Genomic DNA, 144,179 nt, shown 5'->3' with positions numbered 1-144,179 from the left:
TCTGTGGGGAGGAACAACGTCAAGTGGGAGCCACTGGTGGACCCCCGGAAGGTGCTGATGCCACCACTGCACATCAAATTGGGCCTTATGAAACAATTTGTCAGAGCTGTAGATAAGGAGTCGGCAGCCTTCAAATACCTTCAAGACTTCTTCCCTAAGATGTCTAAGGCAAAGGTCAAAGCCGGTGTCTTCATCGGACCACAGATAATGAACATCCTAGAGTGTAATGAATTTCCCAAGAAGCTCACTAGTAAAGAGAAAGCGGCTTGGAACAGCTTTGTCGCAGTGGTTTGTGGCTTCCTGGGCAATCACAAGGTCGAAACTATGTGGAGCTGGTTGAGACTCTCGTGAAGAACTACGGTACAATGGGCTGTGGGATGTCCCTCAAAGTCCATATCCTTGATGCTCATCTTGATAAAATCAAAGAGAACATTGGAGCGTACTCGGAGGTGCAAGGCGAGGGCTTCCACCAGGAGATACTGGAGTTTGAATGCCGCTACCAAGGACAATATAACGATTACATGATGGGAGACTATATTTGGGGGCAGATTCGTGAAAGTGAATCTCAAAAAACTACTCACTTCTAAATCTTTTGTAGTCATTTTTGCATTACTTTAGTATAAATAAATGTAAATTTGTATTCATATGTTGTTTTTTTCTGACTTTATGTGAACGAAAAGACACAAATTCGCCCGTTTTCTCATTGAAAATAGGTCAATTTTAAAATATCACTGTCCTGGTCACAAAAGCAAAGTTTGTGGGAAATAATAGACATTTTATTTTAGATTTGAGGCATGAGCAGTCACGCAATAACACTTACTACCCAGGAACAAAAATTGTGTTACATAGTGTTATTAGCAATTGCCACATATCTGCGGAACGTTAAATGCCACATTGTGGGTGTGAATATCTTTTTGTCCCATGTGGTTAACAACCCTGTTTTGATTTTGGAATACGCTCTCGCCCAACCGAGAGTACACGAACAGCTGTATATTCGATACGTGTGCATGCGGGGCCTCACAGACGGATGCATGCACTCATCATCGAGGTGCAGCCGGCGAATGTGTCAGTCACTCCTGGCTTGTGGGGGCTTATTGTCAGCACCCCTCTTTACCTTGGAAAACTACTCACGCAACTCTTTTTTGCGGGAGGGGTCCTGGCAGTTTTTTTTGTTCACGATCGGACGCAACTGCGGGCCATTTGGAGAAAACAAAGAATTGGGGAAAATTTGCATCGTGAACGCCGGAACGCAATTGGCCTACCGTTTTCGACTGACGTCACAGGATCAGTAACGTCAACCGTGAAGCAGATAGCGCATATGTCTTAATTTACCGGTAGTAATAACCAAGGCGGCTGCCGGATTTGAACTGCGAACCTCTGCAACTAGCGGTGAACCAGTTGTATACGGCATATATAGATATGAATGGAATATCGATTCTTCAATCCAGGTCCACAGCGGCGTGACAAGGATATTAAACGGCGTGTTCAGGACTGCTCGAAAGTTCAGTCTGTCTCTACTGCGAGCAACCGGTTGTTCAATTGCTCACGACCGTTTGCGCAACTGCTGTAATTGTCTCACCTGATGACGATCGCTTGTGTTGCGATCGAACCGTCGCAATCTATTATTTTCTACCTACGTAACTTTACCAAAAGAACCAAAGAGTATGGATTCCTGCAGTCACGAAAGCTTCAAATCAAGATTGCTCACAACCGGTTGCAGGGGACGTCCGCACGTAAGTTATTCAGTCGTGTGCAACCAAGTTGCGCAACTCGTTGCTCAGGCGCGAATGCACGTATCGTGAGATTAAGGATCGATATTAATCGACACTTCGATGGATCGCTACACACGTCCATCATTTCCTCTGACTCATGATCATGCCACACATCACGCTTCTGAATGGTTGTCACGAAGTTGGGTATTCTTGGATTCATGTTGAATGAATTCGGTAAAAAAAAAACTAGTTTTTTCAATGTACACACATGTATTTGGGCTCAAAAGTAGAAAATAAATTATTTTGACCATAGAATTGATCAAATTTGATGTGCTCAATAAAAGTGGGTGGCTTGCATAAAGAAAATGAAACATGTCGAGAGGAAACCACCGACTTTTATTCAGCACATGAAATTTGATTAATTCTGGGGTCAAAAAAATAAATGTTCTAATTTTGAGTGTAAATAAAAGTGTGTGCATTGAATATCTTGTTTGTTGTTACCTAATTGATTGTAATGTTAATCTTGTAAAAGTAATTTGTATATGTACATATTCATTCTGGGATCTTAATCCAGACAATAGCAATAGTTCTGTATTGTCTGGGTAATTCGATTATATTTGTAATAGCGCAATAAAAAATGAAGTAAAAACTAGAAAAGGCCCAGGATTGGCGGGGACTTGGACCGGTTCTTTAAATGAAATCTTGAATTGGCACGCGAGACGATGAGTCTGTGTACAAACTGTCAGCTCGTGCGGCTTCGTAGATCCAACGATATTAAGCGTCACGGATTTGAAAGAATATACACAGACAACAGGGCAAGTTTAATAAAAGTGTGTAATAATGCAGTCCATTGCATTCAACTAAGCTCATGAAGAAGTTAAGAAATAAATTTCATTGTACTGACACTAATTTTAATTCACTTTATATACGAAGTGTTACATTATTGATGAAAACTTATGTTAACAAAAATGCTGTATATTTAAAAGTAATTACTCTTCATTCTTACTTGTGTTTATCATCATTTGGTTGGGTTATTTGCTATTTGCACTGATTTATATTTCATCAAGCCATCCTTCAATTCAACTCAATGCTTATTTGTTACATAGAAAGTCCCGTGTGGCCAGTTACCCAGCTAGCGTGCAAGTTAAATCCGTAGTGCAGCAGCACAGAACAAGAACAACAATGTCAAGTTATCCGTACGGAGGTAGAGGCAACATCGGAATAGAACGCACAGGAGGTGCAGGCAAAAATAATGCACAACGAACACAAATCGACGATATCAGCAAAATACAAAACAGGCATATTGCTTCAAAAACAAGGATGAGGGAGTTAATGATTGGAGAGGAGACGATGCACTATTCTGGCCTCTCTTGTAAGGGGATTTTTTGTCAATAGCGCCTTTATCTCAGCTTGAATGATATGATTAGAGAGACTGATTGAGCAAATTAATTATATTCGTCATCAGCATATCAGTCATAACCATAATTTCATGTGTACACTTGAGGCTCAATTTGCATCGGTTTTTGTCCGTATCAGTTATTTTCCAATCATAGGACATGTTCTGATTTTATTAAAACATTTCAATAGACTAAATCATTCTCCCCCGTGACAGTTGAAGTTAGATTGCACGTGCTATGGGTGAACCAATATACAACGGCACCATTTTGCGCAGCTGCCCGGAGATTGGAGCAGGGGGGGGGGGTCTCTGCACGTCAGGTGCACACAAAGTGCATGCCACAAATGAACCACAATACAGTACGTCGCTGATCTCGTCAAGGACGATATAAACCATCATCACGCAGGAGCGGATTTTGGCTGATCATTGAACAAAGGCGGTCACCTTTAAGATGCGAATCTGCGGCCGTCTGGAACGCTCTTCCTTGCGATGTTAGGAAATCACAGGGAGTTATGCACTTTTAAATCTGGATTTAAAACTAATTTCTGTAGAACAATGTTTTGTGTCTGGTTTGTTATCCTTCACCCTCCCACCCAGGGCCACAGCTGCGTGACAAGGAAATTCAGTGGCGTATTTAGGACCGCTTGAAAGTCGAGTTTGTCTCAACTGCTCGCAACCGGTTGCGCAACTGCTCGCAACCGGTTGCGCAACTGCTCGCAACCGATTGCGCAACTGCTCGCAACCGGTTGCGCAACTGCTCGCAACCGGTTGCGCAACTGCTCGCAACCGGTTGCGCAACTGCTCGCAACCGGTTGCGCAACTGCTCGCAACCGGTTGCGCAACTGCTCGCAACCAGTTGCGCAACTTCTCCGATTATCACGGTTGGCTACGTACGATTGCGAAAGACGTTCAACACACGTCTGATGAAGCTGGTTGTAATTGCTGGGGAAACGTCGCACTCAGTTTGTAAATGTTGTGGCTTGGCTCTCCAACACACCGGTGTGCTGTACTAGCGACGAATTGGCCATGTTCTGTTTACGCGACAACCCTTACTAGTTGGCTGTGTCGGGTGGTGGCGGGTTTTTACGACGCATTTATATATTTACGCGATCTAACCCAAAATACCTCTATTATGGATGATATTGGTCGCGAAAGCCTACGTGTTAAACTGTACAAAGTACGTACGTACACGTACAGTGTATGTATGTACACGTACAAGGTGAGCGCAGCATCGGAGGCCGTTTGCGTGAATTCACTGATGTGGGCCAACTGTGTTTCCAACGCCAAATCCCTAAATTGAAAATAACCCGCTCCTCAAATTGCAGCGATGTAATCATTCTCGCTTCTCGCTGTAATTAGAGGCGTTTTTCTTTCAAATGGTTTCTTTGCAGAAGAGATCAAGAATCGCAACGTACTTGCAACTGGTTTAACCTGCAACGTTGAAAGGCTAAGGCGCAGCTCTGCAATTACTCGCTCAGGCACTTCATGCTGTGAGTGTCGGGCCCCTGCCGCCAGCACGTGTGGAATTGAGATGTTAACTACCTCGCCTGGTATACAGGAGGTCGTGGGTCCGATCCCGACCCTGACGCCTGCTGTTGCATTTTTGGAGTTTGCGTGTTTTCCCTGTGATCGTGTGGATTTTTCTCCGGGTACTTCAGTTTTCCGCCCCACGTTTATAAACACGCGTTTAGATAGTCTGTCTGTGATACATTTCCACATGATGGTAAGCCACTTCGTTATCATTTGTGGCCAGGTCGCTTTTGAAAAAAGAGCTACATAGCTCAGTGGGCCTTACTTGGTACTATAAAAACAAAAGTGAAATAGTCTTTGGTTCTTTCGGTAAAGTCACATAGGTAGAAAAAATAATTAATAAATTACGACGTTTCGATCGAAACACAAGCAATCGTCATCAGGTAGAAAGATACAGCTGTAGAACTGCTGTTTTACCTGATGACGATTGGTTGTGTTTCGGTCGAAACGTCGTAATTTAATATTTTTTTCTACCTACGTGACTTTACCAAAAGAACCAAATAGTATAGATTCCTGCAGTCACGAAAACTTCAAATCAAAAGTTAAATAGTTCATGCCACAGCTGGCAGAACGGATCGACGGAGAACATCTCTGGACTTGGGCGGGGGGGAGGTGGGGGTAGCCATAATTTAGATCAACACGTGCCACGTGCTGACTGGTGAACTGCGGTGTGCACATCCTGCTGCTGCTGGCTGAGTCGTTGCCGATGGCTTCAACTGATCTAAGAACGCGGCGACCTCTGAGTTCGCGAGTCCAGTGCGCTGACCCATCGCACACCCAAGCAGTCGACGTAACAACGCACGTGACCTGCACTGACAACAATTCCCGTGTGTGCACAGCGAGGTTTGCGCTGCTGTGATGTGAGCAGAGTCGGAGGCGACCGCCCGGGCCCCGCGCTTGGGGGTGGGCGCGCTTAGAGGTCACGTTGTCGGATGTAATACTGTACTTCCGATTTAGTGGGGTTTGCCCCGGGCCCCGCATCCCTCCCCACCCCCATGGACGACACTAATTTATTTACCTCTCCTACACGTGACACACCTGTCGTGTTTGCTTACATTGTTTGTTGTTGTGAAGTTCTGACCTGCAACCTATAACTGGACATCTGGTGAAACAGAGTTAATTATTTATTGATTATAGCTCATCGGGTTTCTCCAGTCTCAACAAAGTTTCTGATCCGCGAACCTCTAGACCGCGTTCCCTCTTCCGTGACGTCGACAGCCAAGCAGACACGACACACAGATACACAGAGAGAGACTGAGGATGGTGGATCCCGTTCCACGTTTCCCGCCGTCTGAGTTTAGTTCCTCCGGTCGGGCAAGCGGCGGTGTGGTTTGTCTCTGCTGGCAGTGGCGCCAATACAGCGTAGCCATGTGGCTGGCCAGTGGGCAAACACCCAGGGCTCGCCTCTGTCTGCAAGTCAAAAGCTCAGCAAGGAAAACAACAACAACAACAAGGGATGCAGCTTCCCCGTTATGTGCAAAATCTAAAGATGAATGCCCCCCCCCGCCGCCACCACCCCATCCCTCTCCTCCTTCACCTGTGGCCTGTAACTGCCACCCCAAAAATCCACGGGGAAAGTCCCGAATCACTTGGAGGGTGGTGGAGCACGTTTAGTCATTAGTTCAAGTCGCCGTGGAATTACCTCTCGTCATCGGTGTGTTGTCGTCGTCGTCTTTGCTAGAGGATGAGGAAGCACTCAAATGTTCTTTCGACACCTGGATATATAAGCACACCACCCCCTTGGGATAAGCCTGCAAGTTGCACAAAGTAGGGGGCATACACAGACTCAAATGGAGCACGACACAGTGAGTCTGAATTTTTGTAAATCTAGGAGAGCGGGGGGTGGGTGTGCCCCTCCCCCCCCCCACCGATGCTACGTGACTGACCTTGAGAGCAAGTTAAGGTGAGCTTTTTCCAACGTGTGCCAATATCAGAAGTCGCCCTTTGCCTCCCCCCAGCGGTGCTCCTTATATTAGGTGTGCTTATATCCAGCTTCTGCTGTACCCATGTCCGTTGTCTCATTTGCCAAGGCAACCCGAGTGACTTTAGTTGCATCAACGTTCGAGTCGCATGTGTGTGTCGTCCCTTCGCACAACTGAGCATTGGGTGGTGTTCGCCTCGGCACACGGTGGTGGAAATCCCACGTGCTGATACCAAGGACTGTCTGGTCTCGTCATACGATGAGCCACAGTTGACCTTCCAGGGAGCATTCGGCCTACTCTTCCACGCTGGCCAAATATCTCGGAAGAAGTGGGTGTACACACGTTTTGTCCGACCTGCTAATTGGCTGACAGTGGTACCAGCATCCTCTTTTATTTTACACGCTTTTTTTAATGAACTCACTCTGTCTGTTGTCGTTGTATCTTCAAATCTTGTAACTCAATTTTAATCCACTTCCCAATGTGGTATTGACTGCAAACTTGGTATACTTATGTCATACTGATGACAATACTATATTCTATCATAAAATGTTTTATTTTTAAACATTCATTTTTATATGTTATCTTTCGGCTTGGGTCTAATTGTCCACGCTCAACTGACTTTGGCTGTAAATGACCACGGCTCCTTACGTTATGGAAAGCCTCGGGGCCACTTCCTGGAGTCGTGGAGTTCTTCCATTACTAGTAGGGTACATTTCATTAAAGCGTGTTAAAAAAAAAAGGTGCAATTTTATTTATTTATTTATCATACTGCTGGATGGACGGACACTCGTCGGGAGAATGAAGAAAACGCGCCCGACTGTGTCAGCGGCCACACTGGGACACCATAGGGCGACTTCTGGATTGCAACTCCAGCGGACAGCGTTAACCACTCCAACACGGAAACAACCCTCTGTGACGCAGAGGTCAATGATGTGTGCGGTACATCACCGTATTAGTCCAAAACTTGAGATTCGTAGGTTTCAGTGTGATTGTCGAAGATACAGTACTGCAGGTTAAAATAAGGAAAGCTATCATCAGGAGTAATGTTTTGATTGTACGGCTGCTGTATTTCGGTATATAATGCACATTACACCTGCCAGTTAAGGATATAATGAAATATCACCTATTTGGTAATGGTCTTTAAGGTCTGGCATGGCTTGCTACGTTATCGCACAGCAGAGAGGAATCTGTGTTCGGCAAACACGAGTCGTCGTTTCTCTCTCTCTCTATGCCTCCCAGCAGAAGTGTGAAGACCAAAACAAGTTTCGGGTTTATGACCCCCAAGAATATTAAATCAAATACCGCTCCCGCTCCCAATGATCAACATTCTTCCACTTTTTTTTGCTGAATTCGTTTTAAGTGAAAATTGTTTATAGGCGTCTTTTGGGGGTGGTGGGAGGTCGATTTCAGTTGCTTAAAAGTTAAATATGATCTGAGACCGTATATTATAGTGACATGATGACACGTGGTTTTTTAAAATATTTCTATAATTAATTCAACGTCTCACCGGTGGCATTCACCCGTTCGCCGGCGATGAATCTCTCTCCTGAAATATGTTCAACGCCATCGGGTGAACGCAGCGAGTGCGCAAAAGCCGAAAGTGAAATTGCAGTCTCTGGAATAAGTCGGTGACAATGGGTGCCCATCGTAAATGTTGTGGTGGCTTGGCTCTCCAACACACCGGTTAGTGCTGTACTAGTGACGCATTGGCCACGTTTTGTTTACGTGACAACCCTTACTAGTTGTCTGTGCCGGGTGGTGGCGGGTTTTTACGACACATTTATATATTTACGCGATCTAACCCCAAAAAGACCTCGATTATGAATAAGATAGGTGCCCCGCCCCCCCATGTGCGATGTTTCACTCTGCGCGCACAGACTGTAGGGGCAAGTGTTGTTAGTGAGCACCTATGAAGGCCGGCACGGCACACGAGGGGGGAAGGGTGGCCAGCACCACGACCGACTGCCTTTGTCTCCCCAGTGGCGATGTTTACGCACCGCACCAGGTACTCATTTGAGGCTGAGTCGACCTAGGGGAGGCCCAGGACCGGTCAAGATAATTGTCACTGGCGTTGACCGTGAGCGGGAATCGAACCCGGGTCGCCACGTTCATCGTGCAGCGGCGCTAACCGCTACACTACCGCTCCCACACATCCAACATGCACACACATACAACATGCGCACACACACACATACAACGTGCACACACACATACAACGTGCGCACACACACATACAACGTGCACACACATACAGATACAACATGCGCACACACATACAACGTGCACACACACATACAACGTGCACACACACATTCAACGTGCGCACACACACATACAACATGCACACACATACAACATGCACACACATACAACATGCACATACACACAACATGCACACACATACAACATATACACACATACAACACACACGTACGTGCAGGGGCGTCTTCAGGAACTTAACAGATCCTGCCGAACAGCATGGTCCAAACACAATCAAACATCGAATATTGTTGTGGGCAATATTCTTATTAGTATTATGTACATTTATAATTATTAGTATTACTTATATTTGGCCTGCTACGCTGCTGTGCAGTGCCCTGCATTTATGAGTACAATAATGACACAGGGGTATTTAGTGTCAATTTACAAACAGAGAATGCACTTTACTATTGCTCTGCATACAGTAACCAGATTGTGGTAGGAGCCGAAACATGGCCTCTGCAAATGGGCTCAGTGAAAAGCGTGCTGACCGCTCGACTATATATTTACATTTTATATGACATCCTCCCAAAGGTCCATATATGCCAATATATACCAATTCCACATGTGATAGAAGATCAAGTGCTTTTTTATGCATCCGTTCGATTTTTTTAAAAATGCGGTAAGATTATCGCCTGGGAGGATGCGATGTGCAGGCCATTGAACAGCACTTGCCGAGGATTTTAAACCACCGTTGGATGTTTCGTGTTTCCGCCCATGATTGTCGATCTCACTGCGTGGCCACCCCGCGGGCCGTCTTGTTCCCTCGCCATTTGTTGTGCACCCACGTCCCGTGGGCCCCTTCCAGAGAACCCCATCGTAATTCCTCGCGCGAAGCGTTGCAAGCACGAGTCGCCTAAGAGGGCTCACCAAGTCGCGTGGAGCAACCAAACGTTGAACGTCACGCCGGACGACACGCACGGAGCAAGCCGAAGACGGCACCGGAGAGCCGCCTTCGTGGAGCTGCCCGTGGTTCGTTTCGCCCGAGAGGAGAAGGGCTGTGGACGTAGCAAATGTTTGGGTGCTTTGTGAGCATGTGGCTCTGAACAATCGCGTTGATTTATTGCAAGATGCGAACTGTGCGACATTGCTCACACTCGATGGCGTATCGTGGATTGCCACTCGATGGTCGGGCAATCGAGAACGCACAACTCAAGACCGGTAAACACGTCTCAACCCTTCTCATGTACTAATGAGAGAGGAGTCTATAAAAACAAAAAAAACAGTTTTTTAAATTTTACCAGCTTAAGGCCCACTGAGCTATATTGCTCTGTTTCAGAAGTGACCTGGCCATAAAATATAGCTCAACGAAGTGGCTTATGACGTGGAAATGTATCGCAGCCAAATGACTCTAGACATGATGTTGATTCTAAATGTGGAGGGAAAAACCGGAGGACCCGGAAAAAAATCCACGCCACCATGCGGAGAGACACCGCAAACTTAAAATATACAGTCGGCGTCAGGGTCGGGATCCAACCCACGACCCCCTGTATACCAAGCGAGGTAGTTAACACCTTACCACCATGGCGCCCGGATCGTGAGACGGATAGTGGACCACGATCCTAACCCATCTGGGCACTGTGGTACGCTCCATCACGAATTACCAAAGTACAGTACCAGGATAACTTGGTACATGTGTAGTGGTGATACGCGCTGGGGTAGGGATCGTGTGCCAGCGCGTAGTGATTGGCTGTGTGTGTTGGTGACGCGCGCTGACGGTGAAGGATCAGGGGTCAGCGCGGGGTCGGGGGTTATGAGGCAGTGATTGGTTGGGTATCAGTGACGCGCGCTGACAGCGATGGGATCCTGGGGCAAGCGCGCGGGGATTGGTCAACTAAGGGGGATGCTCACGTCGAGGTCCGCATACGCTCCGTCTCCCGTGAGCGGGGGCTATATAAGGTGGTGCGCACAGGCGCACGGGGAGCGAGTGACCAGCGAAGACTGAAGACGGAGGAGGAAGAGATAGGGCCCTGCGGTACCTAGTCCCGCTGTCCTGTAGGGGCCGGGGCTCTGTGTGACCCAGAGGCAGAACCCTGGGACCCGGGGCCGAGCGTCCGTGAGAGGGCCGGCCCTTGGGACTCAGAGGTTGTGGCCCACGCCCAAGCTGGGGTGGGCCTGTAGGCTCCACGGACGTTACGGGGCGGAGTGCAGTGTGAGCATGCAGTGTGAGCCATAGTAACTACACGTGTCAAGTGAAGTGTGTGTAGTCAGGAATAGTGACCACACGTGTCAAGTGAAGTGTGTGTAGTCAGAGGAATAGTGACCACACGTTGTATCGTGACAAGTCAAGGTTTAATAAAAAGTGTGCTACCCGTCAAGTGGTTTCCTGCCGTCATTCCAATACTTCACATGTTGCAGTAAGTCATACACATGTGGACACCAATTTTATGGAACATTTCAATTTTCGTAGGGGCTTCTTGTTGGCATTGGAAACTCATTATAGAACAACCGCATTTATCATAACATGTCCACAAGGCATTGAGCTCTCTGCGTAACAGGACGGCACACACTGATGATGTTTGTACCCACGTGGCAATGGCTATTGAGAGCCAGGTTGAGCTATTTTGTGCAATTTGCTATGACACGCTCCAAAGTGTGTATTACCACTTGGCGGCTTGGTTAAACAGAACACAACGCTGAAAAACGGCAAATGTCGACCCTTCCCTGCACATGCCACGCAAAACGGAAGATAATAGGAAGGAGGAGGTGGATTAGTTGGAGGGACAGTGCGAGCAGTCGAGCGGGACTCAATGAAAAGACTCTGAAAGATTGCAAAAGTTAGAACACATTTGTCAACGTCATCGTCCCTCAGCTATGAGGATGACTCTACAGCAGGAGTGGTCAACCTGTCACAGACCAAGAGCCAAAACGTACCCACGAGTTCTGCAAACAGCCAAGTGTATATAAAGTGTATATATAAATATTCACGTGGCATAAAAGTGCACCTAACCCGGCACAGGTGCCGTGGTGGCGTCACGGTTTGCTTGGTGGCGAATGGCGGGTATTGGTATACAATGACAGTTTTTGGCACATCACGGGAGACATTCCTTCTTCTTTGCTACTGTGATAGTACATTCTACGTTATGCCCAGTGGCGGAGCCAGTGGGGGGTGGTGTGACACGTGCCCCCCAGTGATCCTATCGATCAGATCATTGGGGTTTATTAGTAATAAATCGGCATCATGCGACCCCCACTGCTACTGTGTAGCATATTATCACGTGCCAGGGACTCTATGAGATGATAGGACAATAGTCTGAGTCCAGAATTGGCAATAAGTAACGGCAAAGCAGTTATAAGTGACTCACAGAATTGTGCGCAGCTCCGTACACAGTACACGACTTCCCTGAAGGTATTCACCTTCAGCGAGCGCGATGCCGATCACACACGGTTCGAATTCGACCCTCGATCGATGGCTGCAGAAGCGCCCGGCGTGTCGTTCGCCAGAGTGTCCTGCAGCTCAGCGTCACCCTTCGTGATCTCCTGCCCCTTCGTCTTCAACGGCGGCAGCTGATGAATCGGAAGCAGAAACGCGAGCCAACTATGCACCTCCAGCGCCATTGCCCGCAGGGGTGCGCGTCGTCGATCGGGATTCCGGGACGAGACCCACCATTTCGACGTACGATCCAAACAGTGTCAACGAGATCCGTCGTTCGTACCTGATGCAGGGCCGGTTCGTTCCACGCCCCCGTTCGTCGGATGGCAGCATGTACCCGTCAAAGATGATGGGGCGAAAAAAGTGCCGCCCGCAGCCATCGTGGTTTGAGACGTACGATTGGCTCGAATACTCGTTCCACACCGAGTCGGTCTACTGCTTCCCGTGCTTCCTCTTCCCGTCCCGCAATCGCTCGGACGCGTTAGTCTCAGACGGGTTCTCGGCCTGGAATAACGTGGGTGGCCACAATTGCTGCCTTCTCCAGCATCAAGGCGGCGTGCAGTCGCTCCACAACCAGGCGATACAGAAGGCCAGAGACATGATGAACACGGAGATGCACATCACGGGCAAGCACGGCCTGGAGAAGCAGACGGCCCAGGCGATCGCCGACAATCGGACTCGGTTGGAGGGATCAGTCGATGCGATTCGATTCCTGATGAAGCAGGGGCTGGCCTGCCGGGGCCACAATGAGTCGGACGAGTCGCTCAACCGCGGCAACTTCCCCGAGCTGTTTCAGTTCCTGTGCAAACGCGACGTCGAGCTGGCCCGCGTCACGCTCGACAACGCCCCGCGGAACGCCATCATGACTGGTCCCGACATCCAGAAGGACATCATCCACGCCCACGCCCAGATCGTCCGAAAGCTCCTCGATGATGAACAAGCCGACGCCTTCTACTGCATCATAGTGGACGAGACGCGCGATGCGAGCAAGAAGGAGCAACTGGCCGTCGTTAACCGCTTCGTTGAGATCAAGACTGGCGTGCTGCGTGAGCGTCTCGTCGACCTGAAGCCCGTCACCGACACGTGCGCCCCCACGTTCCGCGATTCCATTGTCGACATGCAGACCAATCGTGGTCGCCCAATCGCCAACTGCCGCGGGCAGGCCTACGATGGCCCGTCCAATATGAGCGGCGAGATCAACGGCCTGCAAGCCCTGATCAAGCAGCTGAACGATTTGGCCTATTACGGGCACTGCTGGGCGCACAAGCTCCAACTCGTGCTGGTTGCTGCTTGCCAGGATGGCGTCCCCGACATCGGCCTGTTCTTCGCATTGGTCAATAACATCATCAATGTGGCGACGAGCTCCTGCAAGCCAACGTTGGTGCGCCCAGGCGACACGCGCTGGTCGTCGTTCTGGCACACGCTGCGTCGCTTGATCGACATGTTCGGCGCGACAACGCACGTCATCCAGCATGTGGAGACGGACAGCAGCAAGTCGGAGCAGCGGGTAGAGGCGACGCGCCTGCTCGACGGCATGTGCACGTTCAAGTTTGCGTTCATCTTGCACCTAAAGGAGAAGATGCTGCTTATCACGCATGACCTGTCGCAGGCGCTGCAAACGAAGGACCAGGACATCCTCAATGCGTTGCGGTTGGTCGATGGCGTCGTCGAAGCGCTGACAGAGATGCACGTTACCGGCTACGACGACCTGCTCCACAAGGTGCAGCGGTTCTGTAAGACCCACAAAATCGAGGTGCCCGAAATGACCGCCAACTTCGTCCGACCTGGCCGGCCTCGTCACGATCGGCACATGAACACCGATGATCATGTTTTCCGTGTCGACCTGTTCTTCGCAGCGAACGACAAGATGCTGGCCGAGTTCGCCTCCAGATTCAGCGCCGAGTCGATGGAGATGCTCCGCCTAGCAGCATGTATCTGTCCACGCAAGCTGTTCGCCTCGCTCAATGTCGACAAGCTCGTGGAGCTGGCCCGCAAGTTCTACATGATCGACTTTCCTGATGTCCACCTAATGCTTCTCGATCAGCACCTGGTCCACTTCGGCAGGGCGATAGAGAAGGACGAGCTATTGAAGAATGTGGGCACGCTCCCTGAACTTCCGGTCATGCTGGTGCAGACCGGACGTGGCCACGGCCGGCTACCACCTTGTAATCCGATTGCTGCGGCTGATACTGACGTTGTTGGTGGCGACAGCCACGGCCGAGCGCGTCTTCAGCGTCCTGATAATCATCAAGACGCGTTTGCGCACCGCAATGGGCTCCGACTACCTCAATGACGCCATGCTGCTGTATGTCGAGAAGGAGACTGCTGCGATGGTGACGAACGATCAAATCGTGTCCAGGCCATGCGCCATCACTGCACACACGTCGAATAAAAAGCAAGGGACAAGGCCTTACTTACTAACAACTCCTATAATTTTTTATTGCTGGAGGGGTTGCCCCCCTCACTTGAAAATCCTGGCTCCGCCTCTGCTTATGCCCCTTCGGTAGAGCTTATTAAAGAGCCGTATGCAGCTCGGGAGACGCCAGTTGACCACCGCTGCTATAGATAAATAGATTTCCAGTTGAAATGCATTATGGGCTGGATAGTGTAAAACATGGAACCCCCAAAACTGGTAGCATCTCAAATATCTTGAAGCCAATTTTGACTTTTTTTTTATTCCCACTGTCTGGTGTTACATGGGATGAGCTCCAAGTGATGGCCAAAGACCACGTGAGAAGTGCAGCGCATTAGGTTTCCCGATCTGTCCGTGCCACGCGATGGACTAAGTACCAAGGATTTGTCTGGATGTGGCCCTGGTGCGAGGTTCCATCTTCCAATTTAGTAGCACGCCTTGGGGGGGGGGAGGGGGAGCCACCGCTCTCAGTAGGGGGCAGGCTATATTGACCCTTTGGTATTGGGGGGGGTATGAGATCCTCGTTTTATCACTTTTCCCATTCACACAGCATGGAGGGGCCCTCCATCTCATGCCATTCACGTGCGAGACGCAATTCCACACCAAGTCGCCGACAAAGGGAAACTCCCCCGCCCGAGAGAGATACAACACCTGTCGCAACACTCGAGTGTAGCAAACGGGGGGAGAGGGGGAGACGTTCGGTTACCAATGCGAGGAATGTTCAATTGCACTCCCGTATCATCGTTATTATTGTTATTCTAAAAGAGTTGTGGGGGGGGGGGGGCCTCCCCACCGGTTGAAGCGATGGCCTCTAGCTTCGCGTTTTCGTTGGCGGCCTCAGAAATTGGTGAGCACCGTGGAAAATATTATTTGGTTCTTTCGGTTAAGTCACGTCTAAAGATAAAATAATAAATTAAATTAAATAATAGAATACGACGTTTCGATTGCAACACAAGCAATCATCATCAGGTATAATGAAATAGCGACATAATATCTAACCAGAAAACTATAGACAGACATATTAGCAGACAGATATCACAAGATACATACATAGCGAGAGCAACACAGGTGACAGAGAGGGGTGATCGTCTCTGTGGGGTGGCCTTAAATAGACAGAGGGGGGGCGGAGGCAGAGAGAGGGAGGGGGGTTAGAAAAAATTAGCATATCAATGAGTGGTCCAAAAGAAAACGTGGTGCTGCGAGTACGATGGCTGTGCCATCGTTTTTTCTAACCCCCCTCCCTCTCTCTGCCTCCGCCCCCCCTCTGTCTATTTAAGGCCACCCCACAGAGACGATCACCCCTCTCTGTCACCTGTGTTGCTCTCGCTATGTATGTATCTTGTGATATCTGTCTGCTAATATGTCTGTCTATAGTTTTCTGGTTAGATATTATGTCGCTATTCCATTATACCTGATGATGATTGCTTGTGTTGCAATCGAAACGTCGTATTCTATTATTTAATTTAATTTATTATTTTATCTTTAGACGTGACTTAACCGAAAGAACCAAATAATAATTCCTGCAGTCACGAAAGTTCTAAAATTAAGATTGAACCGTGGAAAATGTCACACATTCTCATAGCGGGAGATTCGTCCCCACCGCACAGTCAGACGTGTACACTTTATTTAAGTTGAAAACAAACGAAAAACCCGATGAGCTGTTAAGCACTTCCCTCCCCCCAGGTGTCCAGCTCCAATCTCGGGTTATCAGTGGTGGCATATTGCTGAGGCAGTTACGTAGTTATAAATGTGGAACAGTCATCCGTAAACTTAGTCGTACGTAAACTCGAACTAAACAACAAAATTATATGGCGGCCAAAGATATGAACAGCATTGTACAGAAAAAAGAATAATTACACTTGCAAATGAACAGTTGTCAAAATCAAACTTTTAGAACGGTAATAGTTTCAGAAACTTGCAATATATATGGATAACTTTTGCCATGCTGTAGTAGAATGGCCTAGTTGTGAGAGCTTCATTTGTACACTAAATTGATTTCCTGTACCTGTACTATATACAGAGTAACTTTGCATTATTGTGGAGTATTGTTATAGTAGTATACTCTGCATAGCATCTGCAAAGACAATGCATTCGTCTTGTTCCATTAGTCTCTTGGCTTTCCAGACTAATATTCTTCCACGGCATTTAAGCAAACGAACTCTGGACTGGTTTCAACCTCCTTGGGCCTTATCAGCAGTCAGGCTTGTGAAACAAATCCTGCTGGCTTGCCAGATGTTATTGGCAAGGACACTCCATCTAATGCATCAAGCTTTATATAAACAATCCCAGCTTGCCATTGCCAAAGAGGCGATGTTTTTGTGTGTCTCGATGGGTCTAAATTTCATCTCCTGGTTAAATAAAGCATATTTATATAAAGGATACTTAAATAAAGCATACGAATGTGTTGTTGTGGACGCAGCCACCTATAATTAAACCGTGTTCTCAAGTACCGTACGGCAATGTTGATGGCCTTAGCTCAGTCACCAATGACTTCACACAAAAAAACATCGCGTTGAATTTGTTTTGCTCACTGGATTGTGCCAAATAAAGTCCAGCTGTGAAAATTTTAATGGATATTTCAGATTGATTGTCACGTGACGAGAACACCTACATCAGGGCCGCATGGACAGTTGCGGCGTTACGCGCTTTCCGATACGCTTTTGTGGCTGTCTGGAACGCTCTTCCTTGCATCCCACTGGGATTTTTGCACACAGCGTTGGTGTACGGTGCTTTTTCTGCAATATTTTGCCGTCTTTTCTTGGATTTTCTGTTTGCACATAGTCACTTTAAGATGTTTTCTTGTTCATGTTTTTGTTTTTTGTTTGTTGCGGTTGCACCCGATTCAAGAGCCGAATGGCTCACAGGGCTACACCAAATAAATGAAACGAAACTGAAAACTGATATTAGGAAGCCACTGGAGCTATGCACTTTAAAATCTAGAATGAAACTTTTTTTTAAAAACTGCTTTTTGTTTTTAGTTTGTTGTTCTTCCCCCGCACCTCCGATGGGCACGGTTGGCTACGTACAGTGCGAACGAAGTTAAAAATACACAAGAGCGCATTTGGAGGCATTTCGGAAGTAGTTTCCATGAAATTACCTCTTGTGGTCTCTTCTCGAACACGAGATGCGACACTGTGTGTGCTGGTGGTGGGGGTTGCATAGTATGTGTATGTAGCTGTGTGTGGTGGTGACTGTGTGTGGTGGTGACTGTGTGTGTGGGCTCTTCTCAAACACGAGATGACACACTATGAGAGTCCTGACTGTACATTTCTGGCCTCCTAACATTACATTTTAACGACTATTTTTTATTATTTTACCAGGTAAGGCCCAATGAGCTACATAGCTCTTTTTCAGAAGCGACCTGGCCACAAATGGTAGCTCAACAAAGCGGCTCATCAGGTGGGCATTTATAGCAGGCAAACAAACACTTGTTAATGTGGAGGGAAAACTGGAGCACCCGGAGAAACATCCACGCGAACCTGGGGAGAACATGCTAACTCTAAATATACAGGCGTGAGGGTTGGGATCGAATCCACAAACTCCTATACACCAGGCGAGGCAGTTAACATCTCGCCACCGCGAAACGTTGTGGGGGAGGAAGAAGACGCACCAAAGTCTTATTTTTCATTCATAAATCTTCAAACCAGTGTCAAACACAGTAGTCTTAGACATGCAGTCTAGGGATGTGATTTCAAAAGCGATTCTAATGTTTTGGTTACACCTTCCCATCATCATCATCATCGTGAACTCCGCCAAAGCTGTCACCCCTCCATCATGATCGTCGCTCAATCTCCCGGCGGACGCTCCGTCCTCCACGGGCGCATTCCATTCCTTCACCGACACCTCGCACATATCATACATTCTGTCGTGCGACTGGATCGTGCAAGCGCGTGGCCACACTTTTGAAGTTGGAGGAGCAAATTGGCCATAGGTGCTCATATCAAGGATCCAACGGGGAGCCAAAAAAGTATATCGAGGGGGGAGCTGGGGAGCACAGCACGTGGCTTATCATACGTGGGGGGGGGGGGCAATCCCCCCCCCCTGCCGCATATGATCCCACGCCAATGTTACCGTATGTCACCGTACAGCGGCGATATGTTATCTCCTTCGCCTGGTTTGCAGGAGGTCGTGGGTTCGATACCGACCCTGACGATGCCTGCTGTATATTTTAAGTTTGTGTGTGTCTCTGTCTCCCCGTGGTCGCGTGGATTTTTTTCCCGGGTCCTCCTACTTTTACCTCTACATTTTAAATCAATGTGCGTTGAGATCATTTGGCGGCTATACATTTCCGTGATAAGCCACTTCGTTGAGTTATCATTTGTTGCCAGATCGCTACTGAGAAATAACTAACAGCTCAATGGGCGTTACCTGGTAAATGTTAAGTAGAACAAAGTTTGATTTAGTTATTTTACACCGTTTCAAACGTCACATTTGCACGACACTGTGGCAATAAGTGCCCTGTCCCTGGATTTTGCAGGCGATTATATTATTAGAGACATGGGGATTTGAGAGGGTGGGGGAGGGGGTTGGAGAGTGGAGGAGGAGAAGGTGGTGATGGTGGTGGCTGGAGCGAGTTGGGGTGGGGGTTGGGTGTTGGGACTCCGAGGGTGCGGGGGGGAGGGGCTGTGGGTATGCATAACAGAGCCTTGCTGAAATTCCTTCTCGTCCCAGACCCATCCAGCGGCCGTGGGAAAGGGCCTGCTGCCCCGAGCTTCAAATCCATTTCTCCCTGTTGATCTCCACTAAATCCGACGTCGGTGTGTTGTCATTGAAAAAAAAGCGAAAAGTCAAACTTGTTCTGTCCCAAACTTGACAATGAGGGCTCAAAAAACATAGACAAAGATCCCCCCCCCCCATATAGCCTGAACAGACTGTAGGGGCAAGTGCTGTTAGCGAGCACCTATGAAGGCCGGAACGGCACAGTAGGGGGTGGGTGACCAGCACCACGCCCGACCGCCCTTGTCTCCCCAGTGGTGATGTGTACGCACCGCACCAGGTCCTAATTTTAGGCTGAGCCAACCTAGGGGAGGTCCAGGACCGGTTCAGATATTCGTCACTGGTGTTGTTGGCCGTGAGCGGGAATCAAACTCGGGTCGCCGGTTTCATAGCGCAACGAACAAACCGCTACACCACCGCTCCCCACACACACGCACGGAATCACGCACGGACTCACGCACAGACGTAACCTTGACTGACAGCATTTTTGCACGAGTGATGAGCCTCCTAAATTGAGACAGCTTACGGGGCAACACTATATATGTAAAAAAAAGACAACACTGTAAGTTTTTGGGCGTTTTTTCTTTATAAATGTAAACATTTTTTAGAAACGGATGTGCCGTAACTGTAGCAAGTTCGGGCTAACAAGCGACACGCAATTGGATATGACCTTCTATTCCAACTCAACATTTGTGAGCTCTCGCTAAACGTTTGCGTAATACAATTACACAACGTCGAAATAACTTTCAACGTTGAAAACATATTCAAACTGCGTTTTCGTGTCATATTGTGTCATTTTTGACAGATTTTGTAAATATTTATAATTTTAATCTTGCACTATAAATATTGAATCTCACTATTACATTTTTTTCCCCACGTTTAATTTATATAAGGAGGCATCTCAGTATCCGCTCAACTCGTTTGCATAGAAGACAATGCTACAATTGGTACAATTTACAGCCCTTTCTCAATCCACTGCTGGATTAAGACCTCGCTACCACCATACATAACCAACTGTGGTCAGTGTGGGCTGGTGCAGGAGGGGGGGCGACCCAGAATCGAATCAGATATCACACGCGGCTGATGAAAGTCACGGCTGGAAATCAAACTCGTGTCGCCGGGGCCAATAGAGCGGCGTGCTGTGGCCACTGTTTGACACCTCGAGGTCATGAACAGACTTGCCTGCCTTGTTATTGTGTCGGCTCCACTCGCTCATGTGACAACTGCACCGGTGCTCGCTAACAGCACTTGCCCCAACAAGTCTGTTCAGTCTACACGGGGGATCTTTGTCTTTGCTTACCAGGACTCTGCACGTGTGGGGGAATTACACGATGTGCGTAAACGGGCTGCAGCTGGGCTTATGTTACCCTTTCGTTGTAAAACCACAAACACGGCACATTACACGCAGCGTATTGTTCACCCTGAACAATTGTGGCAATGCACGATGGGCCGCATTAACAGGTCTGGTGACAATGCAACAATCGTGGCGCAGGCTCCCAACTTGTAAAGCCACGTGGCTAGCGGGCTCCGCCGTTCACTTGGAAGAACATGTTCCTCTACTTCCTGCTACTTTGTTGAGATCATGTGTGCTTGATAACACGCAATGATTATGAGCGAGCTAAGAACAAGGTAATGTAATAGTTACATAACAGTCGTGCATTACGCGTATGCTGCACTTCACAAGTATAGACCGCTAACCACGAATAACCCCCCCCCCCCCACACGTATGATTCATTATTGCACGTAGGTATGGGAAATTACACGATACAACATTCTTGGTATAATGTTAATCATAAAATAAATAATTTAATCCCCATGTCAATAAACTGCTGGATGAAGGTCTCCCCATGCCATGTCTACCATGAGGATTGTTTGACCATTCCTCACCACGCTGGTCAGTACAGAGTGGTTAAGGGAGGTGGCCAGGAGTGGTTCAGGTAACACATTCCTGCGGAGGGAGCTGGTAGGAACGTTGGGTTGCTCGGTCAATGGCCAGGGTCAACGGCGACGTGGTGTATTCCGCAAATATGGCCGACTGTGAGGGCGGGCACAAGCCGGCGTGAGTAGGTTAAACGTTGAGTTTTATAATCGGCACCACGGGGTGAGCAGCCCCTCCCACCCCTCCCCACCCAGCCCCACCCCTCCCACCCCCCACCCAGCCCCACCCTCCCCACCCAGCCCCTCCCCACCCTCCCCACCCAGCCCCACCCCACCCTCCCCTCCCCACCCAGCCCCTCCCTGCACGACGGACGGACGGACACAATAATCCCCTGTGGGCTGGTGGATCCCAGTGGGTTCCTACCAGTATAATTCACCACCGATGGAAGCTGTTGCCAGGAATTGAACTCAGGTGGCCGAGTTCACAACAGAGGTGGACTAACCACTGCACCGCTCAGCCACGATGCACTTTTGAATCTAGATTTAAAACTCATTCATTCAGAACTGTTTTTTTGTGTTAATTGTTTTTGCCCTTCCCCCGGCACCTCCGATTCGCACAGTTGGCTAAAGAAGTTTAACATACAGTACATATATACAACTCACATAGCACAACGTAAAAACATATATTGACCCTATGGACAAATGACCAGGAATGAGCCTCAATCTTATCAGATCTCGGAAGCTAAGCAGGTTTGTGTCTGGATTGTGCTTAGATTGGTAAACACCACGCACGGATAGGCTGCCATGCGAAACGTCGCGGCCAACAAAGCTGAAATGCAGAGTGAGATCAGTGTTGTACTTGACTTTTATGCTCCCAATTCTTGACGAACGTGGTGAAGTGCGGTCAAACGACCCCAATGACCCGCACGGCATGGGGGAGGCCCTCAATCCAGCGGTGGATTGAGGCTGTTCGCACATGCAATGCTTAATATAAGGTAGTGTTATATGGCCTCGAGCTAAATGCATAACCTCCATCCTACAATGCATACACGCACACGTACACGGAGGTTAAACTATATATAATCTGCAATAATATTGCCGTATATAAGTAACCATGATTCATTTTCACTTACATTTTGTTGTTGGACATATAAATTGGCAACAGCTTAGGAGAATCGGTTACCGCTTTGCGAAAGTCAGAACCTGGTAACTGATTCCAGCGGAGCGCCGGTAATGAGTGCGCAGATTTGCTCGCACGCGACGAACGTACGAACCGCAAAAGTTGTTTTAGTCACCGTGTGGTAAACACACAAAAAAAGTAAAAAAAAAATCGCAGATCAAAGGTAAAGATGCAGTCCCGAAAATGCATCTGTTGTTCACGCCACTGCTCATGGAAGGCCCTCCTCTAGAGGGAGCTGTGGCGGGTAGAGGGACTCCTCCACTTACAAACGAATTAGGTTCCAGAGGTCTGTTCGTAAGTCGATGTGTTCGTAAGTCCAACTTTACTCCTGTCGATTCCAAACATGTTGTACGAAATGTGTACTAAACACGGGGAATGTATTTAAAAATTGTATAATCTCCTGTAGATGCCACTGGTTCTTCGCGCTCTGCAGATGTAGATGCCACCACCGTCATCTATTGCGCGGAGGTTGAACTTTACGATTCTTGGTCCGAACAGGCAACTGGACACACAGACAGGTTTGTTCGTATCTCTGAAAGTTCGGAAGTCGAATTTTTGTAATTAGAGGCGTCCGTGTATTTGGTCTCTTCCACGCTGGCCAGACATCTTGAGAAGAGTTCGGCGTACGTACTCACACTTGACCCCACCACACACGCGACCTGCCGCTGAACTGTGGGGAACCCATTTATGGTGGCTGGTAGGGACAGAGGCGGGCGGAGGGCAGCGGAGGAGTAATCATATTTTTGAAGAAACGTGCTCCACTGCTTCAACTGCCGCGCCGGGAGGTGGAGTCAAACCGATAAGCTCCGGATGGCAAGTCCACTGTGCTGACGATTAACACCAGGGCAGCTTCCCTTGGGTCACGCACATTTCAGAAAGTGCAATATGTGAATGGGCGGACATGGGACAACGTTTGTGGAAGTTGTGACATTTAAAAGTTTGGCCCAATGACAATATTATTGTGTTGGGAAAAGCACGGCGGAGTTACTGACTGGGTTCGTGGACTGGGCTCGTGTGAATTTGCTTTAGTGCAAATTGTTTTATGAAACCGTTTATGTAAACCAAGGTTTAAATAATGAGCTATTACTCCCATCAGCCGAAGATATAATTGTTATAATTAACGCATCATCAGGCAGTTAATGATTTGCGAGTTATTTCTCTCAACATTGGCATTTAGAATCCACCTCAAAAGGGTAGTTAAACCAATTTATTACTCTGAAATGTAACAATACAGCCATTTTCAATCCACTTCTGGATGAAGGCTTCCCCATATCACTTCGGTCATGGGAGTTATTTGACCATACTTCACCACTCTGGTCAATGCGGATCGATTGGTGGACAGGGGGCGGCCAGGACCAGTTCAGATATTATTTGCCACCGATAAAAGCTGTGGCTGCAATTTGACACTCGGGTGGCTGAGGTTCAGAGCCCAATGCGTGCCAACCAATGGTGCCACCGTTGCACATTTGAAATGTAGAAAGGGCTACACGGTAATCTTGGTTCCCTGGGCTGGCTCAAGGACAGATGAGCTGAGCTCATTAGGAACACTTTAATCGCCATCGTCTATGCCCACTGACTGGCTCCCTGTTCCAGCTTCAGGGACCGAACTCATGCAACTAACTCCTTAACAGAGTCCGTGGACTGGTCCCATGAAACCCCACGGAATGGGACCATGAAACCCCACGGACTAGGTCCACGGACTCCGCGGACTGGGCCCACGGACTCCGCGGACTGGGCTTGCCGCCAATCCAGCCTCACGTTACTGAGAGGCGCACGCACCGCGGGGGCAGGCGCAGTGCGTGCTGGGGGATGGGCGTGCGGCTGTGTGTGGGGTAGGGTGACTGCGTCTGTGTGTGCGCGTTGTGGGTTTGTGTGTGTGTTGTGGTGGTTGGGGGATGCATAGTAAGTGTATGTGGCTGTGTGTGGTGATGGGTTTGTGTGTGTGGTGATGGGTTTGTGTGTTGTGGTGGTTGGGGGATGCATAGTAAGTGTATGTGGCTGTGTGTGGTGATGGGTTTGTGTGTTGTGGTGGTTGGGGGATGCATAGTAAGTGTATGTGGCTGTGTGTGGTGATGGGTTTGTGTGTGTGGTGATGGGTTTGTGTGTGTTGTGGTGGTTGGGGGATGCATAGTAAGTGTATGTGGCTGTGTGTGGTGATGGGTTTGTGTGTGTGGTGATGGGTTTGTGTGTTGTGGTGGTTGGGGGATGCATAGTAAGTGTATGTGGCTGTGTGTGGTGATGGGTTTGTGTGTTGTGGTGGTTGGGGGATGCATAGTAAGTGTATGTGGCTGTGTGTGGTGATGGGTTTGTGTGTGGTGATGGTTTTGTGTGTGTGTGTGTTGTGGTGGTTGTGAGATGCATAGTAAGTGTATGTGGCTGTGTGTGGTGATGGGTTTGTGTGTGTGGTGATGGGTTTGTGTGTTGTGGTGGTTGGGGGATGCATAGTAAGTGTATGTGGCTGTGTGTGGTGATGGGTTTGTGTATGGTGATGGTTTTGTGTGTGTGTGTTGTGGTGGTTGGGGGATGCATAGTAAGTGTATGTGGCTGTGTGTGGTGATGGGTTTGTGTGTGTGGTGATGGGTTTGTGTGTGTTGTGGTGGTTGGGGGATGCATAGTAAGTGTATGTGGCTGTGTGTGGTGATGGGTTTGTGTGTGTGGTGATGGGTTTGTGTGTGTTGTGGTGGTTGGGGGATGCATAGTAAGTGTATGTGGCTGTGTGTGGTGATGGGTTTGTGTGTGGTGATGGTTTTGTGTGTGTGTGTTGTGGTGGTTGTGAGATGCATAGTAAGTGTATGTGGCTGTGTGTGGTGATGGGTTTGTGTGTGTGGTGATGGGTTTGTGTGTTGTGGTGGTTGGGGGATGCATAGTAAGTGTATGTGGCTGTGTGTGGTGATGGGCTTGTGTGTGGTGATGGTTTTGTGTGTGTGTGTGTTGTGGTGGTTGTGAGATGCATAGTAAGTGTATGTGGCTGTGTGTGGTGATGGGTTTGTGTATGGTGATGGTTTTGTGTGTGTGTGTTGTGGTGGTTGGGAGATGCATAGTAAGTGTATGTGGCTGTGTGTGGTGATGGGTTTGTGTATGGTGATGGTTTTGTGTGTGTGTTGTGGTGGTTGTGAGATGCATAGTAAGTGTATGTGGCTGTGTGTGGTGATGGGTTTGTGTGTGTGTGTTGTGGTGGTTGTGAGATGCATAGTAAGTGTATGCGGCTGTGTGTGTTGTGGGTTTGTGTGTGTGTGTGTTGTGGTGGTTGTGAGATGCATAGTAAGTGTATGTGGCTGTGTGTGGTGATGGGCTTGTGTGTGTGTGTGTGTTGTTGTTTTGTGTGTATGTATTGTGGTGGTTGGGGTGAATAGTTTGTGTATGGGTGTATGTGTGTGTTGTGGTTCTCTGTGTGTGGTTTGGTGGGGGTTCATAGTGTCTGTATGCGGCCGTGGTGATGGGTCTGTGTGTGTGTGTATGTTGTGTTTCTGGGTGTGTTGTGTTTCATAGGTGCTCACTAACAGCACTTGCCCCAACATTCTGTTAAGGCTACACAGGGGGTGTTTGTCTTTGTTGTGTTTCTCTGTGTGTGTGTGTTGTGGTGGTTGGGGGATGTATAGTATTTGTATGTGGCTGTGTGTGGTGGTGACTGTGCGTGTGTGTGTGGGGGAATGGGGGATGGGGTGAGGATCAGTGTGGGGTGAGGGGATGATTGTCGTGTGTGTCTGTGATCAGGCTGTGTGAGTGGGGGGAGGGGGTGGGTATGTGTTTGTGAGCATGTGGTGTGTGTGTGTTTGGTGGAGGTGTGTAATGTGTATGTAGTTAGGATGTATGTGCGGGTGGGTCGTGGGGGTATGCAAGGGAGAGTGTGTGATGGGGGTGAGCAGTGGGGGTGGGGGAGCGCTGTGTGTGGGGGGGTCTGCCTGGCTTTGGGGGAGGGGTGAGGGAGTTGGGGGGGGGGTGTGCACTCGTGAGTCAATTTATACACCGTGTCATGTGTGTGCATCATCATTTCGCCATGTTTGATCTACCGCTTGATGAAGGCTTCCACCCTTTGAGGCCTCGTGATGTAACAACCGATCTGGTGCATACATAATACAGTGCGCTGATCTCGCCTTGGTATACAGGAGCGGCGTGGGGTTCAATCATGACCCTGACGCCTGTTGTACATTTGGAGTTTGCGTGTCTCTCTCCCCGTGGTCGCGTTGATTATTCTCCGGGTCCTCCTGTCTCCCCCCCCTCCCAAACACATTTAGAATTAACGTGTTTTTATAGTAGAGCATTTGACCGCTGTAAAATGTTCCACGCGATAAGCCACTTCGTTGGGCTATCAATTTGTGGACAGGTCGCTTCTGAAAGAGAGCAACATAGTTCGGTGGGCCTTAGCTGGTAAAATGAAAAAGAAATCAGGTGGTCGTCCTTTTGGCCAAGTTGATTTCTCTGGCTGCCACTCTGTCATTCGCCTTGACCATGAACCATCAACTCTCTTCGTGATGTCCTGAACTTCCATCTCGTCCCGTCATCCACGCGTCCCCTCTCTCCTTCTGTCTGAGTGTAAATCCAAGCATGGGCCTCTCTCAGCCTCCACACGCTCTGTCACCTTTCTTTTCTTGCTTGCATTGTCTTTGTTTGTGTTTTCGGATGCATTCGTCAACTGCAGGCAATATGCACTGATTGGGTTTGTTCTCCTTTAGGCTCAATGGTATTGTTTATTCATGGTTATCCCCCCCCCCCCGCCAAAATATGTGCCGTATCCACAACGATATGGGCACAGCATATGCTGTGTAAATTGTATTGTTTGTAAAAAAAAATACCAATCGACATACAATAGAATTGGTATTAGGCAAACATTATCCTAGAGTTGAAAAATTACCCGCAAATGTTCTCAATTCGGATTACACAGCAAGATCGCCCCCCGACTGCGAACACTTGGCAAGACCCTCCCAAGACTCGGGCTTTTCAGGATAAACAAACGTAATCATAACAATAGGCAACGTGTTACATAAAATATGCATGCGCAGCAGGTGTGTTATGTGAACGGTACATGACAATATCCGAAACATAGACACGTAACCACATTATCTACATGCACTACATGTGCATATACTGTACAGTATACGTCCTAAATGTAGAACGTTGATGATGGACGTGTAATATATAGGCGCGTGCCTATGTATGTCATGAACGACGAACCTATGATCTATGGGCAAGAGACGTCCCGCGACTTCATTTCGTCTGGCCCAGAGCCACATGACACCAAACACCGAGACTAACCTTTTCGGTAACAATATGTATCGGTCACTGCAAGCATTTTTGGAATCGACGTGTTGGTGAGAGGTAAGCAAGCCTTTAACATAACCTGCAGGGGGCATTGATTCGCCTGTAGGTGTACAGCAAGTAGGTTCATTCCAATGGATTGCAGAGTTTATGTTTTTTTTTAATTCCACTTGTGTTGATTTTCTCGAGACACTTCAGTTTTGGTCCACACCCCAAAATACTCGAAAAGTAACTGGCCAAACATCTCAAGCAGAGCCCTCCCTGGATAGTCTTTAAACCTCCGTGATACTTTCCCGAATAAACACATCGATTTCAAGCATGGTTACTAAATGTGGCTTAGGTAGGTAAGTGTTACCGTGGTTGGATGGTGGCTGATTTGTTCAGTGGCTGTTTGATGGCTTTCGGGACTGGTCACTAAAGTGAGTGGACCCATGAAGTGTTAATTGACCTGACAGCAGCTGAAAGGTCGATGATATATTTTTTGAGAACAGTTTCCATCGAATGGAAGCTGGTTGGTATGAGTGTGATGGTTGCAGTGTCTGAAAGGCAGGTGCTTGTGCATTTGGAGGATGACTGGAAATTGGTTGATAGGTGGGTAGATGGGCGGGTACGTGCGATGTTTTCAATGTTTGAAGCCTGGTCGGCGGATGGGTGTGCATTCGGATAATAATCTCAATGAATGGAGGGTGACTGGTAACTTGGAGTGGGTGTGTGTGGGTATCTGAGTCAGTGAGTAAGGTTTTGAATTATTACAGGTTGGCTGTATATTGGTTGGTAGGTGAATGCATATTTTAGAAGGTAAGTGGTTGAAGGGTTCCCTGGTAGATGTGTGGGTATGTGAATACATTCGTGGTAGGTGGGTTGATAGACCTGTTGTTCGGCGATTCTTAATGTGCGTAAGTGGATGTGTGGGTGGGTGGATGCGTGTCTGGAATATAGGTGCATACATTTATCGGGAGATAGGTGTGTGTGTGTGTGCCTTCATAGGTGCTCGCTCACAGCAGTTGCCCCGACAGTCTGATGAAGCCGAAACTGGGGATCTTTGTCCTGTGTGTGTGTGGGTGAGCGTCTCACTGAATGTAAAAGGTGTGCGCGCGCGCGTGGCTTAGGTGGCTGTGTGGCCGTGGGTGGGTGAGGGATGCAGTGGCTGGGTAGGTGGGTGGGTTTGCAGTGGCTGGCTGGGTGGGAGGCTGAGGGAGGAGGAGAGGGAGGGAGGGAGGAGGAGGAGGCGAGGGAGGGGAAGGCTGTAAAGCGCTCGTCCTCTCAATACGCGGTGTTGAACGCCACATTTGGCCGCATGCCAGAAGGGCGATAGCAGCAGCAGCCCCAGCGCTCGCAATTTTTTTTCCCGAATTTTTTTTGCCTTTTTCTACCGCTTCCTCCGTCCCACCCACGGGTAAGGGTGAAAAACAAAAAGAGAGAGAGAGCGCGCGAGAGAGAGCAAAAGAGAGGGCTGGCTCTCACTCCTCTTCCACCCCTTCGCTTTGTGTATTTAATTCCGACTGCTTGTAAGCGGGGCCTTTCGCACGCTCCGCTGTGTCTCTCCGGTGTGTTCTTCTTCTCCTGCTGCTGATGCTGCTGCTGCTGCCATAGTTGCTAAGTGCTTGCTGCTGCTTTCCACCTTGGCTCGAAGAGCACTTGCCGATCGATGCAATGCGCATTCGCTATTCTCATTCGTACAGCGTTAGGAAATTAATGTCTCTTCTTTGAACAAAAAAAATCAAATCTGTTTTGTAGCGCGTCTTATTATTATTGTTGTTTGAGCTGCTTAAGATCGCGTCTGATTTTGTGTTTATTAAAGGGACATTTGTTTCGTATAATTATTGTTGTACATACTAAGTGGTGGTATACGTGCAGTGATGCATATGGTGTTATTATTATTCACACGACAGTATTATACGCTGCGTTAGTGGAGTCGCAGTCGTGCACGCTAGTGTTCATGTAGGAGCAGGTATGTATTCTTATACGTATCGTTACGGTACAATGTGCCCGCCGTCTTACCTCTTCTTATATATATAGCATTACATCAGTATTACGGCTACATCGGTATTAGTGAGCGTATAAGCTTATGCAGGCATTAGGATGGGGGATGAGTATTAGAGGATACGCAGGCGAGATTATTGCACAGGTAGTACCAATAGTACGGTACTGTACGGATAAATAACACGGGCATTGTATACATGTGGTCGGTGTAAATACCGTGTGTGCATGACCATCGGCAATGTGTTAGTATACGGGCTTTATACGGTTGTTGCGCCGTGTTATATAGGAGCCTAGGATCCTACAGTCTATATAACGACATTGGTATTCCTGTAATTCGTAACAATAGCTTAACAACACAGCAGCAGCACACGTGTTGTGCTGCTGCTGAACAATAACAACCGTAGCCTCGGCCGGTTACTTTTCCCCAACAGTAACTACGTAAGTATGCATCGACTTTAATGTTAGCATTGTAGAGTGATATTTCAGCGCGGCCTCAACTGCACAACCATCACCACCACCCGCTGCGTTGAGAATGGCTATTGTTGCGCCGAACTGCAATTGGCGTGTACGGTCGGTGTTTATTTTGTAATTCTTATTTGTTTCATTCCGCCACTCGGCGACTGAAATTCCTTCTCAACCCGCAGGCATCCGCTAGTTATTGCCGTCGTAATTTAGACCGCAATTTATTTTTGCGCGCGTGCCACGCAGTGCTTGCCGTTTCGTTGCCATCCTTGTGCACCCGCGAACTAACAACCCCTTCCCTTTGCTGCCGCCGCTGCTGCTCTTGTATTGCCTCTCCCCATGTCACAGACACCGACACCCCCCTCCCCCCTTTGTACCGTTCTTCAACCATGAGCGATACGGAGGGACCCTCTGAACGCGGTGCTGCCGGGACCCCATCGACAGAGCAGCCCCTCAAGCGAGGTCGCGGACGACCACGAAAGCCTCAGGTTGCCCCCCCACACACCGCCACACCCCCACACACTTTGTCTGTTGTTGTTGTTCTCCTCTGATGACTTACACAGGCGCGCGCACACTTCTAATAATCGACTCGAGTTAAAACATATATCAGATTCAACTCATCACGGGCGAACTATGGTTTGATTAATCGTATCGGATGTCCAACTGATACTATTCAATGTCACGTACACCGGGTAGGCACATCTCTCTCTATCTCATCAATTCCGCAACACCGGCTCGTTCACAATCTCTGTGAATATTCAAAACAAACGTACAAAGGTCGAATCGATTTCTTAACCCGCATTCGTCCACTCGCTCACAGGTACAATTCAACAACTGTACAGGGAACGCGTGATGTCCGTAGTCATGCCTATTCACAATGATCTAAAACTTACAGGCACTCCTCTCTTCTCAACATCAGCTATTCGCAGGTTAATTTCAACTGCAGACAAACGCGTATATACATCACAAGGCTACAGCAATTGCAGCTGCAGGCGTACATACACAGTAAAGCGGTCGACTCACACATTCACTCGGGAACTCCATTCACAAAGTCAACAGGGAAACAACAACATTGTCTACACTAAGCGCTCCGTTTATAACTATTCGTACGTTCAAAAGCGCACAAAGTCTCGTAGAAGTCGCGCGTCAACCGTGAACAAACGTGTGCACTGTTACACAAATTGGTTTTCCCCAACGCGATATAGAAACGCGAAGAGCGAAAAGACGAAATACGGGGGGGGGGGCACCCGTCTTGGCAAATCACGTAGATCGCTGCGTTTTGTTGCTGGCTACGCAAAGCACAAAACGCACAAAGTTGGCGTTGCCTTAAAGCATTGCTCAGTCACAGCAAACACAGCGATTCATGGGGACCCTTGTTTGCCAGTATCAAAGTATGAACAAAAATAAGAATAGGCTTTGCCCTGTCCGCTAATAAAACAGGAGGTGTTAAGATGTTAAAACATGTTCACCACAAGTAACGCGCACGCGCGCGTGTGCGTGTGTGTGGTTAACGCGAACTCGATTCCTCGCAAAAGCTTTCTAATTTGGTGTTTGAACATCTTAAACACCTCCTGTTCTAGTGCCAGAAAGGGTTACAAACCTATTCTTATTTTTTAACACTCCAACTCGTGTCCGTCCGTGCATTTTGAAAAGTTAAAAGACGTTCTACACCCCCCCCCCCCCAACATGAATTATATTATTCACACAATTAAGGGATCCCCTATAGCCCGCACCGGTTGATAAAAGACGCTCGGCAGATTTAGACGGAGGTGGCTTTGTCGCTTAACAACGTGGGCTCGTTCGGTTTGTCGTCGTCGTTGACAATGCAACCCCGAAACGATTAGCAGCCTTCTCTGGGCAAGTGGGGTGGTAGGTCCCCCACCCCCCCCCCCCCCGACTATTCGCACAGCGATTTGGGGGTGCGAATAGGTTGCGAGGGATATGCCCTCTAAGTGCTGGAGTTGGCCAGCCGATGTGTTGTGAGCGTTGTGATGCCTCGGCGTTCGTCGGTCGCAGCCCACGGCGTGTCCGTACGCCAGGGTGAGGTTGCAACATTAAAACTCGGCCCAACATGTTCGGTGGTTTGTGTGCGCGAATAGGTGATGAGGTCGATACTAGGCGAGCGAATAGTGCTGCGTCCGGCGGGCACAGACGCAGACCGTGAACACGAGTGGAGTGCATTCTGTAACGTTGCACGATAAACCTTAAGACGACTTTAATTCTAGTTTTGAAGCTTACGTGACTGCAAGGATTCATACTCTTAGTTCTTTCGAAAGAACTTAAGACGACTGTTGTATTTTATAGGGGGCTGGGTGAGGGTGTGTGTGAATAGTGGGGGAGTGAATAGGTGAGCTTCTCTGTAACGGGAGAGTGGAGGGGGGGGGGGGCTGGGTGAGAGGGGGGATGTTATGTGAATAGTGTGAGGAGTGTGAACAGTGGGGGAGTGTGAATAGGTGAGCTCTGTAACAGGAGAGTGAGTGGCGAGGCGGCTTCTTCATCCCCATAGCGAGAGCACATGGCAAGGACCTCTCTCGTCAAAGCCTGCCCGTCGAGCAAGCCTCAAAGTGCCTGAATAATCATCTCAAATGGCCCAGAATTGACGATTCACTTGTTGAGTGAAGGTACAAAAAATAATAATAGGACAACTCTAAAAACAACCCCCCCCCCTGTTTTTAAATTGAACACGTTTGGTTATTGTGTGAGTTTATGTGGGCAAGAAATGTATCTTTTTTTTTAATGCTCCGTGGCTAATTCAAATCCATGGGCCGCACTGTGCACGTAGGGGAGGCTTCATTTGGAGCGTGTTTGTGAGCATCATGATACTGCTGTTATGCTGTTGAGCGGCAGGTGAAAATATTCGGTGGGTCGTGGAACTATCCGCAGAACGCATTGTGAATGGCGTTTGTTGTTGGGAAATGGATTGGTTGAGTTAGCTCAGGGTGGTTTTCTCTCTTAAGGGGAGTGAAAGAGGAAGAAAACATTAAACAATTGCCGGTTCCGTCTGCACAGGTACTGCACTGGTTAGCACAAGCGATGGGCATTGCAAATTGGCGTATTTTGTTAACATGAAAAACCCCACTCACATTGAGTTTAAATAATTATGAAAGGTAAACAATTTACATTTTATAACTCTCTCAAGCCCGCTAGCGGACGAGGGTTTCAAACTTGCTGTTGCATCTCGCTAAAAAGAAAATAAAGCTTAAAACACACCTGAGAGAAAAAAAACTCCAAAAGTTCACAGTTTGCGAAAAAGCACAAAGGCCGCAATAACTCCTCGCCATTACATGAAACGAACGGCAAGGTTAAGATTTTCCAAATAAACGTAATGTTCAATTCTACAGAGATAACCGTCACATCAAATGTGGCAACACATACCGTGGAGATTCAAACGAACTATGTGAAAGCTTCGTTTACTGCATATAAGTGCTATAACTGCCAATGAAAATGCTCAGTTTGTAAATGTTGTGGCTTGGCTCTCCAACACACCGGCGTGCTATACTAGTGACGAATTGGCATGTTCTGTTTACGTGACAACCCTTACTATTTGGCTGTGTCGGGTGGTGGCGGGTTTTAATGACACATTTATATATTTACGCGATCTAACACAAAAAAAACTCTTATCTCAAAACTGGTTTATTTTTGTAAAATCTCAATCCTTGCTCAAAACGCCAATCCTTCTCGACAATTTATTTCCTTGTTTTTTTTAAGGCTCCTTGTTAATCTTCTTAAAGGGTTGCATTCTCCTTTTTGCCATTAGAAATTTAAGAGAAGTCTTGTTTTTCTAGGTTACTGTCCTATTGAGTAACAGCCGCCACCACCATGCCCACCCCCACCCACGTTGCGTCTGCTCCAAAAACACAAGTGACAAAATTGGGTGGACAAAATCTCGGGCCACCCTCACTCTTGTCACTCGAGGCCCCCCAGTCGGTGTTTTTCCTATCGCTGCTTCTGCTGCGTGGAAATCGTGGGGATATTACGCCTTCCCCATTCACGACCAAAGCTGCTTTTCCCCCAAAAAACACCGTTCCTCAACCAAATCAGTCTTGTGTGTAACTGCTGAGCGAGGAAGCTTCCAAGCTCTTAGCAGACCGATCAGGATGAATTTACACCTCACGCCATTGCCACACGACTCGGTGTTGTTTTTTGCTCCATACTTAAGGGTAATGTTTTTGTTTATGTGCTTTTTTCTTTCCTCCCTGTGTTTAAATTATATTTGTGGCTGGCTTGCGGTATGTGTGTGTGTGGTTTGTGTGGGAGTTTTTGTTTGCCATTATTGGGTGGTGGTGGTGGGGGGCTTCTGGCTTTGTAACATTGCTAGAAAGTTTAGTTTGACCTTACTCACCTTTTCCATTTCCTGTCACATTTGTTTGTGTGTTTTTAAAGTTATATTGAACACAATCTCGAGATTGCTTCAGATAACCGGGGCCACCCATTTTTTGGCATTACCCAATGGAGTGTGTTCCCCAAAATGAAAGTCACAACCAACTTGGTCCTTTGATCAAATCTTGTTCAAGAGAATCGCACATTTTGCCAAAGTTTTACAAACAGTATGCGGCACAACGTCGTAGCTAAATATATTGACGTTTGAATAGCCTCATGACTTATTTGATGATGCCGTATGCTTGATGGACATGATGAGACTGAATGGGATTGCATTTGGAAAATGGAGGGTGATTCTTGGTGCACGTTGGTAGGAAATGTGCTACTCGAATAGTTTTCATGAATTACAAATGTATTGTCGGACCATGGATTATTTATTGTAAATTAATATAAACTTTTCCCTGTTACTACGTATCAAGGTAATTATTACATTATACGCTTTGTTCATATCTAATGGCAGTTAATATATGTACTTTGTAAAATTTGCAGTGACTGTTTTAGATGTTTAATATTTCACCTTTGCTCGGTAGATATGTTCTTCTGGTCGACGTATATGTTGTGATTTAAACCTTATTTCTACTTATATGTTAAATATTTATATGAGCTGTACTGTAATCATCCTAATATGGTTACTTATAAACAATGCATATTTGTTGTCTGACGAATCTTAGATTTGTGAAATACAATTAATATATTTAGCCAAACTAAAGTAGTTTAGTACTTTCAAGGGACAAATTGGGTTACGCAAAAATGGCTTGGTGTATGTATGTACGTTGAATTTCCTTCACACCGTACTTTGTTAAATGTCTTCTTTTGCACCGTATGGAGACAACCCGCTAGTCGGAGGTGCGCAGATTGATCAGGATATGTCAAGGCATTGTTTGTCATCGGTGTATGTTGCATTTGCACCGAACGTGTGTCCTTGGTTGTTAAGGGACAGCTATCTTAACTGGAGCAGCCACGGTCTCTGTGGGAATCGTGTTTTGTTTAAAACGGTTATCTTGAGCGAAAGACCGGCAAAATCTTGGGTGACGCGGTTGAGTAAACTTTGTCCGTTATGGACGGCCGATGTACCTGCTGATTGGCCAGAGGTGTTGAACTTTGGAAAACCGGTGCACCCCTGACCACACCGACCACAAAGAGGTGTTCACCAACGGAACTTTCACCCCCTCCCCCACCACCACCACCACGTAAATATGAAAAGAAAGTCTGCGAAATAGTTTATGGAGACGGGGACTCCTCGTTGAAGGTTCAAACTACTTGCTGGCATTTCTGGTATCTTGATGTTTTGGTGCTTCACAGCTCTGGACCAGGGGGGTGGGGGAGGGGGGAACCATGGAACATGGCATGTTACAATGGGGGGTGGGGTGCATTAAAAAAGGAGGATTTTCTCTTTGTAAAATTGCGTTATACCTAGCTGCACCTGGGGTGGACTTGCCTAGTCCTGTTGCGGGCTACTTAATCAGCGTTGCTTAGGAACTGATGCCCAAGTATGGTTAGAACATTGCGAGCACAGGTTCCAGCGATGCACTTAATTAATGGTGAACTGTAAGCAGCGTGATGAGAAGTGTTCAATGGTGTGGTGCAATTATTTGTTGATTGTTTTGTGATCGCGTGATTTTTTCCCCCCCCCCCCCCCACGTGTTTTCAGTCATTGTTTTTTATTTGCTCTTTAAAACTAATTAGTCCAGTGCACTACTTTGTCAGAACACGTATTTTTTTCATTCGGTACAATCAATGAAACCGAACGATCGTTGATTTTCCCCTAAAGCTTAATTCAAAGAATACACCATTTTTTTTAGAACGTTGTGATGTCAATCGTAGATACATGTAACGTTAATCTACAAATACTAATTACAGCTCTTTGTCAATCCACTGTTGGACAAAGGGCGTCCCATCTGTGTCGGTCATGGGGGTAATCTGACCATACTTCACCGCGCCGGTCAATGCGGGTTGGCGAGCGGTGGAGTGGCAGGCAGTACTGGTTTATATATTAGATTTGCCTCGCCACTGATGTTAAGCCATAGCCGGGAATCAAACTCGGGTCACCCGACTGATAGTGCAGTGTGTTAAATACAGCGACACTGCTCCACAATCTGCAATACAGTACTGTGGTGCTTAAACAGCATTGGTGGTTCAAACGTAAACAGGGCTTAACTGTATCCATGTGTGTATTGCTGTACTGTAAGAGCGTATTATGTTGAGGGTATGTTTACGAAACGTTAATTGTGTCATTTAACATTATTGCGTATCGTCGTTGTGCGTTTAGTACCATGGGCACATTTTATTTATTTGAAAACGCTGCGACTCTTTGTAAGATAAAGCGCACTCGTGCGTTTTGGGTTCGGGTTCAAGGGCTTCCACCGAGGCCAGGAAGAATGCTTGTAACGGACAGTGCCATTTGTTAAACGTTGCACGGTCGTCTCCACCGGCAGGAACCCTCAGGCCCACCGCTGCCCAAGAAGCCAAGAGGTCGGCCGAAGGGAAGCAAGAACAAAGGGCCCTCGAGAGCGGGGCCCAAGGTACAAAAAGCAACCGGACGACCGCGGTGCACGCTTGCAGAGAATCGACCCGAGGCCTCCACCTCCACACAAATGATAGCGCATCTTACAATTGTGGTCCAGTCTGTTTCGCCCCCCCCCCCAACCACCCTGCTGCACCCTCCCACCCCTGCTGCAAGTGCTGCACCCTCCCGCCCAACACGACTTGGGCATTCTGGTGACGTTTTTCAAACGACGCTTGTCCGTTTGAACTCAAACCGTCAATCTTTTTGGGGGCAGACGGGAAAAGGCGGGGCGACGCTGCTCACCCGTTGCCCGCTGACGAGGCCCCATTGGTTGAAAACGCTACGGATTGGGCCAATCGCCTGCCGCGTCGAGGGCCCCCCCCTCCCCCCATGCTATTGGCGCGTTGCGTTTGAGACGCTTTCGCTCCGCCGTGGCGGGAATGATTGCTCTTTGTTGTGGGGGAAGGGGGGCGCGAGGGAAGGAGCTAGGTGCCACTTTAAGAAAATGTTCAATAGACGCCTATTGTGCGGTTTGTTTTTTGACCACTAAGGGGCTGGAATTCCGTCGGTGACCCCCACGCCCCATCCCACCCCCACCCGAACTTAGCGCAAAGCCACTTTTTCCCGAAAGCCACACATGAAGCGGAAATTCTAGTGCTCCGAGGCCTTTGGTGGACGCAGGTACAAGTGCAACGCTGGTGGAAGAAAGGCCGCAAAATATACGCGCTCGGACAGTCGCTGCAATGGCACGACGCACACCCATCTCCAAAAGTTCAACGTTTTCTAAGATACTGCATGCTTACCAATGTGGTGCCCCCCCCGCCGACCTCTGAAAATGTATAATTTGTTGGTAAAATGGCCGTCAATATCATACGTGGTAAAACAATAACACGTCAATTACGACGTCTTCATTTTTGCAAAGGTCTCGTGTAAATTACGATGACTCTAATTTTGCAATGGTCTCTAAAATGTAAAACATATTTTTTTTAACCTTTTTTTTTACTTTTTTTAACCAAACTGGTTCAACCTAGTTTGGCGTGATTGTCATCAGTCAACGGCAGTTCGACGTATATTAATCTTTATAGGAAAATTCTAGCACTTTTTTTGTTATTTGTAGTAAAACCATGAAGTGGATTTATCATTTTTCTATTAATGTTCAATCGTGTGGCTGCTTCACAGAAAGCGTACCGGCCACGCCTATTAGTCATCCGAAAGAGTCTGGTATAAGCTTACCGGTCACTTTATCTGAGTCATACGTGAATTCAAATTATAGATTACTACAAGCCCTGTGACACAGGACTGCATTGGCAAGCCTTTTAGCAATCACCATTAACACATCAAAACTTTAAAAGTTAAACCAGCTATTTACCAAAATATTAATCATACTAGGTGAAGCATACGATTAAAGTCTAAAGCTGGTAATGTATTGTAAATACCAGCAATCTGAATTATCCGTATGACTAAATAAAAAACACAACGGTTCATACTTAAATATTTTTTTCCAGGTATTCCATTTTATCTACATGCCGTTTTTTAAGCGTTTTCTTTAAGTTAGGGTGCCATGGTGGCGAGATGTTAACGACCTCGCTTGGTGTGCAGGAGGTTGTGGGTTCTATCCCAACCCTGACGCCTGTATATTTTGAGATTGCATGTTCTCTCCCCGTGGTCGTGTGGATTTTTCTCCGGGTCCTCCAGTTATTCCCCCACATTCAGAATCAACATGCATTTCGAGTATTTGGCTGCTATAAATTTCCACGCGGTAAGCCATTTCGTGGAGCTATCATTTGTAATAGCCAGGTCGCTTCTGAAAAACAGCTATATAGTTGAGTGGAGCCTTACCTGGTAAACTGAACAGTTGAGTTTATCTTTAAATGGACGGTGTCAAATTTAAAAAATCTACTTGATTTTTTTAAAAGACAAAAAACCCTTTTGGGAAGGTGGCACTTTGTTTTCTTCGTCACAAAAGACATGAGTAGAAAAGGTCATATTTCCAATTTGAAATCGAACCCATAGGCCACAAGACAATGGCACAATGAATGTGTGCGTGTTTATTTTTTTCTACTTACAAGTCCGTTGATAAGTTGGAGGTTTATATTCAAATGTACTGAATTTCACACTGTAGCAGCTTGGTGTACTGTGAACACAGCTGTATAAATGAAAGCGTACTTTACCGTTGCAAAATAATATTTGCTAAGAACACCTGTCCTCCAAGCCAGCTAACCCAAAATGTACAAGTTTTTATAGCTTTCAGTTGTCTTATGTTATTTGTAGACGTTTGAAGTTGCCAATAAATTAAACATGCGTTTAGATTATTTAGATTATTTAGCTGCTATAAATGTCCACATGATAAGCCACTTCTTTGAGCTATCAGTTGTGGCCAGGTCACTTCTAAAAAATAAGCGAATAGCTCGGTGGGCTTTACTTGGTAAGATAAAATAGTTTAGTTTTGTAAAACATTTTTGTTCGTGACTTGTTTACATTTTCTATACTTTGCATTCCTATCTTGTTTTTTGTATTATTGTAACGATAAATCCCGCCTCGACTGGACATATGTTAAAAAGAGCTTCATAGCTCATTGAATTCCTCCAATATAAATAAGTATTCTGATTCTGAAATATTCTATTCTGATGCCTTTCCTGGTTTATTTTACAGTCTGCAATGTGGAAGAAAAATGTATATTCAAAGTATCTCCCTTCCCAAATGGGCATTGCGTCAGCATTTATACAATATTCTGTTTGGCTGCATGGAGATAGCAATGGACATTCCACATTACGATGACAGGGGCCGGTATATCCATAGGACTACCACTGTTGACTTCCCGCAAAGATGGTTATAATCACTTCTCTAAAATGTCTCGAATATTGAAAAGCATCAATGTGCTTTCCGGCTGAATAATACTCCGGCGAGAGTGCTCAACTCACACAGAAGGTTGCAAATCTTGGTAGGAGGTCAACTCGGCATTTCATTATCCCTCCAGGGTCAGTAAAATGAATGCGTTTGTATAGGTAGTATAGCAGCAGGGCTCCCAATTATAATATTAAGAGATGAAGTCCTGGCCAGGGTTGAATTGATCATTGAGAGTGAGACGAATAAGCACGACCTGAAGAAGCTCCACCACTTGGTGTGGAAGTGAATATTGTCAGTCTGATGGGGACATTGGTCTCTGCCATGGGAATGTGGAATTTCTACTCCTGGCTTGGGCCAGCTAATGGATATGAAACGCTGCTTCATGGCTGGTTATAGCATGGAAACACTTTAAATTAACTTCAGTTACTTTGGTGCTTGTATACAACTGAGATACGCAGCATGTTGTCTAAAAGACTAGGCCTAAGCCTGCCGCGATGCTATCTTATGCTGTTCAGGAAGGTTTTACATTATTGTAGCTAATTTCTCACCTCACCCGGATTCTTGATGTGGACATGCTGAGCTTGGTGCCTTATTATAAAAAATACACTTGAACGACGTTTAAGGTTGTGAATGAATGGAGTTTGTTATTTACTGCCTCCCACGCTTTTCTTCTGCAGAAGGTGGAGCCCCAGGGACAGAAGAAACCAAGGGGACGTCCTCGCAAATGGGTGAGCTCTTGCGACCTTGAACATACGTGCACCGTGATGGCGAGATGTTAACTACCTCGCCTGGTATACAGGAGGCCGTGGGTTCAATCCCGACGCTGATGCCTGCTGTATATTCTGAGTTTGCATGTTTCCCCGTGGTCGCATGGATTTTGATCTATGTCCTCCAGTTTTCCCCTTCACATTGAGAAACATGCACTTCGAGTATTTGGCTGCTATACATTTCCACAATGACAAGTCATCTATAATAGAGGTTTTTAGGTTAGATCGTATAAATATAAATGTGTCCTTAAACCCGCCACCACCCGACACGGCCAATTAGTAAGGTTTGTCACGTCAACAGAACATGCCAACCGTTACTAGTATAGCACACCGGTGTGTTGGAGAGTAAATCCACAACGTTTATAATTCGAGTACGATGTTTCGCCAGTAATTACAAAGAGCATCACCAGGCGACAGTCAAATCTGGCTTGTATACAGGAGGCCGTGGGTTCAATCCCGACGCTGATGCCTGCTGTATATTCTGAGTTTGCATGTTTCCCCGTGGTCGCATGGATTTTGATCTATGTCCTCCAGTTTTCCCCTTCACATTGAGAAACATGCACTTCGAGTATTTGGCTGCTATACATTTCCACAATGACAAGTCATCTATAATAGAGGTTTTTAGGTTAGATCGTATAAATATAAATGTGTCCTTAAACCCGCCACCACCCGACACGGCCAATTAGTAAGGTTTGTCACGTCAACAGAACATGCCAACCGTTACTAGTATAGCACACCGGTGTGTTGGAGAGTAAATCCACAACGTTTATAATTCGAGTACGATGTTTCGCCAGTAATTACAAAGAGCATCACCAGGCGACAGTCAAATCTGGCTTGTGAAAAAAAGAAAAACTGTTTCGCTCAGTGGTTCTTACCTGGTAAAATAAAAATAGTTTTTAGTTTAATAGTTTAATACGTGGCATCTACTTGCAGCTTTTTTTATTGTACCCACATTCACGTACTGCGCTTGCTTCCAACTCAACAGAGTCGGTGAGTAATATATTACTGCGGCGGTTGTCGTGGTCGTGCCGCGTCACTCTGCGACATGGTTTCTGGCCGTGCCACGTGTTGCTCGCCACGATGTTCCCGACGTTTTTGCTCCACGTGCTCGGAATTATTTTTTATTTTCGTGAACTGAAGTTCCAGGTACAGCAAGTTCCAAGTGAAACCATTACAAACCCCGAAAGCGCATGCGAGAGAGCGAAGCATTTGCTAAATGTAAAAAAAAAATCCCCCAATCCTGAAAAGAAAAGAAAATTACAGCGATGCGCAAAAATCTTTTTAAAGTATTTTTTTTTCAGAACGCGTTTAGCATTGCAAATAAATGTAAATAGTGAATCAAATTTGGCCACGGTTTCTCTGTAGCCGATTTTAGAGAAGCAAGCATCTGCAGCTGCTGCTATTCACACTTCTGGTGAATAATGATAAAATAAGTGTTTTTCCCCATTCCGATGAAGTCATGTAAATTTCATACACAAACACACGCAAATCATTGAAGACCTAATTCGTGGGCCAAACATTTGTAATGTAACTTCAGCATCTGATACTATAATGGACTTTGCGGTAAGTTAATACAGTGAATAGTATTTTATGGAGCAGCGGTCAGTTGCATAAAACACCTTGAGTGAAATCGCCCCCCCCCCCCTTTAAGCAGCGCCTCGTAGCTTTACATTCGTAGCTTCCTGGCCGCCCCCCCCACCTTTCCAACCCATGTTAATCGAACGCTGCTACAAATAAGCTGGAGCGAAGCCTCGCAGTCTTACTTTACGTAACTTTGCGGGACAAATTTCACGTGGCCACCCATACACTGCAAATAAATAAAATGCATGGCACGGTCTACGCGGCTACCCCTATTACAGGCGAGCACGTTGCCGGCTTCGGTGGATTAATTCTATACTTGCTTTAACAGTGCGTTCATTTCATCGCCGCCTGCCGTGCCGCTGGGTGGCCGCGGTGTTCGTTTCTCTACAAGCTGATGTGGTCGGTGTGGCACAGACCACTTTATACCGCGTAGTCTATCACTAGGCATGCAGTGATTAATCAACGGCAATTTATTTTTTGTAGTTTTCTCTCATGACCACGCGTTCCTAGATTCGTCCGTGCAGGAATCGATTGTGGTTTTTTTTGAGTCATGCAAATTTTGTGATAATTTTTTTCCAGTTTTTCCTTCAGGGGTTAGGGTTTGAATGAACGCTACGAAACACGTGGTAATGTACACACAGCACACGAGGCGGGATGACACGGTGCAAACAAGACAAATAAATAATAAATTCCTTCCTTCAACCATGACGCTGATTATTATTCATCAACGTTGTACAGAGGTGCAGTATTACATCCCTGTCCCCCCACATCCTTTGATCATTAATAAAAATGGATAATAGTGATATTTGGCAGCCCTTCGTCATACACGCTGGATGAAGGGCCACCCCACAACTTTTGGTCACGAGAGTAGTTTGACCATACTTCACCACGATTTGCTATTGCGGGTTGATGAAGTTGAGTCCTCAGGGCTGGTTCGGATATCATTCGTCGCCGACGTTAGCCTTGACCAGCTATCGAACTTAGGGTTCCGGAGGTTCATAGTTCCAGTGCGCTAACCACTGCACCACTCCCCCCCCCCCCCCCATTGGCTTTTTGCGATGATCGTACCTGGCGTGGACGATGTGTAACCGTTGTGCAGCAGTGAAGGTGCAAGCCAAAATTCGGAGAGAGAAAATAAACAAAAAGAAAGTAAATCTCTGAAAATAAAAGTTAAACATTGTGTGATTAACACACAAGGGGAGGCAAATAAAACAATAAAATCAGCAGTACAAGATGAAAAATGCACGAAACAGAATGTGCGTTGAAAATACAAAAAAAAAACGAGTGATTCATTTATAATATTTCGCAGCCCTTTGTCAATTCACTGCTGGGTTAACGCCACCCCCACACCACCTTGCTTGTGGGAGTTATTTAATAATACTTCACCACGCACGGTAGTCGAGGTGGAGATAAGTCGATGGGTGGAAAGGTGGTGGTGGTGGTGGCCTTGATTTAATCCAAGTGAGAACTCATTGAGACAATGTCACTCAATATGCGTGGGGGATTTGAAGAGAATGCAATGTGGAAATGCAGCTATGACAGGCATTCGCTTCAGGAGCCATTTCAGATTTGTTTTCGACCGCCGGTGTACACCCTAGCATGGCAATGCCTCTGGGTATATTTTTCCTGGTTAAACTGTACTTCTGTCCGATGCATTTTTGGGCTATAATCTGCGTTCGGAGCATCTTCGGAAATCTGGCGCGGTGTCCAACGTCGGCCATCGCGCCGAAACAACAACTCGGTCCGACCGCGATAGCGCTCCTGAGAGCTCCACGACAACAACAACAACCCTGCAGTTCATGGGACTGACTGGCGACTGACTGGCGACTGAGCGGGACTGCGTAGTGGACTGCTAGCGATGTGCTCCTGCACGTCTGTGGTTGCGGCGGAGAAACTAGTTCCGGTGCACGCTCAAGTTAGCAGCGAGCGGGGCTGCTTGCGGGCGGGGGAGGAAGGTGCAAGCGACATAAAAATGCACGCTGTCGGCCAGGTATGCCTGTGCGGTTGGGGATTGCACATACGGGATGGGGAGAAAAAAAAAAACGGTCGCCCCGCTCGGCAAAAACAAAGGCAGGTATGTTGTGTTCACACGGCAAACACGGAGCCCCTTCCAGCTGCAGCTATCTTTTGTAAACAGTCATGGGGACTGATTTGCAGGGCGGGCGGGGGGGAGTCCATAAGCTGTAGTGTGTTCTGTGGGCGTTGGTCCACGTTGTTGCCGCTTTGGAACTAGTTTGGACCTGCTCCCGGCCCAAGTAGCGCAGGAAGATCCCACATCACGTGCGTACAGCTCTAGGGCTCTGGAACGCGACAGAGTTTGTTGTGCAAGTCGGAAAGAGTTTCGTGTCATTTAAGGTACACGTCTCATCGGAAGAGTATGTTGTAATCCGCCCTGTATGGGTTCTGTGAGTAGAATGGTTATTTTGTGTTTTGACACGAAGCCATCTATCACACATTGGTGACGGTTCCATCTCACCATGGTCCCAAAGTGTTTCTTAACCTAAACTATATTTTATCTTACCAGGTAAGACCCACTGAGCTATTAGCTCCTTCTCAGAAGCGACCTGGCCACAAATGATAGCTCAACGAAGTGGCTTATCACGTGGAAATTTTGAGAAGCCAAATACTCAATGCAGGTTGATTCTAAATGTGGAGAGAAAAAGCGGGGGGACCTGTAGAAAAATCCACGTGACCACGGGGAGAGAGACACGCGAACTCCAAATATACAGCAGGCGTCAGGGTCGGGATTGAACCCACAAACTCCTGTATACCAGGCGAGGCAGTTAACATCTCACTACCGTGGCGCCCATGCAACAGGGCACACTTTTCTGCGAACATAAAAAAAACACAATACCAAAAAACCCCTTCATCGTGTAATTAGAGCTATCCAGCTGTCTCTTTAAAAATAGCTAATCATGAGCAGTGTATTCAAAAGTGAGGATATAAGTGTAATGAATGCATTTTAAGTTTCAATCATTTAATGCCACTAATGGGTATTGGCCTACAAATCCAGTTTATTTCCCTTATGAAAAGGTCTAAAATCTTAGGTTTTTCCTGGTAAAGGAATACTATCTCTCGTACAACTTGTGTAGATTAATATTAAAATGTATCATGAATATGAAATATATTTAAGTCTAAACACTTTAACCTTACGCCGTATTTAAGTGAGCGATATTTGGAAGAGTCCTATTAAACCACCACTTATTGGTCAAATATTACTACATATTAAATCATATGCAAAGGCAAAACACAATATAATAACAGATGTTCCATTCAACAACCTGGTTGGAACAATAACACATACACAATCTCTGTTGCATAAAATCGTTCACCTAAGCACTTTAATAGTGGCAAACTAAATAGTTAATCATGCGTTTGCTGGATCAAAAGACGTTTCTCCCAAGCACCAACTCTTTTGCAATTTGTACTTCCGTGGGTAGTCTAGCAGCCTGTGGTTGAAATGTGACGTTCCTGTGGTGGGCATCGGTATCTCTGTAGGAAAGCATCCCACCAGGTGGTGATGTCTTTACAGGTAGTGCCAGTTTCATCGGCTGGAGAGACGATGGTTGTGGTGCGAGGTCTACCCAGGCCACTACTTGTACTCATGGCCAGCATCTAAACACTTCAGCTAATAAATGGGAGCCTGTTGCTCTTCCATCCGTACTATATCTTGACTCCCCTACAAGGATATTCCATCATGCAGCGTGATCCCTTTATCGAGACCCCACGAAAATAATGAGAAGGAATGTTGGATAAAAAAACGATATTTCAAGGCCTCTTCGAGCAATCTCAATAATACATTTATTGCATCTCATAGCACTTTCCTCTGTGAGATCTGGAGTCCATTCATTGCTGTTTTAGTATTCAATCACCTGTTGAGAAGAAATTAAGTGGGGCATTATAAATAAGGTGGGGTATTTATAAATGGACCCCGCTGTTTGGCTAGTGCGGTAACGCTAGAGGCCACTCACTTGTAAAGCCAAGCTTTTATTTTACCAGGTAAGGCTCGCTGATTGTTTTGCTCTTTATCAGAAGCGACCTGGCCACATATGATAGCTCAACGAAGTGGCTTATCGTGTGGACATTTATAGAAGCCAACTTGTATAAACGCACGTTGATTCTAAATGTGGAGGGAAAAACCGGAGGACCTGGAGAAAAATCCACGCGACCATGGGGAGAACACGCAAATTCCAAATATACAGCAGGCGTCAGGGTCAGGATCGAACTCGCCACTTCCTATGTATACCAGACGAAGTAGTTAACATCTCACTACCGTGGCGCCCAAGCAACGGGGCACTTTTCTGCGAATATTTAAATTCCTATTCTGAAACCATTTCTGGCCGACCTCTGATACTGGATATGGTCGTCCTGTGAACATACTGGCCCCACCATAGGAATGTGGAATTTCTACCCATGGTTCAGTGCGACCCATCGAGATGAGTGTCTACGCCTGTGCTCGTTGGTTCAGCGAGACGCTACGATTTTGCGGTTCCGTTCTGTGCACGCATGTGTCATTTAGTCAGTAACTGCATATGTGTGTATGCGTGTGTACATACGTTTGTACCGGCGTATACAATTGGCCATTCTCATTCAACTTCTGGATGAGGAGGCCTGGGCATGTTGACGCCACAGCCCCGAGTCTTGATATATGAGCACGGCGCATAACAAATGGGTGATTTATACAGCGCTTTTAACTCCAATGCACAAATCCCCGCCTGTGCCGTGTACAGAGGTGCACTTCATGCGTGCACCAGCGATTACGCTGACAGTATTTCATTGCATATTCCAGTGAGCCTGGGATGTGGTGGGGGGGGGGGGCGTCGGGTGGAGGCGAGGGGGCTGGGGCGAGATTGGGTGGAAGTAAAAAGATAAATCACGATGACGTAAATATTTGTTTATGGCACTGTATTTGTCGAGGTGGTTGGATGGCCCCGCGGGATATTCTCGTATTAGCTCTTGCGCCCCTTTTGGGTTCCATTTTGAGATGAAAGCAGGAATTTTAGAAGTGTGGTGGTGGTCTTGGCTTTTGTCACCAAAAATTGTGAGGAGAAAAATATGAATCAGCATTTACTTGAATTCAGTCTGACCCAAGTCCAGTTTGAAGGATACTCCTATCGTTTTTAGGCGAGAGGTCGATTGGTTTATCTTCAGAACTACGTATATGATATCGACTTTCCGAGGCTGCGACCTGACATGTGAGGTCCTGCTCACTATCTCTCGGTTCCAGAAAGGACGTTTTTTGTTTGAGTACATAAAACACAACTCGTACAGCACAGTTGAGTTTTTGAGTCTCCTTTTGCACAAACGAATATTGGCTTTGCGTAAGTGGCAGAAGCGTTCACAGGACACTACAAAATGGCTTTTTGTGCCATTTCCATCGCCATTCCTGAGCTGACGGTGGAAATTCCACATTGTTTTTGGTCGATGCCAATTTTTCCATGAGAAAACCATTCCTGATGTCCCTCAAATATTTGTGCAAATGTGTGTTTTTTAAGTTTTGTAAAACTCAGTATTTGGTCTTTGTCTCTCGACGAAGGGTTTTCTCACGTACTTGTTGGGCCCCCTCTTGCCACTCACTCTCCCTTTTGCGTCGCGTGATGCTTTCGGGCAGGGTGCTGGCCCTCTGGAGGGAAAAGTGTAACGGTTTTCACCCCCCTCCCCCCTGCAAACCAGTCGGAGCCCCGCACAAAATAAGTGAATGCACGACGCATTGCGCACGCAATCTGACCTTGTGCTCCCCATTGCTGGCTTTTTTCGGGCCAATAAGAAAACTAATTCTGGCCATCAAATGTGGCAAATTGTGGTGGCTGTCACTGAGCCACTGTGCACAGAGCAGGCCGTAGAATTCCAGTCCATTTACTTTGTCGACGTTTGTGTCCACGCTCAGACATTCATCGGGCAGTCCTCATCTCCGAAAGGCAACTTCCAAAACTGCGATCAACAACGTCACATTACCGTGGCGTGGCCCAGTCCCTCCTTCCGACAACCATTCTTGTGTTGACATTTTAGTGACTCTGGAGGGATGGGAGTCCAGCCTCGTTTTGGAATTGGGACTGATCTTGAGATGGATAATGCCGCTGTATTGGAGTTCCAGTAGCAGATTTAAAATATGTGACGAGAAATACGTGATATTTCCTTCAACAGCAGTGGATCATTAAAAATTGGTTGCCAGAACAGGTAGCCACTGTGTGCCGAGTGTCATGATATCCATCCAGACTTGCCTCAAATTTTTATTTGGAGGCAAGACCTTCATTGTGGCAAATTCATGAGCTCCATATTGGTTAAATAAAGGGCATTGGCTGAGCAGTGGACCTGAATGGCTCCGATTTTGAGGCAGAAATAATCATAACAACGATGTGGCGGGGTATTGATAATTCTGAGCCCTTAAGTTCGTATCAGTGACCTTAAGGTTGGCCGTTGACCCCAGACCGAACGCGCCACCTGCCACGACTCCGCCTCCACATTTCGTTGGTGCCATGGATTTGTCGCGTGCTGCATTTCCCCACCCCCCCCTTTCTCGCACAATACACCCGCCAAGGCCCCGTTGCCTTTCAACCCGTACGCCGTTAACCGCTGCCATTCTTGTCCTGCCGCGTGACCTCGAGGGGAACATGCGTTTTCTGTAATCTCTCTGATTAGCTACTGAGTAGTGCTCTGTAAAAAAAAGCAAGTCGTCGTGGGGATACCCAGCGCCACTGCAGTTGCTGGCCCAAGTCTCGTGGCTTGTTCGAAGCCGCACACACGCGGGACTTAGGGTCGCCCGTGTAGCCTTCACAGACTGTAGGGGCAAGTGCTGCTAGCAAGGAACAGCAGCGCAAATGATGGCCGTCACGGTACACGAGGGGGTGGGTGGCCAGCATGCGCACGAGTAGACATGCTCGCAAACGCAACGCACGGGGATTTTACATGTGGCTCCGAGCCAGGGGCAATTTCCGACGCCGTGAAGGTCAGAACATCCACCTTAGCCGTGTCAATTTATTAGGCGATGTGCTCTATCCAGATCCCTTGCGTGATGTGTGTACGCATGTACAGAAATATCGTTTTATTCCCCCCCCCCTTAACTGCTAAAGTTGTGTGTGTTTTATTTCTGTAAGGCCATGTGGTATTCAGAAATCAATATTGGGACTGCTGCTTGTTGGTTTGCTTCAAATCATTTTCTTTGAGGGGGGGGGGGGCGAGTTATGTAACGCGTGTGTTTGCGCGCATACGGCTTACGAACTGGCTCTCGCTTTTATGTAACTCGCCTATCTCGAAATGAAAAGCGGGCAGCGCACACACGCGCGCGTGCACACGCGCGCGCACGCGCGCGCGTTTCCTGTGCGCTGCTGCGGTGAAGCACGCCCATTGTTTTGACCGTGATGGTGTGGCCTGGGTGGGTGGAGCGGGGGGGTTTGGCTTCCTGTGGCTCACACCGCCCCTCAAACCTGAGCTCCCGGGCACCGCGGACGGCCCGGGAACACCGCGTACCATGAGCCAAACAAATTCACCCGGAGAGGCGGTCTCGCCCGCCCACTCGCTCGCTCGCTCGGGCGTTGGCTTGGCGTCAATGCCTGTGCCATTGAACCGAGTCGGCACCACTGAGAGACGCTGGTTTCCAGCGTGACTGTAGTAGTCATGTAGCCACCCGTGCACTCCAGTTCTGTGATTTGAAGTAATTGCTTACTCTCCCGATTTATGGATCCGATTACTCGAACAATCGAATAAGTTGAAAATACGGGGGTTGAGACAAATAAAAGTCTCACCTCTGTTTTCAGGTGTGCCGCTGGACGGGAGGTGATGGCCGGGCTTTGTGGTGTTGTCCGGTACCATCGACAGTGTTGTGCTGAGCGTGGCTTGAAGGCGCCCGAGTAATCCTTCTCAAAAGATTAGTTACATTTTTTGTATTGTTGATTAATCGACTAATCATCCCCACGCTATTCCTATCCTGCTTGGGGCGCTAATCGGCCAATCATTCCACCTGGGGTAAATAAAATGAGAGCCGCGTCCTGGGAAGTCGAGAGTGGCTCATGGTTAAACGAGTGGCCTCACCATGAGAATATTTGAATTTCCACCTGGCTGAAGCTACCAATGGAAATAAGCGCTGCTCTGAAAATGGAAATGCTATGAAAATTATACCATGCTTGGAATTATTTATTGTATTTTCATATCCATTATTTTTTTTTACCAGTTAAGAGTTCATTGAGCATCATGGATGCATTTTCAAGGGAGACTTCCGTAGCTTTGGAAATGTAGGTTGGGTTCCTGAAAGAACACCATAGTCTCCGGATTATAGAACTCTCCGGAAAGTGCGACGCACTCCAAATATGTGGTCGGTGTCACTAGAGTTGTACATATCTTATCACACTTGCGTTACCTACCAGATTAACACATTCCTGCGGAGGGAGCTGGTAGGAACGTTGGGTTGCTCAGTCAATAGCCAGGGTCAACGGCGGCGTGGTGTATTCCGCAAAAATGCCCGACTGTGAGGGCGGGCACAAGTCGGCGTGAGTAGGTTAAACGTTCAGTTTTATAAGGGCACCACGGGGTGACCAGCCCCTCCCCACCCAGCCCCACCCTCCCCCGCCCTCCCCACCCAGCCCCTCCCCATCCCTCCCATTTTTGGATGCACGACGGACGGACACAATAATCCACTGTGGGCTGGTGGAACCAGGTGGTTCCTACCAGTATAATATGCTGTATTTGTTGCGGGGGGGGGGGGGGTGCTGCGCCTATCGTGGTGGGACAGTGGCAAGGTCATTGCCCTGTGGCTGGGGGTAGAGAGATTTGTATTTTTTTTCATACGAGCTTCCTCCAGTCCTTGTCCTCGTCATTGCTAACCTTATGCCCCAAACCCCGCACCACGTGATCCCACACTGCTGACTCACCGCACGTGCGCGTTGATGCTGCCGCTGCAGCCGCTGTGTTCCCGTGGCCAGCTGGCCCCATGGCAAAACCCGGGGAGGGGTCCGCCACCCCGAGTCTTTTCTGGAATGTTTTAAGCGGACTCTGTTTTGTTTTGATTTTTGAGCACGTGAACTCAATGAGCAGTGTCGCCAAAAGCCTCGGAACATCTGGATACAGATGCTGTACGTTTGCAGCAGGAAGTGTCTTTTTTCAACCCCATTATAAATAATGTATTTATAAATAACGTGTTATTTATCATGGGAAGCGTAATAATGAGTGTCGTTTTTAACACAATCACGATATAATTCACATTTGTTGTATAACTTTTAGCGTACGAAATAAAATCAATGTAAAATATTTTCTTCAATGTGAGCTGTACTTGGTGAAGTAAGGCAATATAAAATGTGTCTATTACATGGCAGAATCATGAGCAATAGCTGCGGCTTAGAAAGGCTTTAATCCAACAGTGGGATTGATCATGCCTGCTAATGGGGATAAGATTGATTACGTGGTGCTATTGCGCATTGTGGGTAGTGAAATTATGTATACAATGTCCAAAAGTTACATTTGTATACATGGTCAAACAAACCCTTGTCTCTTTACGATGAAATTAGAGATTTACAAACACTGTGTTGCTCTTGTTTTGAGTAACTGTGCCAGGCCAGCCCATGGGATTCGCTACCGATTAGCACGGTTGGCTACGTACGGTGTGAAAGAAGTTCAATGTAATACTAACACTGAATCGGTTTGCTTTACGTCTACGATTCGATTCCCACTGCCACGCAGCGATTGGCCCCATGGTGGGAGGTTCCTGATCTGTACATCTGCAATCGAGCGGGTTGTCCCAAGTATTTTCTTTTGGGGCATTTCCTATAAGTAATGGGCTAGCACTTCTACCTTTTAAATTTTGTATTGGTTTGTTTTTACATTTCACATGTCTCCCTCGGCAAAGCTGCTAAGTATTTGATTTGGCCACCGCCTCGTTAAGGAGAGAGACGTCAAGAAAAACCGCAAATGGCTCCAGGTCACCGACGGCGATGAGCGTCGCCACCCTACAATGCTCCTTTGAGCGTGGACACCCTTGGATTTGTTTTTTTGACGCCGTAGCTATTCTTCCCATTAACCTTTGTAGGCCATTGCTTCAAGATACCGTAAAACAAATAATCTCCACGTGTCAATTGGCCACCACGGTGAACTTGTACAAGAAAAACAAGGGGTTATTAGTAATACAAAACAATAACACAGAGTCGAGAAAGAAGGATCTCCACGCTTTGGCCAGCTGACTTTATTCAGAAAATATGGCGGTTATCCAGAGAGTCTTAAATTCGCCGGAGAGAATCGGATGGGAGGCTGCTGGGTAGGGTTGGGTGGTCTGTGGTGTCAGCCTGAGTGTCGGCGATAGACTTGCAGGAGACGAACTGTAGTGGCCGTATACATGTGTTGTCAACCCAGGCCTCGCGTGCGCAGACATGGGGGAGGTCTCCTTCTGTTTACGTTGTGCCATCTGCTATGACGTGACCATTAAAGATCCCGTGACACCAGTCGCAAGGGGAGACCATTGTGGCCCATATCCCTGCAAGTGAAGTGTTGTATACTACGGCAGAGTGGCGCTGTGTTGAGATTCACTAACCTTCGGAAGGTTGCAGGTTAAAATTCTGTTTGGGGGGGGGGGGTGTCGACTGATCCCATCATCCTTATGGACTGGATTAAAATAAGAACTCTACAATGGGCAGTCTCTATGGGGGTTGGGAGGGGGGCTGGCCTCTGCTATGAGATTGTGTAGTTTCCATCACTGACTACAGGGCTGCTGTATATGAATGCCGCACTATAGCATGATAATAAATGTTGATGGTTTATCGCTACTCATTTGTGAGAGAGGCAGAATGTGTCCTCATCACGGTCAATGTACATTTTTCAAGCCAGAAAGCAGCAACCCCCCCCCCCCTACCATGGGGGCTTGACACACTGGCTCTCGGGAGTGGAAGATGGCAGCAGCCTTCACGCGGCCCCACTCTGTTAAGTGCGAAATCACGACGATTGCCATCAACGTGGCGACCGAACATCGATCGTCGATCTCCTGGTCTCCAGAGCAACGGCACGAGCCACGCCAACGGCTCTCTTCAGGGCCAAACAACACGGCAGTTAGGCCTTGGGACAAGGATCCTCAACAACTGAACATTGAGGGACTTGCCCGGGCGAAGTGCGAGTATCTCGCAATCATAATAATAATGACACTGCCCCTCGGCTGAGCTGGAGCTTGGGAAGAGGCGTAAAGGATGAATCGAAAGAGAGGCAGTTCAAGCTTTGCGCAGCCAGAGCACCGTCGAGTGGACCGGTGCGTGTCCGCTCGCCAAAGTTTCAGCTCAAACTAAAACAATTTTTTATTTTACCAGGTAAGGCCCACTGAGCTATACAGCTCTTTCATAAGCGTCATGGCCACAAACGATAGGTCAACGAAGACGTGGCTTGTCGTGTGGACATTTATAGTGGCCAAACACTCCAAAATGCACATTGATTCTAAATGCGGAGGGGAAAACCGGAGGACCCGGAGAGAAACACCGCAAACTCCAAATAATACAACAGGCGTCAGGGTCGTGATCGAACCCACGACCTGCATGGCAGGCAAGTGCCGCCGCTGGTGGTGGCAGCAGCGGCGGCAGAGGGAGGGAATGAGTGGCGAGTGCGGTTTAACGCGGGCGGCCAGCTCGCCTCCTGGCCGGCGCTGAAGAGGCTCGCTGTCCCATCTGGCATGCTCGCGGAGTCCTTTTGGCAAGCGCCGCCGCCACCACGGTTTAAAAATACCCTCGCACTGACTCGAACGGCCCATGCACGCGCCGAGCGCCGCGCTGGTGACTAAGCCGGGGTGAGGGAGGGGGAAGCGGAAATGCGGAGTGTGCCGAGTTTTTAAAAGACGAGTAACGGTGAGCGCGGGGTGAGTCATGGTGGAGTCATCGCGCTGAAAAAAAAAGTAAAAACAAAAAAAATCCTTCCAACGAGCGCTCCCCAAGCCGAGAGCTTCACTCGAGTTCATTGTGGAGTCAGCTGGCTTCATCGCCTCATTATCCACACACATTTTTTTCCGTTTAGGACTTTTAACTCTTCCTTTTTTCTCTCTCTCTCTCTTGAAACCGATAACTTTATCTTTCTGGCTTAAGGTTTCAATATGCAGTCCGTTGATAGGTTTGTAAAGTGCGTGCCTTGCAGTACTTGAGATGGATGATTGCCAGATATATATTTTAGAATAAATTATTACGTAAAAGCATTTTTGTGTGGATGTAATCAATGGTTTTGACCATGTGAGATGTATGATAACTTATACGTAAGCGGCTCACTATTGCCTTGCATTATTCAAATATGTGAAATGAACTTAAGTATGGAAAACCATTTTCATGGAGTTATGTAATGATTTAGGCTATCAATTGCTCTACCAGCTTATTGGTGCAATTATTCAATTAATCGGACAGTGCAAAAATAGTTTGTGGAAAAAAGCTTGCACCTCTTACCATGTGTGCCCCTGGACGGGAAGGTGATGGGCGTGGCTTGGTGGCGTCATCGCTGTCATGCTGGGCGTGGCTCATAGGGGGTTTCCCGCCTTCAGGAGGCAGGGTGTTGGGGTGGCTGCCATTTTAATTGGGCCCGAGTAATTGACCACGAAAAAAGTAGTCGATTCCAAGGTTTTGTTGATTAATCCAATCAATCATTGTATCGTGCCAGGGTTCATGAATCGAATCCTGAAACTGCCCATTCATTTCTGCAGGTAATTTACCAATGCGTGCCATCTGCTCTTAGAAATTGCCCCCGACCATACAAATGTTGGAATTTTGGGCACAGCCTCAGGGTGAGTTCATGGCAATGGGCACCACTGCCTGTGCTTACGCATGGAGCCAGTGACTTGTCATCGCCTTGTTTGGTTGCTGTTGCAGCGTGGGTGCCGTAGACCTTGTCGTGCTATGATTCAGTAGAATAATACTGCTATGGCTCTTTTGAGGTCCTTGCGGAAAGGAAACTTACGAATCCCAATTGGCGCTCAGCCTGGACAAATAAGAGGGCATTTGATTGATATTCATTGCAGACAACAAGACTATATTCTCGTTTTTTTAATTGCAGAGTTAATGCAGTGACCTGAGAAAATATATTTTTTTTTATCAAAGCTCCATGGAGAAGTCGAATGTTGTGTCATTGGGGCAGCAAGGAGAACGTCGCCGATCATTGCAACCAATGTTGACTACCTGTAGTGTGCCATGCCGAACCGTGAGAGTGGGTCTTACTCAGTACTCGGTGTTAACTGTAAAGCCCACTGAGCTATGTAGATCTTTTTTTGAAATGACTTGGGTACAAATAATAGCTCAACGAAGTTGCCTATCGTGTGGAATTCTACAACGGTCGAATACTCTAAGCACGTATTCTAGATGTGGAGGGAAAAACTGGAGGACCCAGAGAAAAATCCATGCGACCACAGAGATAACATGCAAACTCCAAATATGCAGGCGTCAGGGTCGGGACTGAACCCACAATGTCCTGCATACTGGGCGAGGGAGATAACATCTCGCCACGGTGGAATGTGTGGCTGGGGACAATATACAAATCTCACTTGTTGTGTCTACAGCCCTTTTTCATACCACAGCTGGATGAACGCCTTCGTGACCAATATTATGAATGATATTGGTCGCGAAAGCCTACGTGTTACACTTGGTCATGTTGGTTGTTTGCAAATACTTCACCATGGATGCTGGTCATTCCCGAGTTAAAGGCGTTTACCAAATAAAAAATCACCAACATATGCTTACCAATAACAAATGACAAAACAGTTATGTGCTTGCTGAATGCTTTTGAGCATATTATGTTATCTGTGGTGAGGTGGGCTCCAACCATGGAAGTGTGGAATTTCCGTAGCTTTTTTGGGTACCAAGTCAGAAGATACTCGACGGAGCGTTGGGCATTTCCATTTGGCAAAATGCACAAGGGTGTCCTTTATTACTGCTCGCCGGGTTTGAGGGGCACATTTATAAAAGGGGCACAATCTCTCCACTCTTTAAGGCTCGTTTAGTTTCGATGGGCACGTTTATAATGTGGGCACCGCTGGCTCGACTCGAATCAATTATTAGCGCAGCTACCACGGCTGCTGGAATGTAGAAAATATGCGCTTGGCAGAAGCAGTTTTGCTCGGCAGAGAGACGTAGAGCCGACGAGCGAGCGGTGCACTTCAGCCCCGCGACGACTACACAGGGCCCTGTCTGTGTTCGCCCGGTGAAGGGGTGCGGGAACGGATTCCTGGAGAAATGAAATCTCTTTACATTATGTGGCGGCGGCGTGGCTTCGCCCCGATGGGAAAAAATGCAAAGGTAATTAAAGGGAATGGAATGCTCTCCCTGTGTTTTTTTTTATGTTGCCTTCCCCGAGTTTGTTTAACGGAATTTCCACCACCATTCCGAGCGGCCCAGTTGGCTCTGCTCGCCAGGTTGTGCTGCGCTAGCGTCTGTGCCGGGCTCTGCGGCTGGGGTTACTGCAGAGGGCTCAGCCGGGGAGTCAGATGTCCCCTTCTTTTGGCACGGGCCGTGATTCCGTTCGGTGGCGGGGCTGTGGGCGGTGGCGGCGGCGGCGGCGGTGGTGGTGGGGGGTACTGTTGGTGGTGCTGAGATGTGGCCTGGCGCGTGCCCAACCATGCCATGGGGCAGTGCCAGAGCTGAGCTGAGCGATGCGCACGCTCACGCACAAACACACACAGCGTGCCTTTAATTCGCGTAACAAGCGTGGAACGTGTCTACACACCAGCCTCTAAAAGAGCTTCTACGCTGGCACTGGAATAGCAACGTGGTGGCAGGAGATGCCAGTACAGACAATGGGTTCCTAACCCCATCTGTATTGATTTTTGAGCCGTGTCTACCTCATTTTGCAATTGTTTTCGTGTGGTGCTGCAGTGTCTTTGGCCGTGCCAACGACGCACTCATTAGGGCAATTACATCATTAAGAACTGCGTTTGTTGGCAGCGGTGTATGAACAAGAACAGCCCTTAATCACTGTCATCATTAGCATGGCCTTATTACAGAAACATTCATAATGACCGAATGTTTTGAACATCGACTCATCTTCCTAGCAGATTGATTTACAATTACAAACTCTTTGAAATTACGTAACGGTCTCCATCTGGACAGAGAACTTATCATGACACCGTTAATTTTCGCAAATCGTTGCTATTTGCCACGTGTCACCTTAGGCAAAGCATCGCGTTGTCATGCAACGTATATGATGGTAAGGCGCTCCCGTAGTCAAATGCATTTTCCTACGGTTCATAGATAGGAGTTCATGGAAATCAAATCCAACGTCAGTTTCCCAGTTACTGAACTGTGGGAACGGCTCCAATCAAGCCCCCACCGTCTTCCAACGCGTGCCGGAGTTCGGGGGGGGGGGGGATCCCCCCCGCCAATACCGTTTCACAAGAATAGGTCGCTGTGTGCCGATGCCGTTGCAGAAATTGTTGAGAAATTACTCGCAATTGCGAAATTACCAAATCGTGCACCTCTCTAAACGTTCGTCGCCCTGTTAATTGGCAGTGACAGCGCTGGGCGCGCGGTGTGAGCGAGCATGGCAAGCGCTACCGGAACAACTCGTTGGCTTCAGTTCTTCATGCTTTGTGCGTACATCAGCACTGGGGAGACAAAGGTGGGCCGGGTGGGTTCCTGACCATATAACCCTCCTTACGCACAATGGCCCGAGATGTTATCTCCCTCGCCTGGTATGTAGGAGGTTATGGGTTCGATGCCGACGATGCCTGTCGTATATTTGGCGGCTAACCCGTCGAGGGTGTCGAACGGTCAACGGCAGGCCGATTCGTCGGCTCGTGGCCTCGCAGCCGGCACTGTCGAATAGCTAAAGGAGGCAGACGTCGATTTAGAACTTTTTATTGCCGTTCCAGAACTCCCGTTGCTCTTCTCGGCGATGCACCGCACGAAAAGAGAGGGGAAGCGCACGAGGCACTTAAAGATATTGCTCTGTCCGTGAAGGACACGTGACGACGCTTCGCGCCTCCCTCCGTTGTTTATTCGTTTCACGTTTCGTTAATGCCTCGCTGCTCAAAACGCTGCCAATGGCCGTAAAAAGATCCTTGTTCTCAGGTGGGTTCCGATTGCAGGAGAGGCATTGCACCTTCATGCAAATGACTGCGTGGAATCAGAATGCCCCCCCCCCTTGACGTGGCCCTGCGTTCACGTCCCCTCATGCGCCACTCAATTATGGCGACGACCGCAATCAACCCCAAACGGTCTCGCGGACCGACGGGATTTCCGATTAAAATGTTCTTCTGGTAAATGATGATTAATATTTCACATCGGTAGCGGTTACCCAGAAGCGCTCGTGGTATTCGCAAATCGGGATTTTTTTTTTGGGAAGTCGAGGGATTTTTATTTTGTTTGGGGACATTTTTCCGTCACGATGGGAGTCTTTACCGGAAAGTGGCGATGGCTGTTCGGGCCCGTTAATTTTGGACGTGAATTTATTTTCAAACAAACTTAAGATGTCGGTCCGTCCGTTCGGTGATCGTCTTTGCTATTCTCGATCGTACACAGCAGCACGTCGACTTGTACAGGCTTGCGTGCTGCTGTAGTTTATGAACAATAAAGGTTTGGGCGTTGCGTCTCCCACTTCGGTGGCGACGACGTTATGTGACGCGCTGGACCCCACACGCCACCCGTCTGCCCTCATGCCGCGTTTGCAGTTTCGATTTCCCAACGCGAATCTGCAGGTACCACCACGGGCTGGCCAGCGGTGTGAAATATACACCGAGTTTACAAAAATTAGTGAAATCCACAATTATAATGTTTTTTGTTAAAAAAATTGCTGTTCAAAAGCAGATAGCTTATGAGGGTTTGGTATTGTCATTGTGAGTAAATATTATTGCTGTAATTTAATGTGAAAATGTGTACAGACCGAGATACATAGGGGGTGAAACAAAAATATAAATTACATGCATTGTAATCCCTCACTTGATATATATGTCAACACCACTTGTTATATTCTGCGTTAGCAAAGAGAACACATGTTGTATGCACATACAATTGGGGAACTTGTCGAATATTTATGCGCGTGCAGTAGTTTGTTTACAGAGGAAAGCCTTCGGCTGGCTTTCCTGTGGCAGGGTGGCGCAGTGGGAACACTCGTGCTTCGCGGCAAGAAGGGCATGGGTTTGATTCCCGACTCGGACGCCTGTCTGTATAGAGTTTATAATTGGTATTGGCAAAAAATAAATCCCATTGCTGAGAAGTGTATTTGCTGATCACTCAATTGGGATAAAAGGGCGCAACAGTGCAATTACTTTGGCAGGAGCCTCCTGAAATAATAGCCTTGAGAGTCGGTGAGGCTTTCGTGGGGTAAACAAGCGTCATGATAAAAAATAAATAATGAGTGCCAAGACTTTATCAGGAGGGTCCCAATACGTACATTTGGCGAGTTTCTTGAGCATTTTAATCTTCTGGAGGAAACCAGAGTGGCGAGGGGGGGAATGTTTACGATGGGAGAACGCAAAAAAACAACCAGCCGGACAGGTAGGCCGACAAAGCCGCTGGCTACGCACCCACAGCCTTCCGCCGTGCACGCCGCGCCTTTATCTTGGTGCGATCCGCCAAACCCCCCCCCCCCGCCCTGCGTTTTTCGTTGGATCTGAGGCCGTGCGCCACCCAAGTCACCCAAGTCCCGGGGCGAGCACGTGGATTTTGTGTTTTGGTGATTCAAAATAAAAACCACGGGGAGTTGTTGCGCAATAGTGCGCGCCGCGCCGCCGATGATGGAGCTCGGCTCTCGAGCAAGCCGGCCAGCCAGCCGCGTGGGTGACAACAACAACAAGGAAAAGAAGCAGCAGCGGCGGCGGCGGCGAGGCCCCCGTGTTTTCACCCAGTGCCAAGTGCGCGTGCCCGCGATGTAGGGGTGAGTGAGTCACTCGCGCGAGAAACTCCTGAGCCAAGCACCCCCCCCATAACGTTTGGCTGCCAGCGGTCTATTGAAGAGAGCGGTGGCAGAACGCTGTGATCTCTTGGCCCGTGCCGCGGGCTTGGTGCTCGGCCAGCCCCGAAAGTAAAATCCCAAACAACATCCTCCCTCTCCGTCCGCGTCCAGAGAGATGATTCACTTCCAGCTATTTAACAAGTGCCTCCGAGCCCGTTGCCATGTAATGCACATGGTATTGCTCACGATTCAGCCAAGTTGGCACAGCACGTGTGTGCACGGGAATAGGGGCGGTGGGTTTGGGGCAGGGGGGGGGGAGAGTCTGTTTATTTTTGTATTGTGTGTGTGTGCGCGCGTGTTTTAAACCCGTGCTCCCCGAGCGGGGAGTGGAGGTGCAGCGGTTGACACGCCTAGCGCGATGTAATCCCAGCGACCTAGGTTTTGATTCCCCCGGGCGGACGCATCGGTGGCCAAGCGGTGTCTGGTCTGAGATTGTCGATAGGGCCTGCAGCAGTTTGACTTGGCGTCTAAAATAATAGGTGCATGTCGCGCGCGCGTGTGAAACTTCAGTACGGCGGAGACGAAGGTGGTCGGGAAGGTTTTTTTCTGGCCACAACACCCTCTCATCCGTGTGCTGTTCTATACTGGGTAGGTGTTTTTTTCGACAGCACTTTTTTCTCCCCCCTTGCCTCCCCCACTCTACGAATACTTAAATGAGGTGGGTTTAGGGGGGGGGCGTTGTTTTTAAACCGCACGGCACGTTCCTTGCTCTGGCTTTGTATAGTCTCGGACCTTGTGGCTCTTTTATGTAATGTTTGTTGATGGTGTGTTCTCAGGCTCCGTGGGAGATATTGTGAAACCTGTTTTGTTGCCGCTGGTGCCAAGTTATATTCGTTCCACGGACGAGAAGGGGTATTTTGGAAGGAGCAGTGGAATAAGTGCAACTGCATTGCTGCTGGCCTTCAGACTGTGGTGCAGTGTAGCGGCCGAGAGAAGGCAGATAGGCGAATGCAACCACACGTGCAAGTTTTCTTTCTCGCGTGCCAACGACACATATCCTCCGTGTAGCCTTAACAGACTGTTGGGGCAAGTGCCGAAGCGAGCACCTATGAAGGCCGGCACGGCACACGATGGGATCGGTGGCCAGCACCACGCCCGGCCGCCTTTGTCTCCCCAGTGGCGATGTTTACTACACACCGCACCAGGTAATAATTTTCGGCTGAGTCGACCTAGTGGAGGCCCAGGACCAATTCAGATAATCGTCGCTGGTGTTGGCCGTGAGCGGGAATCGAACTCGGGCCGTCAGGTTCTTAGAGCGGCACACTAACCCGCTACACTATAGCTCTCCAATTTCTCGTGTGCACACTCATTTTACACGCACGCACACGTTAACATGTAAAGCACATGTCTCGTACGTACAGCCGAGTCGGTGGGAAGGTCACGTGTGCTGGGATAAATAAAGTACCCGTGCTCCCACCTCTTACAAGAGTCTGACCGTTGTGGAAGAGTAGGCCAAATACCCTATTTAGCGGGGCTGGCTAAAGCTCCTCATGGAAGGCTACCGTGTCAATACTTTCGTTGTGCTGAGCCAGAGCGTGCATGGCTGTTCTTTTGCCATATGTACCTGTTGCACACACAGCTGACTGACGGTATGGTCAGTAATGTTACGAGTTCAAATCCCGGTCAGGGGTTGACTCAGCCCTTTATTTCCAGAGGGTGAAGTCAGTAGTGGTTGTCCTTGGAGTGACAGGACCTTGCCATAGAAATGTGGAATTTCCACGATTGTCTGAGGAACGATAGTGAGTCGAATGCTTTGCCAAGTGTTACTCTGCTGAACCGTGCACATGTGTCTATACTGTACAACGTACGCAGATACAAATTACATGCGCGTATCTTCATAATAAAAAATTCTACACACAAGAAAGCCAAAATGTGGGTTGAACATTTTTTTTTGGAAACCTGGCAAAACACTTCAGCAATACCTTAAGTTGCTGTCGTGGAGAGATGAGTTGATCATCGGTTCAATTGTCAGTGCAGTCTCAAGCGAGCGGGCTTGTACAACGATAAAACCAGTGCCCGGAGTTTCAAACCAAGAGTTGTACGTGTGGTACAACTCTGTTGTGAGAGGAGCAGATATCCCACTCATTGTTGGGAATTCAATGGCCAGAATTGACTCGCCATTCGTACGATGATCATCATCCTCATCATTATCCCATCATCATCATCAGCACCCCATCCATCCCAGGACTTGTAAAACGAACAGCAACTGTTGAGCTAATCTTGTATCTTGCCACGGAAAAATGTGGAATTTTCACCACTGACTCGAGACAATCAATGATGGCAGTTCTGCCCACATCTCGTTTCAGAATGGGAGCACTTTAAACCTGAAACTTTCATTATCTATGGTTCTCTACTGCAATTATTTGTGTGTGTGCGCGCTGTTACGATGTGTGTGTGCGCAGTGCTGTGTGGAGAGATGAGTCGATCATCGGGTCGTTGCGATCGTTCCTAGCAATATCGACATGCATGCAATGTATTTATGAGGCGAAATGTTTAACAATTTATGTATTGAACTATTTAACATTGCCTAGCACCCCCTGCTGGTATTGCATTCGATCGACCACGTCACGTGTGAGATTTATGCGCTCCTTTGACGTGCACTGACATTGTTCTAGCGACCACCTGGCCACAATTGCCAATAATGCCCCTCCTGTGAAGGTTTCCTCACTTCGTCGGCAAGTTTGGATTGCGGTCTGGGATGTTTGTGATCTCGGGTGCCACGGTGGCGAGATGTTAACTACCTCGCCCGGTGTACGGGAGGTCGTGGGCTCGATCCCAAACCGGATGCCTGCGTATTTGGAGTTTGTGTGTTCTCCTCGTGGTCACGTGGATTTTTCTCCGGGTCTTAATTGACATCTGCCACTGTGCCGCCCAAGCTGGCTAGTGGGGTGAGATACATTTTGCGAATCGGGCTTCTTTGTGATGAAAAGTATAAGAAAGTGAGTGACCATAATCAACCATTGAGGAGAGAAAGCCCCACTTCGTATTTTTGGTCTACCGCCGAGTGTTGCCGATCACACACACACAGAGTAGCGAAGGCACAGGGGTGCAACTCTGTAGGCGTTGCCAGTACCTGCAAATCCAGGTGGCAGCACAGCAAGTAGAGTTTCGCTTGTTGACCGGTCTACGTGTGGATTTTGTCCGGGTACAGTGGAAGCTGAGCACACCTACTATGAGCACAGTTCTGTATAAGCAACACATGCTTACATTGCACTGTTCGGGAGAGAGGGGGGGTGGGCAAAGAACAGCTTCTGATACAAGCACACTTCGGATATAAGCACAACTGGCCTTTTTGCCAGAGGAGCATGCTTATTTCCCGCGTCAACTGTGCACTGCTTTCTTTCCACATGCAAACACACCGAAAGAGTAATTGGTCATACATTTACAAATTTATTTTGGAACTCAGTCCGGCTTTCCTTGGTTCGTGTTAAAGTATTATTAAAATGCGGTGAGGTGTGCATGCGCCCACGCTAATATACCCCCCCCTCCTACCCACAGTATTTTGTGTGAGCGTGTAAATATTGTTTTCAAAAGGATATATTTTTAGTTAAAACTGTTCAGATTTTATTGAAGAGTGAAGACTAGTCAACAAGCCTTCCATTCTTTTGTGAGGAACGCATTTGTTTACATTCTTAGGTGAACTTGAGCTGGGCACGTCGTTCATGTGCGAAAGGTACAGCCCTGGGAGAGGTTTGATTTCGATCCGCTCGCGGCTCAAAGAAAACAGCCAAACGCGCACGCGTCGGAACGGTCCGCAAATATCGAGGACGTTGCAGAAAAAAATAGAAAACCCGTCGTTGCTGCATTTCGGTGGAAGTGATCGCGCAAGCGTCAATTGTTATTCCTCTATCTGAAGGGAACGTGACCTCGGTGGCCGACTGCTACCGCTGTCAGCATTGGGGTTTCCGCCCCAAGGCCTCTTGTGTCGTGTGCAGAAAGCCTAACATGGGGTCCGAAGCACGCCACACGCCCAATCGCCGTCGTCTCTAAAGCATAATCAACAGTTTGTCATCCTCAGGATAGACCGGCCCTGTCATGGGCACGTGGAGTTTACACCTGTCACAGGCACTGATTGAGAAAGTTGAGTTCTGCCCTTATAACCTGTTTGATCGGTAAGACACTTGGACTATTTGATGGAATACATCGATTTTGGCGTGACTTTCTTTGAAGCTAAACTTGGTTGTCTTTAGGAGGTACATTGCCCAGACATGAATATGGAATATCCATTGCTAGCTAATAACCAATGTTGAACACGTGCGCACCGATCAGTGTGCATCAGCGTAAGCGAACGCTCTGATGTGTTTGACTTTAGTGTTTACACTTAAAAGATAAACCAGCCGTACGAATTTTTATGTCTGCCAAACCCAATTTAAAACAAAAATCGAAACTTACTACAACAAAAAGAATGCGCCGAGAGAACATAAGGAATAAGACAAGCTGTTTGCTTTATTGCATGTATATTTTTAAAGTTTCAATCTGTTACAGATGACATCAAGTACGTTTTTTTTCTCCCCAAGACACCGACATTCGGCTGCTTCACTTTGCATTATAGTCGCTTGTCGAAATATAAAAAAGGAAATATCTCTCCTGTGCCCTTTCGACCCTCCTTCCCTTTGCAGTGTGCGCTGCGTGGAATTTGGTGGGACCAGACCTCCTGAGGTCATATCGACTTGGGACGTTTAAAGGGGTGCGCTTATTTATTGTTGTTGTTAGTTTGTTTATAATTCCCCCCCCCTCCCTCTGCCCCGCCCGCCCCGCGTCTTATCTCGATCCTCGTTGCCTCTCCGTTAAATCGGTTGCGGCGTTCGTCTGCCGTGGAGACCACCCCCGGATTGACATCATCACGTGGAAATCTATAGCAGCCAAATAGTCTAAACGCACGTAGATTCAAAATTTCGGAGGGAAAAACCGGAGGACCCGGATCAAAATTCACATGACCACGGAGACACAAGCAAACTCTAAATATACAGGGTCGGGACAAAAACCCACGACCTCCTGTATACCAGGTGAGGTAGTTAACATCTCGCCACCATGAGCCCTGGGGTGTGGCACTCGTCTGTGTTTATTGGCCCTCGGTCCCAGGATGGGCCAATTTATTCGCAGGATGAGCACTATTCACTTTTCACAAAGCAGTACTCACTTTATTCACCCCGGCAGGGATGACAGTCTGAGAGTCCACTTCCGACAGGGATTTGAACTCCTCACCTCTGAGTCAAGGTCCTCTACTAACCACAGTGCTGCTACCTGGGCAAATTACATTATTGTCACAAGTATTTATAAAATACTTCTCACATGACAGATTTAGAAATGTGTATCACATGCATAATTATTATTACTATTGTATCTACCAAAATTACCTAAAGTTACTTTGAGAGATAAATATAAAACAAACAACCCCCAGATCTATGGACATCAAACTTCAGTTGTTGAGTTTAACGGACAGAATTTGATTAACCTCTTGGGAAAAAACGTGGATCTTCAAATGGTTCAGAATGTTGTACGAGGGCGGCGCAAATGAACTCCACTTGGCAAAGCAACGTGGCCCACGTGGAATGCTTGTCCTTATACGGTCGGGCACGTTAGGGTTCATGGGTCACCCGCAGGAAATATGACCCCCATGGTGCGGCGGGTTCAGAACCGTTGGGGGGGGGGGGGTGGGGGCCTTGCCGTTGGCGGGGGAGTGCGGAGCGGCGCACCGTAGAATTGTGGGTGTCGTTGAACTCCCATTTGACCAACGGATGAAATAAACCTATCGAGAGATGCGGGACAGCATTAACTTCTTTTGCGAGGATGACCTGAGAATACAGGCCGCCCTGTAAATGGGTCACCCTCTATAGCCAATACTGAGTGGTTAGATTGTATATCCCTCACTAACAATAACATGGAGGATATATAGAGGAAATAAATGTTCATTTCGCATATTCTATGTCTCCCAACAATCTCAATCCACTTGTGGAGAGGGCTTGTACCTTTACACTATGGTGGGGGGGGGGGAGGCATTCCTGAGCCTCGGGGAACGCATATGTCAGCAGTGGTGAACATTGATGACCAAGAGTGATGGGTCCCAATGAGGACAACACCAATTTACAGTTGTCTTTGTTGTACTGCTGTGTGTTGGTGGTTTTGCCACATTTTCTCACCTGCTGAGATGTTGGCCTAAATGGTCACACACACGTGTGCAGTTCTTTAGAGCTGGTGGTCTGCGTGAGGCCGAGGTCTTTGGTACGCAGATCGCACGGTTGTGTGTTGTTAACTCTGTTTGCTTTGCGGCCTGCACTAAGTTTTCTGTTGTGGAGTTTTTTTTCGCAATTTGCTGATTTTAATTCCTTAAACTGTTGGTAAAAATAACAATGTTTTATCTAAAACACAGCAAGAAAAATCAATAACCCTTTGTCGATACAGTGCTGGATGAAGATCTCCCCACACTTGCTGGCTATGGGAGTTGTTTTGCCATAATTCACCACGCTGGTGAATGCGGCGTGGTGGTCTGGTTCAAATATCACTCTCCACTGAGGTTAACTTGTAGGCAGGAATCAAACCGGGTCGTCGGGTTTACACCAAAGCACACTACCCGCCCATGCTTTATATTAATGATGTTATAAACGTAATGTGTAAAAAGTTGTGAACATTCAGATATCTTCTTGGTTCTTTCGGTAAAGTCACGTAGAAGGGAAGTAATAAAATAATAAGTATTCAGATACTTGAATGTGTAAACACGAGGCCTGCCTACATATGGTACATAAGGAATAGATACACATACGACTCGCCGCGAGTGATGGGATACTGATACCTCGTCGCATGCCCTGCATTATTGATGGTCTATCTCATCACCGCTTATGTTACCACTGCAGCGTTTACTCTCATACGCTCCTCACCCTGCAGCTAATGAATCTCATTCTCCCGAGGCCATCGGAGGCTCATTCAACCCACTCTGCTCCGACATCCCCATTCATGCCGCGTGGCTGTTGGCACACCCGCTACCCGGCCACCTTGCGGCGTGGGGAATGGCCGTTGACATCTCCATTCACTCGGCTAAATATTCTGTGGGATGTTACCAGGCATTACAGTATTTGGCTGCCATACAGGAGGTCTTGTATATTTGGAGTTTGCACGTTCTCCCCGTGGTCGCGTGGATTTGCTCCCACCACATATGTGGCTGGTTTGAAGTTCCACGTGATAATATTTGCCACACCTCCAACATACATACACGTCGTTGAGCTATCATTGGAGGCCAGTTCGCCACTGAAAACAAGTTATATAGCTCAGTGGGCCTTACCTGTTAACATTAAAATAGGTTAATAAAGTATATTTAGGATGCGTTCCTGATTTTTTAATTATTCCGAAACAAAACAGTTTCGAAATAATCTGAACAATATTTTCATGTCGCTTCAATGAAGTAACGTCGTGCTTAAACTATACGCATCATATTGTGCACGTATGGATCACTTATTTACAATTCGTAAACATTGCATCAAAATGATTGGCTAATGGAGAGAACTAAACTACACACTGGAAAAACAAAGAGAAACAACACAAGTGAGTGGTTAGAACGTGACAAAAGTAGCTTCCCTGCTCTGAATTTGACGACCTATGCTGGTCCAGCTCACCGACGTGCACTCCGCTTGCACTGTGCCGTTGTTCAGCACAGTGTCCCGACGTTTCGCTTCCAGAAGGAGCTCGCAGCACGTGAAAGCGATAATGTCGGACGCCATGCCGAACGTCACGCCACGTGGTGCCGGAGAGCGACACACCCGAGTCGTTTTGAACCTGCTTTCTCAAACTTAACTTCCACACCTCCTTACCACTCAATTTTGGGGGTGCAGATGAAGCATGCGGTTTGTTCTGTAGGTCCTTTTGTTTAGCCATCTTAACAGCCGGAAGGCGACGTTGCTTAAATATTTATTTACACGGTGGCACCAGTTGTCTTCGGGGTTTAGTTACTCTTCTTTCAAAAACACAGAATTGATTATTAACTCTCTGAACAAGTGCCTTTGTGCTCTTAAAAGCATTATTTAACTAAATCACATTTCCCCCCTGTTCCTGTCTGCTTAAGTCGGCAGTCATGCAGCTTAATTGAGAGAATCCTTGGGTTGTGACTGATTGTGTTCTCACAAACTCTTTGACAATCTGCATAATCCTCGTGAAACTGGGGACCAACACCCACAACTCCCTCCGCCAACCCTCGGGGAAGAATAAGAATCTTAATTTTTATCCCGGAGAATATAATTTTTATTTTACCAGGTAAGGCCCACTCTGAGCTAGATAGCTCTCTTTCAGAAGTGGCCTGGCCACAAATGATAGCTCGGCAAAGTGGCTCATCGCGTGTACATTTATAGCAGCCAAATACGGGGAGAGAGACATGCAAACTCCAAATATTCAGGCGTCATGGTTGGGATCGAACTCACGACCTCCTGTATACCAGGCGAGGTAGTTAACATCTCGCCACCATAAAGCCCTTACGGTCCATGAAGTTATTTTTCACAGATGTCCAGGAGGGGCGATTTCCCCCCCCCAGAATTCTCTCACAACATCTTGAAAGCAGTTAGCAAACTGCACTTGTGAAATTAGTTACACGTCGGCAATGTGTGAGCATTGTCTTGAACCAGTCTGCCCCCCCACCCACTCAACCACCACCTCCCTCTAACTAGCAATTACCAGAGTGGTGAAGTATAGTCAGACGACCCCCATGACCGACACCCATGGGAGTCCTTCATCCAGCATCGTATTTACAAAAGGTTGTAAATATTCTTAAATAATGTACTATTTTTGCCGTGTATATTTCACTGTAAAAATACCAATCAGAAATAATATAGTGTATTATGGGTCCTGTGGTGGTGAGATGTTAACTCCCTTGCCCGGTATGCAGGAGGCATGGGTTTGATCCCAACCCTTGAGGCCTGCGTGTTCTCCCCGTGGTTGCATGGGTTTTTTCTCCGGGTCCTTCGGTTTTCCCCTCCACATTTAGAAACACGTGTCTTGAGTATTTGGTTGCTACGAAAAAGAGATTTCAAGCTCAGTGGATCTTACCTCGTAAAATAGAAATAGTTTAGTTTTAGGTATTTTGCCCTCTTGCGAACAATCACATTTGCTTACTTATGATTTACATTTCAACTCTTTTAGGCTCATGGTTTTATTTGTGGTGAGGTGTTCGATTTATATAACATTTTGAGTTCAAATCCCTATCAGGGTTCACCCAGCCTATCATCTCTCTGGATTTACTAAAATGAGTAACGCTTTGTGGGAAGTCGACAGTGGGGAGTCCAAACCAAAGACTGAGATACAGAGCCAATGTATTCACGATATTCAATCGCCTGCTGTGAAGTAAGGGTGCGCATTAGAAATCCATGTGGAATTCCAAACAATGGATCACCTGGTATCCACCGCAGTTCTATATTATCATTATCAATAAACGAAAGTAAAGTGGTGTCGGCACACTGACTTTGTAATACACAGCAGTCTGTGTAAGCATTGTTTTACCCAAACTATGCATAGTGGCACTTAACTGCTTAGAGTGAAACGGATTGGAAAGGGGAACACTGCTGTTCGGCCTTACACGCTTGTGATGACAACTTTAACACACGGCGCACACACGGAAGGAAATGGATATATCGGTTGTAGAGTTTAAAAAAAAATGAATTAAGAGCTAACTCTGTTGAAATACACGAGGGCCCTTTGAAGTTAAGGGAGTGATTCATGTGCTCATCGAAGTGCAGTTGTTGAGGATATTCTTTCGAGAGACTGCCAAGTTTATGATAAAAAGAAATGGGTGCAAATGCATTTTCTTACCGCCTCTAAACAATGATCTTCACAAAGTAAGATCGGAGAAAATGAACGGTAAACTACAGAGTGTTGGTTAACAATCTCTCGTGGTTTCTTCTCTCTCGAAATTATACATTCCGTCAGAAACGTGGTCCACACAAACACCACGATGGCCTGCTGTTGATAACACCACACGGTCTTTTACATCCACACAATGGCAGATGGCTCACTTAGGTAATCCCCTGCCCAAATTACATGGGCAGCTGTGGAAACCAAACTGCCAACAGTGCAAACTGTCACACTCTGCACACGCGTGTGCTGAGTGTATGTTTCATGATAAACTATTAAACTATATTTGATTTTAGCAGGTAAGGCCCACTGAGCTATACAACTATTTTTCAGAAACGACCTGGCTATCTCAAATGATAGCTAAATTAAGTGCCGTATCACGTGGACCTTTATAACAGCCAAATACTCCAAATTTATAAATGTGGAGGGAAAGCCCGGAGGAACCGGTGAAAAATCCACACGACCATGGGGAGAACATGCAAACTCCAAATATACAGGCATCAGGGTCAGGATCGAACCCACGACCTCCTGCATACCATGCCACCGTGGGGCGAGATGATAAACTGGACATCCCATTGTTAATCCACTGTTGGGTGAGAGCCTCCCCATGCTTGTGGGTTGTTGGACTGTACTTCACCACGCTGGTGGTGAAGTATGGTCACACGCAGCTGATGTTAGCCGTGGCCTGGATTCTTACTCGGATCGCCGGGTTCAGAGCGTGGTGCGCTAACCAGCCACTATTCCACCGCTCCCTGTCATCACATCTTTGTGAAAACTCTTTATTGGGTATAACACAATTTTCCACACCTTTTAGATAGTACATTTACATTAAATATTGACAAATTGGTAAAACTTTGCTTTGAGCAAGTCAATAAACTGCACTTAAATTTTTTATTTTCAATAATTTATCAATTAATTTATAATGTGTCGTCTGACCATTTGAAATTACGAAACAGTTAAACATCATTTAATATTAATGACATCGAATGTGTATCTCATCAGAAGGTAAGATTATTTATTTTAACAAAATTAGAATGGACGCCTCAACATTATTCACGGAGCCTTTTAGAAGTTTAATCTTTAATGAGGTGACACAATATTAGCAGATAACTTAGGTTAAGTTTGTCCACTGCTACTGGCAAATGGAGGAGTTTGCGATATCTTATTGTCGAAACGTCGTCGGCATCACATTCATTTTATAGATTATAGATTTTACAAAAATTCCCTTTAACTATTTAAGGACCAGACATGCATAATCGTGCGAATGTGGTCATCACTCGCGTGCGCACGAGGCTCTCAACTGGGCATTGAGACATTGCGGGAGGAGCCTGCGACAGACGATGCTGCCGGGCTGTCGGCACGGTTGGCACGCTGTGGAGAAGGTCACTGCACGGCAGTTGAGACAATGGGGGTATGCTTCTTGAATGATTCCTCTCACCTCGTGCAAGATGTCTCACCAGCATGGAAGAGCAGGCCGAATACCACTTTAGAGGGGGTTCTCTAGAGCTCCCTCAATGGGACACCCTTTCATCAGCAGTGGGCGTGAGCAAGCGATTTTTCAAGACTGCACATTTACCGTTTTACATTTTTACCTACGCAAAATTAAAAATATCTATTTTTGTACAAATTTATTTTGCATGTAAAAGGAGACTGGGGAGTGTCTGGAGAAACACTTCGCATACGAGGAGATAACATTGTCTCTTTGACATAAATGGCTTTTAAAAGTCAAACGATCTCGCCGTTCAAGCGGAACGGTGGGCGGTGATGATCTCTTCTGAAAATCCTGGCTGAGCCAGCGGTGGAAATTTATTCCCGTCGTGGGTTGCCAGTGTCTTTCATAGACAACCTCTGGTGACCTCTCACAAAGTCGTAATTAGTTTATTGACCCCAGAAGGATGATGGGGCTGAGTTCACCCCCAAGCCGGGATTTGATTTCACAACTCTGAGCAAAGCCCTCTTGCCACACAGTGCCACCCGGACGGGATGAGCACCATAGAGACATTAAGGCAACATTTAAACAAAACCACACACAATCTTGTCCTTTGAAGCATCACAAACTTATCCCTGGGATCGCAGAGAGCCGAATTAGTGTTTGGAGCAGGGGGCGTGCGATTGTGCCCAGATTGACTGGTCGGTCAGTCGGCGCGCAGGAGAATGCACGGAGGGGTGGTGCGTGGGGGGCGGAATGCGCCCGGGTTTGGGGAGGTTTTTTTTACCTACGGCGGCGTTGGTGCAGCAAGAATGATGCCCGGTTTTTTGGTTGTGGGGGTTGGAGTGCACAGTTTTCTAAGTTTTTGGAATGTTCTTTGGTTGCCGTCACTGAATGCTTGAGTAGATATGGCTGAATGGCCGGGGAAGGGGGGGGGGCCTTTCGCAGGCAGGGGGTGGAGCAGCTCGATAAACAATGGATGCGATTTTGCGGGCTGCCGATCACAGTTGGGGGGTGGCGTGGGGGGGGTCCCAACATTGGAGAAAGGGAGGGAGGGGCCCCCCCTTCCCCTTTCTCTCAAGGCAACTGCCATCTACAGGGGTGGCCTAAACGACTTCCCAGGCCTCCATGCTCGCACTCATCCCCCCCACCCACCCACCCACCCCCCAAGCAAAACCATAGCCCCCACAAGGATCCCCACCCCACCGAGGAAAAAAAACCTCTAATCCATTACTGCCAGGGTGTCGAGTAAATTCCTCAATTCCTTAATACTTGCAATGTTCTTTGGCGCTTTGCCAAGTTGTACTTTCGTTTAAAAATGATGGTGGGTTCTTTGAAACAAAAAAAAGTCGAGGGAGGTGGGGAAAGAAAATAAAAAAATAGATTTTTTAAGGTTCTCAAGTCGGTAAATTGTAGGTCGAAACCAGAAGGTAAATACACACGTAGGCTGGATAAATTATCAAGAGAGATGTTAATTGTTTTGCCGGGGGTGGGGGGGGGGGCGTTTTTGTTGTCGTATTCTTGAAATAATGGATGGAAAAATCAAACGTGGAGTTGCTTTGTTACACTTGCCTTGTAGTTGGCACACGTCAGCCACCACAGTTGCATAGTTCGTACCATGAAATGTGTTTTTTTGCATGATGGAATCACACGGTTTATTTATCTTTTCAAATTTAATTACGAACTCGCATTTTGGTGCAAATTAGATGAAAATTCCAGTTTGGTAAACTTGGTACGGCAGCACTAAAACTTAAGAGCTATCCACTGGGATGATTCTAATAATGTTAACAATAAATCAAAGTATATGAATGCACAACTCTGGAATAAATCTTGACTTAAAGCTTTCGTGACTGCAGGAATCCATATTCTTTGGGTCTTTCGGTAAAGTCACGTAGATAGGTTCAAAGAAAATACGTTTTTTTTGTTATTTTCTTTGAACTCTGGAATACTTGAAAATTTAAGTTGAATATGCATTTTTAGCAAATAATCAATGGATATCATACGCATATGCAGTGGACGTTTGATGCTGTGTCGGTGTAGCGTGAGGCTCTTTCTATTTCGTGATAATTACGAATGTACCCGTACCATTTTAAGTTATGGCGTTCATTATTTTTACTTGCAGTTTTGCCACGGCAGGTGATTTTGCGTTTCTTCGTTTTAATAATGCTGAGTTCTTGAATTGTTGAAATGTTCTCTTGTGCCATTCCTGTACACACCCATTCTCACCCTCGAGATAGAGCCGCGCTATCTCAAATGGCCTTTCTCCCGGGACATCGCACAAATAAAGAATACAATTAATATGAAAAATAAGAATAGGTTTTACCCTTTCTGGCAATGCAACAGGTGTTAAGATGTTCAAACACTAAATAGAAACCTTTTGCAAGGTGGCAAAAAGCTCCCATGATATAGCCGCTCACCCGGAACGATAAATGCTATGATACGTGCATTGTCTTTGTGCTGTTCAAACTTTGTCGTTCTCTGGTCTGACACTCGTGAGATTAGGCCAATCAGTTTCAAAGAAAATGCCATATCTTATATCAGAGGATGCTTGTTTGCATCTTCACCACAAGTACGTTTGGTGTATGCAGACTTGATTCCTTGCAAAAGGTGTCTATTTTGGTGTTTGAACATCTTGACATCTGTTGTATTGCCAGAAAGGGTAAAACATATTCTTATTTTTTATACTTTGATACGGGCAAAAAGGTCCCATGATACAATAATTCACGGTTGCTTGCCCGTCACTTCAATCTCTTGACACACAAGCGACGTTGGCTGGAGTTGAAGCCTCAAATTGGCCTCCTACTTCTAGCATCATCACCAAGACGCTCACCATGAAATGATTGCAGTCTGCTGAGGGCAAAGCTGCAGCCCTGCAATTTCTCGCTCACGCCACTGCTGGTGGAGGGGCCTCAACTCGGGGGAGTTCGAGAGAGCCCCCTTAGAGTGGTATTTGACTTACTACTCCACACTGCAGTTATTAGGGGCGCCATGGTGGCGAAATGTTAACTTCCTCGCCTATCGTATGCAGGATAATTGTTTTTTTACCCGTTTATCTGGCAACAAAACTGACACTTTTTTTTTTACAAGGAGTCATGTTTGCATTGACCACAATACCTGCGGTCGGAATGCAAACAAAAAACACAACTCTGATAATGTATGCACTGTCCTTGAAATTGATTGGTCCACACCCGAGACAGCTTTTCTTAGAGCCTAGTCTCACATGGTGTTGGACCAGATGACGCCAAAAGGCGTGTCAGTTTTGTTGCCAGATAAAATGGTAAAAAAACAATTATCATTTTGCTACTGGCAAAGGAGGTTCCAATGGTGGTAGTATGCAGGAGGCCGTGGGTTCGATCCCGACCATGACACCTGAATATTTGGAGTGTGCATGTTCTCCCTGTGGTTGTGTGGATTTTTTTCCGGGTCTTCCAGTTTTTCCGTCCACATTTAGAATCAACCATGCGTTCAGAGTATTTAGCTGCTATAAATGTCCACGTGACAAGCCACTTCATTGATCTATCATTTGTGGCCAGATCACTTCTGAAAAAAGGCTATATTGCTAAGTGGGCCTTACCTGGTAAAATACAAATAGTTAATTTTTCCAATTTCTAAAAGTTTCCACCATTTGTAGAGTACTCACCATAGTTTAATGTCATTTTTAGATACATCACATTTCCCCCCCTGTTGAGACAAAGCAACGGATCACAAATGTAACATTTGAAACTGCAACCTTGTCGCATGCCGGCTACTTCGACCAACGTTTTGCACAGCAAGTGAGACTTTGACCTCAGTACGTTTATCACCTACAGCAAGTGGGTTACATGCCTCTCTGCCTTGTACGTGTTGCCTGAGAACAACTCAAAGCAGGAATCCTCCTGAAAATTACACTTTTAAATCGACAGAAGAAAAGCAACACATTTCTTTTTAATTAAACGCCCTCTCTTTACTCGGGTGAATCGTGTGCACAATCGCGGCGCCTCGCGCGAGGTGTGGAACGAGTAGCGAATGGCGATGCGTGGCCTGCACGAGTGCTGCGGACTGTGCCCGTTACCCAGCGTGCTTTGGAGCGCGCGTACGGTCCACCATGTGCGATTACGCGGGCGTGTGCGGTGGCCCATTATAGGGGCAGCACAGCATGTAGGTTGCCGGCCCGTTTCCGTCTGGAAGTTTGAGCCCCATCCCCTACGCAGACACCTGTGTCTGAGTACTTGGAGGAATGAGAAGCAGAAGGCAAGGGGAAGGCACCGAGCGGATTTGACTCTGTGCCTGCTGGGTGTGCGCGTCGGCGGGCGCGCGCCCTTTGAGTTGAGCGGGTGCCTCGTTGACTCCATGACTCCACCCTGGCCCGGCCTGCGTGCGTCCTCGCGTGCGTGCCAGGGAGAGGAGTTGCCGTTTCCGCGACGGCCCTTGCCAGACAGCGCGACAACACACGATGCGCCATGAGCAATTGCTCACGTGCCGAATGAGTCTCGAAACTTGACTAACTTTTTCCTTTTTGTTTTTTTTTCTGTTTTCCTTACCCCACTACCCTTCCACCAACCTCTCATTCCCATTTCCCCCCACCCCCCAAAACACTCACCGCCCACCCCTACAATCCCCCCCCACCCCATGCCCATCACAAATTCTTCCTGTGCAGCCACAGCAAGCCGAACAACAAAGAGGCCCGAAGGTAAGACCGGTCATTTATATATTTTTTAATATCTTTACCCGACTCCTTCCCCACCGCTCCTCCTCTACCACCTTTCTCTTACCCCTTGCAGGAGCACAGCCAACACACACAGCTTGTGTTCACCGAGTCTCAGGCATTTACACATCGCCAAATGCCACACGAAACCTCCACTACGACCGCTACAAAAACAAGGACCTAATTTTCAGTAAAAGAATGCAAACTCTAAAATGCACCTTCGACAACACGAAATAGCTCCACTTTTTGTTCTCCCTAAATACCTTCGATGGATAACTGTTGGGAGGGGGCAGCTATACACACAGTCCCTTCCTTCCCCGTGCTCTGTACATCCCCTTTTTTACATGGAAATATTTTTTTACTCCAATGCACATGCGACTTCCTTCCCAAGTACAGTATTGATCTACCGCTCGTGTTTTGTCACAAGTCCATGCTCCCGTTAGCAATTGGGCAGTGATCGTCACTTGAGGCAGTGGGGAAAATGCCACATTTCAATAACAGGAGCCAGTCTTCCCATAGGCAGGCTGAATTTATGGAATCTGTGTGTAATTGTACTGTATTGTGCATTATACAAAGATCCTCCATGTAGCCTTAACAGATGAAGCATGGTTGACTACGTATGGTGCAAAAGACGTTCAACATACATACTGTTGGGGCAAGTGCTGTTAGCGAGCACTTATGAAGGCCGGTGTGACACGCGAGTTGGTGGGTGGCCAGCACCACGCCCCGGCCGCTTTTGTCTCCCCATTGAGACTCAATGAGGCTTTCCTGGACAAATAGTGGGCATTATTACTATAATACATTTTCCTGGCGCATTAAATTATTGTTGTAAATATTTAACGGTTATGTCGAAATGCATAATTTGGGCTTTGTTAAATCGTCAAATGCGGTACATGGTGAGCTTTGTGAATGATCTTATCAAAGAGTTTGTATATAAATATGCATTGAAAATGTAAACAAACTGCTTTAATCTCATGTAAGGATTTTTTTGTGGCATTGGAAGTTGTGCAAAATCATAACTTCACAAAAAAACTCAACATTCTTCTTTAACATTGCCCTAGAGAGGCACTATTATGGATGCATTACGAGTTTGAACACAGAATTGAAACTAATTTAGTCACGTTCTGCTCGCATCACTGTGATGCATTCAAAAGGCACGGCAGTCACACTGTGCAGTAACGTCGCTCGAGTGCTCCTGAAAATCACTTTAAGTATTTTATTTTCTTAAACGAAGCTGAAAACTTGTGTAATGACATAGAATTGGTCACTACGTAGCACAGCGCTGGTTGCTGGCAGAGAAGGGGATCCGCAGTTGCAGCAGCCCTGTCTGTCAGCAGGTCACGTGATAAACTAGAGAGAGGGATGTAGAGGAAAGGTCACAGAGGGGGCACGTGACGGAAGCCCGGTAAACCGCGAGTAGGTTCTAGAAAGGGGGCGTGGCCGGGGCAGAGCGAGGCCACGCCAGGAGAATAAAAGGGGGACCCAGAGCGGGAGCTCGGGGCTGTCGCTTGGAGTGGGATGCCCTCGTCGTGCTGCTGGAGTCTTCGCCGCCGTCACCGTCTTCACCTGCTCGGCGTCGTCAGTCAGGCAGTGTGCCAGCTGTCCTGACTGGGAGCTGTGGTTACTCTGTGTGGACTGTGAAGGCTGTTAATAGAGTGCCTCGCACTCTTAGTGTCTCTGAGTCAGTCACTACACTTGTATTCTAACATACAGACCAGATGACTGTCCTGATCCAGGAATTATTTACGAGGGTCCTGGTTGGTGCTTCAAAGCAAATATTTTCAGACGATTCCAGGGAATGTTTATTACGCACGTGGGAGGAAACCCCCATGTCTTGCGCGAGGGGGCAACACTCTATCCCAGTAGAGTTGGAGACCGATGGCGATTAGTCCACTTGCTGTGTGCCGCCTTCTCCTGGCGAGCCAGGGTTTGGAACCTCCTTGAGGACCACGGGAAGAAGGGGGGGAGGGGGTTCACGACATTTATGCGGTGATCCACCAACCCTCCTCGCTTGCCGCAGTGCTGGATTAGAGGCCGCGGGCAATGGCCACCATCATCACCCGGCTATACACAGGATACATATATACTATACAGTGTGTATATGTATAGAAAAAACCTCTCATCTGGCATAACGGCTGTGCACATATTGCTGCTGCAACGCGGCCCCACTCGTTCGAGCAATGCCTGCTCGCTCCATGCAGCAAAGATCCCCCGTGTAGCCTTAACATGCTGTAGGGGCAAGTGCTGTTTGCGAGTAGCACCTATGAAGGCCGGCACGGCACACGAGGGGGTGGGTGGCCAGCACCTCGCCAGGCCGCCTTTGTCTCCCTAGTCACGATATTTACACACCGGACAATGTGCTCATTTTAGCTTGAGTCGACCTCGAGGAGGCCTAGGACCGTTTATTGGTCGTGAGTGGGAATCGGAACTCGAGTATCCGGGTTCGTAGCGCAGTGCGCTAACCACCGTGCCACCGCTCCCCGCCGCTGTTTCTCCGTGCAGTAGTGACAGCAGCAGGGAGAGACGGGGGTGGGGGTGCTGATGAGGCTCTGCTTGGGGCTCTCTGGTGAGGAATGTGGGAGGTGCGGGCCCCCCTCCTCTCGGCAGCGGTGAGGTCAGGAGAAGCTTGGGAAGGGGGTGGGGGGAAGGGGGTGGGGGGGGAAGTGGTGGGGGGGATCTAGGGCTGGGGGGGGTAATGGGAGAATCGCTGTTGGGGTTGCACGTGCAGGAATGGGGAGGTGGGGAGGTGGAAAGAACTTGGAAAGTGGAGGGATTGTGCCGATTCCACTGGTTCATGCTTGGCAAGGGGGAGGGGCGGGGTGGGTGGGAGAGAGTATAGTGGGTGGGTGGCACGGATTCGGGGGGGGGGAAGGCGATGATTGGCCGGAGACGTAAATGATTTCATTCGTGTTTCCCTCCCTTCCTGCCAAGCGGCCATCTCTACGTTGAAGGCTGAGCCAATTGAATTTGGGTATTGCCTCCCGGGAGGGGGAGGGCCTTTACTGGAGTGGGTGGAGGTGGAGTGGGGGGGGATTGGGGGCGGGGTTGGGTGTGAGAGGGAGGGCTTGGGGGGGGTGTTGAGCGTTGGTTGGGGGAAGTTCCATTCGGAAAGCTTCCAGCCCTAAACGTGTCATGCGGCCCAATCCATCACCGAGACTCTTCCTTCCCCGCTGCCTCTGATCTTTTATTCCCAGAAGCCCGGAACCTCTTCCTCCCCCCCCTCCCTTAAATCCAGTGTGGGCTCTGCGTTGCATTTCTCTGTTGTCCTGTCTCTATCTCGCTTCCTCCCACTGGAGATACATTGTTGGGATGCGCTGTTAGAGAATCTGACCCTTTGAAGAATGGCAGGTTGATGTTGAGCATTCGTAGTCAGGGTTAAAGAGGAACAAATAGTGTTTTTCTGGCACCAGCAAGAGGCTTCTTTGCATTGTTTTGGCCAAGATATTTCACGATTTAATATCTTGTTTGTTTATTCTGCAGTGACGTAGGCTGGCAATTGCAGGGCTGCACCTTTACAATACTTATTTGGTTCCCCAAGTAAAATAATATTTGCTTTAAGTTTTCGACATCGCAACTCTGCTCTGTTTAATGGAATGCCCTACTGAGGTTGATAGGTGCACCATTTTTAGAGTGTGCGTCACGAAAATAAATCGGAGCGCATTCGGATTTTTCCGAAATCACTGAAGCGCACAACATTGTTGGCAGTAGAGCCACTGATTAGTACATTTTTTACTAATTGACAAATAAGGAAAGAGCATTTGCAAGCATGGGCCTTAAAAAAATCCCATCTTCCCACTAAAATAAAGTGTGCGGCAGCGCTCATTCCCGTTAAGCGATCCTTGGCGAGAGATAGAGAATTCCACGTTCCTGTGGAGTGGGCCAGTCTCTGCACCGGGGCGGTCACTGCTGACTTTCGATAAGTGGTAAATATATCAGCAGCCCTGAATGAATTACGACCTGGGTAGAGCCGTGACCGGAATTTGAACTCGCAACCTTCCTATGTTGTGTTGAGTGCTTTCACCACAATGCTATCCTGCTGGCTCAGTAAATGCCACATATCAACAAAGACAAAGATCCCCCGTATAGCCTGAACAGACTTGGGGCAAGTGCTGTTCGCGAGCACCTATGAAGGCCGGCACGGCACATGAAGGGGGTGGTTGGCTAGCACCACGCCCGGCCACCTTTGTCTCCCTAGTGGCGATGTTTTTACACACCGCACCAGGTACTCATTTGAGGCTGAGCCTATCTAGAGGAGGCCCAGGACCGGTTCAAATAATCGTCACTGGTGTTGGCCGTGAGCGGGAATCGAACCCGGGTCACAGGGTTCATAGCGCAGCGCGCTAACCGCTACACTACCACATATATATACAACACGCATTTGGATTTGCTCCACCCCTTCATATTTGAACTGTCCTGGGCTATCTTAAGATACGAACACAATCTTTGTTAATTTACAGAAACTCTTAAGAGATGACATAACTTGGAATCGTGATAAAGGAACTGGTTTTTAAGACGCATTGCAAAACCACTTCCATTGTGTTCATATAAATATACTTATACTGTACCTTGCTACCATATCTACACGGCTGGCCTCGTACATTGCTTTATGATTGGGATGTCTCTCTAGCTACCAAACTGCGAGCCATTGCAGAAGGTAAATAAGAAGGCAAAGCCGCCACCCCTCAGGGGTTTGGGTTTTGTCGTACCGCAGCCTCTCTAACTCGCTGTCGCTGTGCAGTGGGCACTCACTTTGTGTCCTGAAACATTTGAGAGCCCTGAAAACTAGGAAAAAGTTAATTTATGATAAAAATGCATTTCTTAACGAAAAAAGGTGCAAGCATTGGTTATTAAACTGAGACCGCTAAAATCCATGCCCCTTGAGAACTTAGTTTAAGCAAGGAGGTTAGGACCTGGGCGTTGAAGCCTAGATCTCAGCTGTTCTCTATCACTCCTGACATCGGCATGAGCTCCCCATAATAATCAGCCTTTAATCAGGCCCCATAGCCATCTCCTCGAGTTCATGATTTCACTGGAAGTCTCCCCCGTTGTGCCCACACCTTGGCCTGAAACTCAATCTGCCTGAAATTAGCGTCAAGCCGCAAAGTGGCTTCATGTTCCTGCTGCGTTAAAATTCATAATTCAACTCCCAAGTCTCAATGGCCTCTTTTTCAGCTGTTGAAAGTTTTGAAACTGAAGCCGTTCTAGTGGCAATTAAAAATAAAAAAATGTGTTTTGACTCCTTGTGAGCTCCAACAGAGTTAGGGAAAAGTTGTTTTACTGCCTTTAAAGAATAACATTCCGTCACTGAGAGCAAGACTGATCACTTGGAAATATTTGTTTTTGGTACAAACACCAACATCCAAAGTTCAAATCGTAGACTTTTACCTGGGATAAAATTTACTTCTCAGGCGTTATGAGCGATATGACCTCAGCCCAGCCGTCAACTAAAACAATATATTAATGCTTATTTTTTTTAGTCCTTTGTCAATCCTGCTGGATAAAAGCCTTCCCATGCATTGTCCATCATGGGGGTTGTTTGACCGTACTTTACCATCGCTGTTCAATAGGTTATCAAGACGTGTATACAAACAATTACTTTTTCAAGTCTGATGACTACTTTGGCAGATAAGCTGCACTATTATTTGACTTCACAAAGCAGCAATTAAAACATTCCCATTTGAAGCTCTGTCATTGTGCACGTTCACCTGCAATTTGTTATCCTTCAAAGAATGGCTTTCTTTGTTTTACAATTATCCCCCCTCCCCACCCAAAAAAAATACGTTGAAAGACCTTTCTGTTTTAGGCGATTGGTTATGTAACATTTTATTTATTGACCCTGGTGATAATGTCTGAAGTCGGCATAATGGAGTTGTCAGAGGAAGTCATTTAAAGCACACGTTATATTCATAAACCTCACTGGCCTGTGTGTCACCTCGTAGCCCCAGTGTTTCCCATCAGGACAGCTGTAGGCCACGTGTTCCTGGCTCAGCTTTCTGCACAAATACACAAGGAAACCTTGGGGAACATGGGTTCCGTGGGTGGGGTTTTGGTGGGAGTTTTGGTAGCTTGTGGGGGGGTTAACATATTTCAAGAGATAAAGACTGAACACACAAAAGAAACCATGCATTTCCTTCGCAACTTTGTTTCCAGGCCCTTCCAGCTAAGCGGTGATGTTTGAGAGAGTCACGGTTGAGCGCAATGCTCTGCAATTAAAGGGGGGGGGGGGGGGCGAGTGGGGTGAACCACGTGAGCAACCGTGAAATACAACACGAGGATTCCTCACGAAACCATCAGGACTCAATAAGCAACTTTCTTGATCTCGCAATAAATTATATACCGCATTGTAAAACTTTTAACAGTTTCCCAAAAGGTCCGTAAAATGTTCATTTTCGTGGCCACGAGTGTCTTTAACAATCTTCAACCCCCGTTTTAGTGTGGAGAGCGGGGCAAAACGGTGTTGGGTTTTAGTCGACTTAACTCTGGTCCCTGGATACTTCTAAATCGGAAAGTAAACAGACAAAGCCTGGTTATTGCATTGAAGCGGCCTCAACTAAAGTGATTAATAAGGTGTCCGACCAAAGCAGGTCTGGTTCCTGTTCCTGGCTCCCAGAAAGAGCCCTAAAAGTAGCGACACCATTGAGTGAGACCGGGAGGAATTGGGTGTTCACGTGGGTGCCCCCCTCCATTCTCCCAATCTCCCACATCCCTGTGCATCTCCACCCAGGCCATAAAACCCCCACTCCTTATCATTGCATCTGCTCTGGGGATCTGACTTGTTTGTAGCCAGGGTGGTGCAGCTGTTAGGATACTGTCTACGAGTTCAATTCCCACTCACGGCCACCAATGGTGACGATTATCTGAACCAGTCCTGAGCCTCCCTTAGGTCGACTCCGCCTCAAATGAGTACCCAAGTGCATTGTGTAAACATCTGGGGAGACGAAGGCAGCCGGGCGGCGTGGTGCTGGCCAGAAACCACCTCATGTGTCGTGCTGGCCTTCATAGGTGCTTGCTAACAGCACTTGCCCCAACAGTCTGTTAATGCTATACGGGGGATCTTTTACTGTTGGTGAGACCCATTGGCTCACAATTTGGAGGATGTAAGTTCAAATCTTAGTTTGGAGTCAACTTAGCCCTTATCACCTCTCCTGGGTCAACGTGATGTGTACCACTTTGCGGAGAGTTGAGCCTGGTCATACTATGGAGAAACTAATCCCTTTCCGGAGAAGTTCTGAAGTTTCACCAGTAGCTCCAAGCCACCAATGGAGATGCGATGTCTCTCCAGTACGTGTTTGAGCAGAGAGACCCCTTGGACTTTTGATTGCGGAAAACTCGCATCATTTGCCGTTATCAGATTCATCACATTTTGTCGATATTTCACTTGAGATTTGGTGATTGCATTTCATCAGGAGAACCCCCCTTTCAATGAGCGTACTGCTCCATTCGGTGTTTGAAATCTGCCGCCTTGTGCTGCATCTACCCTCCGCGCTGCTGCGCAGTATGGAAACCCACACGCAGATGCAAATGTGCCGGCATGTGTCATTGTGTTCCGAGCCAATTAGTGTTTTAATACGTCGCGTTTCGGCCTTTCTGCAAATGTTTTCTTTCCTATTCCGATGAGTTCCCTGCCCACCCCCCCAACAACAGTTATATCCCAGCTGTGTACTGCTCATGTCAGGCACAAAGTGGAAGGGTTCCATTCCGGAACCGGCTGCAGACAGCAGAGCCCCTCTTGATGGGGAACAGTCATGGATGGAGACATTGCAGGGCTCAACGTTTTGACGTCTTCCCCCCCCCCTTCCCTATAGACCCACACTGTTATCTGACATAATCGTTGCCAGTTCGGGTGTCCTTTTAATTACCCTATCATTTTAACAAGATGGGAATTGAGTACAGTGAAAGCTCATTGCATCTTCAAGAGAGACATTGGTTAAATTACATCCGTTTAATAGGTAAAGGTTAAAATGTGTAACCATGCAATTTCTTGCCCATGCAACTGACAGTATCGTTGTGTAAGGGATCTGCGAGCCACCCTTACGCACACGCACCACGCAGAGACACGACATCTCCGCTCTCACGATAACACGCACCAATCACACGCGCGGGAATGCGGCAGGACGGGGGTCAGGGGTTAAAGGGAAGTGACGTCACCCGGACCAGGCGCGCCTGCCGTGGATGTGTATTGGGAGCGAGGGCGGAGATGGAGGGGTTAAAAAGGGGCTGTGCGGGACGTGTGTTCGGGGTTGGTCTTGGAACGAGTGTTGCTGTGCGTTGGTGAATTAAGGAAGTGCTTTCACCATTCTCCGACTCTTCTTCGGTTGTAAAGCCACAATCAAAGGCAAAGTGCCTCTCTAGGCAACACTGGTCTTGCCCAGGACCAGAAGTGTGAACATTCTAACATTTGCATGGTGGGGGGCAGTTTATTCCTGCAGTGACCACGAATTGACTTCCCACGTCTTGGTATTCAACGTGTTGATGATCCTCAAGAGATTGTACTGGTCAAGTTGTGACCCCAACCAGATTCAAACTCGCACACCTTGTCGTGAGGATGTAATCAAACTACATACTTGCATAGAATATCTGTCAACATTTTACAGTCGATTTCTTTGGGAAATGCTAACGCTTACGGAAAATTGCAACCTACAAACGTCTGCAATTCCCCACGTAACTTAGCAGGTGGGCATATCGTGGAATTCAAACCATCAATTACAAACAAACTAGCACGGCGGCAGGCTCATGATCCGACGGTCCACTTAGCAGCTTGCAAACCAGATTAAGTTTTTTGGCTGTCCGGCAAAATGTGGTCCTCGCTATGTATCTGATTATTTTGCCCTCAAATACGTCCGCTTTGAGACACACACTCGTGATGCTGTGGCCCATAGACACGTAGGTAAACATTTACCACTGAGAAGTTATTTGTGTACTTAACACCACAGTGCTGTTTCTTTTGGTTTAAGGGAAATCTTGACTGTCAGCTTTGTTCACAATGTAAACATCAACAGGCTCTGGTGTGTGTGTGCGTGTGAGAGCTTGCGTTTGTGTGGGGGGAACAACGGTGCAGTGGTTTTTGTGCACTGCGCTACTAACCCTGCAACTTGAGTTGGATTTTTGGCCACGGCTAACATTAGTGGGGAGTGATATTTGAGATGCTTCTGGTCCTCCGCGAGGTCATTTCAGCCTTCAATGAAACAGTGCGGTATACAAACATCAGCACGTGGGAGACGAAGGCGTCCGAGCGTGGTGTTAGCCACACCATTCTCACATACGCCATATTTGTATTAATGGGTGCTCGCTCATAGCATTTGCCCAACAGTCTATAACGCTCTGCCATGAAGTAGGGCCTTCGCCCGAAATATCACCTATTATATATTGTTCCTTTTAAGGCCACATATATTGATACACGTGTTGTGTTCTTAGTTATAAAGCTAGAGGGGGATCTTGGTTTTATGAGTTTTTGCATGTGGTCAGTGGATTATCAGCCATGCCCATGAGGGGCAAGTGGTATCCGAACTTATCCTCGCGTCACCTGGGCCTTGAGTACCGGATGGGATGTGTGTGAACATCAGCACTGGGGAGACAAAGTTGTTCCAGGCATTGTTCTTTCCACACCATCACCTCGTGTTCTGTGCCGGCCGTAATAGAAACTTGCCGACAACACCTACCCTCACGGTTTATAAGACTAAATGGGGATCTTTGTTTGCGTGTGCACGTACGTTTGCTTACAATCTAGGAATCTAATCTGGCCTCGGATAAAAGTGTAAATCCACGCATGGCCGCGAGTCGGCCCTTTTGCAGGCGATTTTTGTGGAATCACCGGACAACTGAGAGCGGTCGTCCCGATTATGCTACTTGTGATTATTGCGCTGAACTCGCGTCACGGATACGTGGAACGCTCTTTGTCTCCACCCGTTGCCTCACCCCAGCCCACGCCATCTCGCCGGCTGACCACAGGGCACTGGAGTGTGTATCATTAGCATGCTAAATATGGGGTCAACCGGGGGGGGGGGGGGGGGCATTACGCTATGCGTATACAAAAAAGCTACTATGTCAGGCACGGGGCTTCTTGAATTAACAAATACACTCGGGAATACATTCAGTGTACGCGATGCCATTGTCCTTTGTTCAACGTATCCCTTTAACAAGGTGGCTTTCTATGAATGTGTGAAAGTCGAGTTGAAGTGTTCCTCTGTTCAAGTGAGCCGTGGGGGGCAGCACACTTCTTCATTGAGCAAGTGGCAGTCTATCAATTGCTATATAAAGGTTGGCCATGGTGTGGAGTGTTTACTGCTCAGCCCTCCGATGTGTTTTCAGGTTTGACCACGTGTTCTTTGGCACGGTGTGTGTCCCCCCCCCCCCAAACATTTTGCCGTGTGCGCTAGGGATGCTTCTTCATTGCCGGTGCTCAATGCAATGTAAATGCCCCACACACTCTTCTGTTCCCGGAGGAGCTCCCCGGCACTTTGAGCGAAAGCGTCGGACTTCACGCCAAAAAAACAACACGCGATGTTGGCGCGATCAGAGGACGCACGTCGGAGAGCTGTTGTTGAGAAGCGCTTGTCACCCACGCAGGCCCCCGACACAGGCTCCAAAAGCCGCCACCTTCTAATCCGGTTTTAGAGTCATTTTCCTGCTGAAGGTGGAGAAATCGTCTTTATGCACGTGATGTAGTGAGGCGTTATGCATTGTGTTACATCGCTGAGAACTCCCCTCCACCACCACCCAGCTCCCTGTTTTGTAAGTGACCACACATGCCAAGAACCCAACATAACCTGGCCGTTGGAGCAGAGTATAAATCTTTATGGAGCGATATTTATTTCGGGAGCGGTGGCTTTGGGAGGTAGTAATGTGAAGGGGTGGGGGGCGGGGGGTGTGGGAGGGGTGAGGGAGTGTGGAAGGAGATGGGTGCGGGGGGGGGTACTGCCTGCATCGGGGATTGGGGGTGGTGCGAGGGAGGGGGGGGGGTTATATGAACTGTGACCCCATGGGTCATGAAACAGGATGCTGTAAAGAAACAGGAAAGACGTGCATCTGGCATGCATCAAGCAAGATCAAGCAAATTCCATTAGTGTAAGAAAATGGTGAAAATTAAGCCGTAGCATTTTGGGGTAACATTAAGCAGCCACAATTTGCTGTTGGGATCTGATCATGAGAACGCTCACACGATCATATTCATTGACCTGAGCTTTCTGCTTAATGGTACATCTTTGCTGGTTTTTTCTTTTATCGCTATGTTGGTCTTGCAGTCATAAAAAAAAGGTTGCATGTGGCTCAACTTTGAATACACACAGTACTGGGAGACCACGATATATGATTTTGGCTTGGGTATATATTGGTGGATAGAACGTGGTTGATGATGATTATACAGTAATGTGGCATAAACAACGGTATTGTATTTTTTTGAGAGTGTCGATGTACTTAATGTTATGCCACTCTATGCTCAGAAATATGTTATATCGGCCTGTGTGGCTCTGGAGACAATTCTTTCGTGCCATACGAGGTCCGCTGTGGGGTTTGCGGTGCCTAGAATGACTTCGTTAGGCCAATTCTTGAGCGGAAATTATTGCCACAGCCACTGCAAGTGAATGCGGTGGCAGCTCCAGAGTTGTGCGTTTCTTTTTTTTCTTTACGTCGATCCCTCTTTGGTCTGCCAGAAATATTTTGAGGCATACAATTCATACTTTATCAATGAGAGGTTGCTCCAACTGAGCTGCCAACTCTCAGCTCGAATTCCATTTCTCTGCCCATCCACGCTGCTGAGATAAGACCACTCTCGCTCTTGAAGTCCATGCTGAATACATCTCCATATGACAGGACGTCTCTCCCGATGAAATGTATTCGCTTTGCACTTCTCAATCTGTAGTTCCTACTCCCGCTTCGACCTGCAGAATTCTACATGTTTTTTCCCTCTTTCAACAATGTCCTCAAACTCTCAAGATCTGCACATTTCCCGCGCGTGCAGCATTTTGTCACTGTTATGCAAGAAATCAAATCTGTAAAATATTTTTTGGATTCCAGTGTCTCTTTTCTCAAATAAACCTGGGGTGTGGTGTGCATCTCCATTGGTGGCCCTCGCCCAATGATGAACATTCCACATTACTACGTCATGTAACCATCTCTCTCCACAAGACATTCTATTAATTTCAGAAAAGCGTTCCCTACATAACTCGTGCACGATAGCCATGAAAATGTGACAAGCCGAGTCCCGATCCCTGACTGGGGCTTGAACTCGCAACCCTTGAGATTGTCAGCATCACGAACGGCAGCTCTACTTGGCCGGAGATCGATTCAACTAATTAAATAAGCCAGTGGGCCACGGCTTTGGAGGCAAGGGTCTCTTTGCTCAGTGGGACTTCTCCGATGGCAAGTCAAGCAGTTCTTCTGCCTTGCCGTTTGTAATAAAACGAGCTGGTTTATATTTCAGCGCAGTCTCGCGTCCAACTGTATAGAATTCTACCGAGACCGGTCACAATCAAAGGAATGTGGAATTTAAACTAATGATTTGGGGTGCACCAATGAAGGAGATGGACACCATCGCTCCCACCATTTACCCGTTTGAGCACAGAGACACTTTTTTTATGGCCACTTTGTGAGGCCACAAGCCCAGATTAAGAATGCAGACAAAATGAAAAGCAGCCAAGAAGGTTAGATTGCACGGTTCTGTTTGCCAAGACTATAAGCAATTTTGTATAAATTCCTAGAAATTGCAACAAGCATACCACACGGACTGGATAAAACATTTGTATAGTTTTAGCAAAACAAAATTACTTTGTAAAAAAAAAGCTGGCTCAAAGAAAGGAGTTTTTAAAAGCATTTTGAGGTTTACGTGGTGTGTGCAGGTCTACCAACACAAATTAAATAATTGAACAGTGCAAAGCGTATTAAATGATTATGTTTTGCAAAGTTTTTTTTTAAAGAATAAAGATAAACAGTTGATCCGTTTGAATCCCAGCAATTGAGGTCTCACTGCTATCCTAGAAACATCTCCCTGGCAAATCAAAGGCTCTCAATGTTTAGAAGAATTTGTTGAAACCCTATCTGCGGCATTCCTTGAGAGCTGCCCCTTGTGAGGGATGGCAGAGGGAAAGGCCTGGGGCCAACGCCGCCATTCCTGCGGCCCGTTGCAGCGTCCCAGCGCGCCGGCGCCTTTTCTCCCGCGTTTTTTTGTTGTTGTTGTCTCTGTGCAAGACCGCAGCATGGCCCGGGTCGTTTAAAAGATTTAGCGGCATCCCACGGGCACGAGCACACACTGCTGCTGCTGCTGCCTGAGAGTGCTGCCCTCCCAGCAGCAGCTCGCCGCTGCTCCCCCTTCAAAATATAATACTCTCCCGTCCTTTAACTCTTCCTTGGCCTCACCCCCGCCGCCTCCACTTCACCACTGCCTCCCTCGCCCCCCACAACCACCACCCTCCCTCTCCGCCCGCCCGGCCGCTCGCCTTCTTCCCTTCCCCCTGGTCCTGAGAATTGGAAGATGAGAGAAATCCGTTAACAGCCGTAGCCATTCAAATTCATCACCCCAGAAGCAAAATAAGCAAAAGGTTAGGGCGCGCCGCCCCGGCCTTTAACCCCGCTCCGCTGCATTCGCTCGGTGCCCTTTGATGAGAGAAAGCAGCTTCCTAAAGCCCCCTTCCCTTCTCCTGAGCCCACCGGGGTCACTCCCCTCTCCGCGACGCAGGAAATGGGAACGCTGAATTTAGACGCCCTGCGTTCATGTCCGCTGGCCGTCTGCTTTCCATTCCCGCTTAGCCGCGTCGCCGCACTGGCTGTGGAGAGAGGCGAGGATGGGAGGCAGAGGGGGGGGGGTAGCGAGCGTTGGTTTTGGGCGCTGCTCTTGAGGTCTGTATCCATGTCGTGCGGGTTTTGCGTTTCTCTCTCTCTGGGCAGAGCTCACCGATGCATCGAGCAAACTGCTCGTCTCTCTTCTTTACAAGAGTGCACGTCTCACTTTTTGCAACCGTATAAATGTGTTTACACGTGACGAGAATTATCAGTGAATTGTGTGACCTCCTTGCATTTGTGAGCGCAGTCCCGTTATTTTTGTTAAAATACAGAATATGCACACCGCATTAAGTCTTTATCAGTAAAAGCTTTGGCATACCCGTAAATGTATGTGCACACCAATGCATCTTCTAACGCTCCACTCGCAAACCTTCGACTATTAACGAATAGAGGACTGTCTTTCAATTCTTTAAGAGGACCTCGTGCCACTGGTAAAGGCAAATCTGCAGCCCTGCAATTTCTTGCTCGGGTCACTGCTGGCAGAAGGAATTCGTCTAAAGGGAGCTCTAATTTGGCCTCCTCTGCCACGCTGGTTGGAGTACCCACACTTTACGCCACCACACGTGGCCGGCTAATCAACCGGACTGCATGTAAAGTCTTAATAATTATAATAAATTGCAATCGACTTGACCCCTGAAAGTTCGTGCAGGTTTGCGAAACGTAGCCATAATGTCCGTACGGTTTTTCCCCTTAGGTGTTCAGAGCTTTCTTGGGCTTCACGTTTTGTTTCGGAAGCCCTCTGGCGAGCGAGCCAGAGAGAGACAGAGTGGGAGTCAGAGTCGGTGCCGTTTCACTTACGTTTGGGAGAGGCTGGCGGGGCACGCGGCGGAGCAGAGTGTGATTCCGGGGTCATCGCTTGCTTGGCTTGCACAAGTGCCTTGAAGGGGGGCACTGGGGGGGGTGGGGGTGAGGGGTGAGGGGCAAGGGGGGGCAGTTGGGGGGAAGGGAAGGAGAGGGGTAGCAGTGGGCTGGGTGAGAGGGAGCAGCCACGCGGCGTTCGTCTTGCTGGGGGAGTGTTCGGTTTTGTGGGCGAAAGGGCGGCAATTTGCGTGCACGACCTGCGGGTTTTCTGCGGTTGCCGCTGCGTTTCTAAAGCCACCAGCAACGCAGCCACGAACATTCCCGCTATAGCAGCTGCTGCTGATGTTGCTGGCTGCTGTAATTACAGCCCCAGCATTGTTTTGTTTTGCCTGAAAGCGCTGCTTTGGTGGTCCGTTCAACTCGCATGAAGGAATCATGATAATAATGATAATTTGCATGTATTAAACGGCTAAATGCAACAGGGGAATCGGCAGCGTGTGGTGGTGTGCAGTTTCAGATGCGCTTCTGTGGCCGTCTGGAACGCTCTTCCTTCCGATATTAGGAAGCCACTGGAGCTTTGCACTTTTAAATCTAGATTCAAAACTAATTTTTGTATAGTTTGTTGTCCTTTCCCCGCACCTCCGAATAGTACGGTTGGTTGCATACGGTGTAACCTTAACACACACTGCACATTCTCATTTGGAACTCTGAAGGCGAGGACTGCACCACCACATGTCAGAGCATCTCTGTGGAAGATGTCGTCACCGCAAAGATACTTCTGATGCCACAAGAAGGCATCTTACCGAATACCACGTGGCACTGGGCTTGCCATCTGTCCCAGTTTCCCCAGGATCGTCTTCGCGAGTGCAGTGGCCTTTAGATCCGCAGGTCGCAACTTCAGTCTCTCGGCCCGGCAAGGGTGCCACGGTGGCAAGATGTTAACGACCTCGCCTGGTGTACAGGAGGTCCTTGGTTAAATCCCGATCCTGACACCTGTATATTTGGAGTTTGCATGTTCTCCCCGTGGTAGCGTGGATTTTTCTCCGGGTCCTCCGGTTTTTCCCTCCACATTTAGAATCAACGTGCGTTTAGAGTATTTGGCTGCCGTAAAAAAAATTCCACGTGATAAGCCACTTTGTTGTTGAGCTATTATTTGTGGCCAGGTCGCTTCTGAAAGCGAGCTATATAGCTCAGTGGGCGTTGCTTACCTGGTAAAATAAAAATTGTAATAATTTATTAAAAAATTCGTGCAAGTCCCTCGCATCTTAGCCCCCCTCTCCCGCCTCCCTCCCCACCTCTGTCGACCCAGAAGTATAAATGGGTAACATCACAGTGTATCGATAAGCAGGTTCCACGTGTGATGCGGGCAGAGTGTGGGCATTCGTGCCTCTTCCAGGACATCTGACGAGCATGGAAGAGTCGGCCAAACACCCCCTAGATGGTGCTGCTGCGGTGGCCTCGACAACAAGGAGATTCTACTTTGACATACGCCCAGGTTCCATACAGTTCAAGGTCGACAATTAACTGAACCGGTCCTGGGCCTCCCCAGGTCGACTCAGCCTCAAATGATTACCTGGTGCGGTGTGTGTAAACATTGCCACTGGGATCCTCCCTACACAACACACCAGTGTGAAGTAAGGCTGATATTTGTTTTTATCATTTTTGGAAGCGCTGCCTTTTAAAAACGCCATTAAGTCACGCGGAGGGGGCTGTATGGAAGTCATCGGGGGAGGTAAACATGTGAGAGCGCATACTTTGAGGAGTACATTTTTTCGTCCCCAAACGTTCCGGTCATCTTCCCCGCTTCACATGCCCACAATGTGCGCCATAATACGCATCCTATTGGGTGCTGTCACATTTGAGTTGTGACCATGCAATGGGCCATACCGACGAACATCTGCGTCGAGTTTGCACGAGCAACATTTTTTTTATCGTCGTCGATTTAAGTGTGCGGAGCTGTCTTTTCAGCGAACTGCTTGAAGGAGTGAAATCATTGAGTGTGCGAGGTGGCTGTGTGGCCCGGGGTGGGTGGGTGGGTGGGGGGGATAGTACCACGTGTTAAGGGCACAAAGCCCAAACTCCTGTGATATCCTAGGTTTGAGAACTCAGATTTGTGAGGAGCGGTAGCGTAAAGGTTAGCGCGCTGCGCTACGAACCCGGCGACCCGAGTTCGATTCCCGCTCGCGGCCGACACCAGTGACGGTTATCTGAACATGGTCCTGGGCCTCCCCTAGGTCGACTCAGCCTCAAATGATTACCTGGTGCGGTGTGTAAACATCGTCACTGGGGAGACAAAGGCGGCCGGGCGTGGTGCTGGCCACCTACCCACCCCCTCGCGTTCCGTGCTGGCCTTCATAGGTGCTTGGTAACAGCACTTGCCCCAACAGTCTATTAAGGCTATACAGGGGATCTTTGTTTGTCTTGTTGGGTGGGTGGGGATAGCTCTACGTGCTAAGAGCACGAAGCCCAAACTCCCCCACCACCCTGTGATTAAACCGAGTTCTCAGTTGTGGCGAGTTCAGGGACTAAGCCTGGTCAACATTGATCATGCGAACAATGGCACATCATTTGGCAATCACTGGCTCCCGAGGACTCAACATTTTTGTTCAAGTGCCATGCGACCAAGACGCCTCTTGGAAGTCACGTGAGTATAAGCTGCCCAGCGTGTGCACAAGAGGCTGATCCTTCTGGCTTGAGAAGCAGTCTGGTCACAAGGCGATTCACCGTCTTGCCGTGAGAGTTCCTGTTGGAGGTAACAAGCCGTCTTAATGACATGACACGACAGGACACGCTTGGCACAATTTTAATCGGGGGGGTTACAATTGGCTAAATGGGCGCATACCGCGATGAGAATATGGGTTTGGAAAGATTCCCCGACCAGTGCACGAGGTCCCTTCAAGCGGCAAGGTACGGTTAAAACTAAACAACAACAACACTAAACGGTTTCATAATAACTTTTTGTTGTTACAGCCAGACTCTTATCTTGTTGTGTTCATCTCTGTCTGCGCATGTCTTTTGCGTACATCGCTTGTGGGATTGAACCGTGCCCAACCGCCCGTTAATGAAAGGATTTCAGCGATCCCATGGCATTTTCCCTGCAAAATGTTCCGCGTTCATAGTTTTGTTGACTTTTCAGACTGCACACTTCCAACTGCCTGCGATGTGATTCCAATTTTTTTGTACTGCGCTGTGCAAGGATGACATCATATCAAAGAGTCAAAGTGTTTCCACACTCGAACTTAGAATCAGGAGTGATCCTATCCATTGCCGTGGGCAGTCCTGAAAGCGATTGTTCAAATGCTGGGGGGGGGGGGACCCAGTATCTCCATAGGACATTCACCGTTGACTTTCCATTAAAATGGTTCTCGTTTGATCGATTCCGGACAAATGTTCGGTCTCGTCGATGCCCCGACTGGGACTTTACCTCGCGATCATCCGCTTGCGAGTAGTGGCAGCTGAGTGGAAGGGGATAGGAAATATTCCCTGGGTACTGGGGCTAGGTTCGCATGTTACAAGCACTGTTGCTCGAAAACCCGTCATCAATTTGCAATGAGCAAAATGTTGCTGACCCCACAGCGCTCCTTGTTCAAAGCGAGCACACGGGCAGGCACGGGGACTTTATCTCTTTACATGGATTAAACAAAAGCAACAAAATACGCAGTCCACAAAGAAACATTGAAAAAAAAACCTTCGTGAAACTACATAGAAAGAACTGTGGCGATCAACACAAAATATGAGCGGTTTCCAGGACAGGATATTAAGAGGTTCTGCTGAAACATTTCCATATGCCAAAGTTCAAAATACAGTAGTAAACATTGTTTCTGAACAGAGTCTTTATTCTGAGAAGGGCCAATATGGGGGAGAGGGTGGGGGGGGTAACTGGTGGTGTGGTGCTGGGGAGGGAGGGTGAGGGGGGGTAACTGGTGGTGTGTGGGGCGGGGGAGGGAGGGTTGGGGGTAACTGGTGGTGGTGTGGTGTTGGGGAGGGAGGGAGGGGGTAACTGGTGGTGTGTGGAGCGGGGGAGGGAGGGTGGGGGGTAACTGGTGGTGTGTGGGGCGGGGGAGGGAGGGTGGGGGGTAACTGGTGGTGGTGTGGTGTTGGGGAGGGAGGGTGAGGAGGGGTAACTGGTGGTGTGTGGTGTGTGGGGCGGGGGAGGGAGGGTGAGGAGGGGTAACTGGTGGTGTGTGGGGCGGGGGAGGGAGGGTGGGGGGTAACTGGTGGTGGTGTGGTGTTGGGGAGGGAGGGTGGGGGGTAACTGGTGGTGTGTGGTGCTGGGGAGGGAGGGGCTGGGAGCTGGGATTCCATACGGATGCTGTGGGTGCTGTGCGGTGCTATGTGATGGAGGCCTGGGGAGGAGGGTACAAGGGGGGGGGGGGCAGAAAATGTTGCTGCATTTGCCGCCTTTTTAGAAGTTGATGTCAACCTCTCCTATTACACCCCCCCCCCCAAATCTCTCCTCCAAACCAACCAGTCCCACAGAGCACCCCGGCCCTCTCCCATCCCCCACCACCTCCATCCCTCCACCCTTTCTCTTTTTCGAACCCCCCACCCATCCAATCCTTCGCTCTGTTCGGGCAAAGAAAACATCCCATTGCAGGGTAGGGTGGGCAGTGTTCACAGAGTGAGGTCTTTGTGGAGAATCGCAAAACTCTGCACTCCCACCCTCTGCAATCCCTCCCCCCACTCCTCCCCCCCACCCCTCCTTCCCCCCCACCCCTCCTTCCCCCCCCCACATTGAGCCCATGGGAAGCAGTGCCCTTAACCCCCAGGAATGTAGGGGCTAAAAAAAAAGAAATCTGTAGAGAGGCACCCAGAAATGCCTGAAGCGCATTAAAAGTTGTGAGCCGACCGCCATGAACTGAAACCTCGGATGCGCTGCCGCGCGCATCGACCGCGGGTTTGCACACCCCGGAGTCTAGCAGAGGTCCTGTTCTAGCCGAGAAGGGGGGGATTGGGCGGCTCGGTCATCGCTCGCCGGCACTTGCGGCCGCTTCTTGCCGGAGAGGCGTTTCACGGCAGGTGACCGTGGTTTGCTAACGGATTTCACAATTTAGTGGAGCGAGAGTGATTTTGAGGGGTCGAAAAAATAATCATCTTCATTTCACTCGCGTACGTTTCACGTCGCCGCTGGTTTTCGGCCGGGCGTCATTTTATGGGTTGCACCGTGCGTTGTTCGTCCGCCCCCGTGTCGTAGGATCGCGAGAGAGCTACGCAGAACCGTCTTGATGGCTTCCAACAAAAACCATGCCATATGTTAACAAAGCAAACCGGTGCCTTCGTTTGGAGCGCACGAGTGGTGCGTCTTTTCAGTTGGATTGTGTTCATCGTCATGAACGACCCCAACGAGATAGGGTTTTTATCTCGCCAGAGAAGCCCTTTTGTGTGCCAAGAGGAAAAGTGTCTCCGCGCGGAAACGAGCATGAGACGAAGCTAATCTCTGTTGGCGGCCCCAAGACCGAGGCTGAAATGTCACATTCCTCTCTCTGGCGTGTGGGGGGGAATGTAGCAGCAGCAGCAGGAGGAGTGCTTTGTGTGTACGAAACCCACCTACATGCGGTTCTTTTAAGAGTCTGGAAAACCATACTCGATGCTCTTGCCATTCTTCTTTCACTTCGGCCGCCTGGCGAACTCTTGAGAATGATGGATTCAGTGATGATTTCTGATTGGCAGCACAAACGTTTCCTTTTTTCAGTCGCAGACGATGAGTCTTCCCTTCTGGGTCAAGTTTTGTGTGTTTTAGAAACAGGGTCAGACCTTGAGCAGAGCGAATGTTTCACCCTCATCGAATGAGTGCTGGATGGCACTCATCTTTTGTAACCATTTCCATAGCCATCATCATCATCAGCCATGATCAGTCAACTACTGCATAATGGCCTCCCCAAGTCGTGGTGATCTATGATGCGTCTGCAATGTAACAATCTGTCCAGCACCAGGCCATGAGCTGATTTATCTCGAATGGCCGCCATTTCATCACTATTCTTGATCAATGGTGAAAATTCCACATTTCTGTAATGAGGGGGGGGGGCATTATAGCAATGGCTGTAATGTGTGCGAGACATCAAGCTAGTTATATGGCAATGAGGTAATATCGGGACAGTGTAGCAAATAGATGTATGACTGCTTTATATAGCATTAGTGCACACTTTGTGGAACATCAACAGCAATCATCGGCTGGATAGACGAGGACCCTGCCATGGAAATATGGAAGTTTCTTACCCACGAGCACTGCCGCCACCATTGCCCGTTTGAGAAGAGACACTTGGACCATGCATCGAAAGTTACGCAACACAATAAAACGAACTAACTGTGTGTTCCTACTTCTTCATGTGCTCTCTTCCAGGAACAGGCGGAAGAACAGACAAGTCAAGAGGAATCTTCAGAAGAAGATGACTAATTAACACAATGTCTACCTCAGTCCTTTTGGGTCAACTGTCAAGACAGAATGGCAAGTCAGCCCAATATTAGTAGAATTGGGGGGGCGGGGGGGGGGGTGTGGAGTGAATGAGATTTTTTTTCTCTCTTTTAGATTGGTTATGTAGGTTGCAAATTCCCGTTCGGGGGTGAGGGTATTGATGTCGGAGCTCACAATGGGGGGGGGGGGAAGTAATTTTTATAAACTGTTTTGTTCTGGGTTATCTTTTAAAACATTTGTTTTTGCTAAATTTGTTTTGGCACATCCTTCCAGATTGAAAGTTACAATGCCACAGGCGCTATGGTAAGGTTCGCGGTTAGAAAACTTGCTAAGATGTTAATCGAGAATTATGCAACAGCATTGCGTCAGTGCCATAATCGCAAACACTGACACATTAACGAGCTCTTTCTAAGGAAAGTGACTGTCGACATGAAGAGAGGGGAAGAGTGTGTGGTGTTTTTTTTAAAAGCATGGATTCTGGATATTAAAGGGAAAGTATCATACCTCAATAATAAACTCAATTCAGCACAAACATAACCAAAAGGAGCGGCGAATATTAGCATCGGCTACTTTTTGAGGCAGTGTGTCTTGGTACGTGCGCGGATTTCCGACCTCTCCCCCCGTATGGGGGCGCCACACGGCGCGATGGTGATAAGGCAGGCAGGCGGGCGGGCGGGCGGGCGCGTATCCGGATGAATTCTCACCACCGTCAGACTTGACTTAATGCTGCACTGAAGTTGAATGGAAATTTCAGAGCAAGATGGGGGTGTGTGTGTGGGTGGGGGGGGGCAGCTTTTTTGGAACTTTCACGGAAGCAAACACTCGGCCTCCGTATTCACGGCGACCAGCGACGAGTGCATTCGTGCGACGGGTTGCCGGCAGCGTCGCATCGCGTTCGGTCTCTCTCCGTTCATTTCATGGTTAAGTGTTCATCACTGCATGGAAACAGACAGGCGAGCGGTGATATTATTTAAGCTTTAAAACGTTGACCTCCATTTTTCACGGTTTTATTTCCTCCATGACCTTTGTGGTTGTTGTTAATGCATTCTTAATATTTCACGTGCAGTTCTAGTTTGTCAAACTATTTTTTTTTATCGTTTTCACTTCCCCCCCCCACCCACCCCATTGTGTTCACGCTGTTTTTACAGTTTAATATATTTTTTTTAAATCAGTCGACAGCCTAATCACCTATTAATTTACTACTGTTCTTTGTGTCACTTATGCAATACCAACACCCATGCAATAAAGCAGGTATTTCATCTGGAAGAACAAACTCACGCATTTTTTTAGATCCATTTTCTCTCTGCTCCTTATAAAACATAGCCTGCTCAATCCGGACAATTGAAAGTAGGCTCAAGCTCATATATTCAATGCTGCTTGTGTCCATCGATTTAAACACATTTTTAAAATAACAAAAAAATATATACGTAGCTCTGATGATTATGTACAAATTCGGATCCGTCTGGAGACTTGTAAGACCGGGCTGGCAAATCATCCGAGAGACAATGAATCGTTAGCTTCTTGTCGGACGCCACTCGTGCTGGAATATCACGTCCAACTTCTTGACCAGGACTCAAAATCTTGTGTTTTTATCTTATTTTGTTCACAATTAAGCAATTTTATAGCAGCCGATGCAATTATCGATGTATACACCGTTATCCACAACTACCTCTGTGTTGGTTTTTTTTCCTGTTAAGGTTTTATTTTGTTCGCGCTCCACATTTACCAGTTGCTGCTACAAAACAAAAACAACCCAACCCAGGATCATAACGTATCGTCAGTTCGGCTGTTTCAAAACAAATGTTCTGTACACCACTACTTTAGTCACTGTTTTTTTGTTCTCGTAAGGAAAGCACTGTTTACAGCTCGGTTTATTTTGTATATGTAGGGGATAAAGTTGCTGCTGTTGGTGAACTTATGCATAAAAAAACAATTGGTTAGTTCAACAATTACAGTTTTTTTTGTATTACTGCCACCGAGTGAAATCCGTTCCCAAACCCACAACCATTCTGATTCCTTCTGCTGACCGCACAATCGACAGTCCTGGATTCTGTGTCGCAGTGCTCGATCCACCGTTAGACAACCTGGAAACGAGATGTGGCCGGCTGTCACCAGTCCATCCCATGGGGGGGCGTCCTCGCTTCAGACTGGAGTTCCACGTGGCACCAGAACCCACGTGTGGTGCACGATGACATCTCGTGCAGGCACTGTCCTGTTGTCCCCTTGTACGTTTGCTGAAAGTGGTAAAGCCCCCCCCCCGCCGAGGGGGCTTTACCACTTACTGAATCGGTCGATTAACCGATTGGGATCTTAGGATGGAATTCGAATTATAAATGTTAATTATTATTAACATTTTATATCCGCAGCCTTCTCACACATGGCTATACGTCTCTCTCTGGTCCAAATTCACCGATTCATTCTCTCGCAAACGAGCGGAGACGAGCCTCCTATTGCGAAAACGAAACTTATTTTACCACGTAAGGTCCACTTAGCTATGTAGCTCTTTTTCAGAAGTGACCTGGCCACAAATAATAGCTCAACGAAGTGGCTTATCACGTGGAAATTGATAGCAGCCAAATACTCTAAATGCACGTTTCAAAATGTGGAGAGAAAAACGGGAGCACCCGGAGAAAAATGAACACGACCGCAGGGAGAGAGACATGCGAACTCCAAATATACAACAGGCGTCAGGGTTGGGATCGAACCCACCACCTCCTACATACCAGGCGAGGTAGTTAACATCTCACAACTGCGGCACCCAAGAACCAAAAGCCTCCTGACCCCTGACTTCCCTGCACAGTTGGTGCCTTTGCAGACATACCCGTGCAGATGAAGTGAATCTGAAGACTGAAAGTCAAAAGTGATTTCCTGCTCAAACGAGCATTGCAGGCAGTGGTCATCCCATGTTTACAACCCTGAGCCAGTGGTGGAAGTTCCACATTCCTATGGTGAGGGCGAGTTGATCCATATGACATCCACTGTTGACTTCCCGACAGAGGACGGCATGACTCGTTTTCGACTCGGGAGTGATTGTGGGCTGAGTAAATCTCCGCCAGGATTTTAACTCTTCACAATTCTGATTTGTAAGCGGCTCTCTTTACCCTGAACCACCTGGCTGGCTATAGACTCTGCAAATCCCACCTCCCTACGCACTTTACACACTGAAAACCTCCGTGTAACTTGAATGCGGCTAGAATATCAACATTTAACAATCTCAATGGCAGTAAAAACAAGCTGTTATCGTGTTCGACTAACCTGTTGTTTTCTAATACGTGGCTTTGTTTGACAGTGCTTACAATTAAACAGCCACACTGTCATTGCAGCAATCAATACATTCTTAATGCTTTCAAAAATCAATAATTCGTCAGGTGTTTTGCATGATGATAAGCTGCAATGCCCACTACCAGTATAACATTTCAAGATGCATTTGCATTTCAATGTATATGCACATAACTTAAGGGAATTATGTTTCATATTAAGTCATGTTAGGATGTATCCAAGCATAGTATTACAATTTATTGGCATGTTTTGATGCTTTATTGTACCCATTTGACTTTCTACCAGGCCGTAAAGGCAGCTACTGCCGGAAAAAAAATCCCTGCATTAATGCTCAGCACCCACGTATCTGTGAGCGTATTCTACCCAGCACTTGCTTATGCACTGCAGAGAATGCAGAATCTTTGCAAGAAAGGGTCTTGGGCAGCTATCCGAGCTCTAGTGAAGAGAAGTGCAGGTGAAATGGAGCTCTCTTGTGTTACAGAATGTTAAAAACATTTGCTTTATTTCGTTAGACCTGGGCACGGTACTTGCACAGGTTGTCACGGTTGCGCTGTAACCATCACTCCGATGTCTCTCTTCCGCATGATGTCTCGACAACAACAACAAAAACACAACCAGAGAGCGACAGGGCCCAGCGTTTGGCGACGCGGTGCGACGTCGCTTACTCAAAGCCATTTTTTGTTTATGTAAAATAACGGTGGCACGAACCCACCGTTGTTACGTGCTCGCAAGGGGGGGGGGCAGCCTTCCGGGTCCTGTTCGTGCGGGCAAACTTTACGCACGTGGGGCGAGCGCGAAAGGAGCTGCTGTTTGGTCTGTCCCGGTTAGCACGGGCGTGCCCTGGAGACTCTGTTGGGCGCTGCTCTCCTCGACCTGAGGAAGCGGAGAGGACGAAGCCTGAGAGGAGGAGGCCCCCAGCTCTGGTGGCAAAACAATGTGGGCCGCACGATTGGCCTCCGTGACATTGAACCGGCCCTGAGGCCACAACCTTTGGGTCCACACTGAGCAGCAATAATAAAACGCCCATCATCCGTCTCTGCATCTTCGATTCAATTTGAAGTCAGGATTGAGCATTCGTGTCAATGTCGTAAAATGTGACGCTTTGGCTCGGGGGTCCTGGAACTCGGATCGGTTGCCAAAGAACCCCCGTACACGGAGTGCCTGAAGAGCATGTTTGGATTATCTGTAGGCGGGGAGCGAGGTGCCGTGCAGAACGTGTTTTAACCACAGACGACGATTGTGGGTGCCGTCGTTCTAAGGCTGAGCAACTCGGGCAATAGATAAATCTGCCACGCGTGCAAACATCTGAATGTTCATTTTCTCCTCTCGTCAACGAGCAACCACCGTCGGCGATCCACGTGCGTGTGCGTCACGTGCGTGTCACGTGCGCGTCACGTGACGCGTCCAAGCCGGGCCGCGTGATGAATCAATCTCCACGCTCGCGGGCACGGCAGAGTTCGCGCGCGCGGCGCAAAGGACACGACTCCAAGAGCGCCTACCTCCCAAAGTGTAACTCGACGGTTCGATTCTCGGCCAGACCGAAACCACCTTAAATTTTGCTGCACTTGCCCGAAAGCGTTTGTCGTCCAGACGACGATGGCCCCTGCGGCGGGGAGGGGGGTGTTGGAGGCGTTCTGTCAGAAACGACACGTGGCTTTTTTTGCCCCCCCCCCCTCGCCCCTCGTGTCTACGCCACGGGTAAATTCGCCCGAGTCCGACGTTCGATGGACGTTAGAAACTCGCGGGGGTCGTGGGTGGGGAGGGGGGGACAAAAAATCGGCCTCGCCACGCGTCGACTCGTGAACGCCTCGGACTTGTCAGCCGCTTTACGAACGCAGCTTGCCAAGTGCCAGGGATGTGGGCCACTCCTGTGTGTCTCCGCGAGACGGCCAGCGCGTAGCCTCGACGTGATTGAGAACAATGCCAAAGCAACCTGTCTCGCATGTCTGCTCTCCCGTTACTTTTTCTCTTTTCTCTCACCGGTAGGCTTCATGTCAGAACAAGCGTTTGATTCCCCCCCCCCCCCCCCAATGTAGATGATATTCGTTTCAACGATATCGCCGTTAGCTCTACAGAGACCTTTTGTTTTAGCTAGAGTATTTTGTATTGACATTTTTACTATTTTCTACTGTAATAAGAAAGAACCTTTTCGGAAAGAAAGACTTTTAAATACTGTTAATTTTCATCCTTACCCCCTATCTGGGTATGTTTGGTATCTGAGAAGTGAATTTGATAGTTGTAAAAAAAAAGTTATAAAAAATAAAATTAACTTTTTGGTTGTTGTTACAGAAGAACAACATTGGTTACATGACGTTAAAAAAAATCTAATGTGGGTAAGTTGCAGTGTGGTTATTAGACGTTAAATCCAGTTGCGAAACCGTGGATACGTCTCGTGGGTTTTTTGGCCGTCAAATGTTAACGACAAATTGATGCGTCCTCCTGCATTACGTTTCCACGACGTGTCAACGGAGATCCCGCAACGGAGAGATGTGGCGCGACTAGCAACACCGCGTTGTTGGCGCGACTAGCAACATTACGTGTTGGACGCCAGCAAGAAAAGGCTGCTTTTGTGCAGTTTTACAGTTGCGTGGGGCCGGGTCTTTTTTTATGGGCGAGTTCGTGTCTTCAGGTCGACTTTCGAATGCTCGGCGAATGGGGGGTGGTGCGCGTGTTGTATTTGTGTAAAACACGAGGACTTATTGCTTGAAACGTATCCTTCACCTTTGAACGCATGGTGAGCAGGTGTTCCTGACCCTTGTCCCGATCGCGCACGGCGTGTGCGGGCCAACTTTGCCGTCTTAAGACTGCGGCTGTACACCCCCCCCCCCCGTGCTGTCTGCGCTGTTTCAGCTGCCAACTGGCGACAGCAGCCTTGTTTGTTTGTTGAGTTGTTAAAACGCGCAACTGGTTCTACAGTGACATCTATAGGCCTCAATAGAGGGTTTTGTGTTTTTTTGTTAGATCGCCTAAATATATAAATGTGTCGTTAAACCCGCCACCACCCAACACAGCTAATTAGTAAGGGTTTGTGATGTAAATAGAACACGTCGATTCGTTGCTAGTACAGCAACATTTACAAGTGACAAACCTTACTAATTGGCTGTGTCGGGTGGTGGTGGGTTTAACGACACATTTATATATTTACACGATCTAACCCCCCCCTCCCCCCCAAAAAAACCTTACGGATAATATTTGCCGCAAAAGCCTACTACGTGTTAAACTATCTAGAGGCCTGTTTACAACCGATGTCTAATTGACAAAAAAAAGTGTCATGAATAAAAACAAACATAACTTTTGTTACAACAGCGTAGGCTTGATTGGACAAGACGTGCGCTTCATACGGTGGCAAGGGTTTAAATGCAGTATTCACTTGCAATGATGTTACTGTATTGTTATCACCTCCCACCACCACCCCAAGTTGCTTGGGCAATCTGGCACTGCCGCATCCCCGCTGATCTTCGCTGGCCTGGTCACAGGGGGGCAGAGATTCAGTATCTTTATTTGAGATGCTCGCGTTCTGTTCCCGTGTTAGTCGAGAGTGTACACACAAAAAATTAACGATGACAATAATACCTGTGTTTTTGTACTCGGCTCATTGTTTATAATGCAAAACCACATTAGTTATATATTTTTTTAGTGTCATGTGTCTAACCCCCCCCCCACACCTTTTATCGCAACTTGTTGTGTGTCATGTGAAGAAAATGTAACGTGGAACAATGCATTTGTATTTGAGTTGTAATTTTTCTCACAAATTGAGCTTTTTTTTTTAAAGAATGAAAGAAAAATCTGCTTTTTTTTGTTTATTTAATGTAATTGCTTAGATATAGATGTTGCAGTTTAATGTGTGGTAATGTGTGATGCTTCTACCTCTGATACCTTTTAATGAAAAAAAGAGAGAGATAAAAAAACATCTCAGTGAGGTTGTTGCTGGTTAACTATTTTCGATTTTGGGGTCTCACTTTTCCTTTACAAAGCAAGTATCAAAACAAATCAGGGATGGTTAGGGTGTGTACTTGTTGTGTGCATTGTACAATTTTAATAAATTCCACGGAAAGTAACGCAGATCTTATTTTTTTGAGTTATCCTCGTAAAAACCTGCCATCGATGCCCTCCTGCCCAATCTCAACATTTTTTTCCCTCTCCAAATCCTTTTAAAGAACGAATAACCTTGCGACTACCTCTTGAAGACAGCATAACATATACCTCAGACAAAAACAACTAAATCCTGGATCAGACTCAAATTAATTTTGTATTTTTTTAATAATCATTTTAGTATCGTTTATAATTATGTAACTGTTTCCCCCCACCCCCCTTTCTTTCCAGTATTACTCTTAAGGTCAAAAAAACCCCTGTGGGAGGGTACACGTGTTTAAAAAAAAATTGGTGTGACATATTTAAGAGGATAATTTAATACAGCCGAGCTATTGTGAGCTGGTTTTGAGCAATTTGGTTTGAGCACAGCACGTTAAATTACCCTTCGAAGTCATTGTCTCCTGTACACTTCACTCAGGGTATGAACCCTCGATTGGTTATTGGTCAGTTTTAACAAATGGATGCATTTTAGTTGGTTGCTATTTTTTTTACATTTTCTTTTTAAACAAAAAACATTTTTTCCACGCTTAATTGTTCTCTGTTTTCTCCCCCACACGCGTTTTAGTTTCAGACAACATTGTTTCTTGCCCGTTTGTCATTTGTGTTAGTCAAATAAACGTAGTATAATTGTATATCTGTGTGGCCGAGTGTGCGTTTGTGTTCACTGAGGAGTAGATTTGTGTTGAATCTAGGACATTTACGTTACATTTACGATTACAAGGGATGATTACGTTATAACTTAATCAGAAGTTAGTGCATATTACATTTCACGATACAAATGAGCTATTCTGTCCAATTTGTGTATATGTACAGTCTAGTATTATCTGATATATTGAACAGTATCGCTTGAGTAAGGCGTGTTCTCAACGAAACCGTCACCAGGTTATAAATAAAGATTACAAGGGTGGCTATTTCTCAAAGACAAAGATCCCCCGTGGAGCCTTAACAGACTTGGGGCAATTGCCATTAGCGAGCACCTATGGAAGGCAGGCACGACACACGAGGGTGTGGGTCGCCAGAACCACGCACGACCCCCGTTGTCTCCCTCGTGGCGATGTTTACACAACGCACCAGGTACTCATTTGAGGCTGAGTCAACCTAGGGGAGACCCAGGCCCGAGTCAGATACTTGTCACTGGTGTTGGCCGTGAGGAGGAATCGAACTCGCGTCGCCGGGTTCATAGTGCAGCTCGCTAACCGCGACACGACCGTTCCCGACACAAGAATACACGTTGCCAAAATGTCTTCCTGCTTAAAAGAGCATAGGACCGCCTTTCTCCCCTAGGGATCTGTACCAGTGGTATACATTCCACATTCCTATGACAGGGGACCAGTTAACCCTAAGGACAACTAGTGATTTCCCGTACGGTGATACACTTATGACCGGGATTTGTATTCATTTGTAATTCAAACGTTTTTGGCATGTGCCATTATTGATATAACTATGTTTTAAATTAGTGAAGATAATATTTTACAGGAGTTACGTAGGTTAAGGTCATCCGGGGTCTCTAAGGCATGCTCGGGTTCGGGCCCCATATGTAATGTGGGTGCTACCATCAATCTAAACTCAACTTTTGATCTTACCAGGTAAGGCCCCACTGAGTTAATAGCTCTTTTTCAGCAGCGATCTGGCCACATTATAGCTCAACAAAGTAGCTTACCACGTGGAAATGTACAGCAGCAGAATACTCGAAGCACAAGTTGATACTAAATGTGGAGGGAAAAACCGGAGGACCCGGAGAAAAATCCACACGACCACGGGGAGGGAGAGAGAACATGCAAACTTCAAATAAACAGCAGGCGTCACGATCGAGATCGAACCCACGACCTCCTGCATACCAGGCGAGGCAGTTAGGGGCCGTCCATAAATGACTCCACGCGATTTTTAACGATTTTTGACCCCCCCCCCCCTTCGTCACACGACGTCACAAAAAGTCAGACCCCCTCAAATATGACGTCACAAAGCTCTGCCCACCCCCCAAAAATAAAACATGCTTCAAATCGTTTTAAGCTATTGTCATTGTAGTGCGTATTTAATGTGGCGCTGCACTCTGATGTTGTAGGAGAAAACATTTATTAAAAAGTCAATTAAATTAAGTAGAACGTGTTGTCTATATTTATTTAAAGTTGCGCATTTTGATGTGACGTCACATTTCTCAAACCCCCCCCCCCCTCGTCACACATCGTCACAAATGTCTGACCCCCCCCCCCCCCCAGGTGCGTGACGTCATTTATGGACGGCCCCTTAATATCTCGCCACCGCGGCGCTTCGTGGCCCCATGAAGAGTCTCGGTCTCCCAGCGCAAATGAGCCCAGGGCACTAGCACTCATCTCCAATTGGCAACCCTGAGCTCACAGTGTAAATTCCATATTCCCATTGCATGAGCCTGTCTATCCATAGGAAGTCATTGCTGTATTCCCACAGAGTGGTACTGGTTTTTTTTATTCTTCGTCAGGGCTGTGTTTATCGATGATTGGAATTTGAATTTGCAACCGTTCTATTGTGAGTTTGCTCATGGTGCTGCCTCGGCCAATTGAGGCATCACTTCAGCGCCTGGATTCAGCATGGACGGTTGCTACGAAGCCGAGAAGCTGTGCTGCGGTGGGTCGAGCCGAAAGCACGGCGTTATTGTCAAGCTCTGTTTGTGTTGCCACCTGTCCTGATTTATCCAGGATCATCTTTTTCAGTTTTCAGTTAGCTGTCCTGTGAAGTATGCAAGTCCTCTTCGCACGACAGTAAAAGCCCCGGTTCTCAACAGTTGTGTAATCATACACCACGACCACTCAAGACAATGCATTATCATCGCCCACCCTAAACCGCATCCGCACGAACTATGGCAGATGCGGATATCTGATGCGCTAAGGGGAAATTAAAAGCTCTCCAATGTGCTCCTGTGGTCATCCAGAACAGACCGTACAACGTATAACGACGCAATGCCCGATCCACAAATACGAAGGAGACATCACAGCGAACCACTCCAGTGCTCTTGACGTGGTTACCTGGGCCTGACAACCTGAATACCGTCGTTGCTCTGCATCTACATCAGCCATAGGAAAGAAGAAATGGTGGAACAGGAGGAACAGGAGGAAGACAATGGATGCATATGTAGTTCTACCCCCCCCTCCACTTGCTTGTATTGTGAGATCATCTTCCTCCTGTGATATGTCCAATTGGGTTGTAACTCAGGGGTGACAACCCTACTCTTGGTGTGTCCGCAAGAGGAGTCGATGGCTTTTATGCTCATTGCCGTACGTCGTCGCCTTTGTTTGAATCACAACAACCAAGTGTCCCTCCACAATGTCAGTGGCATTTTGCCTGCGCGCATTTCAGGGCCAAAGCCATCACGGGGGGAATAGCACTCGCAGTTTCAAGTATTCCTGTGTAGTGTTACAAACTCACGGCTAGTTTCGCTCGAAGAAAATGTAACAATGTATATTTTAAAAAAATCCATGAAATTAAAACATTCTTCCCTGAGCTCGCTGCTTTTTGAGCTTCCTGGTGTCTGGAGGAAGTACGTATGTGTTCCTCGGGGAAGGAGCACGCAGAAAAAAAAATCACGGATTTTTCTTTCTCTGTCACTGTGTGTAATGGGAAGCAAATGGTGTGTGTGTGTGGTAAGCTCCGCATAGATGTCAAATCCCCGGAATTCCCAATTACCCAGAGAGACGGGGCAGATCCTTACAAGCTGATAATATAATGGGACTCAGGCCCAACAGCGAGCCTTCCCTTTCAGCTCTCCTTGTTTAAAAAAAAACTTATTATCTCAATCTACACACGCGTGCGCGCGCACACACACATTGTCGTGTTTATGAGCGCACGTGCTCCGTCAATTCCATCAAGGGGCAATCGTCCACTGTCTCATTAGTGCTTAAAAATGTTGAACAAAGGACTGAAAGCGTCAATGTAGAAAGCCTCAGTGTATTAAGTCAACCCAGTCAAAAGTGTATCCGTGCTCAAATGCGAAATGGTGCAGCGGTGCTTTTCCGCTTTTATTCTTTAGCCAGCGGTGTCAATTTCACTTTCGCATGGTGAGGACCTTACCATATTTTTTAAAAATGATTACCAGGTTAGGCCCACTGAGCTATATAGTTATTTTTTCAGAAGCGACCTGGCCACAAATGATAGCTCAACGAAGCGGCGTATCGTGTGGAAATGTACAGCAGCCAAATACTCAAAACGCGTCATGTTGATTCTAAATGTGGAGTGAAGAACCGGAAAACCCGGAGAAAAATCCACGCGACCACGGAGAGAGAGACACGCAAACTCCAAATACACGGTCGTCCGGGTCGGGATCGAACCCACGATCTGCTGCACGCCAGGCGAGGTAGTTAACATCTCGCCACCAGTGACCACTGTTAACCCTCCACAAACTAGTCGTTATTTTATTGACCACGATATGATGAGCTTCAGTGCTCTGACCGCAGCGCCGAGGGGGCCCACTGGAAGTGTGGTTAAATATCTAGCGCAACATGATCAAAGCAAAGCGACTGGCACTTCATGAGGGCAATCCTCTGCCGCAAAGCAATTGAAATAAAATGAATGCGATTAACAGCACCGATGATTAAAAATTACACTGTGTAAAAAAAAACTCCTGCACAACAGGTTTATTTTTTTTGTATCGATGCATGATAAAGACACGTTTGCCAATGACGTACAGTCTCACTCCATTGTTTGCCGCACAGCTGCGCTTCAGTGCAGATAGCCTCGTCTCAAGTCGAATCCCCGAATTCTGATTGCAGAAAAATAACAACCACCCAGTCACGTGCAGCTACTGCTCAAATTGCGTACAGAATGAATGGCTAATCGGACCCGCGGAACGAGTTTGATCTCTATCGACGATTGCATTGAGTCGTGGTTGTTTGATTAATCACTGCCCCAACTCCAGTACCCCGGGAGAAGTGGCAGAGCCTTCGAGTAGAAGTCATCTGTCTCTCTGTAACAAAACGTGCAACACAATCAAGTGGACTCCATCGATAGCGGTCGTTCTCTATCCACTGCTAAATGATCTCAAGTACAAGGTAAGTGGCGCGGAAGGAGAGAATCGTGACTGCACAGGGCCCAGGCAGCGTCAAGTTGCCACTTGTTCTGGTATTCCCACGATTGTACCGTTTTTGGAGGTCGCTAATATCATGGGAAATCGAGACAATGAACGTCCACTTTTGTCAGTTGTGTCATGACACACACCACCCAAGACGATACATTTACCTGAGCTCATTGCCTCTGTCAGTCTTGAGACAGGTTTGTTCTCGTGACGCGTCCGGTGTTTTTTTGTACCTCGGAATGTGACAATCCTCCAGCAGCCCCAATGTCAAGTTAATTTACAATGAGAATAGGTTTTCACCATTTTTCCTGCAACAAAACAGGTGTTAAGATGTTAAGACACCAAACTGAAACCTTGTACAAGGAATCATGTCTGCATTAACCACAATACGTGTGGTCAGAATGCAAACAAAAAACATACTCTTATAATCAATGCATTGTCTTTGAAACTGATTGGTCCACACCAGAGACAGCTTTCTTTGAAGCCTAGTCTCAAAAGGTGTTAGACCAGAGGACGCCAAAAGGCGTACAGCACAAATACATTAATTTACAATGATAATCGATCCATTCTACACAAACATCATTGCAGGTCTCGTATCACTCCATTCTAGGACGAGTATTAGGGTTGCCTTTAAGAAGAAGAGAATTGGGTATTGTGGCGATGATATATTATGATAAAATCCAAAGTTTGATGCGGAATCATTGACGGTTGACATTATTATTATCGGGGGAGCTGCGGTGGTGAGATGTTAACTACCTCGCCTGGTATGAAGGAGGGCGTGGATTCGATCCCGACCCTGACGCCTGCTGTATGTTTGGAGTTTGTGTGTTCTCCCCAGGGTCGCGTGGATTTTTCTCCGGGTCCTTCGATTTTCCCCTCCACATTTAGAATCAACATCACGCATTTTAGAGTATTTGGCTGCAATAAATTTCCACATGATAAGCCACTTCGTTGAGCTATCATTTGTGGCCAGGTCGCTTCTGAAAAAGAGCTATATTGCTCAAGTGGGCCTTGCCTGGCAAAATAAAAAATAGCTTAGTTTATCTGAAGAGATCCTGTGAGGCGTTTTGGTGCTGCCCTCAAACTTGAACTCTTTCTGGGAATGCATTAAATCCTCCGTGATCGGCGCTGGCAAGTGAAGTTGATGGCCTTCGTGAAAGTTGGTGAAGGTTTGCATCAACAACAAAAAAGAAAGGCGAAGAAACGATGTGAGATTTATAGGGATTTTTGTAAGTCGTAAATTAGCGAATACAAAAAAAGTGAATGGAAACAACGGGTGGCTACGCATTGCAAACTGCATTTTATTGCTCATTCCCCCCTTGAACAAATTTCAGAATGCGATTTTATACGAATAATTTATTAAACAAGTATAACCAAGTCAACAGTAATCAAACATCCAAAGTGTGGAGTTGAGCACGTTGCTGGAACGCTCTATTGAGATGGGAAACATTTAGATCTTTGGCTCCATCTTCTTCGTCTTTCGTGCGGCTCATGTCGATGCAGAGCAGCAAACTACAATTTCACATTCAGGTGGTGACGCCAGATGACTGCGTCACAAGCAGCGGAGTGTATCTCTGTCATGTCTACACTGTATCGCTGTAATATCAACACTGCTCCTGACGCCTACATTTGGCTCCGTCATGAGGCGTCGATTATGCTAACGGTCATCCTTCACACGTGCTACGCTTGCACAACCAATGTGATGTTTGCCGTGCGCCGATGATTTGGGGAATGTATAACCTTCTCCCGAATACGTCTGCTCCTCCAGGAACTTTTACTACGGTGATCAGCAGACACTCGCAGGGTTGCAAGATCGCGTCCCAGCCAAGGGTCTACTTGCTCCAGCACCCTTGCGTGACAGGGTTTCCACCTTTCAGTTAACAAAACTCACCGGGTCATATTACAGGAAGGTGAATATCTCAGTCTTGAGTTCCGCGGTCTTTTACACAATGGACACAAGTCAGGATTTGTTTTACGTGCTGGGAAGACTTACAGTGTTCCTCTCATAAAAAAACATTGCCTGGGAAAATCAGGACAGGTAGCAAGCCTATATTTCACGGTCATATTTGTGGTAAAAATAACAATGATGTGCAGAAGTTGATAGTGATTGCGCTGCGGAGAGAGATGGGAACCTGTCATAGGAATGTAGAAATCGTAGCATTTTGAGACGAGCACCGCCCCATGCCCATTCGAGTACAGGGACACTTGGACCACGTGGCTGGATGATGAACGTGTTCGCAACGCACTTCATTCGTATGTGTATGTATGGTGAACCTCTTTCGCACCGTACGTAGGCAAACCGCGCTAAACGGAGGTGCGTCGGAAGAACATCAAAGTAAACACAAAATGCAGTTCCAAAGAAATTAGTTTTCAATCGAGATTTAAAAGGGCTTTATAATGCCGGAAGGAAGAGCGCTCCAGACGGGCGCAGAAGCGCATCTGAAAGCGCGCGATGCGGTGACCGCGTTTGTTCGATGGCCAGCCAAAAGCCGGCTGCTGCTAGGATAACCGGAGTTAGCGTGATGACCATTCATGCTCCTGGACGAGATCATCAGCAAGGTATCGTGTGATTCGTTTGTGGAAATCACTTTGTGCGTGATGAAGTGAGACTTAATTTGGGCTTATAGAGTCCTCTCCTCCTGTTGCATCTACGCGCCACCGAAATCCCTTTGTTGGGGGCGAGGCTTCGTGCAACAATTCCCATCGCGAATCACTTCAGGCAGCGGCGGTCTCCGATGCGCTTTAACCGTCAGTCTGATTCAACCCTTTTATTGGAATGGAAATGTGACTGATGCGCGCGTCTAAAGGGCAAGAGACTGCAAGTGCTGGGCCAACGGCAGTGACATCAGTGTTGTTATCGTCTCTGGTGTGCGTGGACCTGACCGTTTGATTGATAATGAGAATTTGCCGTGCTTTCCCCCCTCCCTCCATATTGTTTTCATATGTACATTTCATCCGGGGCCATGCACACTGCACAGTACCGACTTTCATCGCAGCGTGCGCGTATCCTGGAATGTGTGCCGCTTGAGCAAATGTAGTGGGGGGAAAAAAAGGTTAAAGGCTCAGCCCTGTGATTGCTCGCTCACACCACTGCTGGCGGAAGGGCCTTCACTCGACAGAGCTCTGGAGAGGCCCCATCTAGATGGTACATTGGTCTACTCTTCCACGTTGGCCAGACGTCTTGGTCAGAAATCTGAATATTTATGTAGACTGGAAGAATCCGATGAGCTATGAAGCTCTTTTTCACAGATGTCCAATAGGTTTATGGAAGAAGTGGGAGTACCCAAACTTTACCCCACCACACGTCTCCATTGAAAACTAATTTCTTTAGAACTGCTTTCTATGTGTTTAGTTTGTTGTCCATCCCCTGCACCTCCGATTTGCGCGGTTGGCTACGTACGGTGCGAAAGAAGTCCAACATACACACATACATACGCGACTTGCCGAGCGATTTACTGTGGTGAACCCGTCTGTACCGCTGGGCGGGGGGGGGGTTAATAAATGGGGGCCCTATGGTAGCTACCGCTACACTGGGAGATGGAATCGGCGACCTCTGGATTGCAAGTCGAGTGTGTAAACCGCTACACCCATAAAACAAAGACGGTTGGAGTACATCGGTGTGCGGGGGTTTGTTCAGTGAAAGGAAGTAACATTGAATCCATAACTGAATGGGCCCTCCAATGTCATGGATTAAATCGTATTTCATGTTAGTGGCTGAACAACCCCCCATCACCTGTTTCTTTATGTTACGTGCCGTGTGTGTAGTGACGTTAAATGGATCACTACGGCGCGTAGCGCCAAGTGCTGTAGAAACGGGCGCAGAGGCTCACACACCATGCAGTACCACTCAGTGGGTGCGAGCAGGAGGAAGCCAGATGAGTCCTACCGACAGAGTAGGGGATTGCAGCCACCACCACCGCCGCAGGGAATCACCACAGAGTCGGTCACTGGGGGAGTGTGGTGGGGGTGGCTGGCGGTAGGGAGGCATGTGGGGATGAGTCACCCCGGCACCGGGTTAAGCACGTGATGGGCAGGGGTGAGTAATGTGGGCCAAGGGTGAACGAGGGGACACGGGAAGAGTAGCTGAGAAACGTCTGGAGAGTTCTCGAAGGGGGCGTGGTTAAGGGCGGAGCCAGAGAGGGAACAGGTGTCGTGTAGCCTGGAACCGTCGGGAATATTTCAGAGGTAGGCGCGGCCGAGGGTGGAGCCAGGACGCGCCGAGAAGGATAAAAGGGGAGCTCCGATCACGCATCAGGGCTGTCTGCAGGTGAAGAGGAACTCAAGTGCTACGTGGGTCAGACAGCACGTTGGCTGCTCTGACCCAGTTATAGCTATCCCGTATGCGAGAGGAATATGTGTATTACGGTCCCGTGTGTAACAAGTGTGAGAGATAGGTGTATTTAGTCCCGTGAGTAACGGTGTTACTTAAATGTAGACTAAATGTTGTTGCCTCCTAAATAGTGTCTCTGAATGACTCACTACATGTGCAAGAAGTGGGGATCGGTGGAGTAGCGGTTAGCACGCTGCGCTACGAACCCGGCGACACAAGTTCGATTCCTGCTCACAGATAACACCAGTGACGATTATCTGAACCGGTCCCAGTCCTGGGCCTCCCCTAGGTCGACTCGGCCTCAAATGGGTACTTGGTGCGGTGTGTAAAAAAGCATCGCCACTGGGGAGACTAAGGCGGTCAGGCGTGGTACTGGCCACCCACCGCCTCATGTACCGTGCCGGCCTTCGTAAGTGCTCGCTAACAGCACTTGCCTCAACAGTCTGTTAAGGCTATACAGGAGACCTTTGTAATTGTGTTTTGTAAGATGTGTAATATTGCAAGATACCGTATATCAACACGACTTCAGAAATCATACCGTTTAAACAGGATTATTGGAAAAAACATGTACAGTATTTTCGTTGAGAATGAAAAATTTCCAGCCAAAATGTATATATATATTATTTGCATCTTCGCTATAAAAATTCATTTTTAGTTGGAACAGAGACGTGTTACATCAATACACGGGGCGTACAAACATTTCAGAATGTTCGTGTTAATATGACTCTCGAAGTCAAGTGGCATCTCCATGCAGAAACAATCAACAATAAATGCGGTGATGCCCATTGCCTTTGTGTTTTTGATCCGGGAGACGCTTTAACTGTTGTCATTGAACTCCACCAAGGCTTGCGTAGCATTGTGGGTACTGCTCATGATAAATTACGGACACCTACCCCGAACAGCACACGAGTTGCCGTGCTTTAAAGCAGCCCGTGACGCTTCAACGGATCAGATCCGTGCATTCCCCTCTGCATAGGTGATCGCTCACAGCACTTGCCCCCAAAATGTCCGTTAAGGCTATCCGGGGGAATCTTTGTCTTTGTCCCCCCTCCCACCCCCCCACTGCATATGTTTCTCTATTCTCTTTGGGTCATGTCGAGCGTGCATATTTCCTTGCTTCCACTGCGTGGCTTTACGTTTTTTTTCTGTTCTATTTGTTTTGCCAGTGACTGTGTATATGGGGCCCATGGTTGAGAGTCCGTTCTCTCGAGGCTATCAAAGCATTTCAGTAATTCTGAACCTAACATTGCGAGCCATCCATGTCCCTAGCCATGCATTTACAGGGCCTTGGCCGCTTCGAATCCCCCTCTCTTGAACTCCAGAGCGCAGTCGCATCCACGGAATATATTATGCCACGTTGCGGGCTAATGGCTCTTCACGGCAAGATTAGCACGGTTGACTACGTACGGTGCAAAAGAGGTTTAACCTACATACAAAATTATTGACGCGGTGTCAAGCGAAGTGTCACATGCAATTTTTTTAGATTCATTCGTGAGAATTGTTCTTCAACTTACCGTTGAGACGGAACAATAAATGGCGTTGTTAGACACTTCGACTTTGTCAAAATTTAATTTGTTTGGCTACGTCGCATGGTAAAGGGTTTCACAACAAAATATTGGCCAGGTCATTACGTGGCATCGCCCAAAAGGTCCCCCGTATAGCCTTTAACAGACTATTGGGGCAAGTACTGTGAGCGAGCACCTATGAAGGACGGAACGGTAAACGAGGGGGTGGGTGGCCAGCACGACGCTCGACCACCTTTGTCTCCCCAGTGCTAGCGATGTTTACTACACACCACCGCACCGGGTTCTCATTTTATGCTGAGTCGACCTAGGGGGGTTGGGCCCAGGTCTGGTTCAAGTAAACGTCACTGCTGTTGGCCGTGAGCGAGAATCGAACTCGGGTCGTCGGGTTCGTCACAGCAGTGTACCAATCCCCAGCAGGCACACGCACAGGCTCCCAGCGCACCTTTAAAATCTGTTCAATGAACAGTCCACTTTTGTGAATGAACGCAGGATTTCCCTTCGCAATTAGACCGACTGCAGCTTCACCCCGGTGATTTATATTCCCTCTGACGATCGCCATGCGTTCCGAGTGGACCGGCTGCCCTGAGTGAGCTCAGCGCGCGCCGCGCAATCCGCCGTCACACTAAGATTTTTGTAATTGAGGATGTGAAATTATGTAATCGAGACTAGCCCCACCCCCCGGCTAAAATGTAAATAATGAAAGATGTAAATATAGCTTAAACAATTTTTTTTTTTTCTTTTAATTTCATTATTGTTTGCTTGTGTGCTTTCCGGCCCGGCCTGCGACGTGACAGCGGCGTGCTCCGCTGGCCAGGGCACGAGGCTGCGAGATTGAATCGCAGCCGGGGGTCGACTCCAAGCTGCCAGCATCCCTTCCAGGGTCAATGAAATGCACGAGGGACGCTCAAGGAGCAGCCCTGAAATTGTCCGCTCACGCCACTGCTGCTGGAAGGTAAGAAAGCGACTTATCTTGGAGCTCTCTCTCGAGGGTGTGTTTACGCTGTGGAGGCGAGATGTTAACTACCTCGCCTGGTGTACAGAATGGTCGTGAGGTTCGATCACGACCTTGACGCCTGTATATTTGGAGTTTCCATATTCTCCCCATGGTCGAGGGGATTTTTCTACGGGACCTCCAGGGTTTTCCCTCCACATTTAGAAACATGCATTGCGAGTACTAGCGGGAAGTACCTGGCGTTGCCCCGGCGAAAAATATACACACACACATCGACTTACACACACACATCGACTTACACACACACAGACATCGACTTTACACACACAACAACAGACAACTGCCATTCGCCACTAAGTGGCGGTGACGTCACCACGACGCTTGTGCCAGGCCATGTGCACCTTGAGGCCACACACATACACACATGGACTGACACACACACATGGACACATCGACATACACACACGCATAGACTTACAAACACGCACATAGACCCACACACATACACATCGACTTACACACACATGTCGACTCGCACACATCGACTCACACACACACAAATTGACTCGTACACACAGACACATCGACTTACACACATCAACGCAGACACGCACACTTATTTTAAAATGTACAAACTTCATTTTTAAATATTCGTTGTCCACACACACCACGCACACACTGACTAACACACACATCGACTCACACAAACATATCGACTCACGCACACACACATCGACTTGCACACACACACACATCGACATACACATCGACGCACACACAAACACATTGACTAACACACACACACATCGACAAACACACACATATGGACTCGCACACACATCGACGTACACACACACAGCGACTGACACACAGACTCACACACACACACACATCGACTCACACACGCACATGGACTGACACGCACACATCGACATACACACACATCGACCCACACACACAAACATCGACTTGCACACACACATACATCGACCCACGCACACATCGATTTGCACACACACACAGTGACTCACACACATCGACTAACACACACATACATGGACTTACCCACACACATCGACTCACACACATATGGACTTACACACACACAGAACAACTCAGACACACACACACACATACATCCACTCACACATACATCGACCTACACACACACATATGGACTTACACACGCACATCGACTCACAACAACAACAACAACCGCCATTCGCCACTAAGTGGCGGTGACGTCACCACGACGCTTGTGCCAGGCCATGTGCACCTTGAGGCCACGTGAAGTGTCGAACGCCCGCTGGTAGGAGGTCACGGGGCAGACCCAGGTGCCACGGGTTGACTGACTGAGATGACTGAGATGAATGTCTGATGCACCACATGTGCCCCCTACTGTGCCAACTTGCTGTGCTTTAGCCACCCGGCGCTCTGCTCGTTGTTGTGAGCGTCGCTCCTCCGCCCTCCGTTGTTGTTGGAGGGCAATTGCCTCCAACTGCCCAGTAGCGTCCTTCACGAGCCTCCTGCACTGAGGCCGATCTTGACACCGCTGGTACCAGTCATTGGCAAGTCCACTCAGCTCCACGTCCTCCTGTACCACATCACTCCATCTCTTCTCTAGCCCGTGCTGCGCCCGTTTAGCCCCATCAATCCGGCCGAACAAAAGCTGTTTAGGCATGTGGTGGCTGGGCATGCGGGCTACATGACCCAGTCAACGCAGCCTTGCCTGCCGGAGGAGCTCACCGATGGGACTTTGCCCAGATCTTTCAAGGATTTGTGAGCTCCTCACACAATCCAGCCTGGTTAAACCCAGGATGATTCGTAGGCAGGCCAGCCTAAATGTTTCTAACCAGTGAAGATGCTCCACCAGGGGGGTCCACGTTTCGCAAGCATAGAGAAGGGAGGTTATAACCGTGGCCGAGAAAACTCGAAGCTTCGTGCTGAGTGACAGACCAGGTAGCTTCCACATAGCATTACAAAAGACAATGCTGCTCGACTGATTCAGGGTGAGACCTCCGCTGCCAAACCGGAGCTGCTCATGAGCACACTGCCCAGGTATGGGAAATTCTCCACTCTCTCCACAACTGCCCCATCACTGACTGAAAGCTGTGGGGGTGGAGCGTCCTGTGGCACAAAATACCCAGGCAGGTGGTTAGTTTTGGTGGGGCTGATGGTAAGGCCCCACCTCTTAGTGGCACACTCCAGTTTCAGCAGGAGTGTCTCTAACTCCTCCTCTGAATGAGCAGCAATTACCAAATCATAAATAACGTGGTTGACCAATAGGGAGCCATCCCTTGACCGCACCCAGTCATCGATCAGCCTGCCATTATATCTGTATCAAATGGAAATTCTCCCGGTACAGCTATTGAAGGCTTCATGAACTACGTGGTCAAAATAGATGTTAAATAATGTGGGAGCCAGAGGACATCCCTGTCTCACCTCAAGGTGTACAGGGAATGGCTCTGACTCCCAGCAACATAGTTTTACCCGGGCCCGCTCACCATCATGAAGGTCCCTAATGATCATGAGCAGAGGGTCAGGGACTCCGAAAGCACGAAGAACAATCCAGAGCCCAGGCCTACTGATGGTATCATAGGCCTTGACCAGGTCAATACACACGCACATCGACTTACACACACACATTGACTTACACACACAAGGACTTACACACACATTTAAATGCACACACACTTGGACTTACACACAAACACATGGACTTACACACACATCGACTCACACACACACATCGACTCACACACACTGACACATCGACTTGCACACACACATCGACGCAGACACGCATATCGACTGACACGCACACATGGACTTAGACACACAAATTATTATTTTAAAATGTACAAACGAAATGTTTTAATATTAGTTGTCTACACACACCACACACACACATTGACTAACAGACTAACATCGACTGACACACATACATATCGACTCACCCACACACACATTGACTTATACACACACGGACATACACACATCGACACACACACACATCGACGCACACACACACATCGACTCATTCACACACATCGAATTGCATATACACACACATCGACACATACACGCACATTGACTCACACGCACACATGGACTTAGACACACACATTATTATTTTAGTATTTACAAATAGATTTTTTAAATATTCGTTTTCTATCTATGTGAGTTTAGCGAAAGAAGCAAGAAAATAGTACTTATTTAACATTGCCATGGTGAGGCCTAGTCCCATGCAGAGCCCCCAGCCTCGCCTAGATTGCCCAGCCGGCCGAGGTGGCACCTTGGCAGGCTGGGGCTGAGCTGCTACCCTCACCCTCCCCCCCACCATCCCCCCGGCCACTCTACAAAAATAGTATCTAAGCGCTATAATATTAGTATCTACCGACCATATCGGAGCAAGTGCACACATTGGGATGGGGGTGGAGGACAAGAGGACATGACACTTTGAAGAATTTACCTCAGGGTTGTGTGTTTTTTGTGTGCATTTTTAACGCGAAAGAGAAATTCCCCCCCTCCCCAACGAAGGCCTGTGCGTTGCTAGGGGCAACCCCCGGTCAGCTTGACGCATGTGAGCCGCGGCGTAAGGAAATACATAAATAATAAGAAATAGCACTAAATAGTTAATTTAACTACTTTAAATTTGTCAGATGGGAAAATGGAATAGCGCTGGCTCACCACGTGGCTTATGGCGTGGTACCTGATTACTTTTTTTTAAACATAAACCCCACGGTTTGCGAGCCAAATCCTTCGCAAGTTTCGTCCACACACAGACAGAGAGACACACAGACAGATAAACGGACATACAGACAAAAAAAATGCCTTTTATAGGTAAGAAGAAGATTTGGTTGCTATAGATGTACACATGATGATAAGCCACTTCGTTGAGCTATCATCTGTGGCCAAGTCGCTTCTTAAAAAGAGCGATATAGCTCAGTGGGCATTGACTTGGTAAAATAAAAATTAACCCGTAAAAACTAAGTTTTTCACTATAAATCCTTTATATGCGTGGCGGCTAGAGTCCTCTCGTCCTCTGGCTTGAGATGGCTGCCACCTATGGGTCAGCTGATTGCCTGCCACCATTAAGCAATTGGTAATTAAATATAATTTTTTTTTTCCTAAAAAGTGTAAAATTTTGGAATTTTTTTCACGAAAATAAATTGTCACGCACAACGAGTCTGTGTGCAAAATGTCAGCTCGATTGGATCACGGGAAGTGGGTTCAAAAACGACCGAAATATTTGCACGGTCGTAAGCGCGCAAGCAAGCAAGCAAGTGAACTTAATATAAAGGATTTAAAAATAGTTTAGTTTTGTATTAGACCCTGTCTTCCACGCTGGTCAGACATCTGATTAAAGATGATCGTGACCTTGCACAAGTGCAAATTAGAAGAGCAGGGAATTGTTGATTGTTTGTTTTTGTTTCGAGGTACAAACATAATGACAATAATAAACACCCTTCTAGTTAAGTAGGTATTAAGACCAACATCTAAATTCTATAAATCTTTACTCAATGGAAGGTCATTGGTAATCAGGCTAAGACCATACAACGCACAACTCTTTCAGAGCTCATTTAATCTCCGCTGCAAACCTGAGATTTGAACGCAGAATCTAGAACATTGCTTGGCTCCGTGCTTTTAATTGCAGCGTAGCATGAACATCCCCAAAGCACCTGGCCTATTCTCGCATTGTAACTTTAGCAATAAACCCAAGCAGCTAAGGTCACGCACGGTACGATAATTGTGCAGTCCTTGTGTTTAGTTTGATTAAATAAGGAATATTTTGTCGTGCTGACATTATCACACGCGTGCAGGAGGGGTGACGATGCGCACATTCAGTGATGAGAAGCCCTTTGCAAAGTAGCACACATTTCACAGCAGTTTTATTTCATTGTTTATCAAAACATATACATTCTATTTTACAATTTAAAAAAATCAGCCGTTACCCTTCGAAAATTCCACAGAAGCAGAGTATTTCCCCCCCAACACATCCTGAGGTAAACATTGCCAACGCTCTCTTTGCTGTAACATATAGGAGGTTACAATTAATTAAATTGTAAGCGATTATAATAATCGTCATACAACCCCCCAAGTGTAATAGCACAAAACATGGCAATAATGCTCCTTATATAACGTTTTGTGATCGTATGACCGACTTTAGGGTCCGATGTCATTGTTTACCGTAAAACAACCCCCGAGTAGAGATATTTTGGTGTCTCTGATGGGAAGCCCGGTTGGAATTTGCTTGGGTGTGTGGTATTCTCCACGTATAGGGTATGATTTAGGTAGCATTGGGAGAGATTCCACAGATTTGTGATATTCAAAACACTACACCATAGGGCCCGTTGCATCTCCGACCAGCACCACCTAGCCAGTGAGTTGGAGCACGTACATCAAGCCCTCAGGATGAACGGATACTCGGACCGTACAATCCGCAAAGCTGTCTCCCCAGCCATGCGGAGACAACCTTCTGATGATCCAACCAAAACCACCGCTTTACCATACATAGCAGGGGTTATCAAAAAGATTCCCAAAATCTTAAACAAACACAAGATCCAGGTTCGTTTCAATATGGTACACAAAATCCGTGATTTAATCCCATATGTAAAGGATGTGATTCCTGATATGCAATACCCTTGTGTCTACAAACTGAGTTGTGGTTTTGGCAGCAGTTACATTGGGGAAACGAAACGACGTATCAGACCGCGTCCGTGAACACAAGGCAGATCTGAAACGCCGTTGCCGATCATTGTTTTAATGCTGTGGGCTCACACGAAATTGATTTTTCCAAAACGGAGGTACTCTGCAAATCTACCGGCTACCTTCAGAGATTAATTCATGAAGCCATCCAGATATATAAACACAGACACAACTTCAACCGAGAGGATGGGTACAAACTGAGCAATCATTGGAAGGACGTTATTAACCAGGTAAAGTCTTAACTGACTATGATGTTTCCATCCTACCTGCCTATGTTAGCCGTTATTTCGACTCTCTGTGTCTCTCTCTCAGATCTCTCATGTTCACATGTCCGTTGCATTGCACTCTCATGCCTTCGGATTGCACTCTCATACTCACATGTCTTTTAGATTGCACTCTCATACTCACAAGCCCTTCGGATTCTACCCGTTGGGTTGCACTCCCTCGTTGAGGAGGCTGCTCTTCTTCCCGTTCTTTTCTACAGTTACATGCTAATTTCTCACATTAACATCATGCTAATCTCTCACATTTACATAGCCTCTTCCGTGCCCTCTAATTTCTCACATTAACATCATGCTAATCCCTCACATTAACATAGCCACTTCCGTGCCCTCGTCCAGGAGGCCGCTTTCCTATCTTACAGTTACATGCTAATGTCTCACATTAATATCACAGCCCCGGCCACTTCTTTATAACCCCTGAGTTACACCCATTTAAAACCTTTTGAAACAGTCTGCCTCAGCAGCAGACCATGCTTTCCCACCTGATGACAGAAGCTTGTGTTGCGTCCGAAACGTCATGATTTGTTTTATTTTCTACCTACGTGACTTTACCGAAAGAACCAAAGAGTAAGGAGACATCGGTCTACAGAATTCCACATTTAACAGATGGTTGGAAATGTGACTGCCATTAAAACCTCAATAAAACGAAGCCATTCCAGCATTCACGAGCAGCAGGAGAAGAGCAGGTACCCCTTTGTGCAAAGGGAAAGTGACAGAGAGACGGTTAGCTAATTAATGCATTGTGCGCAAACACATTCCTGCGGAGGGAGCTGGTAGTAACGTTGGGTTGCTCGGTCAATTGCCAGGGTCAACGGCGGCGTGGTGTATTTCGCAAATATGGCCGACTGTGAGGGCGGGCACAAGCCGGCGTGAGTAGGTTAAACGTTGAGTTTTATAAGGGCACCACGGGGTGACCAGCCCCACCCTTCCCACCCTCCCCATCCTCCCCACCCAGCCCCTCCCTTCACGACGAACGGACGGACACAATAATCCCCTGTGGGCTGGTGTAACCGGGAGGTTCCTACCCGTATAACGATTGTGAAAATCGGGCTGTGCAAGTCCATTACGGGTGAGTCTGAAAATCGAGGCATTAAAAAAACCGATACTAAATTCCCAATACATGGTATGAATGAATATCTGCATCAGCCACTGTGATTCATCGACGCATCTACAGAGCAGATTTGGTGTGCATTCGGAAAAGCAACCGGTCCTTTTATTTACACAGGAAGGTTATCGGCTGAGTATCAATATTCTTATTCAGGAACATCTTTCCTGCTGGGGATGTTTGTATAATTCCTTATTGAGCATTATTTTGGTGTTGTGTGTGTGTGAGAGAGAGGAAACCGGGGGGTACCCAGAGAAAGTTCATGCACACGAGAATGTAAACTAAACAAAACCGAAAGATAGATCAGCATCCTACTTGCTGCACTACCGTACGCAGGTCACCTCACAGCCCCCCCCCCCCTCCAACGTGTGGCCGTACATTTAGCGGAAGGTGCCGTTTTTAAAATGACATTTATGTTGTTGTTGTTGCCCAGTGAACATGAAGGCTCGTACGACGGCACACGGTGGAATTGTACAGCCGCTGCACCTCGCCGTACCGACACCCACCACCCTGCCAGGGTCGCAGCCCCCCCCCCTCTTCCCACCCCTTCCTCCATTCTTCTCCCCCCCCCTTCTCCACCATTCTGAGTATATTCTCCCACTTCCTTCCTTTTTCCTGGAACTTGGCTCGGGGTGGGGGGTGAACGGTATGGAGGAAGGGCTCTGCTGCTCGTGGCTTGGTGTATTCCAACCCTTCCATCAGTGGCAGAATGGCAGTTCGCGGCGTCGATTGCAGGCGCGAGCCACACAAAGAAGGGAAGTCACGTGGTGCAGAGGCCCATCTCTGTACCGAGGCGACGTTTGTATTTTCTTAGCTGTGGCACCTTGCGAGATAAATCTCGCCCTCCCGTGCCGCTGCACGTAAACGCGCTCTCGCTGTGTCAGAGGGCCGCGGCGACAGAGCGTGCGCACAGTGTATGTATGTTGAACTTCTTTCGCACCGTGCATAGCCGACTGTGCTAATCGGAGGTGCGCGGGGAAGGACAACAAAGAAATGCACAAAAAAGCAGTTCTAAAGATATCCGTTTTCACGTTAGTATAGTATATAGTAGTGTTGTGTACGATATGGTGTATTTAACTTTGGTGTGTAGAGTCTAGCGTAGTGTGTGTAGTTGTTGCAGGGCCGGATTAAGGCACGGGCTTTAGGGGGTGCAGCCCAGGGGCCTCTGCCAGTGAAAAGTTATTTCATTTGTGAATGCTGAATTTTATTTGTTGTTAGCCTTCTAAAAATAAATTAAAATTTTCTTTAACTTTGTTTTCCTTTTGAAAATATTACTGGGGGCCTCACAAGTACCTGTTGCCCAGGGGCCTACACAATTTTAATTCGACCCTTGATCGTGTGGTATGTTTATATATTTAACTTATTTCACCCCGTACGTAACCAACTGTGTTAATCTGAGCTGTGGGGAGGAAGGACAACAAACTAAACACAAAAACGAAGTTCTAAAGAAATTAGTTTTGAATCTAGGTTTACAAGTGCAAAGCTCCAGTAGCTTCCTAATATCGTAAGGAAGAGCGTTCCAGGCGGCCGTAGAAGCCCATCTGAAAGCGCGCGATGCGGTGACCGTCTTTGTTCAAATGTTAGTCTAAAGCCACGGTGAGCGACCGATGATGGTTAGCCAGCGACTGGCCATGGTTAGCCAGCAACTGTCCGTCGTTCGCCAGTGACCGTCGATGGTTAACCAGTGATCGTCAATGCTTAGCCAATGACCGTCGATGGTTAGCCAGTGATCGACCATGGTTAGCCAAAAGCCACCGCCGTTGCTGTGTGGATGACCGGCCCGCACTGCGATCGATCGTCTCGCATTTGTTTCGCGTTCTCGTCAACGCCAAACTCGCTCGCTCGCCTACGAGCGTCGAGCGGAATACGAGAGAGAGAGGAGAGAGATAGTCTTGCGACCCAACAGGCACAGAGTAAAGAGTCGACCTCGTCATGTTGGTGCCACGTGGAGCAGTCGTGACTTGACGTCTCTCGCTGCGGCTGCGGAGTTGTCGTCTCGCGGACGTTGGGTTCTCGGCAAGGTGGAGGGGGGCAGTCGCGTAACTTGCGTGGGGGCAGGGGGTGCCTTGTCCCCCCTAGTGGCCAAAGCTACGAGTTGGGCCTCCCCCCCCCCGATAACCATCATAAGAGACAAATCTAATATTGGGGCCCCACCCAATCGATTGCCGCACCCCCTGAGCTGATGATGTAGCTACTACGCCACTGGTGGGGACCGTGTTTGTTGGGTCGAGAGAGAGCCTAAGTGTGAATGGCGTCCACCCTCCTGTTCAGTGTCGTCCCCCGCCCCACCACCACCACCAGAGAACGCTTTGCCGGCTGTCATATCCGCATGTGAATGTCAGACATCCCACGAGGCTGTTCAAGAGTGAGCCATTGTGTGCTGGTTTCATGGCCAAATTAGCCACCTGTTGTTAGGCATCATATCTCAGTGTCCCGGCACACGCCATAAAACAACAGAGCTTCCTTGTGCACAAAAGCCGTGCGGCACTTCACCACCACAGCCCTGTGTGTGTGTCTGTGTATTGTGCGCGTGGGGCTACACGTGGCGTGGTGGGGAACACGCGAGAGGAGACATCTGTAAGGCCACCGGGGCCTTTAACCCCGTAACACCTGAGGGTCGTGTTCCGTACCCTACTACCTGGGGGTAGCCTTTGGCTCTCTCCATGTCCTCGAAGTGCACCTGGCCTGGCACGAGTTCAACGGTGGCGTCGCTGCCGCTTGACGGCGAACGGTGGCTGCTGTTGTGGGGAGCGTGCACGCGCACACGCGCGTGTGTGCGGGGAGCAGTGGCGTAGAGGTTAGCGCGCTGCGCTACAAACCTGGCGACCCGAGTTCGATTCCCCCTCACGATCAACCCTGGTGGCGATTATCTGAGCCGTTCCTGGGCCTCCCCTAGGTCGACTCAGCTTCAAATGAGTACCTGGCGTGGTGTAAAGATCACCACTGGGGAGACAAAGGCGGCCGGGCGTGGTGCTGGCCACCCACCCCCTCGTCTGCCGTCCCGACCTTCATAGGTGCTCGCTAACAGCGCTTGCCCCAACAGTCTGTTACGACTATACTGGGGTTATCTGTCTTTGTGTTGAGCAGTGGCGTGGTGGCTCGCACATTAAGCTATAATTCAAGTGACCCTGCTTCAGTTCCTGGCTGGCTGCAACGATATTTTATTGTTACATCCTTCTTCTTTCGTACGCACTAATAGCAGCAGATTCAAGACGTAATTTTAGATGTTGTTATTCACTCAATTGTTTGTTCAGACCGCACACTCGAGGGCATTGTTACATTTTAGGACCATGAGAGACTTGGGGAGGTCTTCGTCCAACAGTAGACGGAGCGTGGTTGATTGATGATGATGTCTCATCTTTACATCGTAAATATTAAAAAAAATATTTCTTTAAACATCTGGACAGGATGAGCAGAATCTGCTCCCACAACCCGTCCTGGTTTAAAAACAAAAACGTCGTTGACATGAAAATGGGACTGCTGATGCTTGTGTGAGTGCTGACCTATCTGTAACCTGGAAACTGCCTTTCCCAGTAAGCAAGGAAAAAAAGTTAATTGAAGCGCGTGGCCTAAGGGGTGGCAGATGAGGCAGCATGACTGCGCCTGGAAACAATGATCCACAATTGTCTTCAGCTAATGACTCGGCTTTCCACTTAAATATTAACTTTTTTCGTGCTTGACGTTATGTGGCCATAACTTTGCTTTACGTTTAGTAACCGGTGGCCTTCTCGCAACCTTGCGATGTATTTCACGTCATATAACACGGCTCAGCCATGCTGTGTGTGCAAGGTCACGAGTTCAAATCCTGGCCGGAGGGGAAACTCGGCCTTATAATACCTCTGGGAATCTTTAAAATGAGCACCACTTTGTGGCGAGTGACATATGGTGGGGGGTTTTAGTGTGGAACCCTCCACTTCCTCCAAGACGCTGGCCAGCGTGGATGAATAGACCAAGCACCACCAGAGGCCCTCTAACGGAGGCCCCCTTCTTTGCCAGCAGTGAGCGTTTTAATCGCAGCACTGCGCCCGTGCCATTTTGATCCGACGAATACACCGGCCACCGCAAAGAAGGAAAGAAGAATTGACCACGCCGACTCACGGCCGCCAGCAAAACACGAGTGCCACCCCAATGCTCGTTTGAGACAACGGAGATGCTCAGCGTTGATTTGACTTGAGAGGGAGGGGGGGGGTACCACCAAGACGATCCGAGGTGATAATTTGTCTGATCTTGTACGGTGTTGATTGATGCAACTCCCCTTTTGCTTGACATCCCGGGGTTTTAGAATCTGGGCGGACGCCCAGTTCGAAACAAACTCGTCCAGTTGTGCCTCCTATGGCTCGGAGAAGCCTCGGTTAGAACCGAACCAGGTAAGTGATTGAATTGGTTTCCCAGGCGTTGTAGACACGGGGCTTGGCGGTGAGGTGTCGCCAGGACATGGCAGCGCTGAGGGTCACCCTCCCCTGGTGGATTTTTTCCGGGTTCTCACGAAGCCAAACGCGCGCGCAATGCACAATAGTCAAACATTCAAATGGAGGACCCTCTTAGGATTGATTTTTTGTGAGGCTTGGTAATTGCTGATGTGGAATAATATAGTCTGCCATAGTCCCATTGGGCTTAAACAAAGGTACTCGGTGGCTTTTGTGGGTTAGATCGCGTAAATATCAATGTGTTGTGGAACCACCCGACACAGACAATTTTGAAGGTTTGTCACCTAAAGAAAACGTGCTAGTTGGAGAGTAAACTCCTCACAACATTTGCAATTCGAGTACGACGTTTCGCCGATAATTACAACCAGCCTCCTTATAATGAATTGCCGATGTTGTGGGTTTACTCTCCAACACACTGGTGTGCTGAACTCGTAACTAATTGGCATGTTTAATTCACGCGACAAACCTCGCAAAGTGTCTGTGTCGGGTGGCGGCGGGTGTAACGACGTATTTATATTTACGCGATCTAATCCCCAAAAAACCCTTATTTATGGATATTGGTCGGCGAAAGCCTACAAATACTACGTGTTAAACTACTATTACTACACCGTGTTAAACTCAGTCGCTTTGGACAAACACACGCCGACACAACAACATTGCTTGGCTGTTGTTTTCTGAACACGAGCTCTTCGTTCGTTTATATTTGGCCCGTGGTGGTGTTCAATGACCACAGTGTTAAGAGCAGTAGTTCTTAACCTTTACTGCAGCCTTGCACCCCTTTGGTCCTCAATCGTAAATCCAAAAAGTACGATGTTAATAGATGCATAAGTTTAGTGAAACAAAGTAGTTGTACTTACGTGCCCGTACTTATTTTGTCTTTCGATGATTTACCTTCGAAAAAAAATCTGGCCACGTCTCGCACTGCCAGAAAGGGCATCTCGCAGCCCCACGGGGAATGCGTACACCCCAGGTTAAGAAGGACCACTGGTTTAGAGGATGGTGGTCCTCATGTCTGTAGCCTGTCCCTGAAGTTCCGTGTGCATTGTGGCAGTGGTGCTAAATAAGCCCCCACCCCCCCACCCCCCCACCACCTTTCTCTTCTCGACATAGCTCAGCACTGATGGACGACCCAGGAACGCCATCAATTCTGCCCTGCTCCTCAACAAAAAAAAAACCCGACACACGCTTGGCAATTTACAACTTTTCAAATAGTCAAGGCCATCGTTTTGCCAAATATGAATTCGTTTGAACCGAGGGAAACCCTTTGCCAGCAGGGTATACCTTTAAACACGGACAAAGGTGCATACCTGCAATTGTCTGCCCTCGCTATTGCTGGTTAAGCGACCTCTGCCATGAGGAGCTCTAGAAAGCCCCTTTACGGGGTATTTGGCCTCTTATTGGATAAACGCGATGCTGTGAAGAGCAGCATTGCACTTGGCTTTGGAGCATCCCTTCCCTGCGGCAGCGTCACTCACACCTTTGCTATCACACATTAGCAAAGTTCAGCAGCGTGCAGAGCTGCGATAATGGGGGCATCCCACTGTTATTGCTGCTCAGTAAATGTTAACGAGGGGGCGCAAAATGAAATAGCTGGGTAACAGCTGGTAACGGGAAGCTGCCTCGGTAGCCATGCATCCTTCCTGTGCAAGAGACGAAGCAAAGACAAAGATCCCCCGTATAGCCTGAACAGATTGTTGGAGCAAGTGCTCTTAGCGAGCACCTATGAAGGCCGGCACGGCACAAGAAAGGAGGTAGGTGACCAACACCACGTCCGGCCGCCTTGATCTCCCCAGTGGCGATGTTTACACACCGCACCAGGTACTCATTTGAGGCTGAGTCGACCTAGGGGAGGCCTGTGACCGGTTCAGATAATCGTCACCGGTGTTGGCTGTGAGCGGGAATCGAACTTGGGTCACCGGGTTCGTAGCGCGGCGTAGCGCTAACCGCTCCACCACCGCTCCACCAAGAGACTAAGTACGCATGCTTGACTCTCTATCCCCCCTCTCTTTTACCCTTCTTTGTTACCCTCCCCACCTACTTTACACCCCCCCCATTACCCCTTACCTTTTTACCCCCCCCTCATTTACCCACCCCCCGCACCCGCAGTCATTGTGTCGTTGCCTCTGCGCGGCCACGCCTCCTGGCCACGTGTTTCCACTTCGATGCGTTTTGGTTTTTTTCCTCTGCACGTGCCCTGGCTGTCGATCCAGAGGAGCTGCTTTCACACGGAGGCCGGGCGCACGCGGAAGTTTCCGTGCGCAACCAACGGGATGGCACGACGTCACAAAGGCGATGGTCACGCACGTTTATTTATTTTAATTGATAACTTTAGGCAATTTTTTTTTTTTACATTTCACACCAATTATATCACGAGTGTGCCATCAGTAATTCGGCACACAGTGGCTCGGTTTGATTCATGGGAATTGCCGACAAGAGCAACCACCGTGCAGGTGGTTGTGGTTGTGCTGTTGCTGCTGCATGGCTCTGCGATCGCTTATTCGCGTCGTAACCCACGTGATGCGCGGCACGGTGTCCGCCATTTCGCTCCATGGGCGGAAAGGGAGGGAGCCTCATCGGGATCGGTAATTAGAAGAAGCTTCCAGCGCGTGGAGCTAAAACGTCGGACACCGTGCCGAACAACACGCGGGAAGACCTGAAAACACGTCGCCCCAATGAGGAGGATCACACTTTTGATCGCACGGCTTAATCTGTGTTCATGACTTTCTTTTTTGTGCCATTTCTTAATTTGTTTAACCATTTTAGATTTTGCCATGGTAGTGTGGGTTGTCATTTGCTTGGTAGTGGGTGTATATGGGATTTGGTCCTTATATATATATAATTCATGCACAGGAAACTATTGGCATGAATGGTGCAATATAAAATGAAAGTATTATTACCAGACAAAATAGCCCAGTGATTTGGAAATGTACTTGAATTATCCAGAACTCCTTTTCAGGTGGGCCCTTTATTGGATTTCTATTTTAAGATGTCTGCAGCCAAATAATTAATGAGTATGTATACAAGTGGGAGGAAACCAGAGCACCCCGAGAAAACCTACACCCGCGAGGGTGCAATGTTCTATCCACGTACAGATGGAAACAGATGGTGATTAGTCCACTTGCTGTACCGCCGTCTCCTGGCGAGCCAGGGTATGGCACCTCGACGCAGAAGGGCAGAGAGTTTCACGATATTTGTTTGATGCACCAACCCTCACCTCCACAGTGCTAGATTACAGATGTAATGATAGTAGAGCTTGCAGTACGAAGGGACTGGTGATCGAGAATGATCGAGAATAGGAGCTTGGCCAGGTGACGGAAGAGGACGGAGAGTCTGCCGGTAGAGGGAGCGACCTGAATCAGCGAGAATGATCGAGCAGGGGGGCGTGGCCTCGTGCCGTTATATAAGTGAGAGATGCGCTGGAGACTCGGGGCTGTTGCAGTGGGGATCTCTGCCTGATGTCAAGTGAACGTGTCTTCAATAAATAAACCATCTGAAGACAAGTGTGTCAAGTCGTCATTACACAGGCATGCGCCAACACCATAAATTAAGTGCAATATCTAAATACGGTGGTTACTATATTGGTGCATACACTGGTGATTGGGACACAATCACAAAACTCTCTGTACTTGTGAAAGTTATGTTATCTTCGTCAGGAGACCGGGCATAAAACCCAAGAGTCTGTGGTATAGTGGCTTCTTACTCAGACACAAGCACTCCGTTCACATTGTTAGTCATGATTAGATTAAGCAATATTCTCTATATTGGCATGTTTAATGGTCTGAGCCAAATCACTAATGATTGCACAAAAAATAATCACGTTAACTTTGGTCCTAAACTTTATTTGGATCAATTTCAACTCTAAAAATGAATATATATTGTTTTTATTATTATTTTATTATTTCCCTTCTACGTGACTTTACCGAAAGAACCAAGAATATGAATCCCTGCAGTCACGAAAGCTTTACATCGAAATATATATTGTTAAGTGAAGAACGTTACCCTCGAGTAGGGAAGTTTTACCCTCTACTGTGTGGAGCCGAGGTCACTTGAAGGGATCTCAGATGTAGCTCTGTAACATCTGCTTCCGTGGGCTGTTTTATAACACCAACGGTTGCCACTGCTCTGCATGATATTTGGACGGATTCTTCATCTCATAGTCATCACACTGAAAGCACAATTGAGGAAAAAGAAAAGTAACTCTTAAAAACACATCTTGGCTAAAAACTATACAAATATCTCGTGTCAATATTCTGAAAGGAAAGCCTGAAGATCCAACAATCCCCCGATACAGCGATGGGCATTGGGTGCTGCTCATCTCCACTGGCAGCCCCGGGTCAGTGGTGTAAATTCCACATTTATATGGCAGAGGTCAGTCTCAAAAAGACAACCACTGCAGAGAGAACAAGAGTAATCTACAGTTAACTTTGGATATAAACAGCTACAACACATATCAGGACGTCTGCATTTTGTCAGCAACAATGGCATCTACAATAAAAAAAATATATCTTCTCTTTGGCCAAATCATTCATTTACGTTTTTCAGAACCCTTACCCGTGAATAGATTTACGTACGAATCGGTGCGATGCGCGGCGTGCAGGAGAGCGTTAACTCCGCGCGGAACACGACGCATTCCACACACCGAGCAATCCACGCCGTTCCGTGCGCTCATAACCAAGCACGAGATTGCACTGAAACGTCTCGCTTTATCTGCGTACAGCGCCGATAATGGCGGGGGGGGGGGGACGCATAAAACACCTTCGGGGGCATTCTGCAAGGGGTGCGTGATGCGACGTGACCATGCTGAGGTGGTGACAATGGTGACTACAGCAGCCCACTGCTGTTTTATTTAATCCTCTACGATCCCGCAGCTGGAAACGCGCTGCACAATATGTTCCACTCGGGGTATGGAAAGCATGTGCGCATACTTGCTCAAGGGCAGCAATTTCCCCCGCCCGCTTGTCCCACCCCCCTACATCCAGCCTCATACCTATGATATCACCGCATTTGGTTTAAGTGTACTTAAGTACACAAGCATCTATTTGTGGGATTCCCAATCGTGGCAGAAACTGCTCGCAGATATAGAACGCATTGGCCACTGTTGCAAGAATTGTGAACTGCTTATAAATACGCGTTTGTTTACAGCAATACTGATAATGCAATCGACTGCGGGATGAAGGCAACCCCAGGTTGCGTCAGTCATGTTGGGGGGTTGTTTGACCAGACTTCATTCGCCACGCTGGTCAGCACAGGTTGGTGAAATGGGTGGAATCTGAAGACCAGTTCCGATGTGATTCACCGTTCAATTGCCAGCCTTGGCACGGGAATCGAACTCGTAGGATAGCCACAAGACGTTCTCGGACTGCGTGTACACCCGGGCAACGAGACGCGCGCACACATTTGCGAGGGCTCCGCGTAAAGCCCCTCGGTTGAATGTGACAAATCGTCAGCGGCACACGTGAGCGATGCAAACGGTCTGCAAGCGATTAGACTCTGGGAAGTTATCGGATCCGCGGCGCTGGATCTGCCTAATGACACCGTGTGTGGTTCGAAGCGCTTTGACTCACAGTCGGAAGAAGGTTTCAAAAAGTTCAATTCTGGCAGGAGGTTGACTTGCCGTATACAATTGGGCGTTTCATCAAGTGGGAAAAAGTGACTTTGCCCGATGAGCTGTAGTGAATAGGAGTACGTACGTTGGACTTCTTTCGCACCGTACGTAGCCAACCGTGCTCGTACACGGAGACGGCCGGGAGCGCGTGACACGTGCTTGCTCATGAAGTCACGTCAAAGAGTTCAGAACTGAAATGTTTGCACCAATAACTAGAAACATCCCAAAGAACCCCGCATTTCTGAATGTGGTTTCTCTCACAGGGCAGGGGACAGGATGACGTTCTAAATTGCTCTGCCTCGTGTTGAACACTTAACGATGATTAGATCGGCATCTTTTAATGAACGAAGCAATTCGGCTGCCGTACAGTGTGAGGCTAAAGCAAACTAAAGTGTCTGAAGGCTGCTATTGCTTACTCGTATCATCATCATCATCATCAAGCCGTGATCAGCCTAAATGGTATATTAACGCAAGATAAGATCTTTCCTAGGTGGTGAATAATGTTTCTTTTAAAATGAATCTGTCAGACATGGGTTGTTTGCTTTATTATCGTATTCTTGTAATTTGATAGTAATCACCATTTAGCCTATCTCAAATACGCTGCGCAATGTCCACTTTTAATAAGCCCGATTCCTGTTTGCAGCAAGGTAGTGTGTGCTGCTGCTGCTGTATGGCAGAAATTATTTAAAGGCCGTGCCGTGTTCCACCCTTGACGTCAGTTTACTCCAACAAGTGGCACGAGGCGCCTTTCTGGAGTCACGGTGAAAAATAATCAGAAAATATTTCCATTTTGTGTCTGGAGATCAGCAAATTGCTTGAAGATAGTGATGTGGTTCATAGCACGCGTGGCAGCGTTCGCAGGAGACACAAACCTCGCGCAAATACGCTAATAACATGAACTGTGTGAGATGCAAACACCAGAAGGGCTAAAAGGGTTTTGGCTAGTGGACATCACTCCAAGCAAGGATAGGTCAAATGAATTTGCAAGATCTGTCTAGGAAACTAAGAAGTGTTTTATTCTAAAATATGTTTGAAATTTAATATCATATTTCAGTCTTGTTTTCCCTCTACGTATATCACTTACGACAACGTTACAGCGCTTCATATGTCTACACAATTCCCTGAACGTCCCTTCTGCTCATGCTGTATGTCAAGCTCCAAAGCGGCTGCTCTTGTTTCTTGTATCGTCAACTCTCGTGCGGTGGCGTGGCCCAGCGGTAGCGCGTTCGACCACTCGTTGCAGAAGTTCGCGGTTCGGGACTAGCGGCCGCCCTGGTAAATGCCCCGGTGGTTAGGAGATTTTAACTACCTCGTCTGGTATGCAGGAGATCGTGGGTTGGATCCCGACCCTGACGCCTGTATATGTGGACATATTGGCAGTACACCAATGCAGCATAACACACTGATCCTCATTAAACAGTTCTAAAAGCTACATTTGAACTGACATTTGTCTTGCGACTGCTTTGACATCACGAGAACCACCCAACAAGGTTTTCTGACCGGAGTTGCGAATCGTGGGAAAATTAATAATTATCGCGAAAAATGGGCTTTTTCAATTCCGCCACTATATTCATTTGGAGTCTGCGTGTCTCTCCCCGTGGTTCACGTGGAATTTTCTCTGGGTCCTCCGGTTTTCCCCTCCACATTTAGAAACATGCGTTTTCGAGTATTTCACTGCTATACATATCGTTTGTGGGCAGGTCGCGTCTGAAAACAGAGCTATATAGCCCAGTGGGCCTTGCCTGGTATTAAAAAAAAAATAGTTTTAAATATAAATAATACTGCGGGTGCATTAACCGTATAACTCCACACCGTCTGTTTCACAGTGGAGGAGAAAGATTCCGCGACATCACTCACAAGAGTTGCCCATTGTGTGCCAGCGTCATGGTCCAGTATTACACACAGATTACTCAGTTGGAATCAACATGGCAATAGTCGCCTCCCGACTGTGCAAAACCTGGCAGGACCCTCCTGACAAAGAGTCACGGGACTCAGTGCGGCTTTCCTCGTTAAGCGGCGTAACAGAATAAAAATAAATGACTAATTTCAATAATTGCGGATCGTTTACATCTCAAACTCTTCGAAAATATTGCCGAGAATCCAACGAGGCCTACGGCCTATCGTGTAAACAAAAACCTGCATGCCAAATAGTGCATGTCGGAAATATGACATCTTAAAAATATGACATGTGTAGTTTTGTACAAAATGCATGAAAAATAGATATGTGTGCAAGTAACGGCATGAATGTGAATCTGCATAACAAGGTGAATGTTTGTACGAGCTTTGGTTCACAAGCACATGCATGTGGCGTGGTATGAGAAACTTAATATGCAGTTAGTTTCGGTATGATCAGCTTCTCAAACCCACTGTGCGACAACATTTGCAACGGCCAAACCGTGGGCCACGTGCACACATTAACGAAAACCAGCTTGCTTTCTAGCAGAACCTCAAAAGCAATTTCCTAGACATTTTTAAACAAAAAAAAAGATAGGATTCAGCTAAAACGGAAGGGGAATTGCTACCAGATGCAACGGGGCAATAGGAAATGTCTCGACCTTTGACCTGCCGGTAATCAGATCGCAGGCCATTTTTGGGAAGAGTAAATGTTTTTACTTTTTAAAGTTTTTTTTTATTTTAAACCAAACAAATCTAATAAAAGGGGATAATCATTCTTCGTCGTGTGGTATTTATCGTGTTGTGTCCAGTACTGGAGTGAAATAAAGTGAGCATGCTGTGTAGGAGAGGAGTCACTGTGATTTGTTTATTTTGTCGAACTATATCCTTCAGGATTTTAAGGTAATAGTGCGGTGTGCAGCCTCAAACGCGGAGAAGGAAAGGGAGTTGGGGGTCATGAGGAACAATTCCAGCCAATCAGTGCGACGAAGAAGCAATTGGGACTACATTTCTACCAGTTCCCTTCCAGATTCATCCACTGCCGATCTACTCCTGAACACCACCTGCCATTCTCATTGTCAAATTTCCAGTTTCCCTGCCACACGTTAATTCACAATGAGCGTCTTTCACCGTGCGCTGAGTTCTGCTTCTAGAGACCAACTGCCGCTAACTCCAATCCTGGTATAGGCCACATGGCCTGTCACATCTCAACGTGGAAAATTCGGATCTTCACCTGCAGGAGACAGATCTTGACACCGCTGTCCAGTTTGTTTTCTGGTTTTACTGCACGTGGCTCGGAATGATGTCAAACGTTTCGCTCCCTATGCTTTGGGATTCTTTTGGGGGCGGGGGGTGGGGGGGAAAGCAAAAGTGAGTACTGTATCGATTATTCACGACTGATTGTTGGGTTATGCCACTGACGATCTGATCACCGAAGCTCTCTGACAAACCCGCCACGGCTAAACAACTAATTGCCACATGTGCACGCAATTTTAACTCTCCAATTATGAGCGTTTCAGCTCCCCGGCAAGTCGAAGAGCAATTCTTACAGCCAAATTTGGTCGTGAATATTCCTGGTGAACTGATAATAATACAACTGACAAAAATAACTGCGTTTTTAAATGCTTTCAACACTGCTCGTTAAACTGAGTATAAGATGGTCACCAATGGTGAATTTCGACAAAGTTGTGTACATCGCGATGGCTAAGGAAACAATGTACGTTCATGGGTGATCTATCATATTTATAATGGGCATTACATTTCTATAAAATATGCAACTTAATACGACCACCAGAAGGGTGGCAATGTGGCAGAGCACTCGATGCACCATAGGAAAAGGTTGAACGTTCGAATTCTGGTTGGGGGATAATCTGGCTCATCATCCTGCCTGGGGGTAGATAAATTAAGTACCACTTTTGTTTAAAGTCAGTGATGGTTGTCCGGTAGAGAAATTGTTCAATGACATGAGAATGTGTCGTCTCCCTAATGAGCGTGGTCCTTAATTACCTCGCTTGGTATGCAGGAGGTCGTGGGTCCGAACCCGACCCTGACGCCCATATATTTGGAGTTTGCATGTTCTCCCCGTGTTCGCGTGGATTTTCACCTGGATTTTCACCTGGGTCTTCCGTTTTTTCCTCTCACATTTAGAAACATGCGTTCAGAGTATTTGGCTGCAATTAAACAATTTCCACGTGATAAGTCAATTCGTTGGGCTATCATTTGTGGCCAGATCGCGTCTGAAAAATGAACTATATACTGTAGCTCAGTGGGCCTTATCTGGTAAAATAAAAAATATATATTTAAAATTTCGATTTAAAGATTTCGTGACTGCAGGGATTCATATTCTTAGTTCTTTCGGTAAAGTCACGTAGAAGGGAAATCATAAAATAATAAAAATAAACAATACAATTCTCACGACGTTTCGATTGCTGTGGTTTTCACACCTGATGATGATTGCTTGTGTTGCAATCGAAACGTCGTGAGAATTTTATTGTTTTATTTTTTTCATTGTATTATTTCCCTTCTACGTGACTTTACCATATATTTTAATTGCTTGTTTGAGCTTGGGGATACTTTGACTTGAATATAATTACAGCAATGAATGTGAAAATCTCTCGACACACCGAGAAACTGTCTCACGAAACAATGTTGAATGTCTCTAAGCTTCTAAACAACACTAATCTTGGACAGTATGGACAGCTCAAAGCAAAACCGTTTTCTTAAGTTTCCATGGACTAATGCACCAACAATGTTCAGCTAAAAATACTCCCACCATCCTGTTTATAGTGATTGTTTGCTTAAATGTGAGACAGCATCTGGATAGTGTGTGCAAGTGGCATTCCTTATTACAAAGTCATTGATCAAAAACTGTGCGCGTGTGTGTGTGTTAAATGCATAACAGGGTCATGTTTAATGTCACATGTTCAAACCTCAACGACAGATTGACATGCAGACATGTGTGGCTAGGTTTGATATTCCAGGCACGTGTGTGTTTTAATGACCGAGTCAATGGGATCTGGTAACGCGTTCTATGTCTTACGGAGGATATCTCGTGAGCACCTTGTGACCAAATCAGCCGTTATGCGCCCGATCTCATCACATTGTCAGAAGCTAAGCAGGGTTTGAGTCTGGATAGTGCTTGGATGGACTATCACTGTGCGTGCTTTGTTATGGGCTGCAGAAGGCAGTGGAAAAAAAATCCATTGTCGCACCGCACCACATCTCTGCTCCCCAACCTCACCAACGAACACTGGAGACCAGCATGGTGATGTTACGGTGAAATAGCCCCAAACGGCATATGGAGGGCCTCGATCTAGCAGTGGATCGTGTCCATATTCATTTTGCAGCGATGAGGCTCGGTCACAACGGTGCAGTCAGTCCAATGAGAGATGTAAGTTCACACTACGGACTCTAGGGTCGTGGGTTCGACCCCGACCCTGACGCTTGTATATTTGGAGTTTGCGTGTCTCTCTCCCCGTGTTTACGCGGAATTTATTTTGCTGTTCCTCCGGGTTTCCCTCCTCCACATTTAGAATGAACATCACACGTTTAGACTATTCGGCTGCTGTACATGTCCACGTGATAAGTTACTTCGTTGAGCTATCATTTGTGGCCAGGTCGCTGCTGAAAAAGAGCTTTACAGCTCAGTGGGCCTTACCTGCTAAAATAAAAATTGTGAGTTAGTTAACAGAGAGAACAACGTAGTCTCTTGTGTGTATACTGAATAAATGTGTGTGTATACGGTATATTTACAAGGGAGCGGTAGTGTAGTGGTTAGCGCGCTGCGCTACGAACACTGCGACCCGAGTTCGATTCCCTCTCACGGCCAACATCAGTGACAATTATCTGAACCAGTCCTGGGAATCCCCTAGGTCGACTCAGCCTCAAATTAATACCTGGTACGGTGTGTAAACATCGCCACTGGGGAGACAGAGGCGGTCAGGCGTGGTGCTGGTCACCCACTCCTGCGTGTGCTGTGCCACTCTTCATAGGTACTTGCTAAAAGCACTTGCCCCAACAGGCTGCTAAGGCTATACGGGGATCTTTGTCTTTGTCTTTGTATGTGTGTCGTTGAATCACAACACCTCGCTCGCCTCGTCAAGGAGCATAAAGCATCGTCACGCGAACTCCAGCCATCCTCACAGCAGCGGTTTTTGGCTGCTGGCCATCGGATAAAGGCGGCTCACCGCATTGCGCGCGCGTTCAGATGCGCTTCTGCGGCCGTCTGGAACGCTCTTCCTTCCGATATTAGGAAACAGCTGCAGCTGTGCACTTTTAAATCATCTTGATTGAACTGCGTTTTTTGTGTTCAGTTCGTTGTCCCCCCCCCACCACACCGCCGCACCTCCGATTAGCACGGTTGGCTTACGTACAGCGCGTGCACGAACTTGCCATCTCGAAACGATTCGCGAAGTGGCCCCGCAGCAGAGCGTGGCACAAGCCCTGATGAACGAGGATGCTCAGCATGCAGCCCGGACCCGGACAACCGCACGTGGGGTACATGGCGGTGCTACAGTCTGTGGCTATTGTCTAGAAGTGCAACCATTAATTCCTCCCACTTTTGGAATTGCCAAAACTAACACCCACTTGTGCGCCTTGCCGGTATTCATAGGTTATCGCTAACAGCACTTGCCCCAACAGTCTGTTAAGGCTACACGGGGGATCTTTGTCTTTGTGGGAGTGGTGGTACCATTGGCGATTCACCGCACTGCGCTAAGATGCCAGCTACCTGGTGTTGACTCCTGGCCACGGATAGCATCGTGACTTTGTGTGTAACACGTTTTTTTTGTGACCTGATGTGAATTTAACTTAATATAATTTCGAATGAAATGAATACATATATCTACAACTGGCCAGCAATGGCATGCCGCAGGTTGAGTCATCTTTAAGGAAATGAGTAAGCCCTGCTGTGGGCTGCAGGGGATTAGTGCTGCCATCCACACCTTCTTTCTCTGTGCCATGTGTGGTCTGAACGTTGGCATGCGCTGTCGACAGATCTCCCACTATTTCCAGAGGAATCTAACGTCGTCGTGGTGGTGGGGCGGGGGTATGTTGCGATGTTGTGCTCTTTGCTGTTTCCATGACGGTCGGAAGGTGGACTCATCGGCCCTGCGATGGTCCCTGGCCTAGGGGCATAGCTTCACTGTGGAGTGTGTGGTGTCCTAGCGAATGGGTTGCCACTGGTTACTGGAGAGCAAGGTAAAGATCCCCAGTGTAGCCTCAACAGACTGTTGGGGCAAGTGCTGCTGGCGAGCAGCGCATATGAATGCCGGCACTGTGGTACACCGAGGGGGTTGATGACCAGCACCACGCCCGGCCGCATTTGTCTCCCCCAGTGCTGGCGATGTTTACACACCGCACCAAGTACACATTTGAGGGCTGAGTTCAACATGCACACATACAACACACATACGAGCACAGTGCGATTCTAATATAATCACAGTGCGATTATAATTCCGCACCTCCGACTAGCCCGGTTGGCTACGTATGGTGCAAAAGCAGTTCAACGTACATAAGCGACCTGCCGAATGACTTTATTGTGGTGAACCCGTATTCACTGCTGGGTGGACACAGGCAGTGGGGGGGGGGTGCTTTAAGAAACATACACATACAGAAAGATCACAGATATCATACGCGAAGTTTGCTGTCCACGTTGTCACGGATAATACGCACTCGAGTGCACTATGATGGCACTCAATGCATGCTAACTAGCGGCTAACGACTCCGGCACTGAGCCCCACTGATCGTGCGCCCGAAACATTTCGTCGATGGCATTTACGTCGCTTTGTTTTGAAGGGAGACTCAGTGGCCGTGATATTGATTTTAGTCCAAAATGTTGTTCGGTGTCCCGGGGCTGCATCTGAACGTGTTCGGGCCGCCTCTGTCCGCACACCCACAGCGGCTGTTCGCCCCCCCCGCCCCCCCTTGTTCTGGGCCATTCCAACTCGGCTCGGATTTTATCGCCACACTCCACAGGCTCAGAACCCCTTCGCAACCTCCGTACCCATCCTCAGCCAGATGGAAGTGGTGAAGTCAACAGAACAAGTTTAACGATCGTTTCGGTTAGAGTGAGGACGATGGTTGGGGTCATCTCTTCGGTTTCGTGACCCCCCCCCTCCCAGTCAAGACCACCGCACAAATGATACAGTAGCTCAATTGCATTCCATTTCATTCTGCAAGTGATTTGGCTAAATTGTAGCACTGGGAATATAAAATATTAGTTTAATGGTCATCCGACAAATATTACTTTCCTTGATACAGGTTTGATGGGTTAGATGGTGTAAATATATAAATGTGTCATTAAACCCGCCACCACCCGACACAGCCAATTAGTAATAGTTGCCACGTAAACAGAACATGCCAATTCGTTACTAGTACAGCACACCGGTGTGTTGGAGAGCCAAGCCACAACATTTATAATATGAATTTGATGTTTCGCCACTAATTAAAACTAGCTTCATCAGGCGGCAGCCAGGTTTGTGGAGAAGTCCACCTGTTTCATTCCTTAAATAGAGGCTTAGATGTGATATTGGTCGCGAAAGCCTCCTACGTGTTAAACCAAATATTACTTTAAGTGGCAGGCTGTGTAGTAAGTAGAGGACAGTCCTGTAGTGTGGATCTGAGGTCATCTGAAGTATTCTCAGAAGTAGTTCTGTGATATTTGCTTCTTGAACACAGAGGGTTGCAATTGCTGTGTAAAAGGCACATGTGGATTCCTCATCTCGTCACATGGATGGCACAATCCAGACGAAATTTGTGGAAAAATACAAAAGAAACCATCTTTGGTGGTCCATGTGTGATAGCAATGCTCACAATGTGTGTATCCGAGATACATATTATAACCTCTTAGATAAGGTAGCGGTTATTTTCTCCAAATTCTAATCTAAATAAGAAAAAGTGATGTGTTGGAATTTTACAGCCGACACGACCATTTCGTTATCGTAATAAAAACACAAATTACAATATCTGTCTTTGGAAATAGCACTCATAAATCCTCGTGGTGGCATTTATGTAGAATATTTAATGCCTTTGAGCAATCATGCATGGTAATGTGTTACCGCATTAACACAGAGCAGACTCCGCCAAGGAAAGCGCCGTATGGTATAAGAAACTTAAATTCAGCATGGAGATGCAGCAAAACTATTGGCCGTAGAGGGCAAATGTAATTATTATTATGCTCTTCTTTTTTACTACCCAGGACAGCCTCACTTAGAACTATTATTCACAATGGTCCTGCCAAGTGTTTTTTTGCAGTAGGGAGGGGGGGGAGCAACGAGTGATGTGTACAGCGATACCCCAGTTTGTGTCGGGAATGCGTTCCTGAGAGGTGCGACGACGAATATCGAAACGACGTCAATCGAAGTGGTTTAACAGGGTAGGTGGGTGGAGGATAACGAGAAAGGACGGACGATGCTATCAGCGACGTAAGCGTGGGGTTGAGGCGACGCAAATTGGGTCGCGGTGTTAATAATAAAGTGGCGATGTACAGGCACTCCTCCTTTTACGAACGAATTAGGTTCCAGAGGTCTGTTCGTAAGTCGATTTGTTCGTAAGTACAACTTTACTCCTGTCGATTCCAAGCACGTTATTACGGCATGTATACTAAACACGAGAATGGCTTTAAAAGTTGTATCATCTCCTGTAGACGTAGATGCCACTGGTTCTTCACGTTCTGTAGATGTAGATGCCACTGGTTCTTCACGTTTTGTAGCTGTAGATGCCACTGGTTCTTCATGTTCTGTAGATATAGATGCCACTGGTTCTTCATGTTCTGTAGATGTAGATGCCACTGGTTCTTCATGTTCTGTAGATGTAGATGCCACTGGTTCTTCATGTTCTGTAGATGTAGATGCCACTGGTTCTTTATTTTCTGTATATGTAGATGCCACTGGTTCTTCATGTTCTGTAGATGTAGATGCCACTGCTTCTTCATGTTCTGTAGCTGTAGATGCCACTGGTTCTTCACGTTCTGTATATGTAGATGACACTGGTTCTTCATGTTCTGCAGATGTAGATGCCACTGGTTCCTCACGTTCTGCAGATATAGACGCCACCATCGCCATCTATTGCGTGGTTGTTGAACTCACGACTCTCGGTCCAAACAGGCAACTGGACATACGGACAGGTTTGTTCGTATCTCTGAAAATTCATAAGTGGAATGTTCGTAAGTAAAGGAGTCCCTGTGTTTTTGCAGAACGACGTAACGCGGGTTTTTGGGTGGAGACGTAAATCGAGGGACAGTACACCAACCGAGTGAGTTTACACAGACACATACAGTGGCTCTCCCATCTTCATCTCTTCAAGGGAAGCTCCCCTGTCAAGGGTTGGAAAGTCCTCAACCACACAGACGTCACATCCCACTGCGGCTGTCACTTGGAGGATCCGTCCTGGGTACTTTCAATTCCCTCGGGCGACAGCTCCCCAATCGGTGGCCTCGTCGTCACGCTTGGTGTAAACTATTGTGCCTACGCCGATGATGCTCAATAATACTTCACTCTAACCTGGTGGGGAGGGGGGGGGGGCTGGGGGAAAATCACAACCGATGCCTTAAAACTAAACAGTCGATCTGTGTGTATGTTGAACTTCTTTTGCACCGTACGTAGAAAGCCGTGCTCATCGGAGGTGCGGGAAAAGGGCAAGAAACTGAACACAAAAAAGCAGTTCTAAAGAAAAGAGTTTTCAATCAAGCTTTTAAAGTGCATAGCTCCAGTGTGCTATCTAATATTGAAAGGAAGAGCGTTCCAGACGGCCGCAGAAGCGCACCTGAATGCGCGCGATGCGGTGGCCGCCTTTGTTCGATGGCCAGCCAAAAGTCGCTGCTGTAAGGATGGCCGGAGCTCACGTGACGATGCTTTATGCTCCTTGACGAGACCAGTGAGGCAGAACACCGTGACGTCGAAGCGCAGAGTTTCCCCCAAATCGTGGGGCCCCGGGCAGTCGTCCCCGATTCGCTGTACCCTGGGAACTCCAACCT

The 144,179-nt window shown here is 47.6% G+C and overlaps 1 protein-coding gene and 1 long non-coding RNA gene across 6 annotated transcripts; both read left to right on the top strand.

Annotated features, from left to right (window-relative positions):
- The first annotated feature begins 28,833 nt into the window (after window positions 1–28,833).
- On the top strand, window positions 28,834–104,968 carry HMGA2 (high mobility group AT-hook 2). Of its 5 annotated transcripts, none has more exons than XM_078609446.1 (6): window positions 28,834–29,031; window positions 30,429–30,568; window positions 36,896–36,982; window positions 40,491–40,541; window positions 75,932–75,964; window positions 96,894–104,968. In XM_078609446.1, the coding sequence occupies exons 2-6, from the start codon at window positions 30,470–30,472 to the stop codon at window positions 96,945–96,947; spliced, it is 324 nt and encodes a 107-aa protein (XP_078465572.1). In that variant the 5' UTR covers window positions 28,834–29,031; window positions 30,429–30,469; the 3' UTR covers window positions 96,948–104,968. The 5 variants fall into 5 exon arrangements, with proteins under 5 accessions (XP_078465572.1, XP_078465569.1, XP_078465573.1 ...); XM_078609443.1 differs by lacking the exon at window positions 96,894–104,968 and adding an exon at window positions 86,356–86,828; XM_078609447.1 differs by lacking the exon at window positions 28,834–29,031 and adding an exon at window positions 29,036–29,182.
- A 4,033-nt stretch (window positions 104,969–109,001) lies between these two features.
- Window positions 109,002–131,196, top strand: LOC144729297 (uncharacterized). The gene is made up of 4 exons (XR_013587685.1): window positions 109,002–109,354; window positions 111,146–111,287; window positions 116,028–116,185; window positions 129,814–131,196. It is a non-coding gene; the product is annotated as an uncharacterized LOC144729297 (long non-coding RNA).
- The last annotated feature ends 12,983 nt before the right edge of the window (window positions 131,197–144,179 follow it).

Source organism: Lampetra planeri, chromosome 32, assembly GCF_965212315.1.
Source record: "Lampetra planeri chromosome 32, kcLamPlan1.2.h2, whole genome shotgun sequence".
Taxonomy (NCBI): Eukaryota; Metazoa; Chordata; class Hyperoartia; order Petromyzontiformes; family Petromyzontidae; genus Lampetra; species Lampetra planeri.
This window is presented reverse-complemented; position numbering and strand designations above follow the sequence as displayed.

What these genes read in the sequence shown, in the direction of transcription:
- HMGA2 (XM_078609443.1), top strand. Translation starts at nt 30,470, where the DNA reads ATGAGCGATACGGAGGGACCCTCTGAACGCGGTGCTGCCGGGACCCCA. An exon ending in GACGACCACGAAAGCCTCAG is followed by an intron (nt 30,569 to 36,895) that starts GTTGCCCCCCCA and finishes CTCCACCGGCAG; the next exon opens with GAACCCTCAGGCCCACCGCT. An exon ending in CCTCGAGAGCGGGGCCCAAG is followed by an intron (nt 36,983 to 40,490) that starts GTACAAAAAGCA and finishes TTTCTTCTGCAG; the next exon opens with AAGGTGGAGCCCCAGGGACA.